The sequence below is a fragment of the Falco biarmicus genome, chromosome 7 (genome assembly GCF_023638135.1).
Source record: "Falco biarmicus isolate bFalBia1 chromosome 7, bFalBia1.pri, whole genome shotgun sequence".
Lineage (NCBI taxonomy): Eukaryota > Metazoa > Chordata > Aves > Falconiformes > Falconidae > Falco > Falco biarmicus.
The window spans coordinates 4,680,464-4,824,642 of record NC_079294.1 but is presented as its reverse complement, the minus strand read 5'-3'; the positions used below and the strand labels follow the sequence as shown (position 1 = coordinate 4,824,642).

Here is a 144,179-nt window from a genome sequence, read left to right as displayed (position 1 = left end):
AAAACCCTACTGTTCTAACTAAAAATACATAGCATAGAATGTGTTAGCTTCTTCCCCTTCTCAACAATGTAGTTGGTTGTTATGTTCAGACAGTTTTGTGTGAAAGTGCTAAATACTCTTCTCAGAGTCCTCCGAGTCTCAACTGTATTTGGTTTTATTCCCCAAAACATCCTTTCAGTTCTTTCTGCATCAGCTCCTTTTCTTCTAGATCAGAAAAGCAGTGGCAGTAGCACACAGCCTGAAACACAAGGGTTACAACTTTTGGGAAATCTTCCTCTATTCGAAAAGCCAAGAGAAAAATATTTAGTCACCAGAAGACATCTTGTCTTTCGATTTTATAATCCATTTTTCCCTTGCCTGGACCAGAGTGTGACTGAGGTACATGAGATTAAAGTACAACCTGGGAGCAGATTTAGTTGTGGTGACTATACCAGTTGAGTAGACTCCTCTTCCTTCCCCTCAGTTTCCCCACTGCAGTGCACACTGACTGTAAACAGTGTTTTGCAAAGACTTTGATGCCAAAGACTGTCTGCTCTGATGCAGCTGGTGATGTCGAGAGTTCTTTGTTCTTTTGATAAATTCCTGTAGCTAAGACAGCTCTTTACAACACTGTCATCTGCAGCTGACTCTATTCTCCTTCCAAATCTAGTTTTTCGTGTTCTTTCGCTGTTCTGTGACCAGCAAAGAACTGAACCATAGAAGTAGGATGTGGCTGGCTCAGGTGTTACCCCTGTGGGCAAAGTACCAGATGTCTACAAATAGCTGTGTCCCAGCCTCTGATACATAAGATATTCCAAGCCTTTCATCTGAAACATGCAATGAGAGCACTTGGTCCTTGAATGTTGCTTTTCTGTCTACAGTAATGAAGTACTGGTTTATTATGTTTAGTCAGGAACGTCACAGTTCAAGGTCTACCTCTGTGTATTGGCTTTCAATATGTGAGAAAGGACTCACTGGATTCACTTAGAAAACAGAACTCAAGTCTATTGACTTAGTCTAGCACACCCAGTGACAATGTCTGTGAGAAAATGAAATTTACTATTAATTAAAATACTTTCTTAGCTAAGGAAAATCATACTGAGACTCAATAAATTTATTAGGTTTTTGAGCCACCTCGAAAGTTTAGTACTTTGATATTCATTTTAACAACAGACTTTCAGACATAGAATGACATATATACCCCTGCATGACATGCTAGTCAAGAATTTCATTGATCTTCCAATTCTGAAACAACCTACATCAGTTTAACCATTGAAACCTGTTTTATTATAGATGATGTGTGTCACAAGGAGAAAATGGTCTGTGCACTTCCTTTTTCATTAGTTTACTAGGACTTCTTTATGTGTTTAGTGATGCAACCATATTATAATGTATTTAGTCAATAGTAAAAAATTCATACCATCACAACCATACAAATCAATATTATAGGTCAAGTATTTAGCTGTTTGACAAAAACATATTCTAGGTGTCATCCTCCAGTCACTGGGATGGACCTTCACATGGAAATAATCAGATCATAAGTACTACTTTCTTCTTTAACAGAGGGGAAAAGATCTTGATCCCATCACTGACAGCTTCTTCCATAGTGTCTACAGAAGTGTAGAACCACTTTTCTTCAGGTAGGCTAAAGAAGCCTATCTAGGCACAGTGCACTGTACTGACACAGACACAAAGGATGCAAGCAACACAGCAGGTCACTTCCATCCTATGTGAGATAACTAATGTATTTCCCCGTGTTCCTCTCATATATATATATACACACACAAACACACACAGAGTATAGCACAGCCATCCCTAGATGTTTTGAACACTTTTTAGTGGAGAAAATAAATATGCACAACACTGCATCCCGTTCCACCCCCGGCTCATTCTCCAGGGTGAACGCTGTCGTCTTTCTCCTCATTCCTACCCCAGCCACTTTCTTTGCCACTCCAGACATCCCACTGCTCTGGCTGACCTAGTTCTGGACTGGGCCTGAGCTCTCCGGCCTCCCCTCTGCTCCTTGCTCAGGCAGTGCTTTTGTCCTTATTATCTCCTCCTCACCAAGGCACACATCTCCCCTTGAGAACCACTGACAATAGCAATCACACCTAGGGTACAACAGCTTCTAGTATGTATATTCAGCCAGCTGAGTTCATTTTAATTCTGGAGTTAAATAAATTGTTCCATGATATCCAGCTAGTAGGTGGAGGAGCAATAAGATTGGGCAGCATGACTTCTGACTGTTGCGTGTTTTTACCATGCAACCTGAAACTCCTCTTTCCATCAGATAAGAGGTCTCCTCCTGGCTCTAGTACACAAGCTGTGATGGCTCATGTCCCCCAGACACATAAGGAGAGACAACAGTATGTTGTTATTAGCTGGTGCATATAGCATAGATAAAATAGACTTAAAATGGGGTAAAATAGCCTGCCATGTTTGCATTGATCCAAAAAATCCAGTGCATTAATTTTTTGAAAGACTAATCCTACCTAGGCACTTCCTCAATATCTAGAGAACTTGAATTCCATAAAGTAATGGATGATTTAAGTAATGTCACTGCTCCACAATCTGATCTCAAATTCAGATATAACAGCCTTCCTACAGATTATTAAAACAATATTTTGATCTAAATTTGTCTAAAATTTTGGTTAATTTCAATCAAAAATTTTTATAAAGATTTTTTCTTCCTAGGAATTTAGATTTTTTTTTCTTTGTACAGTTTAATGCATCACTATTGTTATATCATCTTATAAAACTAACACTCAAATCCACATACTTGTTTAGATCCATTGTACTTATTCATTTTACTACAATATTGTGCTTAAGTCTCTTTATTAAACAGGAGGATCTCCAAATAATATATGAACACATCCAGTCTGTTATTTTCCCAAGTGTCTGGAAGCTTTAGGTTCAGTCTGAGCTTCAGATCTGAAGTTTGAACCGATTTTCAGTATCATGAGGTAACTGAATTCGCTAGTTATCTCTTGCAGAGATTAGGAAATATCCAGTAGAACTACTTTATCTGAAAATTAGTCACCTGTTTTTACTTTTCTGACTGCCAATATTTAACTATTTACTGTATCTTTCCACCAAATTCCTGCCCTTTCTCTTCAAGTTGCAGGTAGATACAGAACAAAGCATTATACAGCAGAACATGCTGGAACTAAAGATGGATATGCTCAGCTACCAACATTCCCCAACAATGCTTGAGTTTGAGCAAAGTTGTCATTCACACCTCTAACAGGAAGCAATACAATTACAAACTCTTAGCTTTAGTCAAACATTTCTAATATCCTTACTTCCTAATGACTTCACCTGGATCACTTAATATATACAGAGGATAAGATACAGACCATAAATTAACAAGAGACAAAGATGACCTGTAACCCTGAGATTTCTGGGGAGAACGAGATTTCTCCTAGGATAAAAGGGTTTGTTCATCCTGTTAGCTTGACAATTTGTACAGGTTTTCAAGAAATAGATGTTAAATTTAACAACTATTTTATTTCTTAAGTTGCAAGATAATGCTAGTGACTTCAGCAGAAGTTTTCTTCAAACAAAGACTGCAAACTTGAACCCTAAATACATAAGGATTATTAAACACTAACCTCTCTATCTCCCAGGGGGGAGCTATATTCAGAACAAATAACTTTCTTCCCCAATAACTTGTAAGAGTTGTAGTTCAGATACTGGCAGAGATTGATGCATCTCATTTAATAAGGGCTACTGAATATGAATAGAGAGGACAGTGGCAATCTAATACACCTGGGAGTCTGACCCTGAAGCTTGCAATCTCTCAGAACTCTCTCAGAAAGAAGTGCAGCCTATCCCATGGTAGGTGTGAACACTGGTTTTATAAATTAAATTAGAAAGGAGATCAAAATGAGATATACATATCACATTTTATTTTTTTTACAGCCCGCTCCTTAGAGTAGTGTTAAAAGTTTGTTAACGCTGAAGAATGAAGTTTCTGTTAAAATATTTTTTTTACCTTAAGATTGCAGTATTACACTATTTTCTGGAGTGTCTCTTTGGGCACAGGTCCTTTAAAACAAATCGGACACTCTCAGCAAAAGGCACATTTTCATTCTGCAGTGACTATTATAGTATGATACCAACCTTGCATTCTCATAATGAGGCTTGGTGGTTAACCTGCCAGAAAAATGGTTGATTTGTTTTGGCTTTCTTCCTCTGTTTTTCACCCGCCCCCCCTCTGCTCTTTATAATATATTTAAATAGAGAACAAATCACACATTTTTGACAAGCAGAAACTGGGGTCAGAACAACCCCCATCTCCTTCCCAGCTTTCATCTGCCTGAAGCAACATGGCTTGTTCCATCTCATACCCAGGAAACAAGCCAAACTGAACATGCCCTTGGTACGATCTGCCGCTCGTCTGAAGAGCCTGTCTTTTCTGAAGAACAGGCTCCTCCTTCCCTTCTCCTTAACTCAAAACTGCTTTTTATGAAGATATTAAAAAAATATATGTTGTAAGACTCCACTAAATATCAAAATTTTCAGTAAAATGACATAAAATTTTGGATTCTTGAGGACTAAAAGGTGGGGAAAAAATAGCCTTTCATCTGGAAGAGGAAGAGCTAATATGAACTGGGCAATTTCATGGGAAGTGTTCCAGTGCTACTAACTGAAGCGCACACTAAACCTCAAAAAGACCAAGTGAATCATAAAGAAGTCAAAATGGCAAGTCCAACTTAGCTTTGCAAGTCAGAGAGGTTTAGGTGGTGTTTGTGTATATATATACAAATGGGTTGGGGTTTTTTTCAGGTTGAAATAATTTTGCTGCCTTCACAAAAGTGAAAAAACAAAGCAAGTAAGTGGCACTTTGTGCCTACATTTAAGCACTGTATATATAGCAGCTGTCAGTTACCTATTCCACTGTGTTGCTTCAGAAGCGTAGTAAATTTTGAGGGTCTCCCCACTCTACCAAAGACCTCAGCACTGCTCACAGCTAAACTAAATGATACGTAGAAAAGGGCGAAGTGGACTATTTAAATCTCACTGTATACTAATAACAGTGTGAAACCTACTTTGTTGCCTCTAGGCAAAAAAAGAGCTCTCTAAATGAAGACATGTGAGCAACACATTCTTGTGGCAGCAGGGTAGAGCTTCCTGTCTGATCATTTATTAGTTGTTTTCAAGCTGAGTGTAAATTAGGTCTGAGAATTTTGGCTGCTATAAACACACTTTAGCATGTGTGTGCAAAACATTCAGGGAAAAAAAATAATCTATCTTCCATGTATTCTAAATATTCACACCCCCACCCCCCCCGGAGAGATGTTTCCATTGCAACCTCTGTGCTGCCTTTTACACCAGAGGATAACAGGTGTGTTTTCAGGTATGTGGGGTTCACAGCAGCCAAACAGTGATAGAGGGACTTCTCCTGTGGAGTGTGGCCCTGGAGTTTGAGTCAGGAGGGAAACTTGTTGAATTGATGGTCTAGGATTAGATTATAGCCAAATAAGTTTATATGCACCCAAAGTTGTCTGATGCTTCCAATTCTAGTAACTGGTCTAACAAAAGACATCTGATGAGGCAGAGCTGCAAGGAAGAAATTATGCTCCCTTCATGTAATTCTAAATATGGCAACAGTAATAATAAACACCTCCAAGTGTGATCTATTAAATATTGTACCAACAAGAATCTTACACTGTGAACACCCACATGTATTGGTTGACTAAGGTATGTAATAAGAAAATTGAGATATAACATTCTATGTGTTCTAGACACCTACAGACTTAGGCTAAAGGTCTAGCTCCTGCAGGAACTATTATAGCTGTTAAGCCTATGTATATGAATTTACAGTCTACCCCACTTCCCGCTTTAAAGTCTGGAAAACTAATCTTAATGGGACAGAACTGAGAGTGAAAACCCATGTGTCAAAGTCACTTCTACTAGAATATGCAATAGTTCGTGAAGAAAAGTTACCAAATCTCTATGCATTGAGACTTAGACTGGGGAAAAAAAAACAACAAAGCTTTAAATATTCTGCATATAAATGTATCATTCTAGCAGGAAGATGTTTATAGTTTTTGATTGCTGTACAGCTTGGTGAACAATGAAAAATACAGTGTTTTGAATAATACATTTGGGGGGGAGGAAAAAAACACACCCCACACCATTCGTTAAAATTTGTATTCTTCATTACACCTCAAATTAGCAAAGACATCCTTATTTAGTAAAGCATATACATTTAAACATGTGCTGAGACAGAGGAATTACAAACTCTGGTTCTGCTTAGTTTCCTGCATTTAGATGTGATTCTAACATATTACTGCCCAAAGGCCATTGCTTTCAAAGCCAAAAAAAAAAATAATAATCCCAGTTCATTTAACTAGCACCAAAAGGTAACTACAGCATCAGCAATTTCATCCCTCTACCAGATGCTCATGAACTTCTTAACCACTCATGGTAAAGTATGGAGTGAGAGTCCAGTGATGCCTGTCTTACGCTGGCACTTCCTAGTGCCATCAGAACTTCAATTTAGACCTGGTTAGATTGCTTGAGGGGTTTTGCCAAACTGACAGTCTTTGTCCTTTTCTCTAGGCTATATGTCTGTAACAGATAAACCGGTGTCAGAAGTACCCCAAAGGGTGAAAATGAGATTTTCCCATTACTTTAGCACCATTGATTCAGATAAATACTATTACTTATGTGAACTCTATTCCTTAAAGAAAACCATTTCGTTTTCCAAGGCTTCAATAAACACTGAAGTTTCTAATCAGTATTAAAATGCACACACACATATTGACAGCGAACATGCCTCCACATGTGTGCAAACCCCAGCTTTTGCTTCTAAGATCATCTAAACATCTGTTATCATAGACATACAATAACACTGTTGAGATAGTTCAAAACCATAATTTCTTGAACATTAATAGTAAAAAAAATTTCCCTCTTCAACAGTGTCTTCACATCATTCTGCATGGTGTAACATAAAAACGCATTATTTAAAATTATCCCCAATCTCTAACAATTCAGGATGGCATTAAGGAAATAAATGCAGATCTTTCACAGCTGTAAGAATATGGGGGACAGGTTTACACTGCATTTATTTTCCATGATTCTTTCCATTTTTTCTACCACAAGCTAAACTGTGGACTTATTTCTTGAGCTTTCTTATTTTTCCAAATGCTTTTTTTTTTCCCCTTTCCACCTGTATCTGCTCAAATTCGTTAGTCACATTGGGGCTTTAACACCTGTATAATTAATACTTAAGGGAAGAATGAATTTAGTCTTCAGAGAATATTGGGCTGACTCTGCTTTGTGGGCAGAAGATGCATATAGACCCAATCTGAATGCAAGAGAAAAGTCTTACCCAATTAATTTAAGCCTTTTCATGGAAATTCAAAGTGTAAATAAAGAGCCAGGAACACAATTTTTGAAGTGCCTAGTTCAGGCATAATGTCTAAGTAGAAGTGGGTGGTCCTCGGGAGGTCCAGATGTTTGAAGTACACAGATGCCCAAAGCTATCAGTTCCCTGCCACTCCCGAGCTAATAAACAATAGTGAATCTGAAAATATGAATTATGAACCTCAGAAAATCCCTCCTTTAGGACTTCTGCTTCTAATAACATCAAAAATGCCTGTCTTGCTCTTGCTTGCTTTTTCAGCAATGTACAGTACGTACAAATGACAAATATTTTTTAAATAAAAGCAGTATAATCTTTTGTAAAAGCTACTTTATTGGAATACTGGGAAAAGGCCTGGCCATATCACTAGTTTGAACTGTTTCTCTTTAATCCAACACCATGACTTTTAAGTTTTACAGTAATGGACAACAATTCAGAAAACAAAAAAGCCTGTAAAACAAATATTTTTTTGTTTTTTCAACATTAATAAAACCCATCTTAAAATTATCAAATACCTAATTTTTGCACAATAACACTAACAATTATTTTCAGACATGGCAACAGAAATGGGGACTGCAGTATAAAAAGTTCAGTATCAGTGATTTGCTATTATTTATATATCCACAGACAACCCAGTTTCCTTAGACAACTAGTTCTTCTGAAGTTACTAGATAATTTCAAAGTATTAAGAAAGATTTCAGCATTCCGAAGTCACTGTTATCGTCCAGTTCTAATTCAAGCACAACATAATTCTTCATTGATGGATCACCAACATTTACAACCATTCAATTAACCTACCTATGATGCACAGTAATTTTCACAGCAAGGCGATACTTGATAATTAAAGACCTGTCTGAACTCTCAGGTAAAGGCAATGGTAACTAATGACTGCAAGCTGAAGTCAGGCAAATTCCAACTAGAAATGAAGCACACTGTTCTTAGAAAGTGAAAAAGCACTGGACGAAATTTCATTTGGCAATAAACAGCTAGAGGAAGCAACGTGATTCTTCAGATTCAGACAGACCTGATTTGTGTCATCCAGCCTCAAGCATTTTAATAATGTACTCAAAATAAAGAGCCTTCAGTCCTCCACTAGCCAACAGAAAGGAGAAAGCATCTTACAAGGGTGGTTCTGGTTCTGAATGTCTGTCTGGCTCTCACTTATGCAAGATACTAAGGTCAGTTCAGGGAAAACTGTGAATTTAGGTTTCTTGCAGAGCGTATCAGGCTAGATGGGTCAGTGCTCTCAGCTGGTTTTATACTTCTCAGTACTACCTTTTCTGCGCTACACTGCACACATCTCATTTCTGCTACAAAAGAGCTATTTCTAGGGCAGACAGAGCAGTTATATCTTCCATACACGTTCAGGTCTTAGTTTCTGCTGCAGTAATGAGCAGCTATGCCAAACCAGGCCTGCCATGGCAGTCCTTTTAAGTGGTCTGTCCACTAAAAGAAATACAGTGTAACAATTAATTCAGAGACCACAGAAGAGTCATCAGCTAGTGATGACTTACAACAATAATGTTCAATATACACGAACTGTTGACCTAGAAATGATTGTATAAGCCATTACCAGTTTTCTGAGTCACTTAGTCAGCTCTCCATTGAGTCTTAGATGTGTTGTAGCTGAACTCAGAACTGCTAACACAAAGTTACAGCAACTTCTCACCTAACAATTACTCATCCCCACTCTGTTGGGTGTAAATTTGATATGAAACATTCCTTGGTACTTTCTGCCCCCACGCAGCCTACAGAACTTCTGTTCTGAGCGAACATTTAACTTCTTGAACATTTCTGTAGCCCTGAAGGAATAAACTTATTCAGATCAGCAGGACAAAAAGGCTTTTGCATGTCCCAGTTCTTATTTGCCTTGAATCGTAAGCAGCCATCCATAGAAATGATGACTGTGATATGGATGTAAAATGAACCAACATTTTGGCGTTCTGCTTTTCACAAGTGTAGATGACTACATCACGTGAATGCTGAAAGAGGCCTAGTCAGCACACAGTGTAAAATTTTCTATAAATATCAATCTGATACGGAGGTACAAAGTTCATATTAGACTTCAGATAAGTGAATTATTTTAAAATATATCAAACACTTCACTAGGTAGCAAGAGGTTGTTTGTGAAATCCAAATTGAATCTTATTTTGAACACAGTAGCCATAGAGATCTAAGGAAAAAGGAAAATTCCAAGCCTTAACTCCCTGTTTACTATGGTGATTAGCAAGCTGCATGTTTTTCTTTTCCTACCAAAAAATTATCGATTTTTTTCCCCCTCTGTAAAGACTTTGAACATCTACAGATTTTCTTTGCCTTTTGGCCTTAGGCACATGTTCAGCTGATTGGTTACAAGGATTTCCTTTACAGTCTCTGGCTAGGTGCCACTTTCCAGCTTGCTTTTCCACATTCTTGATGTGATCAACCTATTCCCCGTTTTAGGGGGGATGAGACCTCATGGTTCAATCACCTTCCACCTGAGCTGCTGGGAGCAGAGAGCTTCCTTTTACCTGCCAAGATACTGTTACACATACATATGCCTAATGCGTTGTTTAAATATGGTTGTTTTGTTCCTTAACTAAAAAACAATACTATTTTTGGATGTTCTTTTGTTTCTGCTACACTATGCAATACTCCTATATATATATAAATCAGTCCTGTAATAAGCTTTTTCTTCGTATATTAACATTATTTCCAGATTAAATTGACTGACTTTTGGTATTTTCTGCCCTCTTAATGATCAAGTAATAGCAAGCTTACTGTAGGTCCTGTTTCAATCCATGCCAGCATGCAGGAGCATGAAACTTCTGTTTTCAGTCTTCTAAGCTGGATCTTAACAAATCACCCATTTCTGGTCTATTCCATCAGCTTTGGAAAAAAGGTCTCCATCAGGAAGCTGGAGAGTAAGAAATATCCCCTCCTATTTATTACCCAGAATATCTTTGAGGAGATGAAGTTTCAAGGCCAATGTTTTACCATTCTTGTCAGGTTTTTCTAATAACCTTCTGATTTATCTCCATGCATTCAGGGATGATATCACACAGATGCCATGTAAGCTATAGGAAATTATACTGTAATACAAGTATTTTCCATTCTACACAGACCTGAACCTTGTTACTTCCCATAAAAGATCCCTCACATTCTGAACATATAAGCTAAGTATTTTGTTCCTATAAGAAGGATCCTACATTTGCAACTGCATCATGATTTTCTGTATCCAGGTCACCAGTAGATCAAGCCCGTATCACTGACCTGTTCCCTTTATTATAACCACTACGTTGTTTATCATTACATGTGTTTGGGCATTCTCTTCACAAACTAGGATTAAAGTTTATTTTCTACTTCAGTGAGAAAGCCATTAAACATGTTAGAGCTGACATCCTTTCCTCATATTCAGCAAAAGAAATCATCATAGCAATCAACATAGCATTATTATCCCTATGTATATTTACATCTAAAATCCATTGTTAACTATTTTATTATGTGGCAAGGCTACCTTTGTGTTCTTCAGTTCATCCGTCAAAACGTAGTGTGAAAAACAGTCAAATAACTTATGACACATCTCCTAAAAATGTACTATAGACTGAAGGGCACAGCTACATGCAAAATGCATTACCCAAGATGTAATCTAAATCCATAAAATGACAAGAGGGAGCTTATAGTTGGGAATGTAAGAATTGAAAAACAACTATATATACAGCATATGTGTGTATATAAATCCACTCATATGGTTATAGATATGCTTCACTATATATAATGATCCCTGCATTCATTCTAGATAAATACATTTGTTATGATATTGAAATAGCTTCATGGATAGTTTTATAATGAAACCACCCACAGGATTACATATATGAAAAAGGATCACCAATCACCAACCTCGGCTATTAAAAAGTTCTCTGTTGTAGAAGTTGTCATATGCATATACTCCCAATATTCAGTAGCAGGTAAATATTTTTGCTAAATAAACATCTTAATGACACACAACAGGACTGGATGACCTTGGGAATTGCAGTAAAACTTAATTTGATGCATTTCCACAGAATGCAACGCATGGTCATGCAGTGAATCTTACTTCAGGACCAGATCAAGACTTGTCTACATTAAACCTGAAAGTTCTTAGCATTGAAATTGCAGCAGATAAAAGTCTTAAGAAAAACAGAGCAAATTAGAGACCGACTGCAAGACCTGTGTTGATACCTAAAAAAAAAAAAAATAAGTTTAGCGAATATCAAGTAATATTTCCAATAAACTGAAGACACTAAGATCTCATCTAGAATACAAGATATGTTTTATCACCAGTTTTCAGAAAAACTAAAAGTCTGAGAGTATTGAAAGAATGAAAAAATATAGAATATTAAAGAGTTTTACTTTCACAGTCCACCAAAAAAACACTTTTGCAGAAGCTATTTTTGCCATGTATAAATAGAGCAAATGAGTTAAGCGCTATGGAGGATTAAGAGTTATTCAAGTAAAAGATTAAGCTCAGAGAAGTCAGCAGTTTATACACTGAACAAATTTATTATGTGACTAGATTTCTAATGGTCAAAAAGCCACCTGCATCATGTTCTCACTATTCAACTGTTCTTCTATAACAACACCTCTTTAGCTGAGCACAAAACCCCAGATTTAATATGGGATTTAATTTTTTTTTTTTAAAAAACCAATCAAGATACAGATGGTCTACCAAAGTAAGGGATTGGATTTAATGAGCCAGAATGTCCCTTTCATTCTTGGTTTCCTAAGTTCCCAGGGTCTAAAAAACCCCCAACAACTTACCAGTTGTAACCCCCATTACTCTGGGTAAAAACTGTGTCCACTCACTGGGAATGTATTTAATTGAAAGGCAGTAATTAATCTCCTGCATGCTAGGCACTTAACCACTACTGCATGATATGATAGCCAGTCATAAAGGGCATAGACTGAATTTCATCAGGCAAAGTACCCCACATCCCATTAGGAATCCCGTGAGCTATTTCATGGGCTATTATCAGTCTTAGTCCCTGACGGGAACTCCTAAAGGTTCCCAAGAGCTGCACATCCTCAAATAAGTGGAGTGATTAGCAACTCAGCATTGGGTTTTCCTAGTTAAATTACGCTTGACTTCTTTTTAAAGCCAGACAGCTTTAGATATCTTCAGAACAGTTGTGGGTCAACATTGGTTACATCTTTGGTAATTCCAGTTTTCTAGTATTTGTTGAACTGGGGCTGTTTCACATTGGTACAGCTATTGGGATTTATGTGTGTTTCCCAGCCTTTTTGGTACTTAAATTCAATCAAGCATATACTAACTAGGGCTGCGTATGTGACAGCCAAAATCTTTTATGATGCTGATTCTGTTTCATATTTTGAGAGCCAAAACCCATTTGATTGATCTGAACTCTGATACAGACACACCAAAATAAAATGCAGTTCAGGAAAGCCCATCTGGGAAGAAAATGATAGTTGGTTTGTGCCCTCAAGAAAAAAAAAAAAAAAAAATCTATCTCTAGCTGTGGCATAGACCTTTTTTTCCATAAGTTTGAACAACTTATAACAATATTGAGTGTGCCCACTAAGATCATGATGAAGCCTAACTCAAATTTGATTTAGAGTTTAGTAGACTTAACATTTTCTAAATCACATACCTGATACTTGTGCGCTTCATTTACCCAATCTGTAAAATGAATTTTAATCTCATTACTCAAACATGTAAGAGCATACAAATGCTTCACTCATTTTGAATTTTTGAGGCTAGAGTTTAAATATTGATTTAAAATAAGATTATTCTTGACTTACATATAAAATCCTCTGTTGCTTGTCAGGAATGCATCCTGTCACACAGCTCTATGGAGCTACTCATGCTTGGGAGTCTGTAAAACCGAGTCCTTCTGCAACATCTTTTGGATATGTTCTGGGACACACAACCCCTTCTTTGGGCCTGAACATCTTTGTGTATAACACATTATCACAGAAAAAGGGTTGCTAATTGTATAAAACTTAAACTCAAGTAGATCTCTAGTAAAGAATATTACTTTTGGAGACATCTCAGTGCTGGAAAGCCAAAGTAAAACTTTTCATGACAATTCCATCAGGAAATTAATTTTCACCCAGACTACTTTGGTCTCAAATCTCAAAGAATATTTTCAGAGGAAGGGAAGAAAGTCAAATCAGATTCTTAATTTTAATTGAGGTAGGAGCTCCATATGCAAAAAAGATACCACCTTTTTGGATTATTTCACATTTTTTCATATTATTTCATATTTTTAAGGATCATCATGGTATTATAAACTCTTCAACTTTGACACTTCAGTGAAAAGAACATATTTATTTTGAAAATTCTTTACAAAATATAGTTTGCCTCTAAATCCTGTTGTGCAGGGGAGTTGATTGCACTAATGAAAATAGACAGTGTAATAAGAGTCTAGAGTTATGATTACTACACGTAGGATTTTGTGACTAAGCTACACCTACTGGTTAGTCAGCCTGTTTCTTTTAACATCTTTGAAGAAGAGAGACAGACACCTACCTGAATCTTAAACACTTTTACATGCCTCCTGAAATACCTCTAGCTCCAGGGAAATTTCTGTAACATAGTTTGTGCTTTTCAATTGCTTAATAGAAATACACAGGGTTTATTTTTTTTTCTCTTGATTTCTCCCTCATGTAAAAAAATCACTAGTAAAAGAAAAACAACCACCACACCCTAGAAACCATGACCCATAACTTCAATACATAGTGCCTGTTTGGGACTGGAAACAAAGGCAAAATAGCTGTTTAGAGAAATAAAGCCTGAGAAATCATGATTTTTTATTTTTTTTTACCTATTGAAAAGATCATTGAGAAATACAGAAAGGGCTCATCAAGTGGAATATTGCCAGACAAAAACATTTTACTTTTTTGCAGGACTGCAGATTTGGGAGCAAGGTAAGACTTACTAAGTATTATTTATATTACAGCAACATTCATAAGCACAGTCAGATTCTGGGTCCCAATCTGCTCAAGCACTGTACATGACTGAATTCCTTATGGCATGATTCTTCTGCTTTCCACCCAGCTGTCTAGACAAGTAAAGGATGTAGTCGGTTCTCAACTCATCATAATGCCACTGGAACAAGGTGTAATTAAATCCTAGAAAATGTAAGTAGAGGAGTAGCAAGCAGGACTGAATATTCTCTCCCAAGTAAGGAATTGGTAAGATTAATATTAAACTACAACAAGATCTACTATTTATACAGGACATTGAGGAAAACATACAGAAGAGGTTAAAAAAAATATATATAGTGAAGGAATGCATACAGAGGTCCATCTCTTTATTTTATCAAACAGCAGGTGTCTTATTACAGTGTTTAAGGACCTTAAAAAAATACTAAATGACTAATCAGATAAAAACAGAAGAGTTAGTGAAAGTTGAAGATACACACTGAAAATAGAAATAACGTACTTTTATTTATTTTTGGCAGCAAGCTAGCTTTTTTTTTTAAGATAAGTTATAATTAACTATAAGTAAATATGATCACTGTTGATCATATTTACATGACTAACAGGTAGCTATTAGCTTTAAACATCTATGAAACTATTCTAATACTTCACAATATTAACCATAGGAGTGTATTTCTTGTAGTAATTGAAGTATAAAACTCAACATGAGCAGCAGATAATAAATCAGTCTTTCAAAGAGGCTGAAAGAAAAGATGCTTTTAAATTTTGGGGGATTTGGGGGAAGGAAAAATCTGGAAAGGGTGACAATGTTATAATGAATGGAGCTTCCAATGAACAGTGTTATCAAGGTAACCACAGCTTCACAATTCAGAGCCTGAATCATCTAGTTTTGTCATGCAGTGGCTGGAGAACAGTATAGCCCTTTGCTAGCACTTGATCTGAAGCCACATAAAGCCAGAAAGGATAGAGGCAATGAATAATCTGGTTTTGCAATCAGCGGGGTAGACATGATCAGACCTCAACTCACTTAAATTGCCATTTCTGATATAGGAAAGATTTTCTGACTGGTGGCAAGACACGTCAGGCTCTCCCAGTTCCTCCTACTACGCACGCAGGGCACACACCAAACAAATGCTGGCTGCGCAATTTGCACCATCGTTGCATCAACCATGGCCAGTGACTCTCACCCATCCATGTGTGTCTGGGCAACAACATGGGGTTCACTGAGAGCAGAGGGAGGGAGACCCTGTTTATCGGCACCAGGTGAGGGTAGCCATTTGGTCAGGCCACCAAGGTGGAGGGGGAACTTCACGAGCCCTGAAACAGGAGCCCAGCCAAGCTATTCCTCCAGGAGGCACTGAGATGTAAAGTCTAAACCTATACAATTAAAACCAACCACATACTCAAGAAAAAGCCCCAGCTCACTTGGTCACCTGCTGCAGCACTCTCCAAACTAGCCAGCTACAACAAGGTCTTTTACCACCACATACCAACATACTCTTCATACAGTCCCTCTGCTACCTTCTCCTCATCTCACCTCATCCAGGGCATGCACTCCCTCTTCTCTCTGCTTCTTCCTCTCCTCCCCTCTCTGCCTTGGCTGCTCTCTCTTCCTTGACCACCCAACCCCTTACCAGAACCAGCCACAGCTGCCCCTTATCCACACCAGCCAACGCCCCATCCCTGAAGCCAGCCCATAGCTGTATATTATCAGTGTTAATTAACCTGCCTTCATTCCTCTACAGTCACCATCAAGGAATAGTCTTGCTCTACAGTAAAATTAATCAATGGACATCAGCAGTGACATCTGAGGACAAAGTCTTACCATTCGGTAGGAATTAACCAGCTGGAGAACTCCATTGCCAAACAAGCTTAGCTGCAGCATCAGAGTGATACGAGACCAGCAGAGCTGCTCTGAATAAGAACCTGTGCAGGACTGCTTTTAAACGTGATATGACTAGCAACATCTGGACAAAATAACCTATGATTTCCCACATGATTAGGAGATATACATCCAGTATTTATGAAGATAGATCTGTCTTTCCCTAAGCCCCAAGACCTTTCTTCAGTACTCAGGCTTATAACAGGATCTTTCAGTCATTGTCAGAGCCTTAAAAGAAATCTCTTCTCAGTCTCAACATCTTTGAGAAGCAAAATATATTGAAACCTAACTGAGACAAGGAGCTGGGGATGGTGCTGCATTTGTTTGTAATTGCCTACGGTCTCTTCTACTTTATGTTTTTTCCTCGTTGGTGCCGTACCACAAAATATATTTCCTTCACAGTGCCATTTGTGAGCAAATTTTAAACAGTAAAACTATAAATGAGCCTCAACCACAGACATCATCATGAGTATAATATATAATTGAACTGTGGAATTCACTGTCCCAAAACATTAATGGGGTGCATTATTGAAAGGAATTACACATGTACTAATATTAACATCAAGTTTTACAGACACTGACCAGCCTTGTAGTTTGGTTTCTGTAGGTAAGTGTTCCAAAGCATAAAAAGGGGTCAGAAGGAAATACCTTACCCTGATGAAGTATTGCAATTAGGTGGATTGTGAGAGTAGGAGTGGGAGGGAGTACATTAAACTTCTGATTTCCACCATTATCCATGGCAGGAGACATCTCCAGGATTGATAGTTCCACTAAAACAATTCTTAAATCCCTAAAAAAAATAATATATAGAACTCATTCTGACAACTTTGCAGAGACAGGTCATGATCTTTCCTAATGCATGCTAGGAAAGACATGCAATGTGAAGGAAATTGTTATAAAAAGTCTTAATAATCCAGTATTGTAGGACTTCTTGCAGACTTGCTAGTTTAGGGCTAATTTTATACAAAAATAAATTAATACTACATAAAAAGGTAAGCACTATCATAACCAAAATCATTTTATAGTCATCATAAAAAGGATAATTCTAAACATGGGTGACATGCTCTTACTGACAAATGGTATATTCTACAGAGCAATAACTTATCCATTTGTGATTTTCTCACCCACAGCTCCTCAGTCTATATCCTGTAGGTCACCACTCTGCTCCCAGTTATGAATTCCAAGTAGGAAACACCTCACTGTCAATATTTATATATTTTTTCAGGATTTAATGGTGAGGGTTATCAGTAGAAAATATTCCTCTTTTTGTTAGTGTGCTTATTTGCCTGGTGAAATTAACTGAATAATAGCTTCAGCTGGAAGTAGGACCTTCAGACTTCTCGCTAACTTTAATTGCATAGATTTCCTTATGTCTAAGAACATCTCAAATAACGTTAATAACCCTGTCTGTGTCTTAGACTGCCAGGGACCCGGTATTTCTGCTGAGGGTTGTAGTCTTTTATATTGAATAAAGTTCATTTGTTTACAAACACATGCTTTCTCATCCATTATTCTACTGAATGAAGCATTTATCAGGGAGATGAAATCAAGTCTGTTGTACAATGCTTTCCAGGAAGCTGTGCTACAATGGCTTTTTTGTGATAGAAAGTGATCAAGCAATGCCCTGAAGCATGAGATTTGATTACTCATGTTTATCAGAATATATATGAATATTCTTCTCAAACACAGAAGTAACCTGATATAACACATCTCACACAATTTATACAGTGAACTACATCTACGTTATGATTTATGTATAATCCTGAAGTAGAAAGAGGACAAGAGAGAAAAAGATCCTTTAATTTAGGATCAGTATTATCACTAGCACTTAGCAAAAATAAAGATTCAGGACTTGGTCTTTGGGGGCATTTGAAACACAAACTGCAATGTGGACCAGACCTACCCTTGCACAGAAGTTAAGCATGTTTATCAGATTTTTAGTTATTATATGTAGTTTATCAGTCTTTGCCTTATTGGAAAGAAACATCTTTTTCCTCGAAGTCTCTTAGTAACCCAAAAATCATATTAACTGCTGCAAGCCCGTGACATTTTTGTGTAGTAAAAGGCTCTAAAAAGGCTTTGATCCAGATATTATTCCCACACCTTCACTTGATATATCAAAATACCGAGTACAGTCAGTAGTTCTGTGCCATACCTAGTTAGTTATGGTACGTCAATAAAAAGCACAACAAATAAAACACATGCCCAGAAGTGCTTTTCATTAGGAAATTTCTCCCCATTCTGAGTGGGACTAAAATAATTTCTGAATATTTTATTAATAATTTTATACTCACTATTGACCAGAGTAATTATAAATAAAGCATATCACGCACATTTTTTATATTTTATAAATTAGTAAGTATCGTATCAGAAGAATTAGGATTTTATTGTTGATTTCCTTACTTCTTAAGGAGGGAATTTTTCCTATGAGAACATAAAGCAAATCACCAGTAGCTTCACCACTTCTGCAAGTCTGAGCTGGATCTCAGCTCAGAAGCCTTCACCCACTTCCTGAGAGTTCATCTCTGGACAGCCCTGATTTTTTGCTTCTCTGAATCTGTTTGAGTCCCCTAATTTCTCCCACAAATGTATTCACCTCCCTACTCAAAACACCACCTTTCAAAGCTCCAGGACCACATAGTTTCAACTCCCCAGGAGATTTTCATGTTGCTGTTTTAGTGGTGATGTGTTATGTTTGGGGTGGGTTGTTTGTTGTTTTTGTTTGGTTGTTGGGGTTGGTTGTTTTTTTTATCAGCTTCCTTGATTTCTCACATTTATCTGAAAGGAGGACTCCATTTGCAATTGCATTTAATGTAGCTTAGAATATTTATAGTATTATATCATCATAGACAACAAACAGGGCTAAAAGAGATCTCAGGGGGAATTTCTTTGTGCAGTTTAAACCCATTGCTTCTTGCTCCACCCACCATGTAAACAAATAACAGATTACACCCTCCTCCTCAGCAACCTTTTATGTCTTAAAAAACTGTTGGCGTATTTCTCTTCATCTTCTGTGATGTAAAACATTGTTGTTTCATTCCAGTTTTGTAGGTTATCTCCTAAACTCTTTTCTTAGCTCTCTTCGGTTGGGCTAGCAGTCACCCAAGCAATGAGCTCAGAAGTACTTAGGTCTGGAAGCCAAATCCTTACAGTTTACCCTTGTGCCTTCCAAACTACAGCTTTGTTCATATGCCCAGTCTGATGTTCGCTTTTTAGCAATGCATGGTTTTGACTCCATTTGTGATCTAGAGCTGCTTTTCCTGCAGATCTCTCACATGGCCAAAGGTGTGCAGATCCTCTGTTCATCAGCTGATTGTTTCCACCTAGACTCTTGTCTGTAAGAACAGTTGATAAAAGTTTTAGACATTCTCAGAGAAAGCTGTACTCAATGAAAAACAGTATTTCCTAGTGGAAAACCGGAAATTGCTGTTTTACTGACAAGTCCTAAAATTAAATCCATCACTTCCCCCAAGACTGACAAGTAAGAATGAATTACTTCTTGGCAAACTCAAGAAATAAGAAAGTATTAAGGAACAATGAGAGACATGGCTTGTCCAACAGCACTGAAAAAATGCTGATCTGGGTCCCAGCTTCTTAATCAGGACTCAGTCCTGGTCACCATGGGAGATGGATATCCTATTAGACACCCAGAATGTCCCCCCCTTGGTCAGTGTAAGTATTATGGTGACAGTGATATCCACCTGTCTTTATGCCAAGCCACTTCCAGGAGTGATAAACAGTTTTAATTGTTACAAAACATTTATTGTCCAGCCAGTTATTCTCTACCTCTCCTGGCATAAAAGCACAATTTGGATGAAACATCCCTTGGGCCTGTTTGGCCTAGGGACTGCCTCTAGGACTACGCTGTGATGATGAACGAGATTTTAATCTCAATTGTAGCCCTCAAACTCAAAACAACCCCCATGAGATTCCAGGGATGTCAGCAGATTCACAACAGCAGCAACAACATAGAAACCAAAGCACTTCTCCCCTCCCCCAGGAGCAATCTGGCTACAGTGCTCTCAATTCTATTATCACTTCTGTTCTTGCCAAAAAAATGCCAAAACCACTAAAAAATATATATAAATAAATCACAGACATTAGTGCTCAGATACTTCCAGATGGAGTTTTGGCTCAGCATCTGAAATATTTATTAACTCACCAATAATATTCTCCTGCAAGACAAACACTTTTATTTTTCAATTGTAAAATCAAGTACTGAAAAAGTTTGGGATTAATGCTATGTGCTGCACAGGTTAATGGAGCAGACCAGGTTTAAAATCAATCATCCTTAGTGTGAAAATATATTCATTAGTACAGGTAAAGAAAACACATAATATTTAATTTCTTATCCAAGCAGTCAATTTAAAATTAAATTGGTATATTAGATAAAATAATTCAAGCCTTAGAGGACACTGTGCTTAATGGTAGCTGTAGTGAAGAATGTATATTTTTCTTATAACAATGCAATATTCCCTAGCACTTCTAGGTTTGCAACATCAGAAAAATAAAAATGATCCAACCAGCTTTGACGGGGCGCTCATTGCACATGCAGACTCCACTTCCCCAATCCTGTCCTTCAGGCTGATCTAATCTCAGCAGCTGTGCGAGCTGGATTCCAGGTTCGTACAGCCATACAGACACTCCATCTCCAGCTGGCTGAATCAGCATGGTAAGACCAGCTTCCAGACATTCATGCACCAGACTGGTTGAGGATGCAAGATCTGGTGTCTGAAGTCAAGGGCGCTATGCAATAAACCTGCCAGGCAGGCTGAAAACCAGTCAGAAGGTAATGCAGTTGACTTCTTTCCCAGAAGACAGTCTACTGCCTGCTGATAGCTGCGGAGATATCCTATTCTATTACCCAACAACTTCAACCTTGCTTATGATGAATGAAATTACAGCAAGCAGAGACACGGAAAGGATCAATGCCAAACTGTAGTTACAGTCTGATAGTCCAGGACCCAAAAGATTCTACAACAGCATTTGTTTGGTTTATGTTTTTCATGCTGAAAGGTCAGTGTCAGCTTTGCTATTATCTTACGTAAGGGTAATGGGTAAGGACAGCAACAGCGCAGCAAAAGCTGTTAGAAACAATGCTCAGATGGTCCTGCCTGCTCACTCTGAATCATGATTGCATCCCTCCTCCTTCTCAGCTCAGAGAAATGCAACCAGAAAGGATGATCCTTAATGGCTACAAACAAACTGTAAAAACTATAAGCTATAAGACTCTGACAAGAAGTTTTGGTGAATCAGCATCCCATCTGCTTCTCAGGTGCACACGCATCTGAAGGTGAAATCTAGCACCTGTGTTTTTATCAACCCACAGGTTAATCTCCATGACATTCTAGCACATTCCTATGAATTCCTCCCAAAAGTGATGCTTCTTATACCTGATTAACCACATTTCTCTAAAAGTAGCTAAAATAAGAATGAATGTTTGGGTTTTGGTTGGCCTTGGTGATCACAGAAACTCACAATGGATTTCTTTTGGGCTTTGAAAACATTGGCAAAAATGGAAACTTCATTCAAGAAACAGTTTTAAGAATATTAGACCAAGAAATTACACTTTAGCCCTTTAAAAAGACAGTGAATAGACCAATTAAGTGAGGGGGGAAAAAAATGTTTAGTTACACAGGCAGGACATTATAAACATGACTAGGGATGAAAGTGAAGCCTGCTTCTGAAGGAACTCCAGTGATGGGGATCTTTTTAAAGAACAAGCACTGAACATGTCTTAAATAGATGTCAGAAAAAAATCAGTCTTCTGGAAAAGGAAGTTTAAATCTCGCAAGTGATTCTGTAATGACATTAGACTACCCTTCCATTTATGCTTAATAATCAATAAGGCGGTGGATAATTTACACTATTGAAACCACAACCTGCCATAATTTCATTTGTAGTCCTTAGTGAGCCAATTACACAACATCTTTCTTACTTTTTTTCCTTTAAGTGACTGCCTTTAATGCATATTGATCTGATGGTATACAGTATATAAATCCATCCCTTATCTGTGGAGAGGGAATGAAACAATGTTTACAATTGACAAGACAAACTTGAGTAATTTAACCTAATCTATCCATCTAATCAAATATCACTCACGCTTCTTGCCAAGCTCTTGAAGAATCTCCTGCATGTAATGCCTCTACGGTATGAACAGTCGCCCAAAAACTCTGAAGAGCTAGGTCTCGGGTTCAAACTGAAGATCCAAAGGAGGTGTAACAAAATAAATGTAAGTGTATAATCAAAGAAAATTTTCATCTGATTTCATATGCACATAGGAAAAATGTTTAGGTAATAAAAGTTAAATTAAAATGAACAAGTGGTACTAGTTTGTGCATGACATAGGAAGATATGATGATCCCAATTAATACTTCTTTCCTGATCCAAGCTGATTGAGACTGAAGATAATTAGTCTCATGAATGGCTGGCAGCTTGCAGCAAAGCACTCTGTGGGAAAATACTGTATTTTGCCTGGATTTCACCCGATCCATCTACCTACACAAGGCTCCACTTGACTGTCAATCTCAGAGCTGTGATCAAGGAATGAATGGGCAGGGAAAGTCAGCTCCATTTTATCACAATATAAAGTCTGGGATCAAAAACTATGCAGAAGCTTATGCTACCTAATATGTTTGTCCTGTTATTACTAAAGCATTTCTTAGAAACTGACACTTTTCATCTACATTTAGAAAAGCTTGCTTGAAAGGAAACATTCTGTACATTTGCTTTCAGGCTCTGCTAGGATGGATCACACGTAGGAAGAGTGTATTCAATAAGCGTTTGTGTCAGTTGTGAACTAAATTACACACAAATAATTCTTGACATGATTCAAGTAGTGCTAAGTCTCTATCTTGCTGAGTAATGACAAAGACTGGAAAGGACCTTGTTTTTAGCTGTCATGACCCATTATTGCAGCATGTATCTTTCCAAGATGTTTAAGATCATGAACATGTCTTCTGCTGCAGCTGGGTTTGGTTTGAGCCATTAGATATTTCCTGGAATGCATAATTACCAGTTAACACAGCCAAAAGCCATTTCAGACTCTTTCCATAAAGCTCTAAGTAATAATCTGAAAACATATGAGTTGTTTACACAAAATGAGGGCTTGGATTAGCTTTCAAGGGAAGTCAACAGCCTCAAAAGCAAAAGCTAACTGAAATGCCTTTCAGAAGCATCTCTACATATAGCAAAACACTAAAATAACTGAAGATTCATTACATTAATTTGAAGGCTACACTTTCTCCAGCATGCTGGGAGTTTCAGAAGAAATTCCCTACACAGAGGAGTTTTTATTAGGAGCTTTATCTCAAGGCATCCCTTCACTTCTGGTCATCTCATCTCACTGGTGTTTAAGAAACTCATGTTCTTAGAAACAAACTTCATGCTACTGCCTAGATGTAACTCATACATTCATCTCAGTGCTTTAATTTTCCCAGTCTCCTCTACTAGTAGCTAAAATAGCAGCTTATTAAAAAGCCTTGTACCTCCATAAAGCTGGGCCATGATCCCCTGCAGCCTCAATAGGTACCACTTCACTTTCTTATAGGGGTCAGGTCACCCCATCAGAGAAGAACGGTCAAATCACAGAACCCAATTCTGACTTGAAATTTGCAATCTGTCACTGAAATCAGCTTCAAGTATTTTGCTAAGAGGAATTCAAAGCATTACACACCTTGTAATCATTACAGAATGGCTCTACCAAATCATAAAATCACAGAATCTCAACATCAACAACTAAAACATTGTAAGGACTAATATCAGCTCAGCTGCATTTTTTTTTCTGCCCCATCCGGGGCCAGAGGAAGCAGGTTTCCACTTCATGCTGAGTACACAGGGGTTTGACTCATATTACCAAAAAAGCTGGAAGGAGAGGCCTCCCCCAAGCTTCTGAACTCATCTGGTATCTGCTCACACAAAGACATCAATGTTCTGAGATAAATTAGCCCCTGGAATGTTTTTGTTTTTAGAACTGTGTTCTGAAAAGGCAATGTTTGCCATACATCTGGAAAAAGTGTGCATAGGTTAAGGATGGAAATGGGAAAGCCCTGAGAAAATAAAACATGAAAAGGAGCAGACTGGGTGGGAAAACTGCTGCAGCCTAAGTGAGGGGGTGAAAGGGGACTATCCTATCAGGAGGACGTCTTGCAGAGAAGCTTACAAAGATAGCATTTTCTTCTGGGGCTTGGAGATGCTTCATTTGACACACATCACTCCCCAGCAGAGTGGGTGGACAGCTAGTTTGAGATTTTATATGAAAGTGAAATCTTAAGATATAAATACATAGAGAGGATCAGAAATTCTACACAGTTGTTTTGGTTTGTTTTTTTCTCTTTTTTTTGTTTTTGTTTTGTTTTGTTTTTTTTAAAGACATCCCTTGCTGCTAGAGAAATGGCATCCTACATCCCAGCTGTAGAACATAATGGTCAAGAGAAAAGAAAGAAGCCACAGAAGCTTTAAGTGCCACCTTCTTCTAGCCTGCTCTTTTGTCTAAGGTCTTAATAACTGCAATTAGTAGAAAACTGAAAGTCTAAACAGACAAGGTGAACTGTAGGATGTAACATTCCCAGAATTTCCAGTGCACTGTATCTCCAGCCTCTTACCAGACCTCAGGCCTGCACCTGATATACTGCTGTATATAGAGAGTTATGGATGTCTCTGCAGTTCTTGTAGCCCTTCCCAAGAACAAATACTCTTTACTACCAGTACAGCTGAAGCTCATTTCTACTCAGCATACTGATACCATTGCTAGAAAAAGCATCTCACTTAACTTGCTGATATGGTCCTCACAACTGATTTCACATGATCTGATCATTGCCATCTGGAAAACCCTACACACATCTCTCAGTTATTTCTGTATATACAGAAAAATAAAACTAGGAAGCCATCCAGCATTTGTATAAATGCACTACCCCACTCAGTGGTGAAAAAAAGCATGCTAATAATATATAAATACAAAAAAATAGTTGTCTTTTAGGGCAATAATTGAGCCAGTAAGCTCAAGGAAGTATGCTTGCTATTTACTAGCTTGTAGATGTTACTGTAATGCAAGAAAAAAAATCTAACCCATAAACAAAACTGAAGAGAAAGAAAAGGGCAAAACCCCTCAATCTTCTTCCATCACAATTATGCCAGACAAGTTATCAAGGTGAAAAGGACTCTAAACCCAATAGTAAATCCCAAGAATGGTTTTGTCAGTTCTGTGAAATGATAAATTCAACAAGTAAGAAAATAATTTAAAGCATGTAGCAATCCAATGTACATAGTGAGAGAAAAAACTACAAAGGTGAAATCATAGTCTATTGAACATTCTAGTAAGGACTGGCAGTTCACCTACAAGTCACAGGCTCTTGACAACAGATTTTAAAGCCAGAGGTGTTAGGTTGTCTGTGTGCTATAATCTAAGAAATGTTCGTTAGCCATCATTGGCAGAGAGCCAAATGCTCTATGTCAACTGAAGTATGGTTTCAGAAAAACACTCACTAGATTTGAAAGCAGCAAGAGACAATCTACTATTCCCCCAAACAGTTTGTTCTCTTGGACAATGCTGATCTGAATGTCTGTAGGCTGGCAAGAACTTGAATCTACCATTTCAGAGTTTCAGCCAGACTAGCTCACCGTAATGGTCAATAAATGTAAGGAAAGTCATCAGTGTCTCACACCCCTATCAGCATTTCAAAGGAAAAAGGTTGAATGAACATGGAAAAGTCTGATAATTCAGTCTGGAAGCGAAGATGAGAAAGGGACAGAATCAAACAAATGACTTTCTTCTGGTTTTCTTATTGACTACCTATCATACCTATCTATCGTCTTCTCCCATGTCCATCCCCCTGCCCAGTTAGTGTCTTGGCTGTTCAGAAGTCTTGTCCTGCTGCCTACCTCCCCAGCACATTGCTCAAGAAATCTGTAAGTCCAAGGTTTTAAAACTCAAGGCAATTGCCATGCAAAGAGGAGATACAGCAATCATGACTTTTATTACTCTTTAAGAATCTTCACTTTCAGTATCTTAGTTTAACTTGTACCTTTGCAGCGGGCAGAGAAGTGTCTGTCAGTATGCATGTCACAGCAGCTGGTGATCCTTCTCATCCTGTCACTAATCAATACATACTAACACTTGAAAAGCTTCTGTTAATGAGCATGACTTCAGTAACAACAGTATGTGACAGGTATCTCCAGACAATTCCATTATATGCACATTTTTAAACTTATCAAATCAAGTCTTTGTTCTTTAAATACTTCCTGAAACTCAGACAAGAACATACCAGAAGTGTAAATTTTCTGGCAACTGCTCAACTTTTACCTGTCCTTTATATAACTGTTCACACAGCTTTTTCTTCTGGTTATCTGTTTACTGTTTTATTAGAAATCTATCCTACTTTGCACAATAGCATTGTGCTTGCAGTGTTAATATCAGTTTAATTAATCTTTGTTTCTGCAACAAAAGAACATTTTAAAAAGGAGGAAGAAGAACTAAGCACAGATGAATGAAGGAGAGAGTGATGCACAACGTAAATGGAGAGGTGAAGGGTGAATAAGAATTAAATTAGTCTTCAGCCATGTATGTGCACCAACCAACCATACCTTGCTAAAAATCAAGGAGCTGTGAGCTGCCCCTGTTTCTGTTTTACATCCATAAAACCTAACAGTGACATGAGAGAGGCTGTCAATGAGGTAGCTCAAAGTCCCCTTTTCCTTACTTGTAACTGCCAGGTGAGAAAGGTATCCAAGCTTAGCCAGGGAGATGGTGGCATAAACTGTTCTTTTTTTTTTAATAAGTATTTTACATACTGGCATTGCTCTGTGGCCCAGTGTGGTTGCAGGTCACTGGAACGCTTCCCAACACAGTAGACAAGTATATTTTCCAACAACAACAAAGTAAGCCATAAGAGTACCCTGCCTTTGTTTAACCTTCCCTGAAAAGCATTGCTTATGTCACATGTACGTGTTCATACTAAGGGTCCTGCAAGCATAAATCTCACCATCTCTAAGAAGGGAAATGTAACTGAGGCTCTGTACAGAGAGAAATTCTGTTGTGAGTTGTTCCCCCCGCCTTTATTTGTTTCACAGTCGTAGCTAAAACCTGGCCTGAGGATGCCGACAACATGCAAAAGATGGTTCCTTGCAGCATCGCTAGCAGGGATCGTGTCAGGTGGCAAGCAGGAGGAGACAGTTTCCTCAGGTCCAGTGCCAGTCTGAACAAACATTTCACTGTGAACTATCAAAACCTGAGCTATTACTTCTTCTACATGCAAAATAGGTTTTGTTAAAATTAAAACTAGTCTATGTTAGTGTTTTTAAGTCTGGGCTAATAAGTAAGCCTCAAATGTTTGCCTCTGCTTTGTTGTACTAGCATAACTTATTTCACTTCAACAGAGTGCATCAAGCAGATAAATCAGTCTTTACATGGCACAGGAAAACGCGAAGGACTTAAATCCATCCCCTAGCTCTATATGCATTAGAGATGCAAAATTCCAGTGGCTGCTTCAAATTCTCTTTTAATATTAGTAGAGGTTCAGACACAATAGAACTTAGACAAGGTTAGCTTGTTCCAACACATACATATTCACTCTGCCCCCTTTTCACTGATGTGAAGGCATGAAGAGGAACAAAGGCAGCCTGTCCTGCAGCTCCCACAAAAACGTTCCTCCCCTGGCTAGCTTATATCCTTTCTCTCTCTTAATCATCTATTCCTTGCCCCCATTACAGGAACAGGTTAAGAGCGCAGACCAATTACTCTGTGCATTAGTTACCTCTGAAAGGTGCAAAACATTCTGCAGAGCAACCAGAAAAATTGGAGTTATTAAAATTTATCCAAGGCTTGGACCAGGACCTTAACATGTAGGGGGTTGAGCTGCAGAAGTGCCAAACATCATATCTGCCTCTGACACCAGCAGAAACAGCTTTTGCTCATTGCCTTTGAGAATTAGGCCACTGCATTTTAAGTTATCACATACTCCTTAATTACTTAAGAAAAGTAATTCTTTCTTTTATGCTCAAGGCAAAAGTGATGCACTAAACAAGGGTCCAAAGGGAATGTAACAGCAAAGGCATCAAGGTTCTCACTGTCTTCCAGAGCACTGGCTGGAGATCAAATGGCATACATGCACTGCAAACCAGGCTACAGCAAGGAGCCAGCCACCCCTCAGCAGCAGGGAGCAGAGGGGACAGGACCCCAACACAGCGAGCAGCCCCAGTGCTGCTAGCAGGGTTCAACAGAGCCACGAGCACGGCAAGCACAGCACTCAGCTGGTGACAAAAAACTGGAAACAGTACAACATACCCATACAAGGGCTCCAGACAGGACCAACTGCCAGTAACAGGTCACCTCGGGGAAAGAGCAAACTCCCAAAGCTGAGCTTAAATGGGGCTGCTGGGACCGTGGCAGGGGTGGGTGTCCCAGGTGAGTGGGGTCAGGGTCATTAAAGCCTATTAGTACCCTCAGGGCCCTGTCACTGTAGGGTATTGCTGTCTCTTACTGCAGTGGGCAGGGAATGATTTGGAAAGGCAAAAAAACCCACATCAAAAAGCCCAGACAACTCAGTTCTGTGTCTGTTTCCTCTTAAGCGGAAGTGCTTGTCCATCTTCTCTGTGTTGAGGACACAAGGTCTACAACTCTTCTTAGAGAAATTAAAAGGAAAACACAGACTTAGTCCTTTAAGAAAGAAAAGCCCAAGTGCAAATAGTCCTGCAGGTCATCTCCCTAATGCTTAATTTATTTGAACAGCTGTGTATCAAAGCTAGCAGAATTAAGTGTCTCCTTTTGTTAGCTGTGAGCCATCTGAAGGAAAAGTCCGAAAATGTCATAACATTTTGTATTTAATATATACAAGTGCAGATTCAATGGGATGCGTGGGGGAAATATCTCTTTCATAATGCTTTTAATCGCTCTCCATTTACAGGGAACAACTGCATTCACAGTGGCTTTTTCTAGACTTGGTGTTTTGGACAATTAATTCCCAGTGGGTACAGCGTAACTGGTGATAGCATCAATGGGGCTGGTGGTGTTTGCCAAGGGTTCAGGAGCTCGCAGTCCCATTTCATGTCTGAGTGCATATGAGCAGTCTCAGGTTAGAGTTTAACTGTAGTTATGGATCTGCACTTAGGCATAAAGAGATCCCACCACAGATCAGGCCACTGCTAATTTTTCCCAGCACCATCATTGTCACAGGTTTGGGGCTGCCTGGAAGGAGGCATGGAACGTGGAGACAGTTCCTCATGATTGTACTGTAAAGATCACTAGTAATATGAGAGTTCCTAAGATTTAAGAGAACTTTTCAAATATTATCAGAGTTGCTAAGACTTCAGAGAACTTTTCAGCTATGTTTTGGTTTTGGCGTGCTTTCCACTCCTAACACTCCATTTGTAGCCCAGGTTGGATGAGAAAGTACTGACCTTAACCCATGTTTGTAATCAAAGAAACGAATACAATGATTGTGCCATTTAAAGGAGAGATCTTAATGTTGTATCATATTATCCGCCTCAGGAGAGGCAACCACGTGACACCACGTCCCTGGCCATCGAGCTCTGAGAAAGATGCTGCTGCCCTGAGCCTCCTGGTCCAGAGGAGGAGCAGAGGCAGAGACACCTGCCACCACCCAGGAGGGTCACGACTAGTCTCTTGGTTGGTTCTGAAGTAAAGAAAGGAAAAAATAAATTTCCCTGACTCTGCTGTGTGCTATGTCTCAGAAGTCAACCCTGAAATACTTCACAGAAGAAGAGAGAAAGATTTAGGCTGTGCTTTGAAAGAAATGTAAATGTAATGCTTCATTAGGTGGATTCAGGCAAAATTACCTTCCCTTCTTTTTCCTTTCCCCTGCCCTTTTCCCTCCCCTCTTCCCTCTCCTCTCCACCTCTCTCCTGTGTTTCCCAGTGGGATTACTAAAGGGTTGAAGGAGCCAGGGAATGCTACCCAGGCTTTCTCAGACGCCGATGCAACGGGACTGGGGAGAACAGCTCTTTCTAATCTCAGACAGTCAAACCCCAGGAGCCGGAGGCTGACTTCACCCGTATGATGAAACCAGTTTTAAATCCTTCAGACAAACACTATGATATCATTGATGTACGCTCCATTTTTTTTGTTCTTTGCCTAGTTTCTCTTCTACCTTTTAGTATATGACAGAATCCATTCCCCGACTTGTCTTAAAGATGCTTTTCCCCTCCCAGGAAAGCTGAAATTCATGAGAATTTGTATGAGTCCAGAAGCTCAGCTTTTAGGACAAACAGCAAATGTCAGGGAGTTGTGTCATAAAATCCTGAGCATGTGTGACAGTGGAATTGAACCGACAGTTAGGAATTCATCTTGCTGGGAAGATCCTCTTCAGAGCTTTCCTAATTTTGTTTTACACGCTGTATACATACCACTTCTCTGACAATCACAGGAAGTGATAAACTTGTTTTATTGCTCTGCAGAGGTACTATTGTGTCCAATTAACTTGGTGCTACAGTTTTTTCTAATTAGCCAGGAAATACACATCATAGTTAATTATACTGTACACCATTCAGGAGGCTGGAAATAATTAAACATGTTTTCATTATTCAACCGGCCTGGAAAAAGTAAATACATTTCAAGCACTAGTTCTGAAATACTCTCTCTGATGCTGGCGGCCAGTTGCATCAAAACTTCAACCAAGCCTGAATATATTGTCAGAAATACACAACAACAGTCAAAACAGCGAGCTGTGTGCCTCCGTGAAATATATATTTGTTCCTTAAAGGAAGAAAGTATATACCTCTGCGGAAAACAAAACAAAACCAAAAACCAAAGTGACTATGTGAGCTATATAAATGTAGTAACAACGAAGAACATGCAATGTAAACTACAGTATATGAGCAGTGAAACTAACTGAAACTACAAATACACGCAATTTTGAAAATGGAGGCAGCAAAATATATTTTTTTCCTTAAGATTTGCCATGTAATTAAAATTCAGCAAATAATACCACTGAAAAATAGTGCACTGTGATATCTAGACAGGAGATGATCTTTGTTCAACAACTTCGTTTTCAATAACCCTGCCCTAAATGGCCTCAGCTGCAGCTGCAGCTTGATTTTTACAAAAGGCCAGAACCTACAAAGAACTGAGGTCTGACTAAAAAGAAAAAAATCTGGCACAGAAGCATCGGCGCTGAGCAGGCGGGCTCCCTGCAGATTGCATTGGGAAAGCCAGAGCCCTCAGGGCAGCACACCAGGGTGGCCGTGGGGGCTGGAGCTGCTGGCTGTCCCCCACCTCAGCAATCACTAGGTAAGGGCTACGAACAGGGACATGCGGTGGTCAGGAGCACATCAGAAATGTCACCCACTCCTCCTCAGGTTGGGGTCCCAGTGGAACAGGGGCACTTGGCTGCCCTTGATCTCCAGCCCTGAGCATCCTCCTGGACAGAGAACATCTCTTTGTTCCTTTCCTGACACAGAAGCAGGCAGACTTCATGTTCTCCATTAAAAACAACGCAGAGGCCCAGGCCATCACTGTGGAAGTGGCCTGAGCCGTGTGGCAGTGATGTCCTCCATTGATCTGCTCACCGCTACCTCAGGCGCACCGAGCACCGGGGCTTGGCAAGTGGGTCCGTGCGCAGTTATCGCCCTTTGACACCAAATCTGCACAGGACGGCAGAAAGGTTTTAGGAAACTTGTTTACACAGGAGGCAGCTCTCAGACCCATGCAGGAGCTAGAAGTTCTGTTTTGTTGAAGAATTTCCAACATGTAACAACCCACCCAGGCTCCAAAGCACCCGGGAAGGGAAGTTTTAGCAAGGGTGACACAGGGGAGGGAAAATTACTGTGGCTGATTGAAACTTAAAGTGGTGTGATTTACGGAGTGGGGTAAAACACAACAGAAAGTCAAATGCATGTGGTAAAATAAATAATAATAAAAAGATAAAAATAATTTAAACACCCTTATTATTGAAATGGTCAAATTAGATTTTTTTAACGTTGTGATGATTTTCCCCCCATAAAATTAAACTTTGCAAATCATACATCATAAGAAATGCAGTTTTGACAAAATCATGCATTTTCACAGAATATGATCCCCTCAAGATTTCTTTGTCCTGAACTATTTCTTAACTTTTTCGAGAGATCCATTCTGAATATACACAAAATTTACACTGAAGCCTGCTCGTTGTCAAAGCATTTAGAAAGGTTATGGGATGAAACAGACAACTAGAAGAAAAACTCTTCCTTCATCGGGTATTTCAAATTAGCTTTTAGAACCTAATATCTGATGGTTTGTGAAATGTGAGGGTCTGTTTACTGAGAACATAAGCAGGAAATTGCTTGCTCCAGCCTGCCTTTACAAACGAAGCAAATCAGATACAAAACTGGTTGCTAGTGACTTCGCAAATTTGAAATAACCCATTCTTCTTTGAAGGTAAGACAAAAGAAATTTCACTGCCCTACAAAATATTTTTATGTTTAAAACTGCCATTTGTATGATCTGACCTTTTTTCATGACTTGACAGTTACATTAACACAAAAAGAAATTTAAACCTGAAACAAATATGCCTCCATGGTTGTAATTTGAACTTCAACCAGTCACAAAATCAAATGTCAAAATGTGTTCAACCTAAATCAATATCAAGATTAGAAGAGGCATTTTCCTCTGTTCATTCTGTTAATTTGAACTTCTAAACATGATTATCTCAAGTTATTGATTTATACAAATGAGACATATTTTTACTTAATTGAAACCATTCATGAACCACCAAACTCATTTGTAAAATTATGCAAGGAGGCTAAAAAAGCTTTAAATACATTTTATTTTTATCTTACTGCAATGAGAGTAAAGCAGTGTGAAAGCTTCCTGAACAAAACTGAGCAAGTTTTAGTTGGTAAGTGAAAGCAAAATAGTTATGCCTTAAGGATGATTTATTTTGCTGTAAAAACTTTTGCCTACTATTACAGTTGAAATATACGTCCCCGGTGACATAGGTACCTATCCCCAAACTCTAACTGAAAAGCCCATTGAAATCACAGACATTATTTTCATTGAGCTCAAAGGATCAAAGCAGTCTTACAGCTTCCCTGCTGATGTGCAACGGTGTTTGCTTTCATGTGCAAAGTCCACTGTCCATTTCCAGCTATAAGAACATGCAATAGGATGTACACAAGCAGCTTTATTTTTAAATGAAATGTAAAAACTCATCTATATCTTTTCTACATATATTGGTTAGTATTTCTCCATCCATTCATATATTGCAGAGACATCCTAGAATTAATTGAAAATATAGAGGACCATAATTTTTGTAGGGTTTTCTGTCTTACTAATGCTGTTGTAATTTACCATACTGAACCATAAATGTATTTGGTGGTTTCCTCTGAAAAATGTGACGTCACCTGACAGCATGATGCTAAATGAGCTTGATGTAATAAAACTCAGCCTGTCATATCTGTTGTTGTCATATTATATTTAAAACAAGCCTGCAAGTGACAAGAACAAATAAAATATTGTCAAGTTCTAATTGCTTCTGCAGGGAAAGCACCTCACCAAACTTCAGGCTGCCTAAGCTAGGCCAGTAACGCCAGTAATGCACAGCAGACTGGCAAATTTACTGAATGTCTATGTTTCCCTTAATGGAAGGAAAACCAAGGCAAACTGAACATCCCATTAATGCACTCTAGTTTGACAGCTGTCCACAAAGCCGAAAACTACAGGGAGAGGAACTTCAGACCTGGACCTCGGTGGGGGTTTGTGACACACTTGGGAGTCCCCAGAGCGCCCATGAAGCAAAAGGACTTTCTCATCCAAAGCCCTAGGTAACCGGAAACTACAGCAATTCCGCTTTAAAGGAGTATTTCTCAGCCCTAATTTTAGTCTTACAGGTAAGTAATGATCATGTGAGCTTCCATATCCTTCAGCCCTGTGTGGGGTCCAAGCTGACAGTTGCTGTGGTTGTTTTAGGGGGGGCTGAAGGCAGCGCTATTGATTGCAAGGAGCTTGGAGGATGAGGGGCTGCTGGACTGAGACCTCCACAACAGCAAAAAGCAGTGCCGGGGTGGTGACAAATAATACAGTAGCAGCAATTTAATGCAGCAGTTCTTCTGGTACATTAGTTAAAAATTAATGTAGAACCCAGGAGCCTGATCCTGATTTCAAGAAAATCAATGTTTAAACACCCACTGAATTGTACAAAAGAGAGATAAACTTCTAAATTATTGACCACCGCTGCTTATGTCATCTGTTTGCAGGCCAGGTGTCTGGTTTCTTAAGGGATTTTAGAAAGATTCAAAGTCTTTCCTTATCTCAAACACTGAGCAAACTCAGACAGACTCAGACATAATCTGTACCACAGGAGGAACAATCTGATGAACGGAGGTGATGCATCACTCCCATGGCAGCCTGGGTTTTTCTAACACGCAGAATTACACTAAAGAGCACATGCTTCACCTTTGCTCTCCCAGCTGTTCAGAGCAAGCAGATCCAGCCCTGGCCCTGCGAGATCATCACTGTCTGTCCTACCGGTAACAGAAGGATAGCTATCCCTAAACAAACTACGAGACTCCAACCTCTTCTTAGTCACCTTTCAGTCTGCTGGTCCTTCAGGATCTCTTTATCTCCACAGCATTGTCACAGACATGCTTGCCTAAGGCTAGGAGAAATTCAGATTTTGTAGGAAGAGGAAAAATTTGTCATCGAAATGAATGATAGCTGAAAAAAGTAGTCTGTTTTCTGAGACAGGAAAGGAAAAGGCTTCTTTTTCAGGGCAAAAGAACAATTTCTCTCTGAAAGCTTGTCTGCCTTTTCCAGCTAGTTTAGCTTCAGTTAGTTTAACAAAAATTCTTCCTATGCAACGTCAGGATTCTTTGAATTAAAAGTAGTAATAGCAGTATCAATCTGATAAATAGTAGCTAAGACTTTTAAGATATAATGATGTGAAACCAAATTTGCACAATTAGAACATACTGTTTAGGGGCAATAAAGTTAGTTTGGTTCCTCACATTTTGAAGATCTGTTCTTTTTCATTTTGTTTTCTTATTCAATTTCTTTTGGTACATGCCATTAGGATTAGGTGTGCCCTATTTTTATGAATCAGGGTAGTTCAGTATCAATCACCAGGAAAGGCAGATTTATGCTTACTGAGAATTTGGAGGAGGTTGTAGAATTAGCTGCAAAGCAAGAGCAGAAGAGATCATTTCATTGCAGAGCAGAGCATAATAAAAATTCACTTATTTTGTTTTGTTAAAATATACATCTTCTAAATTGCCCTTTTCTGTGACTAGATTGTGAAAGTTAGGCCAACTGACTGAGGCAAGCAGGATAACAAAATAATCCCAAGGTAAAACACAAAAACAATAAGAAGGGAGTCTTTAATCTTTTCAATGGAGCTGGTCCAAAAATAATAACAAAATTTCATTTTAAGCATAGCCCAATATAAAATAAGCCTCACTTTTGTATTATCTGATTCTGCCTGTTTTGCTACTTTGCTAGCTGTATCTTTAATGTAATTATATGTTTAAGTTTCCTTACCAGCTATATCTTCTTACCTGTAATGACTGCAAGTAGATATGAATAGGTGTAGGAGGACAAAAAGATTTTCTGTCTTGTAAATAGACAGTTTGCCTTTTTACTATTTTCTTTTAACCGTAAGTCACAGCAATCTGGCAAACATTTTTCTGACAATTTAAATATTTAGTTCTCCTAAATTTTGGATGTTTGTTCAGATTTTTTTGTTCTCCGGAGAAAGAGTAACTTAGCTTGGTAGAACAAAATGTACACATAGTCCTGTTTCTTGTCTTTAGTGCTGACCAAGGAAGGTGCATGAAGAGCCAAGTCATCTACAGAACAGTATAGAAACATGGCAACTTTTATTAAAGAGGTGTTTTCTTAGTATAATCAAACAGCTTCCTCTGATCTGAAGTTCAAGGTCTTCCTGAGTAACAGGTTGTATCTTATGTTTATTAGCCTTTGATAGATTAATCTTCTCTGAGTCTGCTTAAAGAGTTTTTAAATTTATGTAAATTTTTGACATTGGCAACACACTGTAGCAACAAGTTGCACAGATTAATAAATTTTTGTGTAGGAAAAAAAGACCCACAAAACATTTTGTTCGGTTTGAACTTACTATATGAAAATTTAATTTGATTACCATTGCTTCCCGTATTCAGAGAAGCAGTGAATAGTCATTGCATATAAACATACCTTCCCCAGGCAAATAGTGTTGCTTTAGATCTCTGTAATTTCCTCCTTATTTGTGTCTTTTCTGTCTTGTGTAATCCTAATCTAGTAGTATGTCCTTAATATAGAAGACATTTGTTTCTTTAATCAGCCTTCTCTCCTTTCAAGACACCTTCTCTGGTTTTACTGTATCCCATTTTACAATAAGCAGATCAGGAATTAATTCAATGTTGAATCTCTGGGCACTCCACCAACATATATAGTAACACAATGACGTTTTCCATTTCATACTCAGTCCCTTGATTGCTTTTTTTTTTTTTTTTTTTTTTTTTTTTGTTAATATCAGGACTTGACAAGATTAAATATAACATTTGTAAAGGCCTCCTTTGTTTTCTAGGGAGGAGTGAAGGAGGAATAGAGTTTGACATGAGATATTTCACATTTAAATCTGTAAGATCTTAACCTACAAAAAAAAAAATAATTGTCAAATTGGAATCTTGCTATAGACAGAGTGATCTAAATGAATATGAACAACAAATGATGTAGGTAATATATTTAGTTACATTATTGAAAATTGCTGAAGAACAGCTGCGTAAAATGCCCTGTGCAGAATCCGTCCATCACACTGGCACTTTCAGTCTGGCATTTCCTATCAACTTTGTACTTGGATATATTTTTCAGCATCTGTGCTGTCTTTGATTTTGTGCCCAAACATAGAAAAGCCTTCAATTCTCAGAAGTTACTGTAAATAATAAATGGTAAAAAAGCCCCAACCCTCTCCTGTCACATGCTGAATGCCTTCTGTGCTCTTCAATCTCCCATTTTGGAGATTGGAGCTGGATGAATTATTAGCTTGTGCCAGCATTCCCATGTCCTTGCTGGGAACAAACTATCTGCTTTGCTATCTTGCTCTCTGAAGTGCTTGCTTGGCTCCTGCTCTGCCTTTCCCCACCGTGGAATCTGCACCATGAGCCCGTGCGCGGAGGAGCATCCCCCAGGCTGCCCAAGCTGGGTGCATCGCCCCCCTGCCTGGCCATCTGCCCCTCCAAACCCGAAAGCAAATAAGGAAGCACTGGCCTTGTGACTAATTGCAAATGTAATTAATATTTTTGAAATAGCTGATGCTTTTATTGGGATTTTTTCCTTCAGAGTCACATCCTGAACACTCAGACTTTGTGAAGCCTACTTGCATGAACAATATTTGAAAATAACCAGAAGTGACCTTTCCAATTTTATTTGAACCATGCATTTAGATGAAAAGAATAAAAAGATTTCTCGATTAAAAAGAAAAGGAAATCGGTTAGGTGACACTTAAAAGTTTTATCAGGTCTTCGATGATCTGTGGAAAGTTAAATATTTGTTTTGCAAAGCAAATTCCACAGCACATCCATCACCATTGTTGGGGTCTGTGAGATACCATTAGCAGGAGGAGCAGGAGGAGCAGGAGGAGCAGGAGGCATGGCTCCGGCACTCCAGGATTGCGCTCCATTAAAGATGCTGATTCTGACCTAGAAAATGTCACTTAACTTGGAGTCTTTCACCTACCAGATTTAAATAGGCTACAATTATTTTTGCCTGTATCAAAAGGAGCTGGTGAAAGTCATGTTTTACCTGGCTGTTCAGAGGGTGTGCGACAGGAGTGGAGCTGCGCTATCTTTTTCTCTCAGCCTCAGGATGTTTAGTCACGTTTGGTGACGTGATATAATGGGGATGACAAACACGGTAAATGCTCGCTCCACTCCACGCTGCTCATCTGCCAATGGTGATTATGATTATTACCTTTGCAGCTGGGAAAGCAGAGCACATTTTAATGCAAACTGAAATGGGACAGATTGTATTTTTGTTTTAACATATTAGCATAAATGAAATTGTTGGCAGATTCCTGCTGCTGAGGTGCTGACCTTGAGATGATAGCTGCTTCCTCCTGCCTGCCGCCACGCTACCGCCAGCAGCCACCCACCTTTTCTTCCAACGAATGGGCCAGATACACCTGCTTTACTAGCATCTCCTTGGAGTGGGTCTTTGTCAATGCCACCTAAGGGTACAGCAAGGAGGTAGGTGTACACACACACACACACACACACACACACACGCACACACGGCTGCTGAAGAGAGGGGTGCTCGAGTCCTGGGGAGGCTGCTGTAGATATTTCCCTTGCACAGGCCGGGCTCCCTTGTAAAGCTGTTTTGCCTCCATGATCTCGTTTTGAAGGGTGGGAATGACTAAATTGGGCCAATGAAGGTCTTAATGGCACAAGCTGGCTTTTAATTCATATTTACACTGAAGCCTCAGCACACTGCTCCAGCAGCATAAAAGACTATAAAATTCAAATAAATTATATTTACAGCCACTGTAAGGCCTCTTTACAGTGTGAAAGTGACAGAAATGAGAAGCAGGCGTGTTTGCAAAGTGCTGTGAAGACAGCCCTGTTTTATAAATTGGAAAGCATTATAATCTTTCAACTTGCTATCTCGTGAAAGGTTTCTTCAGCCTTCCCTCCTTTTGTTGTGAGGGAAGGCTTGGCTGCAATCACTTTACACTTTTGGCTGACAAGAGTAGATGGCACTGCCATCCACGACGCTCCCTCTCCTAACCTGCCGAGCATGCCGGGGAGGCTTGCTCCCGCCAGAGCTTTCACCACCCCAGAGGCTGTCAAACCTGTTGTCACTCACATATGTTGGAGCGTGGTAGCTCCAGCATGGGGTGGGGGGTGGGGGGAAGCTGAAAAGGTGCGAGAAATGGGAATAAATCACAAAAAGAAGGGAGAAAAAAACCCACAATCCCACACATAAGGAGGTCTTTCCTAATGGGACCGTGCAATAAACCACAGAACAATAATCCACAGAGTGCTAAAACTCACTGGTAAAGGAATTGGAAATGCTGGTATAATGTTATGCTTCAAGCATATTTTCAACTTCCTTAGGCCAGATCTAAAATAATTTATTCAGTCGTTAGGGCAGGTCTTGAAAGCAATACGATTGAGTTTTTTCTTTACTCCAGATAAAGAATTGTAAATTTGGCCTTTTGTGTTTGCATGATTCATTCCCGCAGTGTTAAACTGAAGTCTTTAATGTTTGGATTTGATAACATACTGTATACAAGCAATTTATCAGAAGTGTTATTGAGTTAAAGGCTAGCTGATTACAACAGATTTTTCTATTTGATTTACCAAAAGTGACACGGTAACCAAACACACATACTCTGCCGTCTGCGATTCATCTATATGACACTCTTATCTCAAAAAACGGAACAAAAAAGTGATAAATAGGTCAGACACCGTGAGGTCTACTTTCCCATCAAAAAGTTAAACCACAGCCTTGCATATGGGATGAAGAGTCGTTCATGCAAATCTCCGGCACGACAGACCTGAATCTCTTCTCACCAAAATCACTTCAAATTAAAAGGTAGCACAGCAAAGCCAGCACCCCGGTATCAAAGAGCACAGAGGGAAGCCACCCCCAGAGTCCTAGTTATGTAAAAAACAATGTGATGCTCTTTAGAAACCTCACCCTGAAAGGAAATCTGAGGTGAATAATTTCATTTTTCTTAGGAAGAAAATACTTCTGTCAAGGAAGGCTGTAAATCTGGGTGTTGGAAAGGGGAAGCTGGGGTGGCTGGAGCACCAGGGTGTCGTGGTTCACGCTTTCTGTTTCACTGAACTTATTTCACATTGCTGCATGATGTGCAGCACCCAGAAGATTACATGCCCACAAATTGGTAGAAAGGCTATGCGAAAAAGAACTACAAAAAGGAAGCTGAGGTGCCTTAATTTACCAAGCTACTAACAGCCTAAAACTGTACTTACAGCTTTGATATTCAGGCTAAAAATCAGTCACGAATTCTCATTAGTCACCAGCAGAACTTCTTTCTGTTCCACGGGCCCAGGGTACTGAAGCCTCAGGCTGCCTGTGCCAGGGGCACACCTACAGAACACTGCAAGGGCTCTGCTCCCCCAGCCTTCATTTAAAAGGTCCTGATACATTTTTTTTTTTTTTTTAAGCCTTGCAACAAAATTCAAGGATAAAAGAGCAAACCCAAGTTGAGATGAGTGAACGGACATTTCCTAAAAGTTCTGTTAAGATTATATGACCTAAGATAATTTTCCTTCAGAAGGTTTGAAAGCTCTGATCTTGCCCTTGCTGTCATCAAAGTCAACAATCCACTAGAATATAATAATGCCGCAGAGTGCCTGGAACCTTATCCTGCTGTCCCACCACTTTTCTGCTACAGTTTATTTCAGGCAAGTTAATCCTTTCTTCTCACCAAATTTAGCTGAGATCTCTGGCCACTGGTGTTGAAACTGAAGAGGTTCTGTCCACTAGTCCATTAATGATTTATCCCAAGGGAGAGAACTTTAAGGCAAATTAAAGGGAAGACAGACAACTGCACACAACCAGCTGCCTGGTAAAACAACTGACCTGAATTGTAAGTGGGTCAAAATTTCTTGGCTTAGAGAAGGGAGGATATTTGCAGCATGAGATTACATGATCCTCTCTCTGAGCAACAGGGATTTTCCTAGGAAGCCCATGTCCCTGTAGAGATTGAACACCAGTGAAAAAGCAGATAGCTTCCAGAAGTCATACTTTTAAATAACTGTAAAAAGTCTCTCTGCTGTACTTTTTGTGAGCCATAATGCACTGCATCTTTGCAATCACAATTATTAAATTACAGTGTTATTGGTTGCTAAATATCTAAGCTAATGCTGAATGCATGCTAGCACAGTTCACGAGGATGATCCCTAGAAGACCCTTTCTGATAGATCAGAGTGACCAGAGCTATTTAACAGACAGAGAAACACAAGCAAGGTAGTGAAATTATTTATATGAATGTGTTGTATATAAGCATCTCTTTCTGCTGAAGTCCCTGATAAGTGGTATTTCCTACCTCACTTTATCTATGTCGTTGTGCCAAAAGCAGCAACATTAGTGTCTAATAGCAGTATCCTCAAAGGCACTTAAGCAATTTTGTTCCCTTCAGGCCTTCAGGCCATAGCCAGAGATACGCAGATAAGAAGAGTGACTGATGCCTAAACTTTGTTTAAAAGTAATATTCAGACCCTGCCTGTTTACTCATGAGTATAAAAATAAAAAGTTTTCTCTTGAGAAGAAGGCAGTGCAGGCATGAACCTCTTGATATTAGAGTTTAGGAGTTCAGCAGTACTAAGAGCATTATCTCTATGGGATCAGAAGTTCAGAGCAAAGATTGAGATACAGCTTTTGCTACGCTGAAATTCTGAGCTGATTTCATCCTTTCAGTACTTACTCATCATCACAAGAACTTGACGTGAGAGCAGAGCATTGTCTGTGAAGGGAACAGAGACTGGAATCACTATTTCCATCTGTCTGTCGTTGAGATATCTTGCAACTGATCCCCTTTTTATTTGTCCTTAAACTCAGAAACTGATGTTGCTCTGCTCGTAATTACCACATGGAGTGATGTTAAGCATTGCTCAAAGATTCACCAGCAACATAAAAATTTGGATTCATAGTCACAGTTTATTTAACCAAATTATAAAGCTAATGTGTTCAGAAGGGAGAAATAACATCAGAAATGTACTGGGCACAGAGATTAACCTTTCAGGAGTTTTACAAATCTGTCAAGTCTTCAACATTCACTTACAAGTTCTTTGTAGAATAATTCTAGTGAATGCATTTATAAATGAGGGACATGGACCTGTTGGAGTGAGTCCAGAGGAGGCCACAAAGATGCTTAGAGGGCTGAAGCACCTCTCCTGTGCAGCCAGGCTGGGAGAGCTGGGGTGGTTCTGCCTGGAGAAGAGAAGGCTCCGGGGAGACCTTATAGCAACCTACAGGGGGCTGATAAGAAAGCTGTAAAGAGACTTTTGAGTAGGGCCTGAAATGATAAGACAAGGGGTAACCATCTTAAAGTCAAAAAGGATAGATTTAGTTTAGATATTAGGAAGAAATTCTCTACTGTGAGGGTGGTGAGGCACTGGACCTAGATGATCTTTAAGGTCCCTTCCAACCCAAACCATTCTATGATTCTATGAAATGCATTTCTAACTTCTTCCTGGAACTCATACTTTATTTCTCCATTTTTCCCAGATGCAAACACTGATGAAATGACTAATGCAGTTTGGTCTTTAAAATAGAACTGGAAAAATCATTGCTGCAACCGTGTAATATCTCTTTAGGTTTTTTTTCTTCCCTCTCTGGGTTATGTCTTATTAGCTCCATCCCAAACAGAGACAGCATATGCCTTGTGCTAGCTGTCTTCTGCTTGTGTCCCTGGTAGGCGAGCTTTATGCTTATCCTGCCATCTTTCCGAGGCAGCTTATGACATACCAAGAGGTGATAATCAGAGTTCAGATCCAAGTCAAGCTACACTCTGCACTAATGATTATCCAAAGCAGACAAACAAGGAAAGATGTCACCACTGTCATTCACTCCACCCCATTTAGGTCTATCTGACCAGTCGAGGAGGGAATGAAAGAAGTCACCTGTCACTAGGATGCCCAGGATACACACTGAAAACAGTAAGAATATAGAACTCATGATTTCTGTGCAGTGGTGTCAGGGCAGAGCCTGCCTTCTGGGGTCCAGGCTACAGCAGCAGGCAGGCTGCACTCCGATTCCTGAGGCTATGAACAGTGCCTTGAGATCTGGTTTACTCAGCTAGCCCACTAACTGTCTTTAATAATTGTCTTTAAGCCAAATTCCAAGAATAAGGAGGTGAGTTTTAGTGGTGAAATATAATGTACCTTTTTTATGTTTTGAAGATTGGTGTCACCTACTCTTTTTACTGACTGACTCAGTTGTTCCTGAGGATGCAAGTTACTGTGTTAGCTTAAGGAAGTTCTTCTTTCTTTCCCACCCACCGCCCCCCTCCGCCCCGCCCCCCCCCCCCCCCCCCCCCCCCCCCGTAGTAAGAATTTTTCCTCTGTAGAAAGAGGTTAAAACTTCAGTCTTAAGCCCCACAACCTGGACCAAAGAAAACCAAAACACCATCTTGGAACTGTGCAGTAATGGGGGTATAAAGGACATCCAGAGGCCATTAGTCCAATACCCACTCAAAGCAGGGCAAGTATCTAAGTTAGAGTAAGCTCTCAAAGACTGAGCTGCTCAGGATCCTACCCAGCTTCATCCAGCAGAGGGTCCAGCCAAAGACCAGCTACTCCTCACTAGGAAAAGGTCCAACCGGTACTACCTTCTGCTTGTTGTGGAACCAGTGCCCCCACAAGGATCAGATGACTGACCTAAGTGGAGGGGTTTGCCTGTGGTTCCGTACACGCATGGATCTTTTGTGAAAAGTGCTTTGATGGAGCTCGATTGCTTCTTTTAGTTCTGTTTATTTGCAGATGGAGCACTCCAAACAAGGAGAAATTCCTCTTCTGCGTGCCCAAGTGAAAAATGCTTCATTGAGTTTTTAAGCTGTTTGCTAATGCATATAGAAAATGGATCTTTCCCGAGAACCATGTCACATCTTTCAAGCAGATATTACAGGCAAAAGGAACAAGAGCTGGAGAGCAGCCTGGGACTTTGGCTAGGAACTGTGCTTTTCTTAATAGTGCATGGTTTTCCTTTGTTGTTTGAGGTATCAGGTACAAAAATGAAGTTTCAGCAAGATCATAAGTGGTATAAGCCCAAGCCAGAAATATAACCATCAAAATCTTAACAAAGAGAAAAGACGGAGAGGAGGAAGCTCAGGATGTGATGGACCAAATGACTGTTTCACTTCATTTAAAACACGGGCTCTTCCTGCTTTCCATTACAGATCCTAATGAGTATTTCTACCCTACAAAATGTTCCCGAGCTCTCCCTCAGTGTGGGACAGTTGATCACTCCCAATCAACTAGATAAGACGTTAGAAAGACTTATCTTCCTTTCTTGCTGTGATGTTTCCTAATGATACCAATAGCTAACTTTGCAGCTGAAGCTGAAATACAGGTGGTGAGGTGTAACATTAATACTACTGCCATGGGTTGCTTTTTCTCATTCTATAACATTAAACGCAAATTTGTTTGAGGAACACAGTAGCAAAAACCTGACCCAACAGGGCCCTGTCAGTGATCAGGGAATGTGCTGTTTTCAATGCAGGTAGCATCATAAAATCAGGACTAACAGTGCTTAATATAAAGATTGGGAAGACATAAACTATTCATGAATCAATGAAAGAGGTCATAGCCCAAGTTCTTCACTGATTCATATGCCATTTGTATCTGATTTTGCTCTGCATAAGATACCTTTATCTGCTATTTTTAATTCTTCTTGGTTGAGAAAACTGCTCACTCAAATATCATATGCTTCCAAAGCCAAATATAGATACGAATTTCTTTGGATTTTAGACATATGTATGGTGTTAAAATTCACAGTGATGCATGTTAGGGAAAGATCCTGTTCTCATTTCACACTTCTGACAATCTGGAGCACCTCTTTCTACTTCACTGAGGATACAATCATTCAGTCACAGCAGAATGTGGGTCCTTGACTTTAGCGTGGCTTTGTGAACTATTGAAACTACGTTTTTCTTCATCCCCAAAATATGCATCTCATGAATAAAAATTTTGCACACCAGGCTGCCCTTCAAAACAGAAGGGCACAGGTGAAAGTTTGGTATTATGTCAATGTATAAGCCCTGTGGATCAGATTTTGTGAAATATTTCAACTCCTAAATGTGCAGGACTACCCTGGAGAGGTTTGAAAACCCCACCAGCACACTACCGGTGTCTTAAGGCAATACAGCTTTTAAAGACTGTTCCCAGGTCAGTCAGGATCACAGTCAACAAGCAGCTACACAATAAACAGCTACAAATAGCGATGTATTCCCTTTGTAAAAAAGAATCCTGGCTTGAACAAGCAGACAAATTTGGCTAATGTTGCATGTTTTACACCTATATGCAACTGCTTGGATATGAGCAGGAACTGCTTAGATATAAAGGTAATGTTTGAAGAAAATGCCTCATTTACTCGCGCAAAGGCTATTAAGGCTTCTACAAAGCAGAAAATTAATTAATACACTCAAAACCTTGTTGTCTTTAAATTAGGTAGCACTGGTAGCTGCTCAAAGGCAGTTATGCAGGTTTACATTTCTTCCCATGCCTGATATAAATGGTGACGAGTTTGGTGGAAAAAAAGTTGATGATGTTTAGTGAAAGTGTAGGGGGGTGGAGGTGATGGCAAATAACTTTTAATTTTGTATGATGAATTCTGGTATCCTCAAATTTAACTGCTCAAAGTCTGCCAAAGAGAAAAGAGAAAAAAAATCCCTATAATTCAGACGTAATTTCAGCCCAGAATTTCCCAAGAAAATTGATTAAATGAAACGGGAGAAAGAAAAAGAAGACTGACTGAATTTAGCTGCTAAATTATTTATGAAGTATCTTTTGGGCTTCATCTTACGAGAGTTCACAGTCTGAATCCACTTTCTGAACTCCTATCTCAGTCTGTGCCAAGGTGAATTTATATCTCCAATGGCTGTATTCAAAAACTCCATCATCCTGATTTATTTGCTGTCTTTTGCCATGTTAATCATGCATCTTAGGGGCACAATGTGGTGTCCCTAAGTATCCTATAAAAAGCAAAAATGCAGAAAGACAAGGAAATATAAAAGCTTCTCCTTGTACACTCAGCAGAACCACGGCAAACAAAGTATCTCCTTGGGCCAGTGCCATTTTTCTAGCGTTACAGCTGACACCAAAATAGTACAGTAACTGGAGACACATAAATATCATAGATAATTATATTCCCTTTAGTTAATTCCAAAACATCTGTGCATGAGACCGCAGCCATAGTCAGACTTTTCAAATGTCAGGGCGATGCTGGTAAATCAACACTTCCACGCATGTGACTGTGCTATAAGGAGCTCCCAGGTCAGCCAGGGCTACCCGGCGGTGTCCCCGGTGTCCCCTGTCCCCAGCGCTCCTGCTGCTCACAGCAGGGCAAAGAGGTCCTGTGGGCACCATGTGCTGCTTCCTAAGCGGCATTTAGACGTGCAAACTCGTCCTAATGATGCCTTGTTGGTTCACAGAAAATTGTCTCACTGACATTTGCTGCAACTTTTTGCTTTGCTGAGTCAATTTCCCTTGAAATAAAGATTTGCTCACATGAACATCAGGTTCCTCCAAGTGGCCTCATGTCTGTTATCCTCTTTAGGGATATTCTGTGTAAGCTAGCAGGCAAATTTTCTCTTCCTTCTAAATTTAGCTCCTCATACTTTCATCTTTCTTTTTTAACAGAGAGCAACATGATAAATACCTATTCTCAGTGAATTTACAAGATCTCCCAAACTCTCTATTTTTCATCTCAGAAATAGCGCTGTATTTTGTCTGGATTTTAGGTTTGCTTTGAAAACAGTTGTTTTAAAATACAACGTTTACTATTTTGAAGTACAAACAGGTAGCATGAAGTATTAATTTTCCTGAGTTACAGCTTAACAATGAGCTGAAAACAGATGGTGTGACCACCAATTAGGCAAAAATCTTTGATGGTTTCATGTCTTTGTTATTGAAAGAAGGACTTCATAGGTGAGGTGGGTGACATTAATATACATAATTTTAGAATCAAAATTATGATCTGGGAGAAACGTATGCCTAAATTCAAGGGTGATTAAGAGTTCAGTCAGAGAAGTAGTAAAAAAATAGAAAGGTGAACATGTTTTATTTTATTTGCTTAGAAGAACTAAACAGCACCCTCAAAAACTCTAATCAGGACAAAGCTAGTGGTATAGAAAGTGGGTTGAATTGATATCGGGACGTAGGATCACTCTGATACATAAGAAAAAGTGACTCGCCTGGTTTTGACTGCAGTTCCAGAAAGCATTAGGTGGATTCAGTCCTAAACAGAAAAAGCTTTTGGCTGCACTGGAAAATCTTCTCAGTAGAAATCAAGATTTGAGTGGAAACTGAAATACCAATTTAATTCCAGAGTAGGGTTTGGTTGTTGTGATTTAGCTACCTGGTTACGGTTTACTGTGGGAAAAATTTAAAAAATAAAAATAAAAAAAAACTGCCCAGGAAAATTAGAGATCATATGAAGGCTTAACTCTTCCTGTACATAGGTTAACTGTACCTGTATATCCAATAATACACTTAGCAGAAAAATGATATATAAACCATACCTATATGAATGCCTTTGTCATCTTGCATACTAAAACAGATAACTAGATCACTGCAATGAGCTGGTAAAAGCTTTCTATAAAAATGTATCATTAAAAAAAAAAAAAAAAGAGCAAGAAAAGAAATAAAGAGAAGCCAGTGTTAGTTCTTTAGCAAAATGAACTCCACTTGCTGAAACATTTTTTGGCCAGAACAATTGTGCCTGGTTTTGCCAGCAGAGCAGAAGCTGGATAGATTTTCCTGTTTTGTTTTTCACACTTTATCTGACATATGCTGCAAAACTTTCTGGAGAAGTCCAGGCCAAAGTCTTCCCAGAGTCTTAACTAGGATAGTTGAGATAGTCTTCCTTCTCTTTTCTCCTCACATATGTTCATTATGTTTCAGCATCACTCTAAACTTGTGGTGCTCGTGTATAACCATGATGTTAGGGTAAGCGTTTGGGTCAGGATAATTTTTTTTTTTACCTGTTAAATTGGTGTATTATTAGCAGAGTTTTTTAAGGCAGTAGAAGTTGGGACTAATAGATTTATGGCCTTTTATCCTGCAGGAATTGCCTCTGTACTGGTAGTGCTTCAACAGACACGCTTCAAGTGGTGCAGTTCCGGGAGCTGACAAGGCTTTACATAGCTCACTTGGCAAATGAGCAACGTACCGCAGGGTAAGAGTGTGAAATTACAGCAATGTGGTAGCTGCCAGGTGCATGTTCTTATTCCACAGAAAACATGACGGAGCCTACCTCTTACCTGCCAGCTTGTCAAGCCAGGCACCAGGGCACAACATGCAGCATGCACTGGATGTAAAAATCTTCCTGATAGGAGGCAGAGCAAGCGCCTTGGAGGAGAAAAATCTTCAGTCATTGCAAGCAGCTACAAAACTGCTGGGTTTGCAGCTAAATGTGCAAAAACCCCACGCATAAAGTGCAATGTGAACCAGAGCCTTTACTTGGTTATGAACCTCATGCTCACTGCTGGGCGCACAACTTCTATCACCCTTTTTACATATCATCAGTGACTTTGGCCCAGAAAGTCGAAAGTCTCACTGAATGCACAGGAGCCGAAGCAGGCAAATGCAAACGTGTTTACTCAGGGGTGCAGAGGTGTAGCAAGAAAACCAGCCAAGTATTAGAAAGTGCTCATAAAGAGTCTGTTCCCTCCTATAGGTAATACCTTCTCCCTCTTCCAGGTCCTCCACATGTAAATCACATCAATTTACACTCCATTTCACTGACTTACACTCTAGTAAGTGAGTGTAAGTAGGTCTTAAGGTGTCTAACTGAGCATAAAGGACTCTAAATTACACATTTTATGCATCACCTCTGAACCCAGCTCATAGGTTTTAAACAAAAGAGGAGTAATAAATCGATAGTTTGGAAGAGGGAGGACATTAAATGTATGTCCATTTTGGTTTCTCGAGGTTATCACTGTATTTCATCAGAAGTAAGTAAAAGCTCCTGCCTCTATAGTTGAAACATTATTCAACTCAAATTGAGGTATGTACAAAATTCTTTAGACAATTATTTCAGCAGGTCAAAAAAATAGGAAAACATGAAGATAATAAATCAGGGTTTGGGTTGTTTTTCTGGGTGGGTTTTTTAATCTCAGTTTTGATCTGTCCCTGGGGGAAAAAAAAATGTTTCAGAGAAATAGATGTTATTTTCTGTTTTGGATCATGGGCTGAAATCTCTGATGTTAAACTTCATTCTGATTCACTGTCATTTTTACAATGGAATATGCATTTCAGTAAATTGCTGATGAGGTTTGTGGCAAAGCTACCACACTATGAACAGTGTCTCAGAGTCAGTAAAAAAACTATTTAGAAACAGTGGAATCTATTTATTACCAGATTACTTACTCCTGAGGTCAATTATTGCTACAAACATTTAATTAAATGGTGATGTAAATTTGATGAGCCTACTTAGTAAAAGCAAAGCCTGTTCTACACTTTGAAAAGGTGAATAACAGAAATGTCCCTCCATCATTCCAGTTAAAATTAATTGGTCTCTTGGAAGTCTAGTTACAGAAAATATGCAAACTCTTGGTTCATCTTCCCCATTAACTTAAAAATGTACCAAGAACAAGATTTCCCAAAGCAGAATAAAACAATCTGATTTACTTTAACAATTGAAAAAATCCTGAGGGTTACATTGTATTAAGGAGGGTTTTGGGGGGATTTGTGTTTTGGTGTGGTTTTTTTTCTGAGCTTGGGGGAGGGTTTCTTTAAGGTATGATGTGGAGCTGGAAGGGAAATAGTATTTAAGCTGAGAAACCTGTTATTATTAGTGCTCTGCCTCCACAGTTTTAAAAACAGATTCTGGTACTTATGAGAACGGGGAATTGTATCACTCCGTGACTTCCTCCGTGATAACAAATTAATTAGATGCCAAGTGCTAAATGCTGGATTCGATGCATTCAAAGGGACACTTATGAAAACAAAAGAATTTGGCATCTGAATAGCCTGTGTTTGTTTCTGGAAACATTTATTTATTTTAAGGCTTCAAAATAATGACAATCCATAGAATGCAGCACTCACATTTTAAAGCCCATATTTCCTCACAAAGACCTTTTTTTTCCCAATTTTAATAGAATCTGTTCTTAGAAATTATAATTATACACCAACTCACTCTGCCAGCACCACACTGTACAGCTATGAAAATCAAAAGACTTGCTTTTATGCATTTGCTGAACCAGAGATTTTCTTGAAATCCCTTTGTTGAAAGCCTGCCCAATATTATGAACCACACAATCTCTCAGTCTTCATTCAGACAACATTTTGAGTGAAATAAAGACTTTCTCTGGTGTTATAATACAATTTACCCTTAGCTCAAATCTCTTCAGCTGGTCAGTTGAGAACAGTTAGGAGGGAGACTTTGTGAGTCTCAGAAGCAGAAAGACCTGATGAACTACTTGAATTTCTGGAAACACAAACATTGCATACATATCCGTCCTGTTTAGCATCTCTAACAATAACCTGAAGGAGGTGATGAGGCGCTCTTTCTTCAAGTTTGCAGGTGACACCAAGAAGGAGGGGGAACAGTCAATACAGTTGAGGGTGGAGGGACACAGACCTGCTGAAAGAATGGGGCCAACAGGAGCCTTAAGGAACGCAGCGAAGACAAACGTGAAGTCCTGCCGGTGGGAAGCAGAGCTTGGTGCAGCGTCACTGGCTGGGAGCGGGTGGGCTGGGTGCAGCCCTGCTGTAAAGGTCCTGGGGATCTTAGTGGGCACCAAGCTGAGGGTGAGCCACCAGCGTCACCTGCAACAGCAAGGGCCAGCTGCATCCTGAGCTGCAGGGGCAGGAGGGAAGCGCCGCTGGGAAATCAGGAGAGGTGTTTATTCTCATTTACACACCACTCATCAGTCCACTACAAGACTGTCCAGTTTTGTCCCACTCTGTCTAGTAAAGGCATTGGTAAAGAGGAGTGAGTTCTGCAGGGCGCACCAACAGGACTGGGGGGTGGATGCCTTGCCCTGAAGAGAGGTTGAGGGACCAGGGCTTGTTCAGCCTGGAGGCAAAGGTAGCCTCAGGGTAACCTAGCACCTACATGGAGGGTGTTGAGATGACACAGCCAGCCTCTTCACAGTGATGTGTGGTGGGAGGATGAGGGACAAGAAGCATAAACCAAAGGAAGAGCGTTTCACATAGTGAAACATTCTCCCCATGAAAGCAGTAAAGATGAACTAGGTTGCCCAGATAGGTTGTACAGTCTCCATCCTTGGAAGTTTTCAAGATCTGATAAGATAAAGCCCTGAGCAACTTCAACTGGCAGTGAGTTGACCCTACTGTCAGCAATGTGCTAAAGCAGTGCTGTAGGAACAGCAGGAAGGAAGCCCCTGGAAGAGATGTCCTGGTTGTCAAGTTGTCTCGCAAAGATTTTGTCCTGAATGCCCATATACCTCTCTAGCACTTGTACAAGGTACTACTGGAGTTATTACACATCATTCTGTATAAATTCTGCGTTTCCTCTTCAGGTTCATGCCAATTTCCCACCAAGGAAAACAAAGTATTCGAGTCACAGCACATTTTGGAATGACTATATCAAAGGCATTTGTGCCAGCCGAGCTGCACGTACTGGTCATGTACTTCTTCCTACCTCTGTCCATCAGAAACATATTTCACCAATCTTTGTGATCTCTGGTCTCAGATCCCTGGCCCTGGCTCACTGAATTTCCATTAAATGTACCTCTTTAGGTTTGTTGCAATTTGCTTTTTAAAGTGTGAACTATCTTGAAATTTTGTTTAGCTTTAGTTAAACAAGCAAATTAAATTAAAGCCTTGCTTATGGCTTTCCAGCCTATTTCTTTTCCGTTAGAATTAAAGGGGACATTATTTAGGAGATTAGACAAAAATTGCTGAAAACTCCTATCAAGCAGCAGGAGTCTCCCAGGTAAATATACACGGGAAACTCATTTAAATGGCCTTAGTAGTAATTAGCCAATTTTCCCCATAATACTATGAACATACTATTGGAATTCTGTAAGAAATGCATCTTATTCACCCAACAGGCTAGAAAACTTTCTCTGGAACAATGCATTATTCTACACTGTGTAAAGACATATCCAGTCACATAATGATATTCTTCTCTTTGCCCGTATTATATATTTTACAGTTTTGCAAATTCTATTTACTCTTCAGCTGCAAGTCAAGCATACCTATGAAAAACAATACCAAACCTATATATTGCTACAAACCTCCAGAAATGTGCACAAACTTCCGTAGCAACACAATTAATTACTGGATCTGCTGAGATTCCAGCGGTAACTTGTTCATAATTCAAGGTTTCTCTTACCTGTGCCAAAAATATTGGCATGCTGCCGTCACCCGCATGAGATGGCTTTTTATGAGATCTAAAGACTAATACAGTTTCTATCAATGTAAGCTGTTTTCTGAGAGGTGGAGGATGCAGAACACCTGTCATCGACTTTGTAACAGGTATACCTCAAACTGGGGATTAAAACAGTGAGAGCAACTCCTTCCTCCTTTACAGAAACCCAGAACGGGGGGCAACAGCACAGGCTTGGCCATCCCTGAGAGAATATCGAACCTTTGCGACATCATTTATGAGGTTTTCCAGCTTTTAAGAGATGATATCGTCAACTGCTGTGAAAATAACTACTGCTCTTAAGTTAGGAACAAAACACAGAGGAAAAGCAATCAGGCAATCAGGCTGACGTCATTTTTATGACTCAAAAGTTTAAAGCCCGCAAGAAAATGCAAATTTTTTGAGATTTCAACATAGCAAGGCATTTACTGCTAGCCGTGGTGACTTGTATGGGTTCTTTTGGAAGACTGGAGTCCAGGAGGGTTTACCTTTGGCTAATCATTGCCTCCTGAGAAGACAGGAGAGGGGGATTTTCCATCCCAGCAATGCCAAGACTCCTTCCCCACCCAGCATTCAGCGATTCACCACTAAGCAAGGCATCCAGAGTGGATGCTCTGTGATTCGCACCGGCTCCAAAAGGGCGTTGCTCTTCCATCGCTCTTCGGCTGGAGTCAGGACTGGTAACGGGCTGACATGGAACCAGACAGTTCCCACTGACTGGAGCAGGAGACAGTCCCATGGGGAGGGGATGGCTTCACAGAGCTCAAACACCAGGTAAGCAATGGGAAAGGGCATGCCGCCGCATCCAGCTGAAGTAGGACACACGCTAGGAAGTGATCTCTCCTCTTCTTAGGGCTCCAAAAGCATCTCCCACGTGAACAGGCTGCGCAGGGCGGAAAGGGAGAGGGTCTGGTCTTTTATTAGTGTGCTGGTTTTGCTTGGTTGCCAGCTGGGGTTCAATCATGACAATTAGAAAGCTGAGGCTTACTTCATCTAAACACGCCGGGGAAATATGGAGAGACAAGTTGTATAAATGTTGAATTTAGCTTAAAGATTATTCCAGTATAGGCAGATCCCTGGCTATACAAATATATTTCTTTGTGTATATATGCATTTGTACACTATACATTCGTATGGATGAAGATCACTGCCTATGCTAGAAAGAACAAAAAAATAATTTTCAGAAAATATTGTGTTAATTTGCATTTAACTCTGAAAAGCGACTGGTTTGTCCTGTTGTTTCATGGTTTGAGAAGTACAACCCCCTCCCCACACCCAAAAACCACCCCAAACAAAAGGCAGGCTGCTGATAATGATACACCAAATCTACATGATATGAAACAGCTTTCAGATATTCATTGCCTCCAAACTTTCCTCCACCCCACCTCATGCTTTTTATCTTTCATATCTTTGATTTTCCCTTCAGCCTTCCTCTCACACTTCCATTGAAGGTTGCACAAACAGTGTAAGTTATAGATTGTTCCCTGCATCTTTTTCTTTAGGGGATTCATTTTGCTAACAGCTTTCAAATCAAGCGTGGTGCCACCAGCCACCTTGCCACTCTTTCACCCCAGAGGGAGGAACTGATGAGGAGACAGGTCACAGATGTGCAGAAAATTCAATATAAATTGGATGAACTATTTGGACCAAGACAGCAAGGGCTGTCTCATTGCAGAAGCCACACACACACACACCTTAATCCTCCCTCAACACATGGCCAAAATATGGCCACTGAGTTCCCAAAATGCAAAACGGGTCACATCCTTCCTTTTCCTAAAATGCTTTCATGCCCTGGCGGGTGGCCAGAAGGTATCTATTCAGTTTCAGTCACACCACAGAGCTTTTGTTATTGGAAGGTGGGGAAGGACTTGGGATATGTGGCCTAAAACATGTTCCAGTCAGAAATTCTCTCTCTTCAGTTTGGTTCAGGAAGAAAACTAGGTGGCAACTCCACAGGGCAGGAGACTCTCGATCAGAAATTGTGCCACAAGGTCCCGAATATAGCCAGATTCTGCCTCTCACTCAATATCTCTTTACTTTACAGTGGTCTCAGGCTGGTTCCTTCCATAAACTCCCCTGGCAGTAGTGCGGCAGGTGTAGGAGAGCCAAAATACACTGAATTTGAGCACTTGTTGTTAGGTGGAGAGGCTGTAGCAATAACCAGCTGAGCAGACAGTAGCTCTAAATGATGTTGTCAGCTGTACCCGCTGGCACAGAGGTTTTGCTTTCAGCCGCCATTGCTAAGGAGAACTGCAGATGAAGGCTATGGTGGTCTCCGGTGTGCCCTGTACTGTGTTTTGATACCAGAAAGCACTGGTGGTAAAACAGGGGGAGAAAATTTTAGGAGAAGATATAGTTTGTTGGGAGGAAAAAGAAAAAAGAAAAAGTAATTTCCAGAAGAGATGCATGTCTATGGGCTGTGGCCATTTCATCTTCCACTTCATATTGCCTTTGACTGAGGGCAAGCTGGGGCAAAGTTGGAAGTTGCGAGCATTTGGTGGTACCTGTCCTGCGGGGGCAAAAATGGCTGTATAAAATACAGCAGCAGAGATTAACTGTGGCATTTTCCCTGACTCTTTTTCATTTTCTTTTGTAAGTTATAACAGCACAGTCACTCCTGCTTATTACGTTATGCATAGTGATTTAGGGCTTGAGATTCTGTGGTAAGAAAAAGGGAAGATAAGAAATGAAAGGGAGGGGGGAGAAGGAGTACAAGAAGAGAAAAGCAGCAGGAGAAGTTATGTCATTTGCAGCAATAAATGAGTCAAAGTTAAGAACTAATAGTAAGAAACAGTTAATCCACAGCATACCTCAGCACAGATGAATGAAATAGCAACCTCAATTAGCAAGTGGCAGCAGTGGAGGAGCTAATCCATTGGCAGAAAGGAGGTGAAAGCTAGCAAAGGTGATTAAATGGCAGCAGAGTCGGTCGAAAGGCTTGAATGTGCTATAGTACTTAGCAAGGCAAATTAAACGGCAGGAACAAGCAAGCTGTGAAATGGCTGGACAAAAAACTGACAGGTTTGGCAACAGGGCAGCAGAGAAGCAGAGGGCATGGGAAGTCAAACATGGCCCTGCCTGTGCCCTGAGGGCCAGAATGGAGATCCTTCTGGCTGCTGCAGCTGGAAATGTGTTTTCCACCGGCTGCCTAGGCAATACCACAGACCTGTTCCATCCCCATTGTGTGACCAGCTGTTCCCAGCGGAGGTTCAGAAGTTTCTGCAGAGCCATGTCATGCTTTATGCTGATGAAGATCAGGAAATAGGCTAGAAACAGAATTCCTCCATCTTTCAAACATGGAGAGCTGCCAGGAGTCTTGGACAAGTACCTAGTTCTTGATTGTTTCTTGTGGGTGAATGGCAGTATTGGTAACAGGTGATGCGTTCGGATGTTTTGGACAGAAAATGAGACAAAAGTCAGCTGGGAGGTGTGGGTGGGGGATGCTGCAGATGACAAGGAACTGGTAACCAACCAGTAAGACCCAGCAAAACAGCGAAAAGAAAAAAAGAAATATTTCATCACTTAAGAGGGTTAAGGAGAAAAATCCATTTTCCTTTCAAAGAGAAGGTTCCTGTGTCATTTGATCATTTTTAATTAGTTGCATGAAGAAAATGATGCATAATCTGTAGCAGCAACCAATGGCTGAAAATTCAAGGCAGACAAACTCAAATGTGTAATTAGCATTGAAGATAATTAACCATCATGACAGATTATCGAGAGCTTGGTTATCTTTGTAAGCAGTATGTTCTTTCTCAGTTGAAACCTACTAGCTTAATACAAACATTTTTAGGTAAAATTAGGCACACTTTAGCAATGCTTCATAGACCCCTTAGATGATTACATTGCTACTTTAAAAATTTGACACCTCTTAAAGACTTTTTTGCTTAATTTCATTACAGAATATATAAAAGATATAAAGTATTTCTGGTGTTTACAAAATTAATTGAAATTAAACCAGTATATGAAAAGTTCAGAAGGCTGGTGATGTACTTTTCACTTTTGTGATGACTTCTGCTCTTTTTAACACTCTGTAACACTTTGCACAGGCTGTCAGAAATTTTTGTTTCGGTGAAAGTATTTGAAAAATTGATTAGAGAGAGATATGAAAGTAAACTGAGCCTCGGCAGATTTCTTGTGGCCTGTTACTATTTCTAGTCTAAAGAATTACTAAGCACTATATACACTTTGGTCACCTGAATTCAAATAAAGTCCCTAGGCCTTTGAAACCAGCATGCATGATGTAACGATACTACAGCTAGAGCTGCCTGAATCTCTGTTGAAAGCAAAAACAAAGAAACAAACCCATGCACATTCACGTTTTCCTTCTATACAAACCACCTTAGTTTCATTGGATCCACTGAAGTTATAACAATGCACAGCAGCTAAGGATCTGAGCTGTAGCATATCCACCATTTTATCCTGCTACAGGAATCTTCTACCCGATAACCTTCACCTACTTATGAGAAGGATTTCCCTGTGAAGGAAACAAAGCTCATTTATCCATTTTACAGGTCAGGAATAAAATACCTGTACAGCCCATAATTTATGGTTTTGAAATTTATTTCTTTAAAAGCAGGCCTTTGGGTTCTTCATCCAAGTTGTAAATCACCTTTTGGGACTTTGCGAGGTATTGCATGCAAGTGAAAAGGCAGATTTGCTGATAGCATGTGCTCTTTTAAAATAAGATGTCATGAAGGATGAAACAGGTACACAGGAGGAAAAAGATCTCAAAGGCAAGCATAGGCAGTTACGTGAGAAGAAAAAATGAAGGCAGTATTTTAATTAAATAAAAAGAAAACATGATGCATTATAAAAGGAAGAAGGAATACAAGCCATCAGTAAGAGTCCTTACCCCCTGCTGGCCACCAATCTAGTCATTACCAGCAGGCAATTTTACATCACAAAAGAAATTACTTACAACAAAGAATCCGGAGTGCTTATGAGTTTTAGGCTATGTCAAGGACGGTGTCCAGAGCATAAAAGATAGGCTAGGAAAAAGTGTGTAGACAGCTGTGGGGTATAACAGATCCCCAGTCCCAAGATTTATCCTGCCTTGCTCTGGCACGTTGGTCTTGTAGATAAACATTAGGTTTAAGAGTATAAACACTTGCTAAATGTGGAAAAAAGCATTACCAATATTTCTGGGTTGAAACTGCTAGAAGGTTGCAAACACAGCTGGTAATTAAAGAAATTAAATGCAGAAAGCAGAAAGCAGTTAGCAATCAGTAATGGATGGTCGAGGAGGAGTAAATAATGAGGAAGAATGCAGACAAGTGCAGAAAGACGTATAGAGCATTCAAAATGCTAACAGGTGACAGACAGTTCAATGCAGATGAATGAAATGTAATTACAACTTTGATGAGCCTTCATGGCACAAGACTACTCTTTGTTCAAGATAAAATATGAGGAATATAGATGAAAACAGATGAAAAAAATGGAGACAAGTCATTGTACATCATTAATGACTGATAAGAAACAGAAAGAAGAAAGACAAATCAATGCATTTAATGAGTCTTAATAGTCCAGTCCTGTACGCCCGTGAATTAGTATGTGCAAGCTTCATAAAATATGAGCATTTAGAAAAATAGCGAGAAACAAAAGGCAGCTTCTTCATGTGCTGTTAAAAATACAAGGTGTCTGTGTGAGCACTCAGCTAGAAAAAAATAATCAGTTTCTCTGACTTCTGCTTCTTCATCCATAACTTTTATAATCAAGACATGTAACTTGAACAATCGGCCAGGTGGTTTATGGAAATTTTTTGCACATTTCTCCGAAGTGTCAAACACAGGCATGGCCAGAAGTAGCAGGGCGTTGGCGTGGCTGTACCAATTATTTGATTCAGGGCATCTGATGTTGCGCAGTCAGTGTGATCTGAGCCGGCCGACTCAATAGAGTTTGCCCTGCAAAAGCAGGAGACGCCTTTTGTCCGTTTATCTCTCAGAATTATAGAACTTCAGATCTGTAATAGTAACCAAGTCCATAGGAAGTGATTCCATGCCCTCTCTTTCAGTACAACTACAGGAAGGGTATTCCCAAAGGACCTACTCCTATGTCTCCAAAGACAGGTTTGCTAGGAGATAGTAAGTTTTGTAATATTATCCCCTACCAATCTGGAATAAACCCAGCTAAGTCAAATCAGTTCTATGAGAGCATAAGGTAAGTGACAGTGGACCAGGTCCTGAGGACACGGGCAATGAAGAGTGCGCAGGGACTGCAACGCGCTCCTTAGCTCAGCTATCACACGGCATGAGCATCACTCAGCTCTCTGGCCAGTTTAGAATATGGAAGGGAAAAAAAAAAAAGAAAACCAAACAAAACCAACAACAACATAAAGGCAAAACAAACAACCCAAAACAAGTAAATGCAACCTTAGCAGTAACAAGAAGGGAGAGAAAACCAGCACTGCTCACTCAAATCCTTTCTCAGTCACATAATTGAAAATCCTGAGATTCAAAACCTGTGTTTCCAGTGCCAGTCACGATGGCAAGCTACAACATGACGTGGAAGTCTAAATCAGTATTGATGAAGATTTTCTTTTTTTCCAGTAATTACCTTATTCACTTACTTTGTGTTGGTTGGCTGATGGGTTTGTTAGCTTTTTGACTTTTTTCCAGTTTGAGGACTTGCATTCTTGAAAGTTAGAGACTTCTCCCCACCCCCACCCCTACCCTCCCTTTAAATTAGAGTTTGCAGTGGGGCAAGGCTGGTTACAGTTGTTACCTCCCCCAGTTGTCCACCCAGCTCTTTCCTCATTTTCCCTCCACAGGAAGAGCTTCTTTAGGTTGGCAGCAACTCCTGATAGCTACCACTTTACAGCTTAGCATAAAAAAAGAAGCGGAAAATCGACACGGGTCAGCACTAGTACATCTTTTGCTGTCAACTGCAGAGGTTCAAGAATACACCTCAGTAATAACTGATGTGCCAGAGTACCTGCTGGAGCTCAGCAAAGAGCTCTGAGCAGTAACTGCTTAAAGCACCTTAGTTTAGGTGACTGCAAAAGCCTGAGTGTCTCAAGCAATCGCCCAACTCTAGAAGTTAGCTCTGTCAAATGATCATCAATTATAAGGAAAATCATAACACAATTATTGAAAATTGTAATAGTGCCTCTGCTCGGTGAGCCTGTCCAGTCTCACGTACAGCAACAAGACTAAGAAAAGCGAAGCACTGACACTATTATCAATGAGCTTAAAAGCTTTCTCACAACTAGATGAAATATCACATCTTTCAAATATTTAATGTAATAGACTATCTACTATGGATTGGTAAAATCATCTATTCTCTGAGAAAAGAGCTGAAGTTGATTTCTAAGCTTATGAAAAGGCCCTTCAGAGAGTTGATGTTACATATTGATGAACTATTATGTGGTTTCAGTAAGTCATGTATGCAGTTGCTGGTGGTGAAGATCATAAAAGTCAGAGCCCTGGGGGCACCCCCAGGCCATGACGGGGTACACCCCCAGCTGGGATGCTCCACACACCCTCTGCTGCGGTGCAGGGGCTCCGTGGCGGCGTGGGGCTGGCAGCCAGTGCTGCTCTGGTGGCTGCTGCAGGCGTGCAGTCCTCTGGTCCTGCCTTCTGTGTGGATCCTGGGCATACATGTCAGCCTTCTTTCCAGTCCTGTCTCTGGTCCTGGGTGAACCCTGAGCCTGACTCTCCACCCTGCTGTGTGTGGGATTATTAAGGCACCCTGCCCCCATCACCCTGCTCTGCCCACCCACCTCCCTGCTACAGGGCTGGCTGGGGGCACTGCCTCTGCCTGGGGCCACCCTCCGCTTCCAGCCCGTCCTCCCTTGGGCAGCAGCCTTGCTCATGCAATAAACAGTATAAATTGTATTTTTTAAATTATTTTTACTGATTAAATTTAATATAATTTAATATTTTAATATTTAAATATTTTTTTTCAAGACAAACTCCAGTAATAAACCAGTAATCATGAGAATGTCAAGACTGGCCATAACAATATTTAATAGCCAGCAACGAGTCAGAAACCAGAGAAACCCAAGGATGGTGACAATGGAAGTATCAAATTAGCCTATTTTTTTTAGTGGTGGTTGAAACAAATTGTGTTCAGCAAATGCATGAAACAAGCTCCAGAGATGTTCCCATAGCAAAAACCCAGCTTGTCTCTGAGCTTGCAGAAATCTGTCCCTCTGCTCAACGCATGCTGACAGCCATGCACAGGCTTCAAAAATACAATGAATAAGTCAAATGCTGAAAACTCTTCTCTCCCCTAACTCATTTTATTTGCACTCACTAAAAGTCACCAATAAACCAATACACACCCAAGCTGCTTCATTCTCTTCAGGGAGGATTTCACCGCCTTCTCGAACCCTACGAAAAGAACAGTTTAACTTCTTCCCGTTCTTTTTGCCTGAGGCACTGAAAGGAAGATCATTTTATGATGCAAGTAAAAAGTTCAATCTGTCCTGGGGGTATATTCCTGACTCTTCTTTGTAACTGCTCCACCTAGGCCATTGTATGTGTGGTGTGTTTAGCGAAATAAGCCCATGGTTTGTCTCAAGTGAAATTTATCACCACCAAGTAAGCAGAATTAATCAACGAGAAAACTCAGTGTGAATTGAGGCAGGGTCTGTTTGAGTCAAAAGCAAAGGAGAAGCACACCACAATTACTTAATTATTAATTCTTCAAGATAATTAAATTATATATATATATATATGATCCAGAAAAACTTCCCATGTACTATTACTTTTACATACAGCTCTTTTCTTTATAAAAAATGGTCAGCTCTCTCTCCCAGGCTGAATATCGTACGTGCAAAGCCGATGTAGGTCATTCCCCAGGGACTGTTTGAGATCTTGAGAACTGCGAAGACTGCAAAGGGGAAAACGAAGAGGAATGGAATTTCCTAACAAGGACCCTTTAGCTGAATTAAACTCACCCTATATTTGCAATCCTGGTGCGATTCCGTAGATGGGTTTTCTCACCTGCAGGTTCCTTCAGTATCCCTTTGGGGAAAGAAATTCAGGGTCTTTCCCAGTTCTGTTGTAGCGTGGAAATGAACTTAAGAAAAAAATCTGCTGGTACTAGCGACTAAATATTCTTCATAGCATCGGTGTAGTAAGTAGCCTCATACCTTTTGAGCAGCCCATCTCTGCTTCCACATAGCACACACCCCTCATTAAAGCACATCCCTTCTGTCCCCCTGCCAGCAGGCCATGGTTACCTGGATGGGTGCTGAACTTTTCCCTGCTTCAGTGGTTCTCATTAGAGATCCTTGTTCCTTCTAACAACATCTTCCCTACGTCTAAAAGGCAATGCCTTCCTGTTCATAAAGAGGTTACTGAAAAGAGCTCCCTGTTACTAGATATTAAGAAAAAGTTTAGTGCTGCAAAGAATTAAGCTGGTGCCCTGCGTTCCGAAACTGATGAAGAGTTGTTGACTGCTGTGACAACCTTCTTATCCCCCTCAGTCCACAAATCTGTGACGTGGGTGCTTTACACTGCTGAAAACCAAGACAAATGGTTTCACAAGATATTTTCACTGCCTCAGAATCCTCTCAAAGACCTGAAAGCTTACTGCCAATTTATCAGGATTCAAAACAGATACCATCTGCCGAGTCATTCTGCCTGGGCCTTTTTTTTCCCCCCCTTTCCTTTCAGGTAATCAGTCTGTACCACGGTGACATGCTTTTCTGCCCTCTAGTAATAGCCCCTGGATAGGAACCTTCTGGCACAGCAGCATGCAAAGACTATTGCTCATTTATTTCTGAGTTTGGAGGTGCAATCACGTAGCCTCTAATTCTTGACCTTGATGGTCAGTGTAATGGCTTTATACCTCCTCCTTTAGGTAATTGAAACCAATTTTCCTTTTCACCTATCCATTTTACGACAATATTTTCTAAAATATATAAGCAGGAAGGATTAGGAAAGGCTTTGCAAAATGTCATTACCTCTTTATCATAATCAAGGGATTAATCCAGAAAAAGAAAAAATCAATAAATTTCAATAGAAAATCTACATTCTCCTTTGTATCTTATTACACGTAATTAGTTTATACCGGAATTGAAAAAGAGTTAACAACGGTTGTCAGCCAGAGCTCAGGGTTCTTTAAAACATTGTAGAATGAAGTTTGCTAGCCTTGCCTAAAGTGCTGCATGGAAATCAGGCAGCTATAAAGCCATAAGACCCGTGCTGTGAGCCCTGGGGGCTACATGGTAAGCTGTAGCAATTTTTTTTAGGCTCTCTTTCTTTACATAATATTAAGACACTTTGACCAGGCTAATTGTTTTAAAACAGTTTTCTCCTGTACAACTTTTATAAAGCTCAAAACTCTAAAATCTGTCCATTCCTGTTTATTGAGCTGAAAGAAAACTGGTTCTGCTTAGAACATCCAGAGGTGCTCTTCCGTAATTGCAACAATCCCCTTGAAAATACAAGAAGTTACAGAAAGGGACTCGACAGAGACAAAAGTGGAAGAATGATTTTAGCTTGCTGAACCTGTGGATAAGAAAGTACAAATGAATCTGGTTTTTTTAATCAGTAGAAAATTAGAATGAGTGAGCTCTTGAAGTCCCTTGGGAGATAGGGCAGATGGCCTTGTGATCAGAAAGTGATGCTTTTTCTAGAGTAGATTGATAGTCTGCCTTCTAGCCTTCTCCACTTGGAATAAAAGAAGAGCGATGAATGCAAAAGGGGCAACTTAATGAATGCTGCGCAGCTTGCACTGGGCTGGTGTTTTGGTTCTACATGGTGCAGCTAGAGTATGTCTGGTAGAAGCATGTGGAGTTGTTTTCCAGAAACATAAATTTCCAGTAACAGAACCAGAGATGGAAAACTTTCCTTTATTTTAAAAGCTGCCTATGGCAATGAAAAAGACCTTAATGATTTTGCTTAGAACATGTTAAAGAGAAAACTCACGTGGGCCATTTGTATGCTATTCACAAGGTTTTCCTTATGCCTTCTACTCACACCTTGGTAAGTAGTTAGGTCAATCATAAATGAACTTTTTTTACCCCCCCCCGTGTGTGTTGATTTCAGCCAGTTGCTTTTCTGGTTATTCTATTTTTCCCTTGCATTTTGCATACATTAAAAAAACAAAGAACCAATGTATAACCATGTCTAATGATGCTGGTTGCTTATGTCCATGATGATTTAGCCATTTCAATTACCTAAATTTCATCAGATGCAAATAATTAGCTGGATTAATCTATATTTGTGCAGCTGTTTTCAGTGTGAAAATTAAGGTGAGCAACCAGCAATTTATACATAGAATTTTGTCCTCCCTATAGACTTTTTGCTTAAAATAAGATGGCGTGATATGTGATGCAATTTGTCATAGTTTACTTTGGTCACAAAATGTGGTCAGAAAAATAGACTACTTATTGTTTCAGATATAATAAAATGTTACAGTCCAGTCCTCCTGTCTTACCTATTTATCTGTTTCCAACATGTCTATCGGATGGCGTCTGGGTAGATCTATTTTGATTTATACAAAATTTGACAGGAGTCTCTCCGGTTTTCAGAAGGGAAGGGAGGAAAAAAGAATTTCAACAGATTTCGACCAGCTTATTTCCTGATTTTATTGGAAATCAACTTGACAAACAGGCTGCAAACAGAAAAACTTGGAACATCCTCCTCAGTCTTAAAGACAAAAAAACCAACCCAAAATTCTATAAGGCTCCGGGATTCCTGTGTCTCCTGGGATAAGGCGGTGAAGGATGGCCAAAGGCAATCCATAGAAGCAGTTTATCATGACACTGTCAAAAGATAAATGCAGAAATCCTTGCAGTAAGGAGGGGAGAGCCTCGGCCAGGTCAAGGCTATGAAGTGCAGCAGCCCAAGGCACTGTGGTACTGTCACAGGCTGACACCCAACACAGACAGGTCAAAGCCCAGCAGGCAACAGTGGGTGAAGGGAAAGGGGGAGACAAGAAAGCACCGATGAGAAACACCACAAATAAGAACAGTCTAATGGCATACTTAAGTTTTATTATTAATTCTATTTGAAAATCAAATCCAATCCCTACTTTCCAAAATAGTAGAAATTTACCATTTGAGTCATATCACAAACTCTGCCAAAGGCTGTTTCAGAACCAGTATGGTAATTTGCTTTTCAGCTTGCCACAGAAGTGAGAGCCCAGAGAAAAGAGACATGGGGTGTTGGTGTTCCCTGGTCTAATGTAGTTCTAGCTCAAGTGCTTCACTTGTTTGATTGCAGTGAAGAGAAACACATTCATAACTTCATCTTGTCTAGAATTCAGTACAATATAACAATATCTTCATAACTCATTTGTCTGCTATTCTAAATGCCCCTTTCCCTTCCTTTTTTCCTTCCCTCCCCTTCCTCAAAGCCTTTTTTTTAAAGCAGCTGATTTTCCCAAATTTGATGAAGAATTCACCTTGTCATTGCCGCCCCCCCCCCCCCCCCCCTTCCATCAGCTGCACGAATTTAAGGCCTGACCCCCAATTTGACATGATTGACAAGACCTGGGCATCACTCAGTACGTTTCAGACCAACCAGCCCCCCCCCCCCCCCCCCCATTACAGAATCACTTCCAGTGCCTTTTCCCGGCTCCCCTGCAGCTGCAGAAATCACTTTAACGATACAGCTGGGGGTAAAAAAAAAAAAAAAAAAAAATTATGGAAAAGACTCTGATTTTTATAATCTTCCTTAATGTTACCCCATTTCACATTCTGTTTCAAATAAGTGAGGTGGCGTTGCGGCTCGGAGGACCACCACCGCGGGCTGGCCACCCTGCGTGCCCCCAGCCCGTGCGGGAGCGCCCTCGCTGTACCGCCTTTTCGGCTGCCTTTCCCCACGCCGGGCGGTTTGCTAACACACACACACACTTATATCGGGGGTGGGGGGGAAGCTGTTGTGTGCAGCCCGAGCCATCGGGGGTGGGGTGGGGGGGGGGGGTGTCCCGGTCGCCCAGCGCTGGGCTCTGCTGCCCCCTGCGCCGCGCCGCCGGCGCTGCAGCCCGCCCCGCTCCGCGCCCGCGGAGCCCCGCTGCGCGCCCGCCTGCCCGCCGGCCTCAGCCCGGCGGCTGCGCCCACCTCCCCGCTTCTGCCCCCCAACGTTACAAACGGGATGAGGCTATATGCAATATCTAAAGGGGTTCTTTTTGTTTGGCTTTTTTTCCTTTTTTTTGGGGGGGGGGGAGGGGGGTATTCTTTCAAATAGGTCTATTTGCCTCTTCTTAAATTCCAAACCTAAAAATGTGGGTGGGAGGAGGTTTGGTTTGGGTTTTTTTGTTTGTTTTTTTTTTTTTTTCCCTGCTCGTTGGCTTATTGTAGGGTTCTTCTCCTTCCTCGGCCAGCCTTACCTTACCCAGCTCAGGAGGCCAGAGTCCCCTTGGCCCGCAGGGGCCATTGCCTCCGTGTCCTCCCCGCGGGGTGACCCCCGGGGCGCTGGAAGGAGGTCCCGGCAGCCCAGCCCACCTCCAGGCTCTCAGTGTTCAGCTGCACTTAGAGGTGGTCGTATGTGTTTGTCCCCCTTATTTTGTTTTTATTCGGGGTGTGTGTGGGGGGTGTGCAGGGAAGGGTGGCAAACATCATAATTTCCTGAAAATATATAAAAAAGAATATTAAAAAAAAAAAACCAACCACAAAAAACAATGGAGTTTGCTAGTTTCCTTCTTTCCCCTTCCACATCTTTGTGTTGCAGCGCTCCAGCGTTGTCTTGACATCAGGCTCCAGGCTGGTGGTGCTGAGTTTGGAAAGCTTTCATGCACTTCATTTCATCTTTGAATTGCACATGCTTTTTCTCTCATTTTTAAGCTCTCTTCTGCTTCGAAGGAAACATGTTCTGACATGCTGGAGTTTGCTGGTGGTAAATATTTCCTTTGACTACAAAGTGCATGTGTGAAAAAGGCTTTCTGGTTGGTTTGTTGTTGGTTTTTTTTTTTTTCTATTTTTTTTTTCCATGGAAATATGTTTCTTTCTCGCTTGCTCCTTTCTCTGCTGTTATTAATAACCTGTAAACGTGCTGAATCCGGAGGTCTGAGTGAAATAGCTCATGCGGAGCTGTACTTTCAGCCACACCACGCTGAGGAAGGTGTAGAAGCTCTGTGTATGTGTGTGCGAGGGATCCGTGCCATGAGTGTGACAGTTTCCATACCAGACTCGGTGACAAAGTAGGGACCACAGGTGAGTCCCCAAGAAAGCTGCTTTGCCGAGAGGACTTTTTTTTTTTTTCTTCTTTTTTTTTTTTTTTTTTCCTCCGGCCCCTAACCAGAGAGCAGTGTTCAGCTCTCCAACTGCTCCCCAGTTGGCGGTTGTGATTTATTTCAACTGAAAAATAAAATAATAATGAAATGAAATCAAGACTAGCGAATGGCACGTAACTGAAAGCCGCCGGGCGAGCAGCCGGCTGCGCTGCCCCTCGCACCAGCGCATCCCCAGGCCTGCGGGCTCGGCGGCCGGGCGAGAGCAAGGGCTGCAAAGGGTTAAGCCGCTGACTCGCTCGCTAGGCAAAGTTTAAGGAAGACTATGCCCGAGGCTGGGCGCGCCGCAGCCCCGCGGCTGGGACCGGTCCCCCTCGCTGCGCAGCGGAGCCGCTCGGGCGGCCGGCGGGGAGCGGGGCCGGCGCGGCCGTGAGGGCGCTCCGCCGCGCTGCGCCCCAGCCGCCGCTGGGAGAGGAAGGCAAGGGAATTCCGAGGCGTTTAACCGCTTTCCCGGGGTGTTCCTCCGTGTCATCGGTGGGGGGACGGGGTCAAGTGACCGGCTGGACGAGCAGCTTGGCAAGACAATTTCCTTCCTCCTTTCCTTGAGAGAAACCTTGCGTGATGGTGTCCGTTGGCAGCTATGGAAAGCAGAGACCTTGGCAGTGATCCCTAAAATCATACCATGCCGGAGCCCAGCGCTTCGGTCACTTTAGTCCCTTTCAACCTGCCGGACCCGGTGGGCTTTGGGTGACCAAGCGAGGAGGACCCACCTCCGCAGGAGCAGGTAACGGCTGGTCGAGTCATCTCCTTGGCTTGACACCCTCTTGATTTGACCGAAGTGTGTCTCGAGTGTCTCTGATGTGAAGCGTGGGCTGGGTGAGGGGCCAAGGGCAGGAGGGGGCCGGGCGTGAGCCCCCCTAGCCCCTCTGGGGCAAGGCAGCAGGAGTTTGTAGTATCCCCCGTGATTTGGGGGCACAGGGAGCAGAAATGCCTGGCTGGGATCGACAAAGCTCTGTGTGTCGGCGACAGGTTGCTAATATCGGGGAACGTGGAGAAAGAAGGGACGGATGGACAGAGGACGAGAAAGATTTATAAGGGGGGCTGTTTTTTTTTTTCCACGAAAAAATGCACCGCTCGTCTATCAGCTTCGGGAAAGGGATATAAATCATCCTCAAATAAGAGCTTTGAAAAGTATGCAGAGCCTTAAAAAAAAAAAAAAAATAAAGACAGGTCCTAAAAAGTCAAAAAAGACCCAGAACAGCCTTTGATCAACGTCGTTCATTTGCCTCTAGACCCTGCGGGGCTCCTGATGCTTTCATCCCTGGGAGCAGCGAGCAGCCCTCCCTCCAAGCCGGGGGTACAGGCTCTCCCCGCGGGCTGACCCGTGCCAGACCCGCTCCTTCCCGGCCGGCTGAGCCCCGCCGGGGGGTTAGGACCCCCCCACCTCCATCCCGGGGGCGTACCCCGGACCCCGAGGCAGAGGTGTCGGGAGGGGAGCGGGCTCGTCCTCAACTCCTTCCCCCTCGCCGAGTCCCCTGAGAAATGCCGGGGTACCTGCGCTCCCCGTTCCGCGCATCCCCAGCACTCAGCGCACCCGCGTAGGTGAGGGCGCAGCCTCTTCTCCGGGCAGGGCGGCTCGGGGCTGGCTGTTAAGGAGCGGGGTGAGGTGGGGGGGGTCATAAGCCCCCTTGGACGGCAGGGTGCGGGGGGGGCCAGGAGCCGGGCTGGGCTGACCCTCGCCGGGCTGGTCGGTACGGCTTGTTAAACCTTTGAAGTCGTGAATAATTTAGCCCCCCACCCCACCCCCCAGCGAAGGAGGTGCGGAGACAATGGCGAGTGATTCAGCTTTTGAGCTGAAAATGCAAGCTAGCGAGCAGCCGGGGGTGAGGGAGAAGCAACCCCCGAGGCATTTCGGTTGCTTTTTCTGTTTCCTCGACACATGGCATTGATCAGCTCTTCTCTCCTCTCCCCACCCCTCCCCAGCCCCTCTCTTAAAGTAACTCGCAGCAAACGCCGCATTGTGCGTTTTCTGTACTAATGGAGGAGTTTCGAGGCAAATTCTCCTCGCGCACAACCCCCGTCCTACCTTGGAGGGCTGTATCCTATCGCCCGGGTGCTTCTCGGTGTTAAAATAGTCCTGCCTTTGCGTGGGCTTGGCAGGGCAGGGCAGCGGCTTAGCGGGGAACGGGGCGGCAGAGGAAGGGTTACCCCGAAAAAAGCGCAGGCAGCCCGGGATGCGCGCACACACATGAACGCGCACACATGAACGCGCACACGCACTGGCTGAGCACCGGAGGGGGGGCGGGGGGTGTGGGGGGGTGGGTGTTAGCGCTTTAGGGCAAGAGGCGGTTTCTCCAGCGGTTTATAAAGTCTTTCTGCCTGATGATGGAAATCAGACGGAATACTAAAGGAGGTCCGTCTCTTCCCTGAGGGTTGGACTTTCTTTTATTCTGTGTTATATGTATTGAGTACTGCTATTGCCTACCTAAAAGTTCGCGGAGGGCGGGGGGAGGGGGTGAGGCGGGCTTGGCGGCGGCTGCACATGAAATATCGCCATGTTGGTGGAGAACACGGCTGTAATTACTGCCGGCGAGGGCATCTCCCTGCTAGGACCGCAGCTCGGGGAGTTTTCCAGCTCCCTCCTCGGATCCTCCCCGCCAGAGCCCGGGAGCGCGCCGGGCAGCCGCGGGGAGGCGGGGGGGGGGGGGGGGTCCGCGGGCTGCGTAACCCCCGCGCAGCACCGCCCGCTTGCTTCCCCTCGCTGCGAGGAGGAGAAGGAGGGGAGGGCGAGTCCAAAGGGAGGGAGGGAGGGAGGGAGCTAAGCTGCCTTCAGCAAGCAACGGGTTAAAAGCGGGAAAGAAAAAAAAAAAAAAAAAGGGAAAGAGAAAAAGAGAAAACCTAGCCTGACTTTGCCTCTTGGAAAGCTTTAGGTTGCAGCCCTGCCTTCCAAGCATTCTTTAAACTAGAAATGTGGGAGGGACTCCAGGAGAGAGAGAGAGATGGCTATCAACTGAATTCATTACTGTAAACATCTCCCTGGGGTGTCAGGCAGGGAGGAAAAAAAGGCACGACTTACATTAGCAGGGAATAGTCAGATCTGAGGCATCATTACTGCTAAGACCAGCCTGCAATCCCGGCTGGAGGCAGGCTCAGGACTTGGAGAGAGCCAGACACAGACTCACACGCATACTCACAGATACGTGTCCGATGCCTTCTCCGACTTCCAGGGGTCCTGGGTCTTCGCGCCTGCTCCTCATGTGATCCTTTCATCATTTCCAGAGGACAGAAAGAGAGAAAAAAAGAAAGCAAGAACCCCCAAGACCAGGCGTACCCGCGGTCCCTTCCCGTTTTTGTTTTGGTTTGGTTTTTTTTTTTAACTTTTTTTTTTTTTTTTTTTTTTTTTAAATACGGGAGAAGGAGGACCGGCGGGGGGAAGAGCGAGCGAACCGAGGAGAGAAAGTGCGTTGGGGATGCCAGAGCCGCGGGCTGCGCGCCGGCGGCGGCGGTGGCGGAGCCGGGGGGAGGACGATGCCGCTGCCTCCTAAGGGCGGAGGAAGGCGCGGGAGGCGCGGGGGTCGCTCCGCAGCGGCGGCCGGCGGGGAGCGGGGCCGGCCGGGAGCGGCGCTGCGCGGCGCGGAGGGCGGCGGCCACCCCCGAGGAGCGGCGGCGGAAAAGTTTTGGTGCGGGGGGCCAGAGGCGCGGAGGGGGATTATGATCGGTGCCGGCGAGGGATTCCCAGACACCGCCAGGTACAGTTGGGATTTCATTTTTCTATTTTTTTAAATTATTTTTTATTATTATTTTACTTTCCTCCTTCCTGCTAATTCCAGCCCCGGGCGATTTAAAGCCGCGGAGCTCTTTGCCTGCCCCGGGAAGGCGAAGTTAAGGAGCCGTGGGTCAGGTGGGGTGTCAGGAATCTCGCCTCCGCATCGTTAGAGCCCCGTGGCTGCGAGTGCGCGGCGCCGGGCACGGGCACACGCACACACACACAGACCCGCACACACACGCACACACACACACATTTATGAATGGCCGGCAGCAAGCGCTCGCAGGGTCCCCGGGTGCGGGGGTCAGCAGCGGGACCCCCGGCTGGCAGCGTGGTCCCGGATCCCTTGTCACATCCCGGGAAGGTGCCGAGCCCGGCCCCCAGCCCTCCCCCCCCCCCCGCCGCCGAAGCGCTCCGGCAGCTGCCCCTGCTGCAGGGACCGGCAGGGAGCCGGTGTCAGCACCGCTCGGCCCCGGGCGGGAGGTGGGTTGGAGAAATGGGACCTGGAAAGGTGAGACTCGCTGGGGGAGAGGCAGCCGCCTTAGCTGGGAGCTCAGGGATCCACCCGGAGAGCGGGGAGCTGCGCCCGGCGGCAGGATCCATCAAATCCCCAGCGGCAGCCACCGGAGCGGGGCTGGGGCGGGGGGGGGGGGGGCGGCCGAGGTTAAGGGAGCTGAATCAGGGCTTCGGCGGACTAAGGAGACCCTTAGAGACCTGGTGAATTAGTCGGTGTGGGCTGGCAGGATGATAACAGATCCTGCGGGGTGCTGGGGGTGGTGGTGGTGCAGTGGTGGTGGTGGTGACGACAAAAAAATACCAGATAGCGAAAAGAAGTCAAACAGCTGAAAAGCCCTCTGTGGAGCATGTGGTGGAACCCCAAAACATACACAGAAATCTGCTGCAAAGTGAGAGAGTAAGGCTCTCCACCTTCTTTTTGGAGTGGGAATCAGTCAGCAGGAGCTTTTAATTAATTTTAATGGAGGAAATCTGTTGTAAGGATTACAATAAGCTAATAAATCCAAGGCACAAATCCGTGTAAATTCCCGTTCTGTGTGTGGAAGGTACTGATTAGGTTTGTTCAGATGCTGCCTCTTGTGATGCAGAGCTCGGCTAGATAGAAAGGGAGAGGTTCCTTGTATGAGGAGCAGGAAAAGATACTAGAGCAAGTCAGAGCTCTCTCTCTCGCGCACACACACACACACACACACACACACAGAGAAAGGCAGGGGGTGGGTTAAAGAGAGGTGTATTTAATGCATCTAACTTTATGGTGCTTGCAAGGAAATTAAACCAGTTTAGAGACTGAGACCGGTTGCTGCTCGGGTTTAAAAACCCCAACCAACCAGAGAAAAAAAAACAACCCACAAACCACCACCAAAAAAACCTAACCACAAACTTCCATGGGCTTAATTCCTTGCTTCATTCACCAGCGTGGCCTTTCTCCAAGAGCACCTTTATATATTTGTAGTTTTAGAGGAAGTTAATGAATTGGTTTTAGCTATATGTATTTTTGGAAGGAGAAAAATCCATCCTGGCATTTTTTCAGAACACTTGATAGCCACCGTACCTATACCTCTATCCACCTTTCTTTCCTTTCTTCATTTCAGGAGTCAATGTATGCAATGTTATCACTGAGACAGGATCTTTGCATAATGAAAAAGATACAACAGATATTATTTGAAAGTCACCACTCCTAAGTGACAAAAGTGATATTAAAATGTTAGTGTCGATCTTCCTGAAAATTGCATGACAGGAGAGATTGCAAGCAGCATTACTGCTTGTCGGAGGTTTGCTATTTGCATGGTTGTTTTCTACCCTGATACGGTAGTGAGGCAGTTAAAAGTAAGAGAGTGCAGGCCTGGAGTACTGTAGGTGAAGCAAGTCGGAGCACTGTGTAAATACAGTGTCTGTAAAACTACCTGTGACCGGACCAGTGCTTTCCAAAGTCCAAGGCTGCAGCAAGAAGCGGTGCTGGAAGACACCCAGCAGTCTTAAAAGAGTCGCTCCTCGCATACACATACACCCGGTATTTTGTATAAGGTGATGTTATCTGTGCTTGGCTTTGAGAGTCTGGATCTAATTTGAGCCACTGTCACAAGTCACATTTATATCCTGGCCTGCTGGATAGTTTGATTTAGGATGTAGACGTATCTCCTTTGCGCAACCCTACACCCTCCCAGTTGGAATCTGCATTACATAGGCTATGGTTTCCTTCGAGAATCAAGAATGTACTTGCCTTTCACAGCTTAAAATAGCAGTATCTAAAATGTAGGATGTTATTAGGGCTGACTTCCCTACCCTTCCCGCAGAACAGAAGGAGACACAGTTTTACCAAGTCAGGAAAGCAAAAAGGAGTTCAAACAAGCATCACTATCAGGCTTTACCTGTACTGCACTTTCTATTTAAAGGACTAGAAAGGCGGCACACTTAAGATAATATTGTTTCCAGGAAGGTGAGAGCTTTATTTCTTAGTCATTTCTGCTACCTCTTTAATCTCAAAATGAGTTCATTTTTCACTAGATTACTTTAAATGTAACTTCCAGCCTTTTAGCAGGCAGATTCAAATCCAGTCCATTAGTGACCTCTATCTGTGAGAAGTGTATAGTCAATGGTGGGCGCTTTTTTTCTCCTTTTTCTTCACCGTAGTCGTTGGAAACACAGGCTTTAAATTGTTTTGGTCTTTTATACCTGTGAATCACCTAGCTTGTCAGGTTATCAACGTCACATCCATTACGGGCAATGAGATTTCCTAGTGTTTTAAACAGGAAAACAAGAAAACCAAACTCCAGTTCCAAACACGAATCCAGAACCTGAAAAGAACTCTAAATCCATCCCAGCCAGTCCAGTGACAATGCGATGAACATTTGCAAAAATCTGAAAATTAACAAGTGTCCAGTGGTATTAGACACCAGTAATAAAGGAATCACATTTATGTTTGTCTGGTGGTTTAATACTCACTCTGAAGCAGGCTGACCCGATGTGAAATTTTATTGCCCCTGAGTGCTTACATAATAACTGAAACTTGAGACAAACACTCAGACCAGATATACCATAAGTAGACTTTATAGTAGCAGGGTGTTTAAAAAAATGTAAAAAAAACCCCAACCCAACCCCAAATCCAGCTGTGTCTATATTAGGAATACATGTCAGAGATCAAGGAAAAGGGGGTCTTTATAGACAGATGGTCTCTTTTAGGGGATTATTAAACCCAGCTTCCCAATACTAATTTGTCTCCTGTTTATATCCACAGCTATATTCCGTGTTTTAGTTAGTGATTGTAAATGGCAGCTGAGGTCTTGATCAGCAATATCTTTGGGTAGGTGACTAGCATTGTTTGACATTTCCCAGATTGTAGTTGATTACCTCAGCGCCTGGTAATATGATGGTTTTAGGTGTTTCCTTCCTTCCCCCTTGGGCAGTCTTTTTAGGAGACTTTCTGCCAACGCTTTTTATTTATTTCCTCAAGAAACCAAAAGTGCTGGAACTTGCCCCAGAGGTATAAAAATTGCTTTTTCTTTTCTTTTGGTAAAACAAATATTTGTATTTTTTTTTGTTTTATATGTATAAAAAAGAATAATACATAGTTATTATTGTAAAGAAGGCTAATTTAACATACACTGAAGATAGGAGCTTTAGTTCCCCTACAGCTATGTGTAACCTACACCTTTCAAATAATTGACTACTTTTAAAGACAAACAACCACAGAAAATCATAATTAAAATATGTTTCTTGAGAGGCATGTTTTATTCATTTAAAACAAACCTAAACCTTAATCCATAGGTAATACTCAGGAAAGAAACGTCTGAAATAAAAAACTCTTCTCTGTTTAACAGATTATATTCTAGTCACATCAAACAATATGTCCCAGGAATAGTGCAATTTAATCTGGTATTTTCAGCCACTGGTGAAAGGTGTTGGGACCTTCTTATGCCTTCCTTTTTTTTTTTGTTGTTTTTTGTTTTGTTATTTTTATTGGTGATTTACCCAGCTAACACGCTTTTTTCACCTCTTCCATTCCTTCTTCTGACATGGCCCTTTGAACTGAATCAAAATTAAATACTGGCAACAACCTAGAACAAATCCATCATGCCCTATTCAGCATTCCTGAAAACTTAATGATGCATAAAAAGGCCTGTAAAATATCCTTTCTAAAAAGAACTCTTGTGCTAGCTATCAGGTCTACCTAGAAGCCATCTCCTGTATATTTTACTTCAATCTGTAATGGCTTTATTTATTAATTTGTTATAAAAGAAACCTTTTCTAGCCTAATGCGGGGATGTATTTAGAAAAGCATATGGCACGGTGAAGTGTTGCTCGGTCAGAGGTGCACTGTCATTGAAACCCGTCCTTCAGTCCCTGCAGGCAACGCTGGGGAAGCTGCTGGTGTGCGGGATGCGCTCCTGGCTGGGCATGGACCTGCCAAGGGATGGTTTTGCTCCGGCCCCAGGTGAGGGGTGACTTGCTTCCACCAGGCCAGTATTTTGTAGGATCTGCCCCTCGCAAAGCGGAATATTAAAGGTCACGGATAATATTCTGCCTTGGCCTTCAAGTCAATAGGCCACTTTCATAACACTTAATCACCAGCTACCTATTCACAGAGTAAATTATCAGTGTAATTTCCTGCAACAGTTACGGATTAAAGGCTGCAGTCAAATAATTCTGAAGAAAAAGAATCATTTTGAAAGGTAGTTTGGGAAATAATCTGCAGATTACTGTAATGGTCTGCAGTCTGGTTTGACAAATCCCAGCCCTGGCAGGGATGTACCTCGACACACCGAATACAGAGAAGTTATTTAGTTCTTCTTATCATCATTTGTTGGTGAATATATCCCAGTGAAGATGCTAGGAGGAAGGGGCACAAGTTCTGCTCTTTGGTCAGAGTTCTTTATCATGGCCAAGTTGTCATGACTAATCTAATTATCTTAAAAATACAAATTCCTATATACATCAAACCAGTTCCTTTGTGAAAAAATGCTAGCTATGAGTGAATTAATCCAAAACTACTCCACAATCTTTATTCAGACAAAATTGTCAACATTTGCCTAATATCAGGCATCTTGAGGGAGAATTGCAGGCAAAATATTTTGGCATTCCATCCCTCTGATTCCTTGGCTGTTCACTGTCATGCATTTCTGTCTTCAGCAAGGTTTGGCCAGCTGATGCTGGGCACTTGTCTCCTAGTAGGTACTGTAAACTGTGCCAAAGTACTACCTGAGCCACTGAGAGCAGAAAAGGTCAGAACTCTGAATGAAAAGCCTCATCAGCACCTTCTAAGAACTGAGATCAGTGTGTGGCAGTGTCAGTCCCAGTTCATGCTGGCAGCTTTTGTCATTCCTTCATCAAACCCAACAGGGAAAATTATCTGAAGAGCAGAGTACTTCCCAGTCCTGCACCACGTAGCTGCACGGGTGGCTCACACCTTGCTGAGCTATTCCATACAGGGTAGCCAAGAGGCATCCTGTGGGGAAGGGTTAGGAGCCAGTGCTCCCACAGTGTGCCCTGGCACTGCTGGGAGCCCTCGGTGATGCTCAGGCACAGTCCTCGAGCTTCACACGGGTTGTAGAGGAGCAAACCACGGTCAAACTGCAGCCACGGCATCAGCAACCACAGGCTTGTAGGTTCAGAGTCACAAATATTCCTTTCTCTTGAGATTTCCTGCATTCTTTTCCTGCAGAGAAAAAAATTGCAGTATTAGGACTGCTTTAAAATGGGTATGACATTCGCAATATCACTGGAAATGCAAGTAACAAAAAAGACGTATTATTTTATGTCAGTATCTTACTGACAAAACAAGATATAATATACAGCTCTGAAGAAGAAATGCAGGTTTTATATGCATACATATATATAATTTGTGTATGTGTTACATGTATAAGTGACCGTGACTTCATCTAAAATCATAGAGGTCCCCCTCAGACCCTTCAAAGCATACATCGTTAATTGTCATTCAAAATTAGTGTTGGTGAACAGCAAATGAAATTAAACAAGGAGAAAAACTTCTGTTTCTTCCTGCAGTGTGTTGGAAGTTTCTATACTGGGTAAGAACCACGACATGCTCCCAAGAGGTATTTTTCCCAAGGCTGCTGGAAGGAGTCTGAAGCAAACTTAACCTGTGCTTATGAAATAGAACTTCATAGCCGAAAACCTGCTTTTTAAATGAGTGCATTTGATTCCAGACTCGATCCTTCTCTCTTGCACTGGCAAATTAATTTCACAGACACTCTTCTTGTGATTAGAGATTACTCATCTGAGTAATAATTTGAGTACCCCAAAGTGATGTCATTTAGCTGTAATTGAAGATGATACAACCCCAGCAGTGTGTCCCTGGTTATCCTAATGTATATGTGCTTTCATTAGTAGTTCCTTCATGTGTGTATGGGCAAACAAGCTATGTAGGTATGAGCCATTTAAATTGCTAGAATTGCACCTATATTAGGATTGTAGTAGTCGATGTGTTTGTCACAGACACAGCCTACGCAGGTATATGTCTATAAACTCTGTGGACTAGGCATTGGGTGCGCAGATCATGTGATGGATTATGATGTTGGTAAGTGGGGTGGTTGTGGGAGCCTGTTGCATGCCTGAAATGCTAGCTGAAACCGTGTGAGGTGTCTCCACATGAAGGGATATTTGTTAGCAGTACCTTATAATTTCATGTGTGATCTAGGAAGTTTTTCCTAGGTGGTGCTTCTTGTGTCATTGAGAGATTTGCATCCAGCTAAAAGGTACCCCATTTCGCAACCTTGCTGGGCTGGTTTCACAGGCCACTTCCTTGGTGGATCTAGGTTTAACCTTACTCTTATCTTTAACCACTTAGCTTTGGAGTTTGTTGCAAATGCTCCTAGATGAAACATTAATCCTTGAGCTGTATCAGTTGAAAACTTGCTGTTTATGTCATCATTTGTTATAAATATGTATAAAAAAGAAATCACTTTGATACCTGCATTGGTATGAACCTGGATCAGGTGGTTGGAGGACTCCAATTTGGTATGTTAATGCTCTATATACATATTGCATCATGTTGTACTGATCCATTATGGGAAGCCTCCATATTATTCATTGGACAAAAGAATCTGGAGGTGTAAAATACATAAGGCCAACCAAGAGCTCACAGTTAACTCTCTAGTACACTCATAAAATTTTCGTTCGTGATTTAAATGTTTTCAAAGATTTTGTCCGAGACATTTTAGCCTTTGAGCTGTCTGCAGAAAATTATTTTCCAGCACAAAATAAGTAAACTAAAAAGTGTTATTGTCCAGGCTGATAAATTTCTCCTTTAAAACAAATTCAGCGCTCTAACAACAAATTTCCTCAAACTGAAGATGAGTGTACAGTTTGAGACTGCTGAAGTTTAGCAGGACACAAACACAAACACAGGGACACACAGAGTCATTCCCCACCGTATTGCTAAATCCCATGTAGCAAATTGGTATATGCCCAACGGTGATTTTTGAAATAGCTCATCCTGGCCCTGTGCCATGCTGCTCAGGGAAGAGCTGCTTCTTGCGGCCGTTCAGCAGTAAATTGTAAAATGCATTTTGCCAGTAGAAATCTCTTTTTTCTTTTTAAATTTGAGAAATTACTTTCGCTCTTTGACGAAATTAATTTCAGCACGTTATTCTTTAGCAGTTGTGCAACAGAATAACAGTCTTTACTCGGAGAGAGAAGTGCCTATCGTTATAGCTTTGGAAATACTTAGGCAAGAAAGAAGCATAATGGACACCTCTCGTTTTTTTAAAATGTGTGCTTTGAACGCCACAGATAGAGCCAAGTCCCCTGTGATTGCCCAGAGGTGCCTAAGCCTCTGTGGCAGAGCATCTGACAGTAAGGTTACTCTAATTGCTTTATCCATGTTGTGTCCTATCAAAATCTTTTTTTATTCATGTGGTAGTGTGTCTTTGTAATGATAAGCATCCCCATACATGCCTTAGTTTTTAGTTATGTGTAATTCTGGTGAAATGCAGTGATTTATAATTAAATAAAGGGGGCCGGGGTGGGGGGAGCCAACAAACCAAATGAAAACAAACCCCAAAGCAAAACGGAGGGAAACCCAAACCCACAGCCCAGGAACTGTGATAATCTCAATGCTAACAAGGTGGTTGTTTTCTGTCCCACACTGGATAATCTTACCAGTATCTATTTAACTTAATATTTGGTACCAAATACAGGTTTCAGCTAGATAGTCTATTATCACAGAAGTCAAACACTCAGATCTGTCATCAGATCAGCACAGTGGATCTTTATAAATCTGGAACAAATGAGTTGCTGCCAGCAGCTCTGGCAACAGAACTGTTGATCTGCCCAGATTCTCTTTCCTGCAAAAATTTCTTATCAGCAGATCCACACATCCTACATGGTGTGACTGTGGATTTACAGATAAGAGGACAGAATGACTGAAAGTGGATGGATGGCATGAGCATAAATAGGTCATGAGTTACCAACCGTGGAGCTTGATCCTGAGCACCGGGAGAGGCGATTATAAATTTCAGAACCCCTCTAAGGCTAAGGAGCTCTCTGGGTAGAAGGGTTTGGCTTTAATTCTTTGCCCTTCATTTGTCCAAAGTTGAAAGTGCATAAATCTGTCTGTATGAGCAGAGATGACTTGGAAATCCATAACCACTCATCTCTGTGACATTGATGGAAGCTCTATTGGATCAAATGCATAGGTATTCTAATTATGAACCTCTGATATTCAGAACTTCCCTTAGGCCATCAATATCTCCTAGGCAATCATATTTTACAGGCTGCCGACTGATTGTCTGGTTATGCATGTGCTGACCGAGAGAAGACATCACACACTTTAGCCGACCAGCTGCAGAAAGATGAGCCTCTTTAAGCGCTCCAAGAATAAACACCTTTACATTTCAGATAACACTGGTATCAGTCCACAATCTACTTAGGTCTTGTGAAGAAATATTTGGTGATCTTGGGAAAGGCTGTTTCAGTATAGCCCAGATATTGTCTTGTGTTGAATGATAACCCTGTTTGACAGAAAGGCATCCTTTTTAACTCCTTCAGCGCTATGCTAAAAGAATATCTCCTTATCACGAGTGGAAATACTGCAAAGACCTGTAGCCTTGCCATGAAATCTGCGCTCCCTTCCACCATCTGGGGGTACTTTTACTGACATGTATTTATATTTTGGTAGCAGCATACTTCTCTCCTGCTTCTCTCTCTCTCTTTTTTTAAAATACGTGCATCAGCACAGACTGAATCAGAATTTTTAGTTAGCTCGTTTGCTAAGAAAGATCCCTTTTTGAGCTGGAGTTCATTCTGTTAGGTCTGTCAGGTGCATTGAGGACACAGAGTATCCTAAAGATGCTATCAAAACTGAGATAAGCAATAATGCTGATGGAAGTTTTATTTTCATTTCAATATTTCCCATGTTATTTTTGCAGGTCAAGTATTGCAGTATTGTGCAGAGGGAAGATAAAAGCAGGAAAGGGAAAGTGACTAGGAAATAACTGGGGGGGGGGCGGGAAACAGGACGAAAGTGAGTAATCCAAATTGTCCAGACTAAATGAAGTGCAGAGATAAACAACTTTCTGTGCAGCAGGAAATCAGAGTTTCCTAACGATCAGGGTTTTAACCACCTAAGCTGTTATTCATCTGAGACTGCCGGCTGCCCTGAGCAGGAGAGGGGGGGCAACGCGTAATCTAGGAGGAGCTGGGAGGGGAGGGAAGGATCCGTCAGGTTTCCCCGGTTCTTTCTGTGGTGGGCATAGCACAGGGGAACTGTCGGACAGAGTTCATGCTGTCTGAGTGTGTTAGCTCTGGAACAGAACCCTGACTGGTTTGGTGAGTCCGGTTCGGTGTATTCCCTCTTGATGTTATTCCATGTCCTCATTTTTGGTGCCTTAGAAACTGCATGTTAACGGTAAGAAAAAACGGATACAGAGTAAAGATGGGATGGATAAAGCAATTAGTGAGTAACGAGTCTTAAATTTTCCTCTCAGGCACGGGTATATGCACAGAAAGTCTGCTTTACATAGATAAATCAAAGGGGAATCATGAATGTTATTTGTTATTTAAAATACATAAAATAGATCCTGGCAGCTTTTATGTCATTTAGTTTTCTCTTGCCTTTATACCTCTTATCTGAAAGAGATTAGAGATGCATTATGTGACAAAAAAAGACTGAATTAGGGGAAGACTTGGGGGCAAGTGGCACTGAAGTGGGTCTTTATTGTTCTTGCTTATGAGAAACACACTGAAGGAAATGATCGTCGTGCACTGCAACATACAGAATTGTGATGTTGCTTCTGCGTCATCAGCACATTCATGCTGTCCAGTTGATTAAATCACTGCTTAGGTCAAACATCGATCAAGCTCTGCACTGTGGTCTGGGCTTGCAGCATGCTCTTTCCCCTTGCAGTTGAAGCCAAGGCAGAATTCAACACTGGATCCTAAAAACAGCCAGGGGACAGAGCTGGTGCACGCTGGGGGCTGAACCGGCAGCAGCTGCAGAAAATCCCTGGGGTGTGTATGTGTGGGGGGGCTGGCATCACTCCCCCAGGCAAACCAAATGCCCACAGTCATTGGTGGTTCATAACTAATAACATAGTAACATAATTACACCCCAGGTCTGGGTGCTTATTATGAAAGAAGGAGATAGTTTATGGAGAAGGTTATACTATACTATGTGCAGTTTTGGGGGGATTTCAAGAATCTCCACAAGTGTTCTGGTAGTAGTAATATTTGAGACAACGTGTAACTACTTACTTGTAATCTTGCAGAAAATCTAGTAAAGGATTGGACTAGAATTCGGTTACTGTAACTGTAAAAGAGAAGAAAAACCTCAGCGGAAAGATGGCACTGTACGAGTTAACATGTTGGCCCCTCATTCTTTCAGATCAAGCTTCCTGTGAGTAATAAAACACAAGTCAGATGAATTTGGCTGGTCTCAGTCAAGTCTCTCATGGATAGTTGCCCACACGGGAATAACTACTGCATAGATTAGCTCTGTGAATGGTTCCAGGACAGGTGTGGAACTGAACTGCATTGGCAGAACTGCTCGGGGGAACTCGCGTGCGATGCTTCGCTCAGTGGTATCTGTCTTCCCTTTCCACGAGCACTAAAATGCAGCCAAACATGTTTTTTAAGTATGTGTTTTTAGGGAGATGGAGAAAACTCGTGTTTTGTCAGATTTGCAAGTCTTTTATTAGACTTTTCAAAGAAACGAAGCACAAGTGAAAAATAAAATACCCTGCATTATTTCTCACTAGCCAGCATTTCTTTCTTGAGAGCAGGAACAACGTTACAGCTTCTGACCCATCTCTCCTAACAGTCTAAGACAAATAATAAAATAGTGCAACAGTTTTAAATAATAAAATAGTGCGACATTTTTAAAGCTTGAGAGAGGACAGAATGACAGAAGGTTTCTCCTGCTGACTGCAAAATCTTTCTGTTTCTATTTGAAATCCAGACACAGGCTATAGTGATCTACATAAAATGAAAGGTGGAGTCTGGTAAACCCACCACTATTAAGAGCGCCTCATTTTTCCAGTCCCTGTCAGGAGTGAAAAGATTTCTTAGGTAAGGAGGATGAACCTTTCTTTCACCTCCACATGCTCTTCTTCCACTGCTCTCACAAAGCAGAACTGAGCCTAAGTCACTGTAAAAAGCACATTATCAGAAACATACTCTGCACTATTTTTGCTAACATAAAAAGAGGCAATGCAAACAAAAGACAGAAGGAAGAGTTAACAGCAGGGTATGATCAAAGGAGCGCTGATGCAGAAGCAGATTCAGAAAGCTGCTTGGTATTAGATGTGTAGCGCTCGCGTAAATCAGGGCTGGACCAGTTTACAGCAGCTGAATATCCACAATGTAAAACAGAAAACTTCTCTGTTGAGCTCCTTGTCAGAGCCCTGACTGTAGGCCAGCCTTCCTTCCCTGGCAATAAGGGGAAGGGATTGTGGTCCGGGAGCTGACACTCTGCTGTTTGTGCCGTAGCTGCCTCTGCATCAATAGGGGACCCAGCTCTTCAAATCTCTTACCCAAAGTAAATATTCTTTATTTTTTCCTTGATTTAACTGGTTTTTTAAGGAAATGCCTGGGCATATGACTTTCTAAGGTCAGGTTTACAGTGCTGCTCTACTTACTTGCCTCAGAGTTTGGAGTTTCAGATTCATATGTTGACATGCTTATGTAATTTACTGAGGCATCTATTTATACTGCGGTTGTGGTTCTTATATCCATCTCACTGCAAATGCTACACCCCTTGCGACTGACATATTTTCCATGACATTTTTCATGCATTCCACCAGTGCTATATCTAAAGAAGCTTGATTTTCACATACATGTGACCGTCGTGGGCACATAGTATGGCTCTAAAAAACTGACCCGCCTGATCTTCACCTCCTTTTGCTGGAGGACTACAGACGTAATTGTTTTATCAATGCAACTGTAGACTTTTGGCACTTGCATTACATTTCAAACTGATTGGTTTTGGTGAATTAAAGAATTTCTCTTGCTACGGGCACTCTCTGCTCAGGAATGAGGGGAGTAGTGACAGGCGGCTTTTTATCAATTTGCTGTTTTTTTTATTTCAGTTAAGTCTATAGTTGGGCATATTCTGTTGTTGGATGCCTAGGGAAGATAAGAACAGTATGAAGAAAATACTTCAACGTTACTGGAAGTGATCAAGTACTGCTGCTTTGTGGGTGAATACCTCCAGAATCTACTCTGAGACTCTACACTGTTGTGTCTAAACAGAAATGGGCAGCAAAGCATGTGGAGCTTTGCTAGCTGGTAGTTGGTGATGCCTTTTAACACATGGTTTAGCGACCTTATTCTAGTACAAATTTCAGTAGCACCCCAGAGGCAGTTAATGTCTAAGAATAAATGTATCCATTTTGTTAGGTGTTGTTTCCTTTATAGAAACTACTATAGTGTTTTGCTACTAGATATAAAACAATCTGAATAATAATGAGCCACATTCTAGTCTGTTCTATTTTATCTATATTCTGCTCATGGCTGAAGTAGCCTAACACCAATCTGTAAAACTTTAGTGAAGGTTGTAGTTACAAAAAAATGCTGCGGTGTTTGATAAAGCCAAATGACTTTATTTCATGCAAAGAATTATTAATATGTGACATGAGACCTGGTCAATCAGAATTGCAAAGCTTTAAATTCCCTTCTGAACACGAAATTCAGCCAGTGGTTTGTACCCACAATTATTGATGAGTGCACTGATCATATTTATAACTCCACTGACTTGATACATATAAACGATCTAGATCAGCAATTAGCAAAACGGCATCAATTGTGCTGCATGTTCCAGCTGCAAATAACAGTTGCAAAAGTGACTCCCAAAGGATTGTTCTTTTAGAAATGTAATATACAGCATCTCTCTCCCACCCTTGCTCTCTCTCTCTGACTACTGTCTTAACCTCCAGTGCTTAATACCCTAGATATATTGAAACCTAGGTCTTCCCGCCAAGATTAAAGGGTTGTACTTTCATGGTCCTATGATTCTATCTACTTTAACATCTCTTATCTGAGAGAGCTACTTTGGGAATGAGTCTACAGGCTCACTAATAGATATAGGTACAAAGCTCTCATTTTAGACTGTGTGGAAATGAGACTAGAACTGATCTGACAAGAAAATCTCCCCTTCCTTCACTCTAGTTCCTTTCTCCCAGGTAATTATAGATGTTGAATTCATCAGGCCAGTGTATTGCTTGCTTTTCAGACAATTTCCAGTAGGAAGATTCTCCTCATTATAAATATGTACATGTGCTCTATAATTGCTGACAGTCACACGGGGATCCTTATTTCTTTCCTTTATATGCATTGCAATGCTTTAGATAAAATCATAACTTCACATCTCGTATTATTGGCCTGAAATAGAGGACGATCTTTCTGACAATTTTTCATGATTTAAATCTCATGACACACCACTACCAATAAGGGAAAAGGAATTATAAGACCTGAAATGGCAAGAACTAGCGTGTGGCTGGTCACACTTTCGCCACAGATTTTCTCCAGTGTAAATCCAGGTTTATTTTTCTGAAATCTGGAATTATATTACATGTACATAACTGCAAATGAATAGACTTACTCCTTGTTTCAAATCTTCATCCATAGGATAAAGCAGAAAGAAGATGAGCATCCTTACATCAGCCCAGCTGACAGTCTCACTGCCACACATATTACAGGGCTGCAAATAATCAGAAATGTCGTGCATGTGCAGAATTGTGTGAAATGCTAAAGTAAAGTAGAGGGTGCTGATGGCTTGTGAATCAATGCATAGATACCAGTGCACTGACAAATCCAATGGGTAACTACAAAGAGCTGGCTATTTGTACACCACCCATAGCCATAGCAGGGTTTAAAAAGGAAGTGCAAAAATCCGCAACGCTTTTGAAAACAGAATCTAAAGGGGAACATGTAGTCCAAAGGGAATGTCTAAGAATTCCTGTTTTTAAAGTGTGTTAGTTTTTCATTAAAAATACAAAGTAATAAGGAAATGAAAAATAATCCGTGGCTTTTTAATATAAACTGTGAAAAAAATTGCCATTCCATAAACAGCAAAATTATGACACTGTTTGAGCCAAGGTTCGTGATTTATTTTGATGATTAGCATGCCATCCTGTAGAGGAAACTCATACATGTGCCTAGTATGTGGCCATTCTGCCTTTTGAGCGTGTGGGGCCTGGGAGAGTAATAAAAATAAATCCAGAAAAACAATTGTCTACTTCCAGCTCAAGTGCTGGCATTAAAAATGTTACTATACTCAGATAATTCCTAATGAAGCTGTAACTTCAATATATCTGATTTTTTCATATGCAAACTGAACTTGGAGTAAACAGGGGAAGGACACTATAAGGTTGTCCAGAAAATACAGAAAAAATCAGAAGAATACTTTAACAAAATGACTATTACTGCTACAGCTTATGTATATCTCACTTTTTATAGTGAGCTATAGACAGCCATAGTTGGTTTCTAAGGGTTTTGCTCTCCGTTGTAGCAATGTACGTCAGGAATATTTTCTCATGAGTATTTCAATGCATGTAGAGTATTGTTCTTAAGAACTGACTCCACATTACTCAAATTTAACAATATATGACTGGTCCCCCCACCCCACCCCAGCCCCAGCTTAAGACTGATGCAGTTGTACTCATTTTGCAGTCTTTCCATGTAAAAACAAAAGAAGTTTCTTTGATTTCTCCCCTGCCTTCCCCCCCTGCCCCAAATGCGACTAAGGTATTATTCCTGTGAAATGCAGGTCTCTATTTCATGCTAAATATGCCATTGGCTCCTTCTGTTTCTAGCTTGATCAGAAAAAAAAAAATATTTGGGAAGAAGTCCTCTTTCCACAGCTGAGGCCAAGTTCTGCAAAATTATGCACACTTTTAATTCCAGTTAAAATCAATAGGTTTTGAATGCATTAACCATTTTGCAGGGTATCTGCATATATGTAAATGCACAGAAATGGCTTGCAGCTACCTCCATTTGATATCAAGAAGCGTCACCCATTATATTTTTAGGTTTTTGAGTAAGGAAGATTTAATTTTAAGATACAGTATGACCTAAAATATAAATCTGAGACAGTTGGAAATAAAAGCCCTTTCTGCAGATGAGATTTTCTCATGATGAGGTTTTTTGTTTAATTGTAGCAGTACCCCCTGCAAAGTCCACAAAACAACAGCAATAAGTCATAAGAACAGGTAGCAAGTTGGCTGGCATACAACGAGATTTAAAGCAAAGACCAATCTCCCTTGGTAAATGTTGATATGAATTATTAAATGAAATAGTGGCAAAATATAGTCTGTCAAAAGCAGTTTCCTTCTAGAGACATGGGAGGAATTAAAATTTATTTCAAAGGAAATCTTTTGTGCATGTTTCCAACATCTTGGTTTGCCTGTGTTGCACCACTTCTCTGTTTGCTAAAATTTCCCGAAATAGTTTCCGAAATAAATAATGTTTATTGGAATAATTTTCACAATATGATGCTTATCCTAGAATTTTCTCATACACATCTGAAGTTTTCCTTCTCAAGTGTTGCCTGGAGAGAAAATACTCTAGTATTGTAGTGGGTGTGATTTCAGTGGGCTGGAAGTATGGCATCCGGTTACTGATTTGATATTTAGTGTATCTGACAATGCTAGAATATATACTCTGTAATCTGAACATACAGGTCTGCCCCTCAATTCATCTGTACTGATGTGATTTTTTTGGCTTAAATTATCTCATCATTAGATGAGTTATGCTAGTTTAGGATTTGAACCAAGGAGCAAACTGTCAGCTAGAGGATTTGATCTCTAGATTAGCTTTCCAGAGTAGCAAAGAATTAAGAAGAATGTCAGATGTTAATGATGAAACTATTCCTCTTAAATTTAACATGAAGTTATGAATTTTTTCTTTGATATGCTTAGAATTGGCTGAAAATTTTAGAAATATTTAAATAGATTTCACATAAAACATTTTGATTTGGTGAAACAGGCTATCTAAAGTGATGTAGGTTTACTTATTCATGGCTCTAAATACTATTTTGATCTGCGTAAACCCCTGACAATTAATACCAGCCCCTTGTTGTATGGAATTGATTCATTTGGATATAGTCCATTTTTAGGTATTTGTGGGGCTAATAGCACCGAAATAGCTGAAAGTCTGTGTTTGATGTAAGTGACTGAAGTTCCTGGAGTCAAAGACCTAGATGGTGTTTTGGTCTTCAGCAAAATCAATAGAAATAACTTGTACAGACATCAAAGGAGTGGGGTAACTTCTGACCACCCTTTCCGTGTCCCATATGGCTAATGAGGGCTTCATTCAAGCACATCATTGGGTAGTTGCTAAAACTTTTAATTCATCCAACGAAAGGCCACATCTAAATGATTAACCTGTGATCTGATCGATAGTTTTAACTCTGCTGTAAAGTCCTACAAGCCTCCAGGAAAGGGATAGATTACTTTTCTTCCTGTTCAGTGCACCGATGGAATAGGCGTACTGAGACAACCATGCACCCCAAAGCCAGGCAAAAATTTATTGTACAGACACCTGGAATCTAAGCTAATACAGACAAGTTCTGGGTATAATTCAGACCAGAGTACTGCACGTTAGTGTCTTTCAGCAAAGCCATGTAAAAATAACTTTGAACTTAAATGATCTAAAGGAAGTTTGTAAAACCAGGTGCCAATACTTGTATGTGTATTTTGCCGTATAGACCTGTAACGTTCAGGCTTGAATTCTTCACAGACCCTAATAAATCGCCTTTCTTAAACGTATCTCCAGATAATCAGCTAAAACCCGGTGAGAGACACTGAGTATTCCTTGAGAAACTGAAAATCATGATACTTGTCTCACTAGCTGGAACGCCTTCTTTAGCCTCTTTGCCTTTGTCTCAAATAAGCAGCTCATCAGGTCATTTTTCTAAGAGCAAAAAATATTACACAGTCTCCAAGAAGTTATGGAAGCCTCATTTCTAGGTACAAATAAAATTAGCTTTGACAAGCACTGATGTATTGGTGTTGAAAAGATGCCTGCGAGGTGATGGGACTGGTACAGCTGGCATAAGGAAACTTTCTCGTCGCTTAAGATAAATTAATTGAAGGAGTTTGGTCATTTGGAACAGCAGAAGGGAATGACCAGGGTTGAAGTTGAATTTTACCGTAGGAGTCATATCTTTTCCTTTGACAAAGAATGAACTGACTACGACACTGTTGCCTTCAATCAAAAAAAAAAAAAAAAAAAAAAAAAAAAAAGAGCTGTGGGTGAGTTACTGAGAAGATACTGGGAACACATGGCGCCGAGATAACAGCAAGTCTCTTGAACACTGGCTGAGTTTTTGTCCAGACGCCTATTCATGAGATCTGTAATGTATATATTCCAGATCTTCTATCCATAGGCCCAATTTGCTAAACCCTTACAAATGTCTGAATTCAAGTTCATTTCAGGAAAGCACATTCACATAAGGGAAGTACATGTTGCAGCCAACAGCTGAAATCATGTAGAAACCTCTGGAAAGATACTATGATCATTTATGTTATTGAACTCTGCATGCATCCGGTTCTCCTTCCTTTTCCCGGACCTCTCTTACTCCCGTTGTGCATCTCCTCAAGCTCCTTTTCCTTCCTGATGGATTTCAGTGCAATAAATCATTTTAAAAGAAAACTTATGGCAACAGAAGTAATGCCTTGCTGACATAAACTGCTATGTTGCACACAAGATAGGAGGTATATTTCTTACTTGGATACTTTAGGTGGCATTAATAACATCAATATTTATATTGCCATGAGCTTAGTTTGCACTAGAGTGTCGTTTATGTAGTGTTACGTTTCCTGCAAGTATTCTTCCCGTCACATTCATTTCTGTCTTTTTGAAGGTAAACACACAGCAGAACAAAGCCATGTGCATGGAGTTTCCAGTATTTTTAATGTTATAGCTATAAAAATAATGACCTTTATGCAGCCATCTGCAACTATGTGCAATGCCTTCAAACTCAGAGGTTCTTTGGGATTATTAATAGCAATAACATTATCTCAGTAATGTGAGAACTGTAGCTGTCCAGATTGAATGTCACTGGTAAAACTGCACTGGAAAATATGGCCATCTGTATCGGTTAAAAATATAAGTATTAATTCGAAGAATCATTTCTTCCATTTCAAATACTTCTCAAGCATTTTCAGCAAAATTCTGGAGAGTTGTGGTCATCAGAAAATTATTAGGATTATTAAGGAAGTATTGAAGATATCTGAGCTAAGCTTCCACTAATTTTTAATGCAAAGCCATTAAAAGCAATTTGGTTCTTGCAAATTTTTGTGACGAGCTTATCAAGTAGAGTAATAATAAACAAGAAAGAAAGAAAAATTGTTATTTTAACCAAAGACTTGACCATCTTTGTTGCTATCAAAAGAAGGAAGATTTAAATCTGCTGGACTATTTGAGTTTCTCCAGACTGATCAAAAGTACAATAGCTTTATTTAATTTACTTTGTTTCAGAGTTTCCAAAGATTTAGGGCAGAATCAGTTATCACTGTTTATTAGTACGAGTTGCATACAAATAAACAAAAATTGTTAAAGCTTTTCTAGATCAAGTACACAAATGTTGTACATTATCATCATGTTCTTTGGTGCAAATAGCCTGAAATGAGATCTGCCTTTCTACAGAAATTTTATTTATAGTTTACTTGATTCAATTTTGGTATTACACTGTCATTTTCATTCCCTATAATAAGTTAATGCTATGCTGGAACTATTTAAAGGGATTATAGTGTCAGTAAATTTTAAATCATGCTACTTGCCTAAGCTTATATTACTGAAATAATGCATGATGAGCACTTTTGTGAAATCATGTGAAATCAAGTACATGAGTGGGCAAAAACTATCACCAGCACCACCGACAAAATGGCCTTTGAAAGTTTAGGAACTGAAGAGCCACTTAGTGCAATTGTGTTTTAATGATTGGAGGAGGGAGAAGCATACTACAGAAACTGAAGTGAAATCCTGGCTCTGCAGAAAATGTTGGGAAATCTATGCTGCCTTCAAAAAGATGAAATTTCACTCCTGGGTCTTATTCCTTCTGGCTCTGCTACTGCCTCACTGACCTTCCTTAGTCAAGTCATTTAACCTTTGGTCCTATCTGGTTAAAAATTCTGACTGATCTCAGAAAGTTTGGTCACAGCTGTATTGGTGAATCATCTACTGTCTGTAAAAACCTTAAAGATGATGCAGGGAAAGATGATCTTGGTATGAAATGGCACACAAAAGTCTAGACATCTCGATATCTTCAAAATTGAAGTCAACAGCAAGAGAAAGTTTCCTGTGTTTGGTGTGGGGTTTTTTTGTTTTTTGTTTTTTGTTTTTTGTTGTTTTTTTTTTTTCCAAAGGAAACATGCATTTTTTCACAGCAAAATTTGTTAATATTGTGAGGAGATGCTACACAAAATGTAAGTGTTTAGCTCAGAAGGGAGATGCCCAAAAGGAGCTGGTATTGTAATACAAAAGCTATTAGGTAGACAGGGAGAAATACAATATTCCAAATTGTCTATCATTACATCAGATCAAGGGTCTGTATAAAGAATACTATAAAGATAGACAAATGCTTGCTAAAGTGATTATATTCTCTATATTTAGGAGCTGTCCTGCTGAACTCAGTGCCACAGGGTATCCATAAAGTCCAAAAGTTATGGTCAGGACAACTGTCAGCTAGTTATATGGATAATGAGACATTCTTAGTTACAAAAAAAGAGTATTTTATGGATGTGAGGATATGTGCCCTTGCAAGGGAGTGAACAAGACAGCTGTTAATCACTTAGGAGCTAGGTAGAAGCTTAGGAATTTGCTAACAAATATATGAACAATTAGAATTTAGGATGTCTTTAGTGTTTTAGTCTTCAGGACTTTCTGAAGCATCTGGTAATGGCCACTGCTTTTGACTGGTCTGGCTTGCCCTTCTTCTCTCTTTTGTGATGTATAGCATATATTTTCCAGACGAAACAATTCTTTTTTCTAGTCAGGATCTTGCCATTTACCACATAGTTTTAAGAGTTATTCTGTCTTCTTTTTCATATATTTTTAGCACTAATCCTCTCATTCTGACTAATACTGTGTAGCCTTTTCGGCATCTACTTACCAGGTTTAGTAACGATTAAAGTGCATTTATCTAAGCTACTAGTCTACATTACTGAGCTATATTTTATAAAGATTTTTTGTGCATATATTTATACACTCACCTGCACATAAATATTATCTACACTGCATACATGACTTACTAGAATTTTCAGCTTATGTAGCATTTTCTGTTTCTCTTCTGCTTTCACAAATGATGAAGCTATTGTAATAAAACTAGTAGCAATTTTTGCCACTGTAGGATTAGTCTATAACAATAGTAACAGTATAATAACTTACTATCATAGCACAACAGCAAAAAGATAGGCTATGATTTAATCCAGGTGCACTCCTAGAAAACCTAATGAGAGTTGCTCCAGCAGAACTTGTGAGAGACCCAAGGCGGTCAGCGTTCGGACACAGGGTTTTGACTGGGGATACGATGATGCCATAAATAGTGCTTTTTGTTTCTAAAGCAGCACATAAATATAAGAAAATTGAACCTCCTAATCCTGCTTTGAGTGACACATATTTTTTTATCCTTATGTAGGGAAAGAGAGGAAGAGAGTTTTTATAACTCCTTCCAAGGAAGTTCAAGTAGTCTCAGTATCAGGGTTAGAACTCTCACTGAGTTTTCAGTGAAGGTGACACTGAGAAATGCAAAGGCAGAAAGGCTAATAGAAACTTGTACTTGAAAACTGATGTTGCTTCACCTGAGGATGCAACAAGAGTTAAGGACACATAAATTTCATCCTGGAAATCTGGAGGATTTGAAAAGTAACTCCTGAAGCATCATTATTGGAGAACATATGGAAAGAAAGGAGAGGAAAAGAAGTGATCGTCTTTTGTTGGTGTGGCCAGTGGTTCTTTGCCTTTGTCATAATCAAAGATTTAAAACACATTTTGAGACAAATATTTGAGAGCATAAATATCTGTTAAAAATGCAATGGAATGCAACTTGCATTAGCCAAAGATAGAGGGAGGAGTCATCCTAGGCTAGTCTGACGGCTGCGTTTAACAAGATAGCTGGTTTTCTAGAAGAAAATTATAGTGCACCTTTTCTATCAGGACTTCAAGAGAACATCTGATACGGTGAAATTACTTAGCCTGAGGAAGACACTTGAAGACTTACAAGACTTAGAAACAATTAGTTTTCTAAGTGTAAAACAACTAAAGGGAGGAGGGCTAAAAAAAGTAGCAATTTGTCTCCAGAGATATCATTATCAGAATTCCTCTAGCCTTATCTTTGGAGCTGAAAATTATTAGCATTTCCATTTAGGAATTCAGTTTATTAGGAATAAAATCAACCGATGACAGAAATTTGAGATAAATTCACATTAAACTACTGCAATAATATATGAAAAATCTGAAAAAACCACACAGAAACAGACACAGAAAAAACCCAAAGAAATAACAGATTTATGGGGAAATTAAGCAAACCATACAAAAATATTAGGTATTAATACATTTATATTGCAATTAACAAAAAGTCTAACTTGCATGCTAAGAAAAGATGGGGAGACTTGGAGGTATGAGTCAATCACAAAACATTTATGTGACTTGGCCATGACAGAGAGAGAAAGGAAAGAAGAGGAAGAAGGGCAGAGAGAACGAGAAAAGGAAAACATCTCAGTATGTATGAAGTATTTCTAGTGGGTAATGAAAACTTGATGGTTAATAGTAGGAACAGGTAAAACTATTTGGAATGTTATGGAGAGTACTAAAAAAAAGATGTTTGAACTGGAGCAGGTACACAGACCAGCTGCTTCAATAATTAGAGGAACGAAGAAGCTATTTTACATGAGGGGACTGAAAGAGCTGGATGTAGTCTAGCAAAATAATAGCTGAGAAAAAGTATGATTGCTTTCTATAAATAAACGGGGGCAGGAGGAGGATGAGCTATTTTTGCTAAAGGACAAGGTTACACAAGAACAAATGAATATAAACTAGCTATGAATGCATTTATTCTGCAAATTCATAAAAAGGGTTTTAAGATGGAGCTCAAATGAGATGAATGGGATTATATGACATGATTACTTATGATAGCAGGGAATTGGATTCACTGACCCAGGATGCCTCCTCTAGTTCTACAGCATGTGCTCATACAGATTGCAGTTCTGCACTTAGACCAGTAGATCACCTGTTTCTGTGATTAGTTGCTTCCTCTGCTGAGATCTTGTTCAACATGTCTAAAGTCTCTCCAATTTTCATTTCCAGCAGTGATGCAGTCAGGGACACAGTTTTGGATTTGTTTCTTTTTCTCCCCACCCCCCCTTCTCTTTGTGTCTTTTATGTATAAGGGAAATAATGCTACCCTTCTGCATTTTCCAGTGAATTTTCAGATTTTGCTTCATGTATTTTTGGTAGAAAAATAGATCAGGGTGAGTGAAGGCAACAAAGTACATGAAAGGTAGGTGGTAAACTTTCTGAGCAGGAATTATGTATGAGTAGGTATGAACAACAACCAGTTTTACCGCTATTGTAGCACTAATTCAAATATGAACAGTAATGCATACACACATGTTACATTTTAATTTTGGTATAAAAGGCATGAACAGCTACTTTGATTTAACATTAAAGAAGTATTTTATTTTTACAGACATGGAGGAAATTCAAATACAGAGATGTAACTATTTCTCTGTAGATGTTTTTTGTATAAGTTCCGCTGATCCCACAGAATTTTCTGCCTCTCCCAGATCACTGAGCTGATTCTCCGAGCAACCTGGTGCCTGGAAGTGCCATGTTGGCTCAGGTGACCTAACTGGCTCTGGTGACTGGGATGATCAAGGTGCATCTGCTCATCTTGATGACGCAGATTTCTTTCATGATGAATGGGGTAGACAGAATTATCTTTTCAAGAACAGGCATTGTTGATGATTTGCCTAGAAGGACACGTGTGTATGCTGTGGATAACTGTACAACTGTCCATCGGTCCCTGAAGAATTAGCTCTACGGTCCCTTAGCCATGATGTTACAAGAACTTCTTAGCCAAAAGAAAACCACGTCATATGCCAAACATCAAAAAAATCTCTTTACTAGACAGAACGTTTCTCATTGCCTTTTATTCAGCCTTGAAAAAGAAGGAAATCTTTGAAATACAGGTGAGTGATTTGGGAAGGTGATAGCAGAAAGAAAGGAAATTCTGGGAAAGAGTTAAACAAGTGCTAAACTTTTTATTCATCTACTGTAGGTTATGAGGGCTATTAGTCAGGCAGAATGGTAAATCAGTCATGATGTTCAGAATTTCATCTCTGCCTTCCTGCTGCTGAGCATGTGCTGGATCTGGATCTGGTATTGTCAGGCATATTAGAAAAATATCAAAGGAGTATGAGAGCAGCAATGCAGAAAAATTCAGACTTGTGTGTTGCATTATGCCCTGTCAGTCACAGTGAATGTGGCCTGACACAGCATGGTATTTGTACCTGGCTGGTCTCAAGGGCTTAACATTCTAAAAGGAGAGTTTCTCCTGAGCTTAGTTATTAGGAGTTTCATCTGAATAAGGAATGAAGGATGTGGCCCTTTAGAAACAATGGTATCCCAAGAGATTCCTATGTCTTTGTCAATTTAAAATGATGGCAAGTAGTAGCAGCATAGTCATTGTATAGCAGTAACTATATTAATAGCCACCACATAACAGCTGAAAAACATTCCTTTTCTCTCTGGGCATGTCGCCTTAGTACATTAGCAAAGGTTCAAGAACAGAAGATGACAGGCTTTCATAGAGAATCATGCTGTTAAAATAACATTCTCTCCTGTGCCATAGCTTCTGGCACTAGCACCCACCATCCTGTCATAAATTGCTGACATCAGTGTAGTACAGCATTAATATTATGTCTTTAACCCCTTGGATACCATTTCTCTGGGTAAACCTGTATCAGATTTAGAAGGAAGGGAAAAAACTTCATGGGAACATATACACATATACGTACATGCACTGTATTTTTTGCAGACAAATTTCAGAACACAGACTTGAGATTTTCTTTAGAACTCGCATCACTTTTTCAAAATGATTGCATTAATGCTGATAGTTTTTTACTTTTCATTTTTAAATGAAAGAAGAATTAGATCCTACATATTTAAAATGTCATCCTTCAGAAATTCCTGATAAAGTCTGTCTACGCCTATGTATTAATTTCAGTAATAGCAGAGTTTAATGAGGAAGAGGGAGAAGCACTCTCAGGTGGTTCCAGTGGAGTTTTCTTTTGTTTTGGTGACAAAATCAATCCTAAATCACAGCTCTATTTAATTCTATGCAACTTTTAGGCTACATCTATTACTGTGAAACATGGTCTTTTGTCATTTTTCATAGCCATTTATACTCTGCTGATTCTTGGTTCATAAAGAAATACACCTCACTATAGATATGACTGAATGCAAAGTAAGAAGACGACTAGAATCGATGCTGAATAAGCCAAGGCTGCTTAGTCTGCAAGAGGGCAAAACTGTTTGCAGTGTCAATTTACAAATTATGGATGCATTTCTGAACTTCACTACGGCTGAAAGTGTAGTGAAAACCATGCTGTGGTCACTGCCTCGAATGACTTTAGAAAGGTCTTGCACATTTGTTGGAATCAGGCAACATGGATAATCTACCACACAAATACTGACCAAATCTGAGTTTCTTAACCTAGAATCACAACGCTAATCACACCTCAGAGAATGGTCTCTTGCACGTTAGGTTAATACTTGAATTTGATTCATCCTGTTCAACTCCTTGAGAAGCTGGCCTATTTCTAGAGCACACAGTGAATGAAATCTTTCATTCGTCTTTGCCCTGCGTATCTGTTCTGCAGCTCAGCTCTTCGTGGTGTAAAAAGTACTTTCTCACACCACTGGGCAGAGTGCTTTAAATTCACCTTCTTTTCTGCCTTTCAAATAGCTGTTCCGCTTAAAAGCTATATTTTTGCAGCCCCCCCGTAGCATGGAAATGATACATTCTGACATTTTTTTTTGGCTCTAGTTAAATTCAAAGGTGATAACATGGTAAAAAAAGTTCATTAGATTTTTTGCTCCTGTCACCCAAGTCCCTAGTAGAAATTCTGTTATGCAGAGTTTGGCCCAAAATGATTCTTGGCATAATTGCATTAAATCCTGCTTTCTGTTTACAACAAATTCTACTTTCGTGTAGGGGGTCTGATTTGGTATGGGATTTAACTTTCAAGATGTGGGATAAGAGAACAGAAGTTGTTACAGGATACAATGACTTAGATCGCCAAGACTGACATACTTGCCCCTGAATGTGTCTCATTTTCTTTCAGTGCACGTACAGTGTGAAGAGACAGGGGAAAACTGAAAGAATGAACTTTTGCGCTGCAAAATTGTATTTAATATAGAGCCAGCGATAACAAGAGCTCATCTGGCTTGAAATATTATTGTGACTTTTGTTTGCTTGGCAAAGCACAGAGTTGTTCATATATATCTTCTTCCATGTTCCCTTTGCTGAAACAAGGACAGATAAATTTCTTTCCAAGAAGCCAATTACCCACTAACAAAACACAGTATGCAGGTGGAAAGTATCACTGGAAAATAATACCGTATCTTCCATTCTGCACCATCATGGAGGCATATGCCACTATTTCTGGAGGTGATGATAGGCTACCGAGCTTCCTAAGCTGCTTGGACTTCTGTCACTCCTTTTCACACCAGCTCTATTTTTACATTTTCAGAACCCTGTTGGAATCAAAGAACCCCATTCCTTTGCAAACTACAAACTTCTGCAGTGTTTTTGCTGTCCCTATTGCAATTCCAGTTACTGTTTGGTTTCTGCTGATTTTTTTTTTTTTTCATGTTTGTTAGGTCTTACTCCATCATCTTTCCAGTTCTTCCCTAAATTATACAGAGTAGGTATGTGCTGCAGGGCTCGGGGATTTAGCCTACTAAAGGCTCCCTTTAGTGTTAATAGAGATCATATGTAAATCTGTGCACAGCCCAGAGAAATCTTTTCCTTCATTTTTTTGGTGAAGGGTGATATAAGTGCAATTAATTTTTATTTGATACCCTATTAAGAAGGATAACCAAGTCATTTAAATGGCTTCTCTTTAATACAGATTAGAAAATATACTAAGATGCCTATACATCGTTCTGTATTTACCCGTCTTGTCATTTTAGGGAGTAGAAAAGATTTATTTTCACCATTTTCAATGATTAATTATTGTAGTGCTGGTTATCGGACTGAAAGCCTTGAACAATAAAAGTCTCTAACTATTCATAGAAGAAATACTGCACGGGCACTACAGAAGCAAAAATTATGCTTTTACCCTCCTTTCACAAACACATATTGTCTCACTCTGTCCCTCAACGTAACCCATGGGAACCTTTTAATGATTAAGTGAATAATTTCATCTCCATGGTTATTCACTTTTTTTTTTTGCCTTTGCAAGGGGCCAGTTATTGCCAGTGGCGACTGTGGCTTTTGCTGCGCACACCTGCCCAGTGATAACTGTGCTGGCATCTGCTTACAGAATGGCAATCGGCTGGCAACAACTGTTGGGTCCAGCTGAGATTGATTTGCCAACATTTGGGGGAATCCTGTATTCTACTTTCAAGTTTTTCAACCAAATAATTCATCATAATTCTATTAATCGAATACCATGTCTACAATCTGTGTTCTTTTCAGGACAGTATTTCCAATCTAAACTTCTATAGGTTGACCCTAGGAGCAGGTCATGCAGAAACTCTTATAGATCTGTATGACTTTGATGTGGAAGCTAGGGCTAATTGCATTTGACCCCTACTGCTTTGGGGCAAAACTGCACCATCCTAGCTCTAAATCCTGATTATTTTCTATTTCTCCCTCCAAAAAATCTGTGAAAATGAGCACTACGTTGAATTTTATAGTTTTAAAATAAGTTTTCTTCCTTAATAGTAATGACAGATAGACTCTTGAGATTTTCCAAGGCGTGTCACTGCAGCCTTAATAAAATATTTGGGTTTTTTTCCAGAGTTGTTAGTTAAAGTTAGTTTGTCTGTCATTGGTAACTCTGAGACCTGGACTTGGCTCTGTGAACATGGCTATGGCACCTTGTTGCCAGAATATATGCCCAGAAGGAAGACTGAATCCATGTCTGTGTACATCCAGATCCAGCTTTTCTCCCTTCCTGCCTCCAGAGAGCCAGGGTAGGCAGTGGGAGCCTGGCCAAGAGGAGGTGCGGTAGCCAATCATGTGTTCCCTGTGAGGAAAAGTGTGAGACTGGTTGGAATCAGCCCTCAGAGTCATCTGGTCCCAGGTCAGCAGCAGGAAGATACTGGTTTGTATGAACAATGAAAATATCAGCCATGGCTGAATAGTCTCAAAATTCAGTTTACAATTAACAATCTAATGATAAGCAATACAGTAAAAAGCTTTTCAATGTCGTTGATTAGGAATTTTCCACCAGAAAGTATGCACTACTTTAAATTAAGTACTGGTCTAGTACTAAGCATCTAAAATCCCATTAGAAATCTCGCTACCTGTGGTTGCGCAGAATCTCCAAAATACAGTTCCTCGGTTTTCTGCTTCAGCTCATTTGTCTACAGTATTTATCTAGCCTACAGAAAATTTTGGTGACCTGCTCGTGTTTGCAACATGCATTTAAATGTAAAAAGGCAGGCAAATCAAGTGTTGCTGTGATGCATGGACTGCTAACAGTACTTCATTGGAAAATGTTCCTGATCTCGCTCAAAGCCTGACTGCCATACCTCTAAGTGTCATTAATTTCTGACAGTCCTTCCTGAGATTTAAATCTTATTTTCTTTGTATTATCACAGTCTCTAAACAGTAGGAATAATAATTTGGCACTTAAAAAACACTCAGATGTTAACATTGTTATGATTATATGATTGAAAACGGGGAACTGTATTAAAATATTCAAACAGGTGCTTATGGAACATAGTCCTACTATTAGTTGCCCCTAACTTTTTGTTAAATGGAATTAGAGAATTTTATTTTTCATGTCTGTTATTCCCATCTGGGTTTTACTCAGTAATTATGGTGGGAGCTAATTGCAAATTCTATATTTAGGCCGGTTAACGATTCCTTTACAAAGGATTACTGTGAGCTCTTCTTTCAGAAACTTTCACAGCTGTCTTATTTACAGCAGACATTAGTCAAGAGAGAACCCCATGGCTTTGTCCCAAGCAATTCAATTTCTGATTTGCTTGTAATGCAAGGAGTTAAACGACATTTCTGTTCTCTTGCTTGTAAGTCTGTAATCAGTATTCTCAAAGTACAGACTACACCTCTTCCAGTCTATCAGAAGCTGCTGGGAATGTTCTAAGGACACCCTTCCTTTTTGACAGCAGCCACAGTAGTTGGGGTGGGGATGAAGGCCAGAGTCTTCACATCCATCCATCCTTTCCTCCCCATTTGTCCAAGAAGAGGCAGGTGTGCTGAACACTGCATCACTGGGATTGGAAACATATGTGAGCCCTCCCCATAAACCCTCCCCATGAGACATACGGCCTCATCCTTTTTTGCTGGCGCTGTCAGTGAAACAAATAAGATAGGAGCTCTTGCACGGCTCTAACAACAGAACGGCTAAAGAATCCTAGTGACCAAGAGGTGAGAGTAAGTGTCACTTAGCAAGATTCATGGGCTAAGAAGAAGCTGTCGGTAGTCCTTTGTCCCTCCTAGGCAACTCACATGAACCAGAGCCCAGGTACTCCCATCTCTAGTCCTATCACCTCTTCTTGTGGGGACAAAAAGTGGGGGAAAAGAAAGCTCCCTCCTCATTGTCTGCGGGGAAACAGTCTGCATGGTCATCAAGATTAATTTCTAGACACCTATATAGCATCCTTTGAGCAGTTCTTCATATGCAAAACACAAAATACTTCAATATTTTTTGATGCATATATTGCTTAGCCTGTAGAGAAATGGCCAGGACTTGTCTTGCAATCCAGCTTTGCTCTGGCAGAACAAAGCAGAAGAATAAGCAGTACTGCTTATTCCCAGCTGACAATTCCATCACTAGCCTGGCCACAAAAATTAGGTTACCCTGAGGGTCAGATGGGCCAGAGCCAACCGTTTACCAGAGGCAACCGCTTGGCATCTGCTTCCAATTGCTCTCAGATGGCAAATGGCTGTGCAGAGGCTGCTACCAGCCAGAAGGGTTTAGGGCAATACGAAGCGCCTCTGCATTTTGCAACTACCAGAGCTACCTTAAAGCAACAGAGCAGGCATTATCACAGAGCAGAGATCATCTGCGCATAGATCGTCTGAGAACCAGGGATTTGCAAACCCTTTGCAGCATCATTGTATGCCTGGTACGTTCAGTAGAGATGTGAGGAGAATACTGTTTCTGCACCAGTATCCTTAGTATTGGTAGAACAATATTGAAAGGAGCCTTGCAATCATTTTGCTTTGTCTACTGTCATATGCTAAAGGCCAGAAAATACATTATAAAGCCTAGTTTAAGATGAAAAGTCAAAACAAGTTTGGCAGCAGGAATAGCATAGGATTCACAAGTAAGAGCAACCTCTTAACAACGAATTTATTAAAAGAGCCCATTTGAGCAGAGGAAATGGAACACTACCCACACTAGGTAGGAAAACAAATTGGGAAGTGAGAGAACATCTTGCTTTTAAACCCAAACCTATCAACTGATTTAAATCAAAACATGTTTTTTCATCCATACCAACTGTGCGCTTGGGAGACTGTGCTGCTGCTAGGAACACAGGAGAACAGTGCCAGGGAGAGAGGGCAAGGTGCATCCACTCCTGCTCTCCTTTGCAAGTGTTGCCCAGCAGCTAATAGAGCAAAATGTCCCAAACTCTTAAATTATTCATCAAGGCAGGTGGACAGATATCTCTACAGGAGACCATCAAAGCCCCGAAATGAATATCGTGCAAGTCAAGAAAATTATTTAATCTCTTTGAACCCGGGAGGCAGTAACATACTAGGCAATGCAAGACTCTTATCACAAGTTCACGTTGTTTATATCCAGAATTTTTCTATTCTGGCTAGAGGCCTTATTGATGTACAATTAATTTTCTCTGGTTTACATGTTTTTGCATTGGTCCCAATTATTGTTGAGTGGTCAACCTATAGATATTTTATATTTAACTATAGGAGATGTTTCATTATATACTCTTTCTGTACTTTTTCAGTCAGTCCTTGACCTTTTTTCATTCCTGATTCCTGAACTTCCCTTCTGCAATCTTTTCACAATAAATTATCACTTAACAAAATTTAATAGTAATTTTAATAATTTCTTTGTTCATCTTAGTATAAGCAAACATATTCAGTTATGCAGTGCCTACTTTCCGGGTATCCAGCACTCCTCCTTAGGTACCTAGCATCCCCAAACCCAGACATTTAATTAAAAGGAAGCATTTGAAACTAAGTGTTTTATTAAAATCAGTAGGTCAAGAGATTCTTTGCACATTCAGCTCTCGGCAGGGGGGTGTCTGCTGGTTATTATTATAGTTACAGCTGAAATCAAGTTAGACTGAACTTAATGAACTGGCCTAGCTGCATGTCTGGGTTTTTATAGGTTCTTTAATGTTCATTGTTTTCTTAATTATCCATTTGCTGTTTTTATATTGGACTGGAGCTTCATTACTTAATGTTTCTACTATACTTGAGAAATGAAAAGTCATTTAGCAGAAAAGTACATTTGCTGTAAGCGTTAAATGTTCTTATTATCTCCTATGGGCAGAGCCTGGACATCCTTAAATCCATTCATTTAGCACAGAAGGCCTCTTGCAAGAAAAATGGATTTATTTTCTATGCTCTTTTCATTGATCCCATTTTAGAAAAATATCACCACACTAAAGGAAACAAAAAGTGCAGTTTGCAGATCTAAGGGGAACTTCATTGGAGCTGCTGGATACTCAATTAATTTGATATTAAAGAGGGAGAAAAAAAACCCTTAGAAATCCTGTTTTGAACAATTGAGAATCAAAGTATTCAGTTTCCAACCAAATTCAGTCCTTTCAAAAATCCAGATACCATTTAATTCATGTAAATCATGAGAGGGAGAGACCAGCAGTCAGAAGCCAGTCCACCCTTGCTGAAATCTAGAGAAACCTCGGGGAGCGGATTGTGCTCCACCTCGGGGATGGGGAGACAGGGAGAGAATGTGGAACAAATGACCCAGAGAGAGAAAGGGAAAGAAATGGTGGAAATACAGGTGTGTGTGTGTGTGTGTGTGTGTGTGTGAACATAGTTTGTTTTTACAGAATAGAGGAAGGAATATCCAGTACGTGGTTCTGGCTGGGCTCTTTCTCAGCCTTTCACTGGTACCAATGATATCTTTGTTAAGACAGGGCAGGAGAGAGTAGCAGGGAAGATGAAGAAAAAACACTTTAGAAAATTTAACTGACAACAAATAAAATAGTGTTGATTTTGTAGAAAGATGGGAGGATAAGAGTAAAAAAGAGCAATGCCTGGAATAAGTTAAAGTTTTGGCTGGTGATCTTTAGCAAAGCTGCTGTAACACGCAGTGGTGTTTTTATCTTTACTTCAAATCAAATCAAACCATGGCTGGTAGATTTTACGCGGTGCACAACGGTGCATTGCATCACCAGATGAAACTTTGGGATAAATTTTCATTTTGAAAAGTGAATTAGATGCTTAAATATCTTATGAAACTGATGGAGCCCATTATCTTGTTTGTTATTCACATCTTTAAAAAATCCCTTGGTGCAGCAATAATTGCGTGCCTGAATCAACTGACTTTATGTAAAACAAAGTTTCAGATACTTTCTTCAAAATATTGCTCTCCAGCCTATTACACTTAATGTCATTCAGAACAGTCCCAGGAAACTTGGAGAAAATTGCCTTTTTGCTTTTTCTCCTAATGTACTGAAAGTACTCTCACAGTTTTATGTCCTTGTCATTCCACAAAGTATTAACTGTGTTTTTCTAGTGAGCTGCCATTGTTAGCAATATAACTATTGCATAAGCTGCAGAGCTCTATATCTTGAATTATAAAGTGGGATGGAGAAATCAAGTCCTGTGATTGGCATTCCATGCAGTTAACAGAATGTAGCACTATAAGTGGTGATGATGGGTCCAGCCCTCCAGGCTCATTGACTTCAGTAACTCTGCCTATTCATGTGCATAAAAATTCTTTCAAGATCACACCCAAGGTTAAATCATGGGAACTTGGAAATGGCAAACTTTAAAAAGTACTTCTGAAAATAAAACAATGGGCCAACTGAAACTAATGGGAAATTTTCCATTGACTTCAAAGGCAGTAGGATGGAATCAGAGCCATGAAGCTTCATGCATGGGAAAGGAATCCATGACTGTGATTTTGTACTAGTTTCTCAAAATTGTGCTTTTATTATTGACCACTTCTTTTACCAATTTTAATAATTTCTGGCTTCTCTTCAAATAAAGCACATAGTCTTGCAGCCTAGTGCAAATAAACCTATCTCCCCTTCAAAAATATGAAAGAAATGAGAAGTATTATCCAACTTGAATATTTAAAATTAAGCAATAAAATAACTATCACTCACAGCAAAGTCTGTTTTATTCTCTACTAACTTACCTACTTTATTCTCTGCTACTTTTGTTGAGAAAGCATACAGGACTAGATGTCATTCTAACGTATTAGCATACAGCATTGGAAAGAAGGTCAGAATTATGTTCTATTTGGTTGGTTGGTTGGTATTTTTAAGAAAGGAAGAGCATTCACAGCGTCAAATTGCATTACCAAATTGTGACATCAGTTTTTAAAGATAAATATTTTTCCAAAAATCTTAGATACATTTAGAAGCAAACCTGCAAAAAAACTTTTGTAAGGTGCTAAGAATTATGCAGCTCCTTTTTACTCATTTCTTAAAATGTTTGTGTAATCTTTTAGTCAGACTCTGGTTCAAAATATCAAAATATTGTGCAGTATGTTCTCTGCTGGACCATCATGATAAAATGGCTTGTTTTCATCAATGGAGAATTTGGCCCTGGAAGTAGAAATTCCTGAAAACTGGAGGGATGCATTTGCATACCTTTTTTCTTGATGTTTGGGCACATTTACATGAGTTTTGAGAAGACTTTGAAAAGTGAATTCTAGGCTGTTGTGTTGAGCTCATCTCACATATCTCTCTATGAACATTTCCAGCAGAAAATCAATCACGGGAATTACGAGCATTGAACATGAAACCAGAAGCTCTCTGTATGACTAATGTGACCAACTGCAAATAATGAAACTTTCAATAATAGGCCACCTCATTGCTGTAATTTGCAGAATATTTTATTGTATAATTCCAAAATTACTGATATATTTTAGAAAATCATATTTGAGTCAAGAGCACTCTAGGAACAGAATAAGAGGTGATATTTTCAGTTAGCTATGGCAATTTTTTGTCTCAATTTGAAGACTAAGATGGTTCATTCAATCCTATGTCAATAGAAGTGCAAGGAGTGGTGAAAAACCCACAAAGATTATTTAATTTTGGCATGTAGTTGTCCATGTAATATTGTTGAATCAAAAGATTGGGGTAATCTGCCTACCTGGAGCATTACCAACACAAGGTATATTTTTTTGCTCATGAAGTAAAATAACTGCCGTGAGTTCTACCATGTCTCATTCAGGCTCTGTTAACACCTGGGTACCATAAAATTTAGGCACTGCAATTCAAGTGGGTCTCCCTTTTCCAGTTTTATATTTGCTTTCTGCTGTGCATGGTTGACACAGTATGTGCAACTATTCTTTTCAGCTTGGGCTCCGCAGTGCCATTCAAAACCCACAAAGACAAATTCCCTCTGTAATTCAGAAAAAGCAGACTTGCAACTTTTCAGCATTTAAAAGGACTTTTGTCACCCACTGTCAGAGAGAACAAGGTAAAACCAGCATGGTCACTTTAATAGTTGGTACTTAAAACAAAAATGGATTTGAATAGTTGCTGTGGCTTTCAGCATTGTATGTTTGTGCTGTTCTGTCACACAGCACAATAGTTTCCAAGCTGTCCTAACCACAGGATCAGGGGAAGCTGTGTACTTGTTTCCTTGTAACCTTGTAAATCATACTGTCCATTTACATGCTTTCAATAAACAAAAGAATTTCTGCAAGTGCTTTCATTAAATCGAGTTCCCCACTGTTACACCAGTCTTCTTCCCTGTACTTGCATTGAATGGCTCTGTCTGAGGTCGGTAGTAAAGGCTGAAGGGGAAAAACAAACCAAAATAACAAAGCTGGAACAGTCAAACCTCAGGCCATTAAAGGCCACGTCTTCAAAGCTGGATGTCTAAGCAGAGAGAACATGTGGTTTCATTGATTGAATGCAGACTAGGAGACAGGAACTTGTAACTTTTAATTTCACTTGTGCTCCCGTCTCACTTTGTAACCCTTAAGCAACTTTATTTAACTCCGAGGAAGACCTGGCATTGCCTTGTTTAGCGTCGCAACACCAATCCCAAAGGCCAAGGGAGGCTTAAGACACACTGGGTTGTCCTTGTTCTGGGCTGCTCCAAGGGTGCAAGAAGGCCTCGTGAGGAAAGCTCAGGATAACCTCCCAACTGAGTACACTTGTGTAAGATCCTAAAGCCCTCAGCCTCACTCCCTTATCGCCCATATACTGGGTCTTCTCCTCCATGTCTTGGAAAAGCCTGAGCTGCATTCGGTGCTGGCTGTGCCGGGGCGGTTTCCCCTGAGGAGACCGAAGGGTTCCCGCAGTTCCCGTGTTTACCGTGGCCCCGTGCCCATCCACAGCCGAACCCAGCATACACAGCCGCTGTCCTTCAGTTTCTCAATCCAGCCCAAAAACTAAAAAAGCTTTGAATTCCAGGAGAAGGCTAATAATGCTTGTCATGCCTCGATTTTGCAAGCGATGGTTAGCTAACCCTGGGAACAAAAGCAGCTGAAGTGCGAGGCCTTATCTCCCAGGAAAAAACAGGAAGGGCCACGAAAGGATTCTCAGCAGGAAGAGCAAACCCTGCATCAGCTCCTGGCTAACGTGTTACCTTCCAGTGGCAGGGATGCCTGCCATAGCGGGGGTCTGGACTCCATGACCCAGGAGGTCAGTCCCAGGCCCACGAACCCGGGAATTAGCCTGTCTCCTGCTGGCAGCCATCTGCTCACAAGCAGGGGCAGAGCTGCGTTCCAGGGCAGAGCTCTCAAACCCCAGGCTGACACGGGTAAGTGAGCGCTGGGGTAAATATAATTAACTGTATATTATATAACCAAAAAAAATACCTTCACAAAGCCAGTGTGTGAACATACGAGGCCTGGCCTTTTGACTCTTTATTTTGAGGATGGAAATCCAAAACCTGACAAGTTAAAAAAAATAAAAAAAAGTATCAGAAAAGGAAAATTTCCTTCATTCCTAGCATGGCACTGGCTCAGGGAAGCCGCTGAAGCCGGTGATACTGCCACAAACCCTGTGTCTTTGCCTGGTGAACACAGGCCTGCGGAGGACACTTCATCTTGTTCGTTTTCATCATCTTTGTAATGAGATACCTGGGACAGGCTACCCATGCAGCTTGATGGAGGATGCTGTTTTTAGGTGCTTGGCTTCATTTTACCTTCTGTTATGCTCGGGAGAGATAGACTTGTCATAAATATTCAAGTGGGAAGCCAGGTGGGATAATTGGATTAATCAGTCATATTTACTTAATGCTCACACTGAGTTTAAGAAACACATCCACTGGTGTTATGCCTGATTATAGGTTCTGACATGCAACCTTGCCACTTCTGATTTTGTTGTGAATCTTAAGACAGTTGGCATTTCTTTTATGGCTCCTTCTCCTGGAACCTGTGGGTCCAAAAGAACTTGAGCTTTTCTTCCCTGAGATGCAAACCTCTGTGATTTATAGGGATGTGAATAGTGCTTGCAGATCTGAATGTTAACCACTGTCCAGGCCACTACAGCATTTCTTAGGAAAAAATATTATTTCAGCACTTAGACAACTCCATGTAGAGCTTCTCTGGGTGCAGGGGTATGCTATTTGCTATGCATTAGGAGGATGGTCTCATTTTCAGTCCTGTCTTCACTGACTGCTTCCAACTGTAAGGTAGTTTTCACCCAAAGATCTTGTCAGAGAAAAAGGAATGTCTACAAAGAAGAGATCCTGAAGACTTATTTTCTATCAGTGGAATGACACTGACTTCTCCAAATACCCCCTTTAGAAGTCTGCCTGACTGCTCCTTGCTCAGTAATTAATCAAAGGTTAGGAGTCAGGAAAGAGAAATAGGACTATCATGCATGCAACTGCCTCGTCTTCACACTGTTTCAGACTCTACTTCTCCTAAGGAATAGCCTCAAGCTACCAGCTCATTTTTCGCCATACTCATCACCCATTCTAATGACCGATGGCTGGACACTACCGACCTAGTCTGGATTAGAAAGGACAATCAGAAGGTGAATAATAATGTATGCAGTGACAAGTATGACTGTGCCCAACAGATCGCAGGATATAATTATCCTGTAGCAATAAAGCAATGTTTGATCCTTCGTGGCTGTGTTAACACTGTCAGATCGTGTTTGTTATGTCTTGCTGCAGCTGCTGCAAAAGCTGAGCTGACCCTCTCAGAGAGAGACTGCAAATACAGCATGGAAAGGAAATTCTTATTTCTTATCACAAATTTGTAACTGCATGTTTTAGAGAAGGAATAAATAAGCAAGCCTTGCTTGCTCTTACCAAGCATTTACTATCAGGACCATAGCTGTCAAAACACCATCTCTGGAATTTATTTTATTTACTTTATTACTTTCAAACAGCAGAAAAATATTTATTTCTTAGAAAATAAACTTTTAAAAATGTGATTGTTATTACTTATGTTAACAATGGCAGAGAAGAGTAGAAGTTTTTGAATCGTTCATCTACAAAAAGCGGAGAGGGATCTATCTGCATGGGTGCTGAGGTATTACTGGTGTTGATGGGATGAAATTGAGTGAAGGATCAGAAGAAGTAAAAGCGTGGATATCCTCTGCTTTTGGTGTTTGTTTTTTGTTTGGTTTTTTTTTTTTTTTAAATCACTATATTTATTCTGAAGTATTGTTTGTGAAAAGTATCAAGTTTAGGAAGAGCTAAGATTTTTGCTAAGTTCTCTTTACATTGAAGCACAACCAAAATTATGGAATCTATAGGTTAGTGGAAGATGAGGATCTGTCAGAGTATCTTATCACAAAGGAGGTGAAGTGAGCTAGTGAGCAAGACCTTCTTACAAAGGACTTTGTTTGACAATCTTCCCAGCAGTCAAAAAGGAAAAAATATAACCTAGCAAGTTCACAGACTTTATATAGCAGCTGGTCTAATGACCTTTTTCAACAAAGTTTGGGCAGGAGACTGAGAAGAAAGATCCCATCTATATAATATAAAGAACACAAATGGAATTGAAAAAAGTATTTAATGATGTTTCTGCAAAGCTTAGAGAAATAAAAATTACAGATGTGTTCAAACCAAAACCCTAGTCTCAAAACAGTCTGAGTTTCAAGGCAGTGCAATTCTATACACAGACATTGTGGCTTGGGTTTTTCTCTACAGGCAAGGTTCAGAGGTCATTGAAGAGAAGAGTCCAAAACATGATGATATGTTTCAGTTCCTTATGTGGTCACTGCTTCACTCTATAAAGTTTCCAGTCCTCTAAAGCTAAAGCAGGACATTGCTATTTAGGGAACTAGAACTTACTGCAGCCCTGGAAGAAAATTTCTGCATTATCATTTTACCATTTTATTTTTGCATTTGCTTTAAAGACTCATGGCCTCAAAAGCAGAATAGAACAGTGAAGTCTCCCTTTTTCTTTCTGCCACATCTGGAATGCTCAGGAGCAAATAACAATGAGATGACATTAAATGGTTGGTTTAGGTTTAATATTATATTTGTGGTCATTAGCAACCATCCAGAGTTTCAAAATGCAGAACTTGAGCTGTCAAGGACTTTTAGGCTATCAGATAGATTACAGGATGGCACTGTATTTAATTTCTGATTCAAATACTCTGCAAGTGTAATGGACAGGTCCATGCATGCTACATTTCCACTGCGGTGCTCAGTCCCTAGTTCTGACCATAAAATGTGACTCACTAAAACATAAGAAATTCCCAACTCAGGCAGACCGACATTCCGTCTAGCTCAGTGTTTTGTCCCCAACAAAGACAAGAAATTGTTGCAGTTGCTTTTTGCTGTTTCCCCCCTGCGCACCCCAGCAGTGCCCCAAATGGTGGAACTAGCCATATTAGCATGAACATCCCTTCCTCTTTTCTTTAAGGGAACCTGTTTAGAAACCATGAAATTGTGGAATCCTTTTTCGAACCTGGTAAAACTGTCTGTTCTACAGACACCTGTGGCAGCAAATTCCACTTTGCTATCTGCTGTGTAAAAGAGTACTTTGTATCATCTGTTTTAAAAAGATATCTTTCTAACTTAATGAATCTCAGTGGCTTTTAGTATTAAAAATATGATTTTCATACAGGAATATTCCTGATACCATGCTTGTTGTCAGGTGGTGGTAGTCAGGAGCTTCCCAGGTGAAGACTGGTGCCTGTGAATTTAATTAATTTGCTACAGGTACCTATGCAAATCACCCTATATTTTCTTTCATTATAGTGCAGCTCAATGATTTGTAGGAAGTGAACTCAGAGAGTGACCAGAACAGCCACAGTGAATGTATTTAAACATTCAGTGCTAAGTCAGTCCTTATCTGTACTTCAGAAGTGGTTGGTTATTAGTAATAATAATGAACACTTCCTTTGGCAAGTCTTCCTCCTTCATATAAGCCCTACACAGAAGATTTGAGTATTTTTTTTTTTTTTTTTTGGAGGAGGTTTAATGCTTAAAATACTTGCAGTCAATGTGGAAACAGATTTCTTCTCTCTCTGTCTTGCATGCGAGATGGTTTTCTGCTTCACTGCAACAGAGGAGGGCAATATTTCCCAAGAGGCTCAAAAGCCTTGAAGATAATTGCTGCCAGGGTGGGTTAGTTTAAGCCTGTGTTTGGATAGAGCATGTGGCAGTATCTCTCAGGATGTATGGTATTAGGAAATGCAGTTCATTTTGATTGAACTAGCAAGGAAAGGATTTCTAAAATAATATTATACAGTAAACAAACTCCACTGCTGTGGGCTGAGCTCATTCAAGCTCTTAGGAGATTTGAATAGTCTGTTGTCCTCTGGCATAACTGCAACTGTTTAATTTTTTGTCCTTTATTATTTCACACCACTTTTTGAATGAAGGTCAGCTGTTGACTATAAAGGGTCAGAGATGTCTAGGTATATCTGGAGTCAAATGTCTTAACAAATTCCTGCCAAATCCAAACTGAAGGGGGGGTGTGTGTGTGTGCACACGCGCATGTGAGCGTGCGTGTGTGTGTGTGAAGGCTCAGGTGACTTCCCCCCCTTCGTATTTATTCCAATCTCAGTGCCACTTCTGTTGTCTAGGCTGTATGTGCTGCAGAAGACAACGCAGACACAGTACCGCAAAGACAGAGGTGCTGTAAAGAGGGCTTTGTTCTATAAGAACATTTCCTTTGTGTAACCAAAGCAACATCTGCAGCTTCTCCCATTCTCAGAATCCTTTTCCCAGGCTGCTTCCTGCTCTGCTGCCATTCTTCTAACCATAAAGCAGAAGATTTTGAGGTTTTTTTCCTCATTTGCTCCATAGGTATTCTGCCACATCTGCAAGCATGTATGCAATATGAATGAAACAGGAAGGTGCAAGCCTATGCCTGCTGTTACGCATGTATGCAATAGAAATATTTCCCTGGCTATAAAAGCTGATTTGCTTTTTAGTTCCCTAATTTTATATTCCCCAATACAAAAGGATCATGTAGAGGTCACAGCAGACTAGCAGAGGTAAAATTGCTGAAAATACCACAGATTGGATGTAAAGGTAACACTAACTTTATACTCTACATCAGTGGGTTAAAACAAATATATGACTTATTAGTAAAAGTATAAGTAAAGAACCTGTGCCTCTAGTATCTAAAATTTTGGTGTAGACATAGGTCAGGATCCCAGATTTCCCATGCTTACAAAGATACTCGTATTAGGGACCTAGCTCAGTTTTTAGTTCAAGCAAAAAACCCATCAGCAAGCCCCCAGATCCCTCAGCAGATCTTCCTATGAGGTCCATTTAAAGTACCCAGAGGTCTACACAGTAAACATAAAAGAGTGTCTTCTCATTTGATTCCTGCAGTGACCTGAATAGATAGAGTGCTCTGCAAACAGAAGAAAACAATAATTGCATTTTTGAGCAGGCGTATTCTGCTGCCTGTAGAATAGCTGAAAACTCTATCTCACTTTTTTTTATATTTCTCCCTCTGGCCCTCTCTCAGGTTTTATTGTGCACTGCCTCTCTGCCTTCCTGAACTCATTCAAGATGTCTAGTTTTGTATAAGCACAAAATGCTGATAAGAATACTGCTGTGATGCCTTGCAATAACAACTGTGCTGAAAAGTAGCACAAGGACACATATTGATAAGGAATCCGTTGCCTGAAATGCTTTGGCACACGTCAGATGGAATTTGCTTTTGGGCTGAAGGCCAACTCCAGGCTTCTGCACCTCTTAGGACCCACTTAAAAGCTATTAGGAGAGTTTAAGTGGTGTGCAAGTCTTGTTGGCTGTCTGCACAGAGCTAAAGAACACCCACTGTGAAGTGTTAATGGTAGAGGACTATGGTTTCTGCCCTACTGCTGGTAGGTATCGTCCGTGGGCCTGCTGGCAATTTTGATCTCACTGATGCAACCACACACAGACCTCAAAGGCAAAGGGGGGAAGCAGAAAAACAAAGCTGAATTACTTTCTGTGCTCTCTTCTGTCTTTGTCAGGATTCATTCAGTGTGAAGGCTTTGAACTTCCTAATTGAAATAAGCTCTTTTTTAAAAAAAAAAAGTTTTAGAGCAGTTATTGAGAAAATACAATGATAGAAACTTTGCGACATAATACTAGGGGTTTATTCTGCTTCATAAACAGACATAGGTGGCAGGTTCTTTCCCTGTGCATTGTGGAGAAAATTAGACTTATTACCATTCCTGTATCCCTCTTTCCTCTGTTCATGGTCGGAAGACTTGCAGTGCTGTATGGCACGTGAAACCATTCACACAGAATATTCTTTCCTGCAGCCATCAGCATGGGGCAGAAGAAAAACTGGCTGGAACTGCACATTTCCAGCTTCTGGAAATATGATGTCCACTTGGCTCTGCTTTGTCTTTGTGCACCCCCTGTGTTGGCAGCATCACTGCTCCTTCAAGGAAAGACTAGAGCAGGAGGAAGACCGAGAAGTGACTTTAATCATAGCTGCAGTTGTAAACACGGTTTCTTCTTCTGCTAGGTCTTTTCTTCCCCAGGGAACTGAGCTGCTGCCAGAAACTAAAGGCAGCTAGTAGTTACTTGGTTGATGTAAACTGTTGCAGTCAGTGTTTAAACATGTAATCTGTGCTCCTTCATCCTGCAGGAGCAGTGCTCTTGCTGGCTGACACTGCCTTTGTTTATTACTCTGTGATCCCTTAAGACCTCTCATGATCTTGCGGTTTTAATTCCAGGGTTGAGAATCATTGCGTTAGAAATGTCTATTTACTATTTCTAACTTATTCTTATTTCTGCTTGTACCTAAAACTGAAGCTGTCCTGTGTTTATTTATGTGCAGTCCCATGCAGCCTCCCCTTCTCAAAGAACTTTGAAGTTAAACAAGAAATCTGAATGACTGCTGGGGAAATGTAGTATTGTACCTTTTCACCAAAGGAGAACCAAACCAGAGCGAAGTGCCAAAGAAGTGTGCTGTCACGATCAGGACTGGGCGATTCACATCCCCATTGAACCAAGCACCTTCTTTAATCCCACCACCTGTCAAATTTTCCTCAATACTTTTATTCTTCAGATGTGTACATTCTTAGGATGTGTGCTTGGGCATCAATGTTGAAAAGGGACGACAGGACTGTCTCACTGAAAACAGTTATTATCATAGAGAGTTACCAGAATCCTGAATGCAAACAAGCAAAAAATAAATGGAAAAAACAAGCAAAAGTAACTGAGGAAAAAATAATCCATAAATGGTCCATATCCTTGGCAAAATGTGCTCACCCACAGCCTCTGGTGCTTCTTTTCTCTCTTTAAGGGAAATCACTGCTTTTACTGGTGTCTGGGTAAACAGTGGATCTTGAGAGAATGCTACCACATGCTGGATGTTTTTGTACTGTTATAAAATAGGTACTGCTATCTCTTTAGTGTTTTATATTACTGTAGAATAAGTATTTTTTTGTATTCTGATGATGAGTGGGAACACAAGGTGTTTCCTGTATGAGGTGCTCTAGTGTCATTCCTGGAGTAGTGAGAATATTGCACTTTCTCCACCTGTGCATACAGGAAAGTGTAATTGGATCACTGGGAAAAGATAACAAATCCAGATCCCTAGACCCTTGTCAGGCACTATTGATGCTGAGATATTGTACAGTGAATAAATAATTAAACTATTTAGCAGAATAGGGGTTTCACAGGCTTAACTGTATGTTCTTCATCCATCATTTTAATATCTTTCCCCTTTTCTGGCAACTGGCTATCTGAATGGCAGTGGTTTTTAAAAACAACTGATTGATAACCTTGTTTGCCTGTTACAGGGGCTGTGTCATATATGCAAGATTTGTTCTCTAGCTGCAGAACATCTTTTGTTCAGTGGCCCCATAAGTGACTACACCATACAGGACAGATTCTCTGAAGCAGTTAGAGTGCAAACAACTTTATTAATCTTTCTTGATAGCTCCTTAGCAGTGTTTATGGAGTAGTTCTTAGTACTGTGAAGGAGCAGCATGCTAAGTAATATTAAAAGGGGAAGGAGAAATCTCCATCTGGCTTTGTTGGAAAGATGAACGTATGATGACACTTTCAGCTTTACTTGTATCAAGGTGCCTGAGAGGTTGAGGGGCAGCTAGTGCCATATTTTCTCCCTGGACCATATGCTACAAATAGGGAAGATAAGAACATGGCAGCCCACACTCATTTGCCTAAGACCCCAAATGAATGATACCCCACAAGGTAATGTGACACCATGCAGAATCTCATCAATGATGTAGCGCCATGCAACACATTTAAAATGTGTCAAGATGTTGTCTCCACAGAAGCAATGTTTAGTCACTTAGGTCACTAAAAGCAGCTTTTTCAAATTATCCACAGACGTTTTGCCAGGCTGCCCACATATCTCTAGATAAAAGCAAACTGTTTGCTTCGCAGTGTAGAATAATTTATAGGTAGGGACCAATTTGCTTGCAAAGAAACAGCAGGTTGCCTTCATTTTTTCTTAGTACAAAATGCATTATGCTAAACAAAGTACAGAACATTTGTGTTCCAAAAGGGGAATTATTTTAAATTTGTTTAGTGTTATTAGTTTTTTCTCAAACAGACGTGTCCAGTTTTTGTCACAGAAAGCTGTAAGCCCTCTGGGAGAGGGTCAAGAAAGCAAACAAAGAATATATCTTTTTTTTTCCATTTTACTATGTTAAGTGCAGCTGTCCAGAGGCAGATAATTCCACAACAGCTTTCATGGTTTTGAAATGTGGAATGTAAACACTATTTTATGAATGCTGTCATGACATGAAATTGTGTCAAAACTTACCTTTTTGGGTAAAAAGGTCAATTTCTCACTCTTCTTTTATCCTTTTTTCCCTCTCTGCCTCTGGTCATAAATGATGAGAAAGCGTTGGACCTCAGGCACATGTCCTATTGAAAACATAATCAAAACTGACAAATCTCCATGAAAGGTTTTGGCTTCAGTTAAATCGTATATTTTAATGAAAATGCATTTTGTTGAAACGTTCCAGATAGCTCCTCATGTAAAATTCTTTTCATCTGCCATTTCCAACTTTCTCAATCCAGCTTTACATCATCACATAGTACATTGCTGAGTTTATTGAGCCCTAGATGAGATCCATCAAAACTATTTCACCTAAGAGATGAGATCAGTTCTTTGGGGATGAAAGACTAGGTAATTAATTCACTACCATACTAAATAGATCGTTCTCACTTTTTGACAGATTTGTTAAGTTTTGAACAGCGCAGCATTAGACTGGTGAGGAATTAGACTAGGCCTTGGGGGAAGGTTAATAAAGACACCAATAGCCCTTTGCTAGTAGGTGCAATACTCCATTTAATATGAGTCCTGGAGGTGATCATCTGTTCCTCTTTGCCCGCTGGAGTGAAACTATCATGATGGTCACCATCTGGAGTAAATTTTCAACAATCAGCGATTTTGTAATGAAAGCAGGGATATTTCTTTATAAACAGATGCTTGGGCTATCAATGACTTTGGGCTGCCTTGAAGTCCTATACAACTCAGAAGCTCATGTTGGTGAAAAACCTGGAATTCTGCATGTTTCCTTCTCCCTTGTGTTCTGTGAGGGTGTCCTACCTGCTTGTGCAGAGGCAATTAAAGATTCTGTTTTTTAAATGTGTGTCCTCATTACCTTTTACTCTGACAGCTACCATTAGCTGAAATAGCACGTTTTGATGATTCCTACATTAGAATTCAGGACTCCACAGGCAGAAAGTCCTTAGAGGCAGTTTTCCATTTCTAGAACTCTCCTTCCGGGTCTGCCAGAAGCTGAAATGATCAATAACAAAGGTCTATGCAAGAATAATCCATGCAGACAGGGGTTCAGATTGGGCTGGGTGGTATAACAACCAAAAAGATAAATTTGGATGAATGGCACAACAGTGAGCACTAGTGCAGCCTGCAGTAGGATATGCGCTATTTCTTTGATGTTTTCCATTAGATGTTCTATAGCCTTTCATTTCTGTTTTTTATTACTAAAACCAGTCATATTTCCTGACATATATCGACTATGACAAAAATTGTATTGACCTATAGGGCAGCTGTGTGCATGAACAGGCATGAGGTTTTTTGTCATGGACTGGAAACACAGATGTTTCTAGGTTTAGAGGTTTATTACTTATCACAGGTGATATGGTCTTGATGAAGTTATGCAACATCAAATTTTGAGAATAACTTCCTTGTGTCATAAATAAGTAACTGTTGAGCAAAGGCAGGAATGAAGATACTTTAGTCCAGACAGGCTGTACTCTCCGCAGCTGAACCTTGGCATTTCAGTGCCCACTTAGGGACAAGGCTGAGAAGCTGAGCAGGATGCTTGGCACAGGACAGTGCCCAGAGGGATGAAAGCAGCCTTGAATTCATGGTTCCACCCGAGGCATTAATGCTGTTGTTCTTGCAGCTATTTCAGCCCTGCTTCCCAGAGCGAAGTGGTCACCCCAGTGATTGTCTTGCAGTTTGTTCTCTCTTTTGACCCGTCACTGGTTCCTAGTAATCAGTAAAAGGAGACAAATCTGTTGTACCTGAGCTGTATCCCTCACAAACCTTTTTTCCCTTTGCTAACTCCCTTTCCTCCTCCTCTCTTGCATGCCTCCTCATACCTATGCAATAATTGCACTCTGTAGTAACTCACAAATAAAAAGTGTCTTGAACCATGAAGTACATAAATTCAATGCTCATTATTACCATGTAGAAATATTACTTTTCCCAGAAACAAAGTGCTGCACTGCTCAAACGGGTTGTCAGGCGTGTAACAGAGATGCTGTCAAACAAGCCAGCAGTCACTGGTGACCCCAGACATCTGTGAGGAAAGAGAAGTGTGTGCATGTTGTGTGGGCATGGACAAAGTGGGAAGAAAACGAGTCCCAGATTTATTCGTTTATTTGTTTATTCAAGATTTCCTGCGGTCCTGGCTCCCCCTCCTGGCGCTCAGGAATTGGGCTGCCCAGATTCCTGGTGGCTGACAAGAGCCTGCACACCACCCAGATTTCCAGAGACAAAGCTTTTGTTCATTATAATATCGTGCCTTTTAGAAAGGTATTTCCTGAAGCTTGCAACCTTCAGGGAAATGTGTCTGCTTCTTAATTTGCAGGAATGTAGCTGGAAAAAGATAAAAGGCTTGGAGGAGCAGAAGGTTAAGGAAGAGCAAGGGGGGAAGGATGGCGAATGACGTCTTTAGACCCGTTGCTGCAAGATGTACCACTCTCTAAACTTTCTTCTGCCTCCACCAAGGCAGATCCAAACCCATTTCACTTGCCTTCAGCAGGCTGCTTGATCTGAGCTGTTGAGAATAATTATAAGTGCAAACCGAGAGGCAAAACCAGGTGTCCTCATCAGAGCAGAAAAGAACATGAGGGAAGAACCCATTTGTGTACATTTGCTGAATCATTTTGCTAACAGTATTGCAAAGGCAATAAGGTCTGTCTCTGCCAAAAGCTGTCCATATAGACTTCATAGTGTCTGTAACAGTGTACAGAGACACTTTATGGTTTCCTTCCAGGACTAGCTACCGATCATTCTCCTGACATCGATATTCACTTTAGAAGGCGGCAACAAGGATGGTTTCTTCTTTTCCACCTCACCTCATTTTCTTCCTTTTACCTCTTCTTCTTACATAATACACACCCGTAACTATGGAGCAGCCACAGCAGCAAGCACACAGAAGGGCTTCCTCTAAAAGCATTTTGGTTCCTCTGGGTCATTTTTTTTGTGCCTTTGATGCAGAGATTATAGCCTCATACTAAATTTTGAACACAAAGTTCAAACTCGCATAACTCACAGAGAACCGTAAGCAGTAAACCATCACCTAAGGCTCTAATCAGCTAAAAAAAAGCCAAAATATTCATTCATGTGTAGATGTCAGCTCTACTTATGTGAAAAAAAGGGATTTGTCAGGTATTAGTCCATAATTATTTTTTGTTACCGGATGATAGAAATACAGGGGCTTTTTTCTTTAAGCACTAGGAACTCTGTACTAGGTTTCAGAGGAATGGAATCAGATTTATTTTCTGGTTGTCATTCAATTCCAGATGTAATAGCCGTGTACTTAACTGTATATTATAATTATGTAGAGTAAGATTATGACTTGATTATGACCTTGATCTGCAGTAAAGCCAAGAAAATTTACACCAAATGGTTTTGTGCTAAATGAAAATCACTGACTGGTAGTTGCAAAAAAGAGTGGATATGACCATTTGGTTTTGGTTTTTCTTGCCTTTCAGTTTATGTTGCATGGCACCATGAGCAATGGATGAACTGCTAGGAAAAGTGGTGCTGGATGGTTAGAATATCAGAAAAAAACCCATCCAAAACCTTGGATTCCTAGGACCTATTTTTGATTATTTTCAGGATTCCTTGAAGGAAAGGATAGCCAAGCATTGTTAATTTGATTCCCTCTGAAAATTTAATAGCCTTAATACAAAACATGGGAAGACTAATGAAGACGGATAACCTGGCTTCAGGAGCACCACAAAACTCCTGTGCTTATAGGGCTGTAAGTATCCATACGCAGGCTGTGCTCTATATGCTGCCTCCTCCCTTTAATCTGTTATCTCTCCTGGACATCAATAGGTTCCCAGGCAGCCACAGGGACCTCGCCTGGCACTGCATGTCGGGAAGAGACACCATAGACACAGCCACGGAGGCAATGGTGGTCAGTGAGGGGGGAAAGGGTTCCATAAGCAGGCTGCTAGTGGGTTGTTGGTTGTTTTTTTTTCCCTAGATACCACAAATTTATGATTGAGTAGCATTTGCAGTAATATATGAATTATTGAAACATGTTTGTTTAATGAAGCGAAATTATTTCGTGGCTATGCACAGCAGGGTGACTGAAGCTTGAAGTTGTGTGGATGATTCTGACCAGTGAAAGGGACACTAATAAAACTTTCACCTTCCTGACTTGCAGCCAGGTGTTTCAGCCTTTAAATATCTTTAATCAAAATATCTTAAAGGAGCTGTTAAGTTTCAGTGTTGAACAAAAACAAATTTGAAATTTTTATCCAGTACACCACGCCAGAATTGTCCTTCTCCAGCTAGCATCAGTCATGCCAAAAGAGAATTTAAATAAGACAGGCTTGAAAAAAGACAGTGAGATGAATATGTTGATCAGAAACTCCTCTTAAGATATGAAAGGGAATATTTCCATTGATGTCAGGAACTCAGGCCACTGAGCCAAATTTTCAGACATGGCCACCTAAAACGTATGCATATGTTCTCATCTGTTTCAATGTACTTTTCTCTAACTTTATTATATCATTCCTTAAATCCTAATGGGATTTAATATCCTGGCTGCAGTAAGACAGGAAATATCCTAGACACTTGGAAGACATTGCTTGTGCTCCAAGGAGGATATAGTGAGAAATAATAGAAATCAAGTGTACAGGGCAAAAAAATAGAAACAGAAATTAACAAGGTGGTGATGGGAAGACGTGTTATTATTGACGCTTTTGCTTGTTAATTTCTTTAATTTTAAATTAGTTGTGGCAGGTTCCCTCACCCTTGTCCTTCTCTTCCTAGACTGGTATTTAGAACCGCCTGGAGTCACAACATGCAGAGGCACTGCCATCTGTAGTTTATGAGTCAATTCCCCAAGATTTACAATCATGGAGCTAAGGAATACCCTTAATTCCTCCACTTCCAAAACTCCACTTCTGCAAGTGATCAGTTCATTTGCAGAGAGACTCCGTTCAGTTCTTGTAAAAATATTGGAAACAGAGAGCTTGCTTTAAGGAAGCCAACATGGCAGGAATGGGGAGAAAGCTCAATTACTCTACCTGCCTTTCATTTTGGCAATTTGCTAAAGAACAAACTGTTTCAGCTTTTCCAGCCTTCTGGAACTCGCAGAGGAAGATTTTCCATCACAGAGTTTCTTTTTCAAATCAAGCAGGTTGTTCAGCTCTTCAATCCTTTTAAAGTCTTTGGGGTAGAGATTTCTAATACAGGGACACAACTCACTTTTGCATTAGTGATTTGCTGAAATTTGTGTTACGTGGCACTATGAGCAGTGGGTGAACTGCTAGGAAAAGCGGTGAGATTTGCTGAAAAATACTGCAACTATGACCACTACTATGAGGTATTAATAAACAGTTTTAAAAGACTACTGGGGTAAAGCTTTTCCCAAAAATATTATTTAAACATACTCAGTTGTATCTTTGCTTCCTCGTTCCTTCCTTAGATTACACTGCAGTCAATCCTGAAGTCATAAATATCTAATTTGATTTGTCCTTGTGCTCTTGCTTAATACAATCAACAGTAGTTACCAACGCTTATCTTCTGCACTGAGTTTTATAGCACTGGTTTATTAAGGACAGATAGCTGGAAATTAGGATACTGCCATTAATAAAAAGACTCCATTTCTCACCATTATAAAGGGAGAAAGCAGTAGGAAAGTTTTAATAGATTTCTAAGGGCAAAACCCATGTAAGAATAAAGAGAAAAACTCCAGCGTGCCAGTTTCCAAAGTGCTGATACGCTTAAGTGACTGTCCAGTCAAAGCTCTTTTACTGGTAATATCTAATGAGAAATGCTGCGTGTTTGACCCAATATGCTAGAATCATTACTGAAATCTTTTATTCATATGCCACATTTACTTAGGTGAGAGGTGCTCTGGGCAGAGTCCTAGAAGAAGGTGCGTGCATAAATCAGTTTTAATACGGCATTCCCTCCTTAGGAGATTCCCAGCAAACCAGGAGCTGCAGCTGCCTGTAGCTGCATGTCCTCAGCTGGGCTGTCTATCATACCCAGGAGCCAAATAAAACCTCGTCAGCAATCGGACTTACAATCAAAAGAGAGCTCAGTGCAAGATACTGACCCTGTGAGGAGGTACAGGCCGTCTGTCCCTGATGATGGAAAGGGAGTGGGAGAATCACTGTTATTACTCTGTGCGGTACCGAGCACCTCAGAGGAGGCTCTGCACATCCTTTCTTATTTTAAAAAGCCAGTGTCACGATGGATCAGAGCAGTACGATGCAGATGGGAGCCAGGCCATATTAAAGGCGGATAAACTGTCACAGTTAGGCTCATGTTAGAATGTAATCCTGTTAGACTTTCTCTACAGTATCACGTCATCTTACATAATTGAAAAGAACCCACTCTTGACTGAAATATGCCTGCGAGAGAGAAAACCTTAAACAGCAGGGTGGCTAATTGTACCGTTTCCAGAAAAGGACAACACACATTATAGGCTACATTACAGTATACGTACATTTACCATTTGAATTTATAATGATAAGCTACAGGACGTTTCAGGCTCTCACATTTATCTCCAACCATTCTAGCCTTGAGGCTGATATTCGATGGTGCTCCAAATAAGTATAGTAATCTGCAAGTGCAAGGTTGCAGGGTTACAACAGTTTTGAGTCCTGAAGAGACTTCCTACACTGTCAGTCCATAGGCTTCCCAAAAGCAGCATTTGGGACGTGTCATGAACTGCACAGCTGTGGCAGAAGAACAAGCTTTCACGTATTCCTGAATTACATTTCTTTCTGAATTACCTGGATGGTTTTTAAACTGCTTAAATAAAGGGGAAAAGATTTTTAAACGTGATTTCTGTTCACTGAAATTGCATTTTGCTGAAATCCCAGCCAATGAGTTTTGATTTGGGCAAACAAAATCTGGAAAAATACTGTGCTTATGTAACTGCTATTCAAGACACAGATCTACACATGCTTGGTACTTGGCAGGGTTTATATCCTTCAGTAGGTTCAAGTACGAAAAATGCAGCGTTTGTTTTCAGTCAATGGAAACAACATACAACAAGACATCATCATACAGTACAGTATCTTTCACTGCATGCTTTAGAGAGTTGTTTGGTTATAGATCTGAATAATAAATAGTAGCTGGGAATGTAAAAGTTAAAAATTACACTTACAAGCCAAAAATACACCTTAAAGAGCTCGTCTATGCTAAAGCTAACAAACTTGTTTATGTAGCCATTCACAGACAACTGCGTAGCAGAATTAAAAGTATCTAACCTTTATGTTTCAAAGAAAGTGCTTTCCTGCAAAGCTACTGTAGTTTGAGCTGATATGCTAAAACACTAACTTAGCAGATGTGAGCCTGTTTCATTTAGTGGAAAGCTAATTCTGAAGTCTGTTGACAGCACAGTTCACATCAGAACCAGTATCAGGATGATAGTTTTAGCAAATACATGCCTTACAGCAGGTTATCTTGTGTTTGTGGATTACCATACTTATTTAAAAGACTCTCCTCATAAGTAGCTAATTCACTGTAGTAAAGTGCAATAATCTGGTAGTGTGCATTAAGTTGGAGAATATACATAATGGCATTACAGAAATAGAAGCAGAACATTCCAGAGTCTGGTAGGAAATGAAGAAAACATGGAGTGTGATTAAATAGTACAGCCCAGAGCCTACTCTGTCAGGCATCAGTGAATAGCATTCATTGAAGTCAGTGGTTCTGCAAAAGAAAAGAATACCTGAGCAAAAATTTCCAGTTAAATGGTTTAGTTTTAGGTTTGTAAAATGTTTTATTTTTAGGATTTGAAACACTGTGAGAGTACAAAGACTGGAAGTACAATATGCAAACACAAGTGATAGATCTAGCCTTCACTGAAGTCGCTGGAAGTCTTTCAATCACTGCAATGACTTTGCATCAAATCTATTTCAAGACTATTTTTTTTTTCCCAGAAAGCCACAAAGAGCACAGCCTTAGAATAGCCTTCCAATGGGCTTGATCTTCCCTATTAAACATTTCACGCTATTCATCTTTTTCTTTTCTCTTTTCTTTTACAGGCAAGCCAGATCTGGCAGATAGCTGATATGAGGACTTGGGTGACTTCAGAAAGCCGAGTTTAACGCCAACAGACTTCAGTGAAAGGAAATATTAACCCTCCAAGCAACTCATACACAGACAACTTTTGGTAGCTTTAAATTAACCTGTTGCTCACCTGCAGAGACATGCCTATTGTTTCTTTCAGCACATATGGAGGAGGGCCACAAACTTTGTAACCCTGGCTAATAAGACTGTGGCTTTCTTATCACAAGTAGGAGGTAGGCCAATTGTAAAAGGATTATTTTATACATAGCCTCCAGGACTTTAGCTCTGGCATGAACACTGGACAAAAAAATAGAAGCTAATTTTAATGACCTGAGATTTTGCTACCTGTGCTTTATTATTGTTATCAGTTCGTTAACACTTTGGTACTTTATTTCTTTAAATTAGAAATGGGTTCTTGGACTAGAATGTGGCCCACAGATTGGGCTGTCCTCATGAAATCATGGCTTATCTTTTCCCTGGGGCTCTACGTGCAGGTCTCCAAAACCCTGGCCTGCCCAAAAGTGTGCCGCTGTGATCGAAACTTTGTCTACTGTAATGAGCGAAGCTTGACCTCAGTGCCTCTTGGGATACCGGAGGGTGTAACCGTCCTCTACCTCCATAATAACCAAATTAATAATGCTGGATTTCCTGCAGAGTTGCACAATGTCCAGTCTGTGCACACAGTCTACCTATACGGCAACCAATTGGATGAATTCCCCATGAACCTGCCCAAGAATGTCAGGGTTCTCCACCTGCAGGAAAACAACATTCAGACCATTTCTCGGGCTGCCCTCGCTCAGCTTCTGAAGCTGGAAGAGCTACACCTTGATGACAACTCCATTTCCACTGTTGGCGTTGAGGATGGGGCATTCCAGGAAGCCATCAGCCTCAAGCTTCTGTTCTTGTCCAAGAATCACTTAAGTAGCGTACCAGTAGGCCTTCCGGTGGACTTACAAGAACTTCGAGTAGATGAAAACCGAATTGCTGTCATTTCAGATCTGGCCTTCCAGAATCTTACAAGTCTGGAGCGTCTGATTGTGGATGGCAATCTCCTTACTAATAAAGGCATAGCTGAAGGTACCTTCAGCCACCTCTCCAAGCTCAAGGAATTCTCAATAGTACGGAATTCACTGACCTACCCTCCTCCTGATCTTCCAGGTACACATCTGCTAAGGCTCTACTTGCAGGACAACCAGATAACCCATATACCACTCACAGCCTTTTCAAACCTCCACAAGCTGGAACGTCTTGATATTTCTAACAATCAACTTCGGATGTTGGTAAAGGGGGTATTTGATAATCTCCACAACCTGAGGCAACTCACTGTAAGGAATAATCCCTGGTTGTGTGACTGTAGTATTAAGTGGGTCACTGAATGGCTCAAATTTATTCCCGCTTCCATCAATGTACGGGGTTTTATGTGCCAGGGACCAGAGCAGGTCCGAGGTATGGCAGTCAGGGAGCTCAATATGAATATGTTGTCATGCCCCACCACCACCCCTGGTCTGCCACTTGTCATCACCCCCGTCCCTGACGCAGCCATGCCAACTACATTAGTTCCCACCTCATCAGTTCCTCCCCCAAGTAGCAAATATAATCCTCTCACTCCCACCATAGCCACACTCCCCACTGTGCCTGACAGGGAGGACAGAGAAAGGGTGACACCTCCTGTATCCGAACGGATTCAACTCTCCATCCATTTTGTGAATGACACTTGCATCCAAGTTAACTGGATGTCTCTTTTTACCGTGATGGCGTATAAACTCACATGGGTTAAAATGGGCCATAGTCTGGTAGGAGGAATTGTGCAGGAACGAATAGTTAGTGGTGAGAAGCAACACTTAAGCTTGGTAAATCTGGAGCCCAAATCCACCTATCGGATTTGTTTGGTTCCACTGGATACTTATAACAATTACCGAACTGCAGAAGACACTGTCTGCTCAGAAGCTACAACCAAGGCTTCCTTTTTGAGCAACGGCAGCAACATCCCCTCCAGCCACGAGCAGACGACTTCTCAGAACCTGGGCTCCCCATTTCTGCTGGCAGGGTTGATTGGGGGTGCAGTGATATTTGTCCTCGTGGTCCTGCTCAGCATTTTTTGCTGGCACATGCACAAAAAAGGGCGTTACACCTCCCAGAAGTGGAAATACAACCGGGGCCGTCGGAAAGATGACTACTGTGAGGCAGGGACCAAGAAGGACAACTCCATCCTGGAGATGACGGAAACCAGCTTCCAGATTGTCTCCTTAAATAATGATCAGCTCCTTAAAGGAGATTTCAGACTGCAGCCCATTTATACCCCAAACGGGGGCATTAACTACACAGACTGCCACATCCCCAACAACATGCGATACTGCAACAGCAATGTCTCAGACCTGGAGCACTGTCATACGTGATAGTGAGAGGAGATGGGGGTGTCTAGGACAAAGAGGAAAAACTCTGGAAAAAGTAACCCCCCAAACAACAATGAAAAAATTACATTTGATAAATGTTACACAGATGCATTTATGCATTTGAATACTCTGTAATTTATACGGTGTACTATATAATGGGATTTAAAAAAAGTGCTATCTTTTCTATTTCAAGTTAATTGCAAATGGTTTTGTAACTCTTTGCTTTTTAAATCTTTAAAAAATATTGCTAAGTACTGTACAGGGTTGTACAATAAGAACCCAATGTCATGGCAAAGGAAAGAATGACTCATTCTTCAAGCATTAACCACTTTGCTGTCGAAGCTGTCTGAGGGATGTTAAGTTTCTAGGTGTCCTGTAGTACAGGAAAATAAGTGCATATTAAAACAGGGTCACTAGGAACGGACAAAAGCGACTCAGATAAAATAGGTACAACCCTTCTGACCTGAACCCGGCAGTTGCTGTTGAGCTTCAAACAATTGGAAATACTTCCATTCCCCTTTGTCAGTTCTGCGTTTCCTACCTCCAGCTGGAAGCTGGAGTCCTGAGTGCTACCAAAAAGGCTACTTTCTCCTTTGGTTAGTTTTCTCCCAATATACTTGGAATAGGAAAGGTAGACAGCTCAATGTCAATCTCAAAGTGACCTTGATTCCTATTTGCCAGTGCTACTCTGACAGCGTCCCCCAATACTATACACTTTTATGATAGAAACAGTTCCTGGTTTTCATTATGATTAAGAAGCTTTAGGCATTCTCTGACCCTTCTCAGTGGGAGATGAAGGTTATCAGTATGTAACAGATAGCTGTCATTAAGCTGCACCTCTCTTTAATAGAGCAGCATTTGTTGACACAGCATGTTCAGGTAAAGCTTGAATGAGGGGAATTCTGAGTGCTCCCAGCTCTGCAGTATTCATGTAGAATTTGGAATCGAAAAGTGTAAATTGCTGAAGATGTGTTGCAAAATATGATGCCAACAGAAAGGTTGCTGTTGGCTTTTATAGTTCAAGCCCTGTTTGATTTAGGGCTCTGAGTTATGTTTAGTATGGAGAGGTAGGGAAAAAAAGAAAACAAGCAGAGAAAATAAATAAGAAAGACCTTTAAAATATTTATTTATTCTTGGAAAGGCCTCCAGGCCTGTTATGAACTGAAATATGTTCAGCAGGGAAAATTACTTGTAAATCCTGGTTGCTTTTTTTGGGGGTTGTTCCCCGACACCACCTCACACCCACCCCCCTCCTTCAAGTATAAAGAGACAGACATTAATTAAGCATTTGATTAGCTGAGGAATTTTGAGAACACAGGTACACACTGTCCTTCTGAATTACCCTTCTTTTATCTTAAGCTTTCAAAAATTTTCTACAACTATCAGTGCTTTCTAAGCAGTAGGTGGGCTTAGAATTTGCTTTTTTATTCCCTCAAATTCCGTAGCTGGAATACTTTCTGAGTCCTTGAGATTTACGTGCACTATGCGAAACATCATGCTTGTATTAAAACCTTGATGCTGCTCTCAAAATCACGTAACATTCCAGCCACTCCATTGACTCTGTGACTGCCAAGCACTCCGGATTTCTTGCCAGCTCAGTGGTAGAATCTAGTCCTTCCTTTCTTTCAGTTTGTTTATTTTTTAACGCAAGCAAAAGTTCACAGCAAAGAGAAAAGAAGGAGAGAAAAAAGAGAGAGAGAACTCTTTCCTGAGGGAGTAGGGAACCAAAGAGAAAACTTTTTACAGTGACCAGCTAGGGACGAGAAGAAGTTGTTACAATGGATTGGAAGTAAAGGCTGAAGCACTTTCACTGTGGAATGCTTAGACTTTTCACTTTATGAGGCTGCTTATGTTGGGAGAGAGAGTTTTAATCCTTTCCTTTGCTCATTTCGCTCAACCCATTCTTGAATCCCAGCAGTCTATGAGTGTGCAGTTTCTGAAATTCAAATCGCATGATAGCACTCATTTTCTGCAGTGGCAAAATGAATCTAATTATGACTGAAGGCAAAGTACAATCATTGTATAAGGAACGGCATCCTCCCCCTAACACCTTTTATAATCACATTTTGAAATTCCACTCTATATTCTGTATGTTTGCTATTTTCTTCAGCTATAACAGGTATTTTAGGCAACCTGTGTGGCTACTGTAATAGTAAAGTCACTGAAATGTTGCTGAATAAAAGGCTGCCATATGATTTCAAATGGTGTAATTCTAGGTAGAAACGTCTATGCAAAGTGTTTTTTTCTGTGACCTATTTACTGAAGATTATGATGAGAAGGTTGATACTTTTGTTTTGTTTGTTTCATATGTTTTACGTGCCAAAGCCCACAAGACAAGCAGCAAATAGTTGTGCCTCTGCACGCTTCCATTGCATGCTGGAGTTTGTTTGAAATTAAGTAGAGCCAGAGATTCCCGTTGGGTGTGGATGTAGTATTTAATTTCACTGAAATAACTAGCTTTACGTTTGATTTCAAAAGGCATCCTTTGAAAGTACGCGCTTACTAGAATTTCATACATCAATGACTGATGCTGGAGGAATCTTTGTCCTCCTTGATGAACATCTTCTGTTCCAGGCCTCAGGATACCATAGTTTCAAGATGAGCTAGGCGCCTTATTTGTAGCAAAAGACGTATTCAGGGAGTTCAGCCGTACTGCAGGTGAATGATCCACAAACCCAAACCAATGACAAGTGTGGTTGCTGTCCTAATAGGGTGAAAACAGAAGGCATTCACAAAGCATTTTGATCTCAGATGATGAAATGTATATATATCTATCTGTGGACTATTACTCGCTTACCTAGATCAAAAATCAAAATGATATTAAAGATAGCATAGTTTAAGCTTCTTTTCAGTATGAAAAAGAATATATATATTGGTATGGGATACTGACAAAGTTTCTTTTCTATAAATCCACTTCTAAAAAAAAAGTACCAAGCCACTTATACCAAAATTTATGGACAGAGCTGGGAGTGTTAGCTAAAAATTATTCACAGTTGTAATCAACTGAAAGGTCTTATGTTTCATTTGAAGGGTGTTTCTCCCAATTCAGTTGGGTTTTTTTTTCTTTTAAAAATACAGTTAATGTATTTCAGCCTACAACAGAGTTTGGGACTTTTCAAAGTGCCAGTCACACAAACAGCTGAGACTTCATTTCAGCTCACATCTAGAGAAGCACATAATAGACAATTTTTGCTAAGTGAAGTATTTGGAAAGAGTCAGAGTTAGAATTGGGCAATGATCTTTTGGTGCTGTAAAGTTCAAGATTAGCAGCTTTTTCCTTGGGCTTTGTAAAATAGGGTCATCTTCACTTAGTACAAATATATGACCACATATACTCACTAAAGGCTACACAGCAGAAGTCCCAAATTTGTGCATATACAACTCATCCAAAATACTCACTCTGAGGTGCTGATTTGGACAGGTTCTTTGGACATGGGGACAAATGAGTGGTTTACAGATAAGATCTTACCCATCTTCCTTTGTATGCTGCTAGTAGCTGTATACAGTAGCAGAAAAGATTGGTGAGTGGAATAAAACCAGAGTTTAAGTGAAATTATGTTAAAGCAGTATCACAACACTGCTGTGCCCGATGCTTGGGTTCCTTCTGAAGACTTATTTATTTACAAATAGGTCCTCATTTTCACTGATTCTGTCACTGTAACAAGTGTTCCTTGCATGTAGCTTGCTGGCAGAAACATCTGACGAATGCATGGACTTTGTGTTAATGGGTTCTTATTGGAGATATTGTTATTGAATTTCTTCATAAGAATTTTTTAGGGATGGGGTTACTTGGGACTGAAAAGATATTAGCAGTTTTCCCTGTAAACCAATAAAGGACTACAATGAATGTCACATAAAACAGAAAAACAAAGTGGCATACGCTATTTGCTACTAGAGTAGTTCAACTATTTTTTTCTCTCAATCATTTTCTCTTTTCATGAGAGAAAATTTCTCCCTCTGAGAAATATATTGATTTTAATTTTGCAAGCAAAATAACTTTATGCATATTGTATTGTTGTTATGGTTTTAAGGGTCTACATAAGGCACTTTATTAATGACATTTAAGTGAAAGTTCAGCTTTTGACAGTGAAGTGGTTAATCCCCATTGAATTCTCCATTTATAGTACTTCTTCACCTTAAAATTAACATGGAGATATTAAAGGTTTTTCTTTAAAACATGAGAATAATGGTTTTACTCATGACTTACCTTTCCAGCTCAGTGGAAAAACAAAACAGAAATGAGTGCCAAAACCAAAAGTTACTGGCTCTGAGCCTCATCAGATCATGCCTGATGCTCTCGTCTAAACACAGAGATAATCCTAGGAAGCTGATGATCACTCCTTCCCTGAACTCTTCCGAACAGGGTGCTTTATATCCCAGATGATACTGCAGGCAATATTGAAGCATTTGACATTAAATGTTTGTACAGCAGAGAATGTCTTGCTCTTTAAAAGGACACTGGCTAGTAGTCCATCTGGAAAACTAGCACAAAAGAGATTTGGCAAGCTTTTATTGTACTGGGGCTCTGTGGAAATGTGCCTCGTGAGAGCTGAATTCTGACCCTCTCAGAAACAGATAAGCTACCAAATTATTATCATCACTCGGTCCCAAACATCTGAAGATGATCTTTCACAAAATTGATTTTAACTGAGACATGCACACTTGATTCTGTTCTGTGTTTGGTATACTTTCTATCTTTAACATGGAAAAATAGATGGTTTGAAGTCTGCGTTATCTGTTTTCTGCAATCTGCCATGTTGCACGCATTGTTAACTTCAAAACCTCACTATACACTATATATTATCTTGTTGACATATTCAGTAAAGAGTTATTTAAAAAAATACAACAATCCTGCTGTATTTATATGAACAAGTTAATTAAAATAAGGATGTGAATATCTCAAAGGGAAAACAGAAAAGCAAAAATACCAATCTTCTGTACTTTCATTCCTGGAAATATTTTCAAATGTTCTACTTTATGTCCACCGTCTCTTCAGGTTCTAAAAGACAAATATTTTCATCTTCTGTCTCTCAAAGAGTTAAAGCATTTGTTACTTCAATTTCTCAGATTTAATCTTGTCTTTATAGGATTATCTCATTCTGATATGCGTGTAGGAAAGCACTGTAAAACAGGAACAGATTGTATTCCAGTGTTTGCAATTAATAGGTACATTTAAGCAGCTACACATGTCTGTAACAAATATATATGTGGAAGCTGTGACCCATTATGTGCATAGCCATTTGATAAATGCATTTGACATTCATCCTTGACAATCTTAAACCTGCCTTTTACCTATTACTATCTATTTAATCTGTTTCCTTGAAATGAAATGTGATTTTTTTCCACAATTCTCCTTTCAGAATTGTTCTTGAATTTTCAGAATGCACAACATTCAGACATAGGCCTTAATAAATTTTTGTATATCTTATACCTAACATATATGGTAATATATACAGTATATATAAAGATATGCTTTAGCTACTTAGAAATGAAAGTCACCCCTCTTCTAGTTACCTATATAAGAACTAATTTTTGGCTTTGCCATAACCTGAAGTACTGGATGTTACAAGCTGTGTCACTTCAAAACTTTGAAATGTGATATTGCTGAGTGTCACAATTCCTCTAGAAATTATTTTGTTCTCTGTCTTAACCCCAAATGTCAAGTAAAATTACCGAGAAACGCTGTGCAACACATCCACATCTAGCCCCCCCTCCACACCTTAATGTGCCTCCCTGAACTTAATGTTTATTCTGAGTAACTGAACTTCTTGTCTCACTGCAGGAGGGTGGACAATAGAGGTAAAGTGAATGATAAACACTTGCAACCATTTATGTATTTCTGGCAAAAATAATGGCATCATCATTTTCAATTGACAATTTTGTTTTCTCTCAAAAAAAAGTTGACAAACGCTGACTACTTCATCAGATAATATTTTAGTAACCCCAAAATGATTTATCATAATAGAGATCAATCTTTATATTTACTTTTTGTAGGGGTAAGCTCAGTTATCTGGAGCTGTTCACACACGTATATGTGCATATAAATTCCTGGGGTTGTGTATGGAGGGTTTAGCTACAAGGAATTCCCAAAGCAAGTACACGGAGGGCTATATTTCTTTATTGCTCAGTCAATATTTTTCTTTATTTCACTTTAAAAGGAGCTCTTCTATCTAAAGAAGTGTTATGGTGCCGCATGGAGAAACTACATTTGGTCATTGAAGTACAAAACAAATGTTTTAATTCTACTTGAAGTGCCACTGAGAGTGAAGGCTCGAACTAGAGATCGCTAAAATACTTCTGTCACAGAGTAGAGACCTGGTGAATTGTTTAACAATAATTTGCATTCCTAAAACAAATTAGTACACTCTGATGGTAAAATCCTGGCCACACTGATTTCAAATATAAATCGGAGTATTTATAGGAATAATATATATTTCAGAAGGATTGTGAAAAACATTCAGTATGACACATATAATATGTCGCACTATATATCCCCAAATTAAATACATCAACTGACTAAGGCAGGAAGCCTATGGTATCTCTTTTGAAAAGCTAGGGGAGCAGTGAAACAGACTTCACAGAAAATGAGGTGAGAGAAATATGTACTGAGCAACATTGTCCAATGTAAAGCCACAAATGGGGGGCTGAGCACAGCAGGAACGTTCTTGTACACGTAAACACGCACGTCTTCTGCTTAGAACTCTGTATTATTGCTAACAGATGTGACTGCAAAAATGCATGCATGAATAGAAGGGTTTATAGTATAGTACACTTTGGTGGGGACATCTTGTATAGAATAAGAAGAATCTTGACTCTGTGCACTGGGTCTGTTATCTATCTTCCTCTGTATAGACAGGATTCATATACAGGAGGAAGTAACAAAAGAGGAACGAAAGTCATACTGATGACCCTATCCTGGTTTTCTGAATGTAGAAAGCCTTGAAGAATGATGACCTTGTGTAAACTATTACAGAAAATCCAACTCAAATGCATGTGTGTGTTTACACCTTTAACATGCTCTGTGCAAAAGTGAGAAGGCTCCGTGGTGAGGATCAGTCAGTGTGCCAAGCTGAGCACAACCATTCTTAAAAAGCACAATTGCCAGAAAGATTCTGTTAAAATGGTGTATTTCTGGAGTGAAATCAATATTTCTACTCCGATAGCATTTGGGTAGGTGATCACATAGATAAAATTCTTTGTGATGAGGTCTGGAACAATGTGTCTAAAGATGGAATGCTGTAATTTTCATACTTTGAAACTGCTTGATGAAAAAAGGCAGATTTTGTTCCGTGAAGATGAAATGTAGGAATAATGATGGACAGAATGCAGAGATACTCCCCTTTACTGACATTTTATGGACATGAAAAAGGACACATACACATGCTTTATACATATACATTTGTGACATGATTTTAAATTTCCTTTACAATTTTCTGACTCCTCAGATGAGACACACTTCTAACACTTGTACAATATTCCAAAACATTTAAATCCTCAGAAATGACTGCAATTCCTTTCAATTAATAGAAACAAGAAAATGAGATTAAATGAGTATTTGCAGAAAGTGAACCCTACTTTCTCAGTGCTTTAGCACAAAAAAACCAAAAACCAAACAAACAAAATAAAAGAATGAAAGAAGACAACTGTTAAACTAGAATAGCCTTGCATTTCTGTTTAGGTAAGTCCTTCCAAATTTGTAGCACACTCAGTTGAATGTCGAACTTTGGTTTGACTTGAAAGTCAAATGATTTAAATGCCAGTGCTGTAAGCCTGACCTCCTATACCTTCTCAGGCTGGTTTGTGCATTCCCAGTTCAGGAACCAATACGTAATTCATTGCTCTCTGACTCACAACCTGAATGTTAAGACATTTTCCCCATTAAAGAACCATGTTAAGAAAATCTGAGAGTTGGTGCGAAGTACTGCAGTATATCTTAGTGTGCGTAATTTCGTTTATTCAAGCAGGGTGTTAGCATGGCTTTGTAAGCGAGGATTGCAGTAGCAAGGCATGCACATTAACTCTGTCATTTTCAAGAAAACCTTTCTCACCAGTATTAGACACTACTTCTAGGTGACAAAAAGCACATATGACTTATCAGGCTTATATGATTAGAAAAACAAACAAATGGGAATCGAGAAAGGAGAGACATTCCCAATTATTGTAGTTATACTAATAATACACAGTTGAGTACTTTAAGCAATTAAATAAGATCTTATAAAAGTATTGAAGCTTTTCATATTAAAGGTCCCTAGCGAGCATATATTCTATTTCCTATTCAGAAGCAATGAGTTTAGTCAACTTTTCACTTACATCTGCATTGCAGGTTAGTTTTGAAATCAGTATTTTCTTTTTATTTTTTTTCCCCCGATTAAAGGGAGCCGCATCACATTCATATTATTCTCCAATCTATTTGGTCATGATGTTTATTTGTAAGTCTGTCCATGCACTGATTTACTTTGTCATCTATGAAAAGTTTGAGGGATAGGTTACTTTAAGTATGATACTTACTTTCATGAAAAATTTGTAGTTAACTGTATGTCTATACATTTCCGCTTTGGTTTTGGCTTTCCTTTTTACAATTCAACATTATGTACAAGTGGAAAATTGAGCGAATTTAAAGTAGACTGCATTTAAGTTACTTTCTTCTACAATTATAGGAATGGCAAGACTATGTCTTTTTAGCAGAAGACAAAATTTAAGAATACTGAGTTAAGAAAGAAATTATCTTAAAAATTTTTGCTATCAATTTTAAGTTGAATTCAGTATTTTTTTTTTAACATTTTGTTACAGTAGTCATGCTAGGAAGTTGAGCTGTGAAGACTGGATAAACTCAGGTTTGTGGTCATAGGAACCTCATGTTTGGAGGTTCAGTTTTACAGATCATTACTAGTAGCTGCACAATGAAGAGGGGAAAAAGGTTTCTTCTTCCTTACTGAGGTACATCAGATTCCCTTCTGTAGTAATTCAAGGAGGAAGACAGTGATCTCCGTCAAAAAACAGGGTGTCCAGAACAGAAGGAAAATAACTGGAGTCATGGCATTTCTCTTTGCTGACTGCAGAAGCTGGCAGATGAAGATCTGGATCATTTTATGAGAGGTGCAGCAAATTACAGGTGCTCTGCAGCATTATATTGGACCTTTGGTTTGTGCAGGACCCTGCTAAGGTACCTTCGCTAAGGTGAATCCTCTTGGAGGTCTGCAACAAAATGCACAGTACATGCCTATAAAAGCAGGGAAGGACCTGAGTTTTATTTTATGTTGTAAGCCTTTAAGTTTCATTCACTGTAAGTTCTGGAGTTCCAGGTACATCACGATGTTCAAGGAGTGTATCACAAGGCAAGATTGGAAGGTCGCATTTTTGATGACCCTCCTTTTATCAGTGCAAATATTTGTAAGGAATGTAAGGTTACATTCCAAACCCCAGCAGATGTGATCATTGTGTTAGTGGTCAGACTGGACACTCCTACTTTCAGTTTAGATGTCTAATACTTTTCTCCTTTATCCCTTGTGCAATTAATTCTTTTCCAAACATTTGAAACTAAGTAATATTGCTTATTTATCACAATGCAAGGAAAAAGCTTCTACAAACTTGTTATACCTACAAACTGTGATGAAGATTACCCAGCAAAGCTAAGCTACAGAAATACTGGCAATACTGTGAACCATTTGTCATGAAGTAAAGATCTTCTGCTGTGACATGAATTCAGATTATACCCAGACTATGAAAAATCCAGAGGCACCAATCTCACAATTTCCTCTGCATTTGCATCGTTTCTTCTATGCCACATCAACCTTCTCTAGCATGAGTGGCTTGGAAGACAGATCTCTGCTTGCTGCCTCACATGATAATGTCCTTTATAACTGTTTAAATTTAACATTAAAACAAGAAAAACAGCTGTTTTCTGACTGCCTGCATTTTTGGGCTGCCGTAGTAGTAATTTGCTCTGTACCTGTCTACCGCACTACTTGTTTCTCAACATTTTTACACACACATAGGACACACACACGAGCATGTGCACAAGCACACTGTATTTATACATTTTTTATGTATCTATATTTAGATAGTCAAACATACACATAAGCATATAGGTAGATATATATATAAGCATATAGATAGAGATATAGATAAGCTACGTATAGTGGTCTGTATAAGTATGGATTGGTCCAGGTTGAGTCCTATCCTGATTTTTTGCTCCAGATTTATGCATCATTTCAGTTTCACTTAAGCTTGTGAAAGACAGCAAAGGTGTGGTATAGCATGACCTTTTTATTTTAAGAACTGTATTACCAGTATTGGTGAGAGCATCTTTTCTATAGTGTATGTGCTTTGGCAAGCTGTGCACTAAAACTTGAATAATACAGAGAAGATTAGCATAGCTCCTGGAAGTGGATACTAGGCACCTTCTGAAATACACCTTTCAATGCACAAAGGACATATGAGGAGTCAGTTTATAGCAGGACTGTTCTGTGTGGTTATTAAATAAACTCCAGACAGGGCAGAATGTGGGAAAAAAAAGTATGTAACTAAAGCCTAGTATGAACAAGAAAGGAAAAATCCAGATGTTTCTATATCGTTAGCATTACAGTTGACTTTTTCTAAGTCATTTTCTTCTCTGTGGCCTATTTTCCTTTCCCTGTGTTTGAGGTTTTTCATTCTTATGTGAACAGCCTTTTAACTCACTCTTCACCTTCTGCTTCATGAAGGACCCTTTGTTACATGGGATTTTTGTGGGATGCCCAAAATGAGGTCCCATCTCATACACGAGAGGATGCATTTCTGTGTAGCAGCCCAAACGGGCAGCGTTCATTGCCATCCACCCTCCTCAATTCATTTATCTAACTGTTCCAAAAAGATCTTGCTGAGATGAGCCACACAGCGACTGTGCTATACAGGAAGACTTAGAAATCTGCTATGAAATATTCTTCCAGGGTTTCATTTTAGAGGATCTCTGTTTGCAGCAGACATGCGAGGAGATTTGCACGCAGCAGAAGCCTTCCCAGCAGTGATGCAGCGGCACCTTGTCCTTTGTTGCCTGCCCCTTCCACTTGCATCTGGCTGATGACTTGAAATATGAAAAGCTCGCGGCTTGCTTCTGTTGTTCATACACAGCTTAGGTATCCTGACTCTGTAATTAAAAGGCATGAACAGTCACATGTCAAATTCAAGGACTAGGAGCAGGAGCTGCAGGGCTCGGACCATGACTGTGTGCCTGGACACGCGGTAGCCTAGAAGCCAAGTCTGTACATGGCTCCCATCACCTCTACTGCCCCTCTCTCAAACAACTTTGGTGTAAAAAGATTATTTCCTTTTAGATCAACAAACCTATCCATCCCTTCCTGAGGTCAGAAATTGTACTATATGTATTATTTCTCCTGAGGTGAGGAGGAAAGGGTGAGAGGCATGTCTCCACCCATTTCTCAAAAGAAAGTCAAGGCACCTGTGGAACGATCTAAGAATGGGCTCCCTCACCGAGTATACACTGTTCCCTTGTGCTAACCAGGCTCCGAGCCATGTAGTACCCCCAGCTACTCTTCTTCAGCCAAATACATCAACTCTGTAGTTAAAATGACTCCTCTCCATGCTCGTATTGTGGTTCTGAACATTCAGAACCTCTATGTTTTATTGTAATTTTCAGTTGATAGTTTACATACTCTTTTTGATAGGACTCCTGGTTTACTCATTACTCAAGATGGAAGCAAAGCAGTATTTAATTGCAGAGCAGTGAACGTGGTATTTCCCTCTTTTAAATACCTGCCTTTGCAATTTATAATATATTTTACTATGGGGGTTTGGGTTTTGTTTTTAACCCATAATATTACATACATATTGCTGGATATACCTCTCATATTCAGAAATACAAAAGCATAGAGTGTGTATTATCCTAAAATTTGTTAGCAAACATCATTGTTTTCCAGTTAGAGATCATCCCTGCTAGTAAAACAAATTACACAAGTAAAGGAGTTCCTTCTAGTTTCTGAAGTTTCTGTAACACACTTCTCTGAACTTCAAAGCTAAAGCAATGTTTGGGGCAGGGGTGGAGAAAGAAATAGGAATTTGAAAGACAGAAATTGTGCCAGTGCAAAATGTCTTTTAAATAAACATGGGCCAAAACATAAAAATTCCATTCAGGTTTAGGGTATATCGATATAATATATGGTATATATGTGGTAAATATAAAGAAACAAATCTTCCTTACCTGAGCCATGTTTTCTATTTGTGGGATTTGATTAGGGTTACTGCTTATTTCAAGTGCCTGAATTAGTAGTGTTGATATTTTTCTTTCCTGGGTTGAGAAAAAATATTGGTTATATATATTTGGCAGCTATTCATTTTTTTAAATTTGAATAACTCCAATTACTTTATACATTTTATCCCCAAAGATACCGGTGTCTGCTAAGTTGCAGTGAATTTGGAAAGCTGCACACTTGTCATTTAAAGCATAACAATTTCACAGCAAACATTTCTCTACCTTGTTAGAAGAGATAAATTGTTTAGAGATAACTTTCTGCAAGCCCAAATAATCCAGCAAAAGAGTTTGATCAGGAGACAGGATTTATCTGTTTCAAAGGCTGATCTTCATTTGAAATTGTAGAGAAATGCACTGTCAGACGAACGCCTTCTCTGCATTGATTCTAGAAGGTGACAGGTACTCATATGGATATAGCTTTTGACAGCTGATGAAGAATGAGAGTGAAATAACCGTAGCAAATAATAGAAAATTCATGAGTAAAACACTAACAGCATTACTCTGTTGAGTACAGAGTATTACATGCCTGAAATAACATGAATTTCCTCATGTTAGAAATGTACTGCTTGCTGTCAAATACAGTTGTATTTTCTAATGAACATTATGGCCTTCAAAATTTTATTCACACGATATTTCTCATAACTATTTTAAAATTGTATTTCAGAAGCTATCCACTTCAGGAAGGTCTTTTAGCTATACTAAACACCAGTTCCCTGGTGTATTAATTGACCCTGGCAGGTCTTTATGCTCTCTTGGATTTGCCCGCAGGTTTTTTCCTTCTGTTTTTCCTGCTTGACTACCCTGGCTGGAGCAGATCGTGGGGAGTATCTGCCATATTTTCCCATGTGCATTTTTTTTCTCAGGGCAGCCGGGCAAGAGGGAAGAGGCAAGATAGGACTGATCCTTTTAGCCCTCTGATGGCGACCCAAGAGCCGTTTGCCAGGCAGCTCCACGTGCACAGCTAATGCAGAGTCCTCCGCAGGGGCTGTGGAGGAGGGGGATTGCAACAGGGTGAGGGACCGTCACCACGTCTGTCACCTCTCCTCCGTGTCACGCTCCCTGCTGCATGTATCTCCAGCATTCAGTCTAATGCATGTATATCAGCAAGCAGATCCCTGCTGTGGATCCCACCTGCAGAGTGTTTATGAGCATAGAGGGGACTTAAACCTGGTTTCTGAGTTTAACTCCATGTTCTCTTGTTTCTGTTCACTAACTGCATGCACTACATTCTTGAAAAAATGTTAGGACCATAAAGTAAGCTGACAAAAGCCAAAGCTTTTAGAACTTATGGTGTATTCACAGTTGATGGTAAAGGCTCCAGCTTTTACCTATTATATAAAAATATATTTTTGTATTTTTAATAGGAGAGCCACATCCTCTAAGAGTACTTGAAGACATCTCTTTCTTTAAAAGACATTAAAAAATTGTGGACTGCATCAGAGTTTAAAAGGGCTGGAATGGTCTGTGGATCCCATTACAGACTTCTTCAGAGGGAATTATTCTAACAGCTTCAGCAAGTTCTGGACTGAATCCTGAAGCATGTCTTTAGCCAAAAAACATGCTAAATCCGCTGTCAGATTAGAATAAATTATGTGGAAGGCCATCTAGGTCAGTTATGGTTTCTTCCGTAGGTCCACATATAAATTTCTAATCTTCAGTGTCATCTAGTCCATAGAGAATAGAAATTCTGACATCAAAATGCTAATGATCCTGAGCCTGCATGCCTGCGGATTCTTGCTTATAATGGGACAAATGGTACATCCTTTAGTGACCTACTTGGGATAAGCACTATGTAAAAGATAGGCATTGTTATTATTTCACTGTATGCAGCTATATGACCTCTGCTGAAAAACAATAGATTCACCATGAGGCATCTTAGTGGGAGATAAGAATCTGTTTTACCATTTCAACAAAGAGTTTTCTCTAACCTAATATAAGGACTCCACACAATTTAAATAAAGATATACAAACAACAATGGATTTATATCATCACAATATCCACAGTTCTGCTTAAAATCATTATGGGTAAAAAGGAAACAATTTTATGTAAAGCCAGGAGATATTATTATTAGTGTAACTGAAATCTTAACAGTCTAATTAAAGAGTTAGCCAACTTCTAACTCTAACTGAAAAAGAAGAAAATAAGGAACATAAAGAAAAGGCTATCACCATAACAAAATCTTGAAACAAACCAAGGCCAAAAAACCCCCTCATTAATAATCTGGTTAGAATTGATATCACACATTTCCTAGCTGGTAATCTTTTTTCTGGTGTTGAAAACTGACCCTCAGGATCCTTCCATCTGTTAGAGCAGCGTATGGTGAATCACTGGCAGCCCAGCTCCTTCACTGGGAAGACTATGATGTCAGCACTGGTTGTTTCTTCTTCACTTTAGGATCTGCTGGGGTAATTTTTACTTGCTTGCTAATTGTCTTTTACACTTTGCTTTTTCTTCATTGGTCTGCAAGTCCACATTACTCCCAAATTTACTAAATATGGTGCACTTTTGAGACCCCTGAAACCAGTTTTGTCTAGATCTGCATTTCTGTAACTAACCATTGATGAGTCATTCATAGCCACGGGCTTTCCAGTGCCAGCCTGTGACCATCTCTTGTCTCATGCCTGTGCTCTCTACTGCATCCTGCGACTTCCCAAAGCCTCCACTAACATACCAGGACTGCAGTTCTCTACGTTGCTTCTACATTAGAGTCACAAATATCTCCCTCTATACAGAACGACTACTTATTACAACTATACGTAAAACTATGGTTATGCCATAAGAAGATAAGCCATATTAAACCCAACCTTAATTGGTCTTAATATAGTCTTAAATGGCCAGCAGGTTATGAAAGAAAAATACTGTTACAGCTAATCCAGGTCAAAGTGAAGTTCCAGGCAGACTGAGACAAGGTCAGACGAAGTAGCCTTGACAAGCCACAGTCCTGAGGCCTCATAAACTCAGCGCAGATCCTGTGGTCTGTTGCTAGCAGAGGAAATACTGTATTGCTGAACTACAGGCCGGGACAGATAATACACGTGTTCAAAATGCTGTAATACAGTCCCTGTATATCCTCTCTAACCTAGTTTAGAGACTAGTATCTGGACTATTACAGGAAACAATCTATTTAAGAATAAAAAGCGTTATCTTAGTTGTAGAAGTACCTATAAAGTGGCCTAAAGTGTTTAAAGATATAATTAAAAATGTGGTTTGAAAAAAATGGGGTTTTAGTTTTCTGCTACTACGTCTCTACAATTTAAGGTTTATGATTTAGTCTAAATAAAGTCTTCTGAAAGAGAATGTACCGCAGAAACACGTGCCAAAGTCGGTAATAGTTCCTGCAGTGACTCAGCAACCTTAACTTAGATAGGGAAAATCGGTTTCTGAGAAATCTTTACAAGCTGTCAGTTCCACTTTAGAAGACACTATCCTTCCTGGTATGATGGTTGGCTTCTCTAATGAGATTACATTTCTCATAAGACTTTCCTAAAGTCTTATGCTCATGGTCTGGCTTTCTTTTTTTTTTCCCCCTGAACAATTTCTGTATCTAACTTTACCAACATATAAAGTAATTGATTAATTAAGTCTTGTATTGAGATATTGCCCTCTAAGTGAAAAATTTAGTGAATCATTGCTTATTCTTAAGCAGGCAGTTATTCAAGATCACTCATGCTTCTTTAAGAAGCATAGTTTCATGTGGTCGCATTTTATACGCCACTTCACTCATGTAAAGGCACAAGGATCAGCAATCCAGCTGAAAGTCAGATGCAATATGAAACAGATATTACAGGAAGTTACATCATATTTAAATGAGATGCTTTAGTAGGTTTACCTTAAATGATACAGCCTGGTTCCCATTACTTAAATCAAGGACATCCTTAATGACAAGACTTCGTCTTTTCAAAAGGCAATCTTTCCCTTATCTTTTTCTTGTTTGGTGGACATCTAATTATATCTTGTCTCTGTTACAGAATCAAGTGTGCCGACTTGCTATATTTGTAAATTTATAGTGGGATAATAGACTTTGTTTTAATCTAATTAAGGGTTGTCAGGTGGTTAAAAGCAACTGTCCTCTTATAAAGGAGAAAAACACATAGTCTCAAAAGAAAGCATTTCCTATATTATTATTTCATTATTGGTACTTACAGACTTTCTGCTGTTAAATAAGACATCACTGAACAGATAGTGCTGAAATGAGTAAAACTTCATAATAACTATTTTCTGTTGAATTTTCAAACAGCTAACATAACTGAAGGCGTATTTCTAATTCAGCTCTAAAATTCCGTATGTTGAATTTTTGAAGCAAAAGTAAAAACCCACCAATATAATTTGATAGCAAAGCCTACCAGTGTTGTTTTCATTCCTCCAATGATCAAATGAAACAATATGAAGTTGTTCTCAAAACTGACTTTTAATATAGCAGAAAAACCCTCCTGAATATGCTGTTTTTCCTCTGATCATTGCTTAGCTGGATGTTCTCCATATGCTTTTTCTTTTTTATTCTTGAATGTGACTTGTTTTTTTCTGGCCCGGATATGATACAAGAATGGTTTTTTTTAAGCTTGGAGAATGCAGTTTTTAACTAGCAGAATATATTCTAGTCACACCGCTGTGCCCTTCCCATCCATCCAAATATGACTATAAACAGCATTAGATCATTTTATCAATTTATCTGGCAAGGATTTTTTACAATTTGTTTTCTAAAGCTTTGCTTAGTTTAGAGTATTTCTTAGCCATGCTACTGCATCTAAATGTTAGCTATTTTAACTGGTTTGCTTCTCTTAAAGAAAAAGTCTGTTTGTTAGCAACTTTTTCCTTTTGATACTTCTGTAATTTCCCTTCTGCTTAGTGTTCACACAGTTTATATGTGGAAGATGTGGTATTCCAAATATAGAGAAGTATTACATGTCTGTATTTGTTTCTCTTCATACTTCTATTCTTTCCTCTTCCTCCTTGTTCTTTGTGGCTTCTTTTAATTAATTCTAATTCTGTAGAATCTGTAAGTGAACATAACACAGAATTCTTCCCCAAAATGTACTGCAAGCTGCTGAAAAGTACAAGTTCCCAGCCAGGATCCTCCCTCCACAATAAAACTGTTGCATGAGCAAGTCATGAAGCTGACACACTATGAATTTATTTATATGTGCCAGATCCTTCTTCATTCTTCTCTCCCCTTATTTTTCACATCCATTTCCACCATTTTCACTGTGCCCCTTATTTCAGTTCAGGGCCCACCACTAGTACAATACTTCTGTTGTGCTTGCACGGCACTTTCAGCTCTTTCTGTATTGCCTACCACCGTTTAGAGATAGAACTAGCTGGGTAACAGGGCAAAGATGCTGTAGGTGACTGAGAGCAGTGATAAGCCAGCGCAGGGCTGTGTGTTGCCCAGCTGGCTGAGCTCTGTCTACCTTTCCCTGAGAACAGAGCCTTTGCAATCTACCCAGTCACCAATTTTCACACAGTTTTTAGCATCTGGCTGACTTTGAGACCTTTTATACAACCAACAAATAAAAAAAAAAATCCAAACAACCCAAACAACAAAATGACCCAAAAAGGTGTGATACTGACAATGTGACAGGCGGGTGCAGGACAAAAAATGTTTGTTTTCTGAATAAAGCAAACCAAACATGATGATGTAGCAAAAAAATCATCTAAGGAATTACACTAGACCAGCTGAATAGGGAACAGCAGGATATTGCTATGATAAGAAAGCAAGAAAATAATAAAAAAAAAAAATTCATTTAGAGTTAACAGCAGTGCCACATATTAGAAAAAACCTGAGGTGACTGCATAAGCCTCACTTAGGGATGAAGTCTGAAAATTTTTAAACCAGAAAGGATAAGAAGAATAAAAGGAGGATATTGCATCACAAGATGTAATTCACCCTGTGCATCACCCTGTTCTCCTGTTAAAACATGGAATGTATCTATGAAAACCTCTTTGCATTTTAAAAAATGTCTTTGCAAAGAAGCATCATAGCCTATACCTTGGCGTAAGTTAAGCAAAACAGATCTGTCCCAAATGGTAAGATTTAAATGTAGGTTTTAGTTAACCCGTTCTTTGAGGGGCCTCTCAGCAGAAGGTTTGATTTGAGGCTTTGCTGAAAGCCTCTTTATTATACTATATTGCATAATACTGCATTGAATGCAAGATCATTTTCTGTACTTCAGCTTATACTTACAGTTGTGGTTTTAAATTTATTTAAACTTCAAACTAACAACAGCACTTCTAAAGAAACACAGACAAATCATTATGTTAAATTTTTTAAATTTCACATATCTTCTAAGGAACAAAATTGCAGTTTATATCTGCTGCACTGCATCAGGAGTCTTGGAACATCTTGATGTGGAATGAAATGATTCAATGAAATGTTACCAAGTTTACGGATTACAAAATCTATGAATCAAGCCATCAAATATCCAAATTAACTATAAAAATAATGAAAATTTTAAAAACATACATTCTGCCTGATTCTTATTTTTATTTTGCTATGGAATATTTTGTAATCAGACAGATTTTCAAACCTTTTTGCACAGGTAATTTTAAATTTAGAAAAAAGGAATATTATGTTAGTTACACTTTGCTTGATTCTGATTTAAAAAATGGCAAAACACCAAAATAGTCTGTTGTGCCACTGGTGATAAAATCAAAAGACTTATAAAAACAATTATCTTCCAGAAGAGGATACAATATTGATCTCCTTGTTAATCAGAAATCATTCCACTGAAGAAAAGCCTAGACATGTGGAGAAAAAGTAAATTCTGGTCTCAAAGGACGTAGATAAATTTCAGTACTTTGATGCAACTTAAATGAAGATAGGGTGCTGAAACTTTTAATTTACACCAATCTGCAGAAATGTCAAAGAAAGTTTTGTTTTTTTTTTTTTTTTTTAAAAAGCAAACATAACAAATCAACCCACAACAACATATTTTGATTCTGACCTTAGGTCAGTATCCTATTTTCACAGGTTCATTGGTGCCTACAGTTATGTAAAGTGAAATCCACATTTATTTTTGCAAAAAATATCATTGTAATAAAGTCCTATAAAAAATGAGAAACAAGAATAGCTTCCTATGTGGTGCCTTCAAAATTCACACTCCTCACCATGGTTCTGCCATTTGAAAGAATTTTCTTAGTCACTGATTTTTGCCTTTCAATTATCCAGTTCACTGTGGCTTTCCCTTAGGGACTGGGAAGGCATTCTGCCTGAAGCTGATGGCCCAAGTAATTAACTGTGAATGTGTCAGGTGTTCTTCAAATAACCTGGATCTAGTTTTTCAAAGCCAGCTCCAACCTCTTCTGTGTATTCTTTGCAGCTGCTTCTGTAAATGGTTGCCACCAAGATAATCATGGGCAAAATAATGGAGTCCTTGCATCTTTTGTTTGGTTGGTTCCTGAAATGTAAATCCTGTGCTGGGCAGTCCAGGAGGCACTATCTTGTTCTCCCAAATTGTTTACAGTGAGTAAAGATTTGCACAGTTTGAGT

General features: G+C 40.1%; 2 protein-coding genes across 3 annotated transcripts; one reads left to right on the top strand and one right to left on the bottom strand.

The window, feature by feature from the left end:
* Window positions 1–64,085: 64,085 nt before the first annotated feature.
* LOC130152382 (WAS/WASL-interacting protein family member 1-like) lies at window positions 64,086–69,552 on the bottom strand. Its single transcript, XM_056345885.1, has 4 exons — window positions 69,465–69,552; window positions 68,369–68,613; window positions 67,053–67,315; window positions 64,086–66,920 (listed from the first exon to the last, which is right to left on the bottom strand). Exons 1-4 carry the CDS (start codon window positions 69,550–69,552, stop codon window positions 66,596–66,598), a joined length of 921 nt encoding a protein of 306 aa, XP_056201860.1. The 3' UTR covers window positions 64,086–66,595.
* Window positions 66,917–132,350, top strand: FLRT2 (fibronectin leucine rich transmembrane protein 2). Of its 2 annotated transcripts, XM_056346514.1 has the most exons (3): window positions 66,917–67,066; window positions 69,697–70,031; window positions 122,028–132,350. In XM_056346514.1, the coding sequence occupies exon 3, from the start codon at window positions 122,460–122,462 to the stop codon at window positions 124,446–124,448; it is 1,989 nt and encodes a 662-aa protein (XP_056202489.1). In that variant the 5' UTR covers window positions 66,917–67,066; window positions 69,697–70,031; window positions 122,028–122,459; the 3' UTR covers window positions 124,449–132,350. The 2 variants fall into 2 exon arrangements, with proteins under 2 accessions (XP_056202489.1, XP_056202492.1); XM_056346517.1 differs by lacking the exon at window positions 69,697–70,031.
* The last annotated feature ends 11,829 nt before the right edge of the window (window positions 132,351–144,179 follow it).

Bases quoted from the DNA above. Each gene is read 5' to 3' on its own strand.
- LOC130152382 (XM_056345885.1), bottom strand. From the start codon at position 69,552: ATGAAAGGATCACATGAGGAGCAGGCGCGAAGACCCAGGACCCCTGGA. The intron at 67,316-68,368 runs GTAGGACGGGGG...CCCCGATATTAG, and splicing joins ATAGGATACAGCCCTCCAAG to CAACCTGTCGCCGACACACA. The intron at 66,921-67,052 runs GTGGGTCCTCCT...TGCTTTCCATAG, and splicing joins CGTTACCTGCTCCTGCGGAG to CTGCCAACGGACACCATCAC.
- FLRT2 (XM_056346517.1), top strand. From the start codon at position 122,460: ATGGGTTCTTGGACTAGAATGTGGCCCACAGATTGGGCTGTCCTCATG.